Source organism: Pinus tabuliformis, chromosome 2_1 (genome assembly GCF_031772625.1).
Source record: "Pinus tabuliformis cultivar Carrire ecotype Pingquan chromosome 2_1, CPIR1, whole genome shotgun sequence".
NCBI classification, from domain to species: domain Eukaryota; kingdom Viridiplantae; phylum Streptophyta; class Pinopsida; order Pinales; family Pinaceae; genus Pinus; species Pinus tabuliformis.
This window is the reverse complement of record NC_142299.1, coordinates 372,133,701-372,277,879: the sequence shown is the minus strand read 5'-3', so window position 1 is coordinate 372,277,879 and position 144,179 is coordinate 372,133,701. Positions and strand designations below refer to the sequence as shown.

Below are 144,179 nucleotides of genomic sequence, written 5' to 3'. Positions count from 1 at the left end.
AGTAAAAGGTTTACATAACATAACATGACATGACAACATCTCTTCCATACTGGGTTGGAGTGCGCCTCTCGGCACAATAAGATTCTAGATATATGTTGTGAGCGATTTTACTGATGCCCTACATTTTCAATGGCCTCACCACCCATCAACAGGGACTCAAGTAAAGCATGATAGATCATAAAAGAGTGATGAGGTATTTATAAAGAAAGAATCAACTAGTGACCGTTAATATGAATGTTTTTTGTTTAAGGCTCGGCTTTATATTACTGATGCAAAAAGGTACAGAGAGTTTGTCTTTGTGTTACTAGTTACCTTGTTTTGAAGCCGGTTGAATAACACAAACTAAGCTTCTTCAAATTGCAAATATTTCCTCTAACTAGCTTATCCAACAAAATTAAAGATTGACTAGTGCCAAAGCTATTGTGCCATAGGTTACAAAAAGGTTAGATCTGTTTTGGAGAGCCAATTAGACGAAGGCAAAATTGATAGACATTCTCCATGAATAAAATAATGCATTATAGAAAACTATGGTATAACCTAGGACTAACCATGTACCTACGTCCTTTAAGGAATCTCATGTTGTGAACTTGTGAGCAGTTGCTAGCCATCAATCAGTGATTGTCAAGGGAGGAACCACTATTCACCAGCCAACCCAAGGCTTCGTGCAAACCACCATGCTAAATAATACCATGCATTGCTGATTAGGACCACTAAGAAGTTGCGAAGATCCATGAGCCATCTTACTTAGAAGTGCCACAAGGCATAGGCTTTATCCACCAAGGAGAGATGCCCTAGATCCCTAGGAGGCGAAGCCACATAGAGCACAAAGCCTGCATATAATTTGATTTGGAACCACCCTTTTCCTTTGGCTGCCAGCGTAACCCCATATAGAAGTTAATTGAATTATATTGGAGCCACTCTTCCCGGACTGTGATCCAAAGTGGCCTGTGAGCGAGGAATTGCACATAGAAAAGGTTAATTCCTGTTGATCGTGATCTATTGGTGTTGTGAGGGTATCCATCCTTGTAGGATGGAGAGAAACCGAGGAAAGAGGCCATCCCAACAACCACTAGACCACAAAGCACTTCAAAATTTCCCAAACTCGTGTTTGTCACCCAAAATTGCTTCGTTGATTGAGCAAAAAGGATGTAGTTAGGCCATGCCTTTAATGGAGCCCACAAAGTTATAACCTATGAATAGTGATAAAACAAATAATTTGTTGGGAAGGTTGTATTAGAATGGTGAAGCTAGGGGGCATTGGAGATGCCAAAACTAGCTTGTGAGAAAGGGATGCCGAGGATGGCCAAGTGCGAAACCAACAGCTATGTAGACATTTCAGTTTCGGGAATTGCAGATTGCAATGAGAGAATAAGCATTAGACGCATAATTCCCCTTCATTAACATAACACAAACCATATTTTTTTGTGTCGAATGACTTTCGTGAGAGGTTGCAGATAACGGAAATAGGCTTGAGGTGGAATGTCGGCTCACCATGGCGCCACCCTCGTCCAATTGAACAAGAAACCCCTGTGAACAATGATGAGGAGCCATAATGTTTCCGCGACACAAACAAACTAAGGAGTATGACGACCAAAGATCCATTGGTGTGGGCCTCTTTTCAAGGTGAATGCAAGCATGTTGATGAATTGAATGTGTGGTCAGATGGCTAGTAACCTAATTTGGCCTTGATCTCCTGCCGACATTCGTCGGCGTTAGGCACATGTCATGGGGTAACCATTGATATAAATGTTAATATGACCGCTAAAACATATTTTTAGGAAATTAAATATGTTTATTAAAAAGATTTGACCATAATTTAAAATATTTGATCACAATAAAATAAATTAAATTAAAATTATATATATATATATATATATATATATATAAGGTTTTAATCACAATTTAAAACGGAATAAATTGTATTTATTAAAATATGTATTTATTTTTTAATAAGGTTTTTTACCACAAAATAAAATAAACAAAAGAAATTAACACTGGATTGATTAGGTCCCAGGATGACAGTTCAATTGGTGATCGAAGTAATGTGAAATCTATGAAAACTGAGAAATCCAAGGTTCAAATCCCCTTGTTAGTAACTCGATTGGTGGAGAGGAGGACAAACCATAGGCCGCCAAAGGTTTTCTAGTAGTTATGTGTTAGGTGGGTTGCTAGATATGTTTGAGATAAAAAATAAATAAAAAATAAAAAATAAATAAAAAATAAAAAATAAAATAATAAAAATAATAATAATAATAATAATAATAAAAATAATAATAATAATAATAATAATAATAAATAAATAAATAAATAAAATAAAATAAAATAAAAAATAAAATAAAATTACTGGAATGATTAAAAAATATTTTCTAGAATTTATTTATTAATTAGAAATTTGTGTTAGAAGGTTTTAACTATAATTTTCAAAAATTAAGAAAATGAGAAAGAAATTGAGAATGTGAAAAAACTAATATGACTAGGGACTCATTCACTTAATAATGTAAATTTGACTTATGATTAATATTCCATTAATTATGGGGGAGGCAAGAGCGAGAGGGGTCATTTATCACACTGACCATGAAATAGAGATGGAATTCGACTTTTTTTTTTTCCGGGGAAAATAGAGTTCGTAATTTCTATTAAAAAGTTGTTAATAGATATTACATGTTGTAGATGCCGAGGCATATGCTGTAGAGTGGCCAGAGCCACGTTACAAAGTAGTAAACTAGATATAAGTATCCAGAGAGAGTCCAGGTGAATACATGAGCTGTATGTCACCAGTAGTTACAGAATCCCCAAAATTCTCAAAAATAAAGCCCAAGGCCATACAGGAATATGTACATCCATATGTCCATACAAATATATACTCGGTTGAAATAGATTCCTGCTATACAAAAAGAAGCTCCCAAGTAGCAGTTCAAAAAACTAGTGAGGGGGAGGACCCCCCATCAGCAGGCCGTCGATGTAGGGACGATGATAGAACCTGTGTATCCCAGCTGGTGAGTGTTCTTCGATCAGCCAGTCTCCTAGAGGCCGATCCGCCGCCTCTTTCGAAAGCTGGTCAGCAAGCGCATTTCTTTCCCTGTAGATATGTGAAACAGTGATCTGGTCAAAATGTGTTTTTAGAAAAACAATTTCTTCCAAGATATGTTTCAAAGAATATGCATGACAGATAGATCTATTGTTTGTCCAATCAATCACAATCTTTGAGTCCCCAAAAATTTGAATTTGTCTGCAATGTTTAGTATGGGCAAAATAAAGGAGGTGTCTCAAAGTGATGAGTTCCGCAAAATTATTTGAGCCCGACCCCAGACCCAGTCTTAGGTGAAAAAAATGAGTATCAGATAGGAAAAAAGCGATCCCCCCACCACATCCTTGTGGCGGAGCTGCCCCGTCAAAATATGCCCAAGGCATATCCTTATTAATGTTTTCAGGCTGAATAATTCTAGGTCGGGGAGGTTTGCTCTCAAAAGGAATTTCATTGTAGGCAGCACAAATGGATGCCGAGAGTAACTGATTGTTGACTCTACAGTTCTCAAAAATATAAGCGTTTCTGCTCTGCCAAATGAAACTCGAAATCACTGCTGGGAGATTTAAGGCTTTTTCTGTGGCAACCGCTTCCCACCAATATGTCCAGGCAGTCGGAATGTCCTCGCCCTGCCAAATCGTTCTGATATTCAGAACCTGTGTGACCTGTTGCCAGATTCCTTTTGTTGTCTCACAGTGGAGGAACAGGTGGTTCGAAGATTCTTCATTACTTTGGCAAAGTACGCACCAAGATGGTCCTGTTATGGCCCGCTTCTTGAGGGCATCCCCTGTAGGTAATTTATTTGCGATTATGTTCCACAGGAGAAGTCTGTTTCTGGGCTGCACTTGGAGCTTCCACACTATTTTCCACCAGCCTAGTAGGTTTGCAGGTTTTCTGTCTTCCATAAGCCTGATATAACCCAGTTTGGGTGAGTATGTCCCGGATTTAGCAGGGGCCCATATAAGCTGATCTTCATCCTCCCGAAGTTTGATATGAGTTTCAATAAGAGCTCGTATATATCCATTCCACTGTTCTGTCCATGCCTCCGGGAACTGACCGAGCCCGACATTAATCCAAGCTTGAGTAAAAATAGTGGAGTGCTCCCGATCTCTGATCTGTGCTAAATATTTGATGCCCCTTTGATTGAGGTGATGGATCAGATCTCTGGGCAATATGTGAGCATTCCTCGAACCAGGCCAAGGGTCAAGTCCAATACGAACCTGAGCCCCATTACCCACCCTCCAGAGTAGATTATCTCTAATAAGGGGCATCGCCTTGAGAGTGGCACGCCAGATCGCTGAAATACCTTGTTGATTCCAAGAAGGTCTGCGAAGCCATTCCGTGAAGCAGGATGGCCATATGTATTTGTGATGAATAATCTTAGCCCATAGACTGTCCATCTTGGTGAGGGCCCAGCCCTGCTTGGCCGTGAGAGCAAGTGCAAATTCCTGTAGGGACTTTATACCCCAACCACCCCATTGCTTTGGCAATGCAATGGTGGACCATCTGGTCCAAGCAAAAATCCTTCCTTTTTTGTTTCCATTCCAAAGGAAACAGGAACATATTTGTTGAATCCTGTTCAAAATGCCTTTAGGGATCCAAGTCAGAGACATCCAATAAACAGGGGTGGCCTCCAGGACTGTCTTGATCAGTAGAAGTCTGCCCGCTTTAGACAATAGTCGATGCTGCCAACCTGTTATCCTTCTTTCTATTTTGTTAATAAGCCAATACCAGTGAGTAATTTTATACCCATCCGGCCTCAATCTAAATCCCAGATATTTGATACCATCCATCAACTGGCATTCTAAGAATGGGAAAAACTGTCCAGCTAGTAGAGCTTCCTGCTGTGAGCAATGCATCATGGACCTGGTGGACTTCTGCTCGTTTATTTCCATGCCCGTGGCTTTACAAAAGAGGAGTAGGATGTCATTAAGGGCGACGGTGTCCCTGATACTGCCATTCAGGAAGATTAATATATCATCCACAAACAATAGGTGGGTTAGGACAAACTGCTCCGTTATTTTGAGACCACTTATGTCTCCCGTCCTTCTAGCTTCCGCTATAAGCCTGCTCAATCCTTCCATAACAATGAGAAAAAGTAATGGGGATAGAGGGCATCCTTGCCTGATCCCCCTGGAGATATGAAAGCGTTCCGAAGCCGCACCATTGATAAGAATAGCAAATGAGACCGAAGTAACACAGCCCATGATCCAATTAATGAGAATATGAGGGAAACCTAGATGAGTAAGTATCATCTTCAAATATAACCAATTAACTTTGTCAAATGCCTTGGCAAGGTCAATTTTTAAGGAGATGCCTTTCAGGTTCTTTAGCTTGATAGAGTGTAAAGCTTCTTGGGCAGTGCCAATAGCCTCTTGAATATGTCGGTTCCTGAGGAAGGCAAATTGCTCAGCCGAGATATGCGTGGATAGGATTGGCTTTATACGGTTGGCAATGATTTTGGCTATGATTTTATAGAGGCAGTTGCAGAGGGATATAGGCCGAAAGTCATTGAAGGATGTGGGCTCGTCAGATTTGGGGATCAAGGCTATAAAGGTCTGGTTCATGGGTGGGTGAATGTGACCCGTGATCCTGCTTTCCTCCACCACCGCCAATAGGTCCTCCTTCATCATCTCATAGAAAGCCAGGTAGAATTCCACAGGCCATCCGTCTAGTCCTGGGCTCTTGTCCTTTTTGAACCACTTAAGCGTGCTTTCAAGCTCTTGTTCGCTGACTGGTTGGCAGAGATCCTCAATGTCCTCCTGTACCACGAACCTTGGAAACTTGCCAGCAAGTCTGATAATCTCTGGAAGGTTTACAGAATTTGGGGCCGTATAGAGTCCCTTGAAATGAGAGATCCCCAGTCTAGCCAGCTGTTGATGAGTGGTTGCCCAACCATCAGGCTCCATAGGAAGCTGCCATATAGTGTTAGCGGCCTTTCTGCCATTGGCAATATTATGAAAAAAATTTGTATTGTTGTCCCCTGCTTTAAGCCAGATGGCTCGGCTCTTCAGGCGCCAGAGTTCTTGCCTTTCCTTTAAGATCTTCGATTTTTCCTCAATCAGATGGCAGAGTTCAGCTTTTGATTCATCTGATTGATAACCTGTACCCCTTTTGTCTGTTAATTGGCCTATTCTATCTTCCTTATCCTTCAGGTTTTGTTCCTCTCTGCTTCGCTTCAGACGAGCCCAGGTTTCTGACATTTTGTTGAGCTTTTTAAGCCTGTCACAGAAGTCCGAAGCTTTCCTCCCATCTCTCAACTGGGGCTGTGAGGCCCAGAAATCCGAGACCATCTTGATGTATTCTGGGTCTTGAAGATGGCCAGCAAAGAATTTGTAGGGGGAGCGCGGCTTTGGTGAGTTGCCACTAATCTGAAGTAAGATGGGGTGATGATCAGACAGACCCCCGTTGCTGACCCACTGTCTATATAATGGGAATTTTTGTATCAGCGCCACATGCATCACGTACCTGTCCAGCCTCCTTCCTAGTGCAGCCTCTCCTGTACGCTGATTGTGCCAAGTAGGAAGTTTTTTATTCATGGGAATGTCCACAAGATGCTGGGCATCGAGGAGCATGGACATTTGTTCCGCGATAGGATCCCCTTGTGAAGATATCCCCCATGTCTCCCTAGATCCCAACGAGAAATTAAAATCACCCCCTATGATAGTGCTCTGTGAAATATGTCCTTCTGAAAGAAAGTTTTGCCAAAAGTCGAGCCTGTTCTGATTGGGTCCATAGATGTTGAGAATTCTGATGGGTAAGCCCAATTCACCCATAGTGATGTCCATACCAAGGAATCCTCTTCCTCCCCATACCGAAAGAGGTCTGTGTATTCTAGGATTGATACCAATGAGTAGACCACCAGATCTACCACAGGCATCCAACCCATGAAGGAACCATCCAGGGAGAAAAGAGTGTAGACATCGAACTGCTAGTTCAGAGGAGCATAGGGTTTCCTGAAGAAAAATGATATCACATCTGGATTCAAGTACCAGTCTCTTGAGAGCCAATCGTTTTTTAGGGCTGGCTAAACCCCTGCAGTTGAATGAGAGACAAATCATGGGGTCACCCAGTTCTGGGGCTCATTCGCTCTAAGTGCCCTTTCAATAGTGATCTGTCGACCCGAAGCCACATCTGCCACCGCAGATAATTTTGCAGAAGAAATTTGGGATGGCCGGCCTCGCTTTTGTTTACGATGCCGACCTGGGGAGGATCCCAGTCCTAATATTTTAGGCCGAGTTCTGGATCTCAAAAGATAATGGTGCCCACCAGATACCATCGGGGAGGGAGGGGAATCCGGGACACCAGTCTCCGGGATATAGGAAGGGGGGGTAGTTGAGAAAGTAGGGAGGGGGGGATCGATGGGGCAATGGATGGTGGGTAAGGAGACACTCTCAGAAAGGGAAGTTCTGAATGCAGGGTGCATAATGGATTGCAATTCATTCGAAATAGAAGGTTGACAAATAGGAATGGAGTTATCACCTGAATGTGAAGATGCCGTCTCCATCGGCTTTGCTGCGGCTTCAGCTGTCTTGGATCTGGTACGCGGCGGCTCAGTTGAAGGCACAGCAAATTTCCTGGATGTTCTCTTTTTCCCCCCTTCGCTCGGCCCCTTTGATGGCGTCTCCTGCTGCCTCGGGTCACCCTCCGTAGTATTGACATCTGCCATTGGAGTGACAGGAGGTTGTTTTCTGGGACCATGCACGTTCTCCTTGACCCCCCTGTAACCAATGGACAGTCCTTATAGAGATGACCGGCCTTGTGGCATCTGCGGCAACGGAAGGGTACACCTTCATAGTCCAGTATCTGCTTCCTGGTGACATGGTTATGATAGATTTCGATAATCTCCTCCAGTCCCGGTCTAGTATCCATGTGAACCAAAATGCGAGCCATGGAGCGTTTACCTGACTTCTCGTATGAGCGATCATGTTCCAGGTAGGTGCCTAGGGCGTCACCAATTTTCTTGAAAGCGTATGGACTCCAGAATTGCCATGGCAAGCCTGGTAAGCGCACCCAGATAGGGCCAGCCCCAAGTTGTTCGCGCTCAGGATCAAATAAGGGATCCCAGCGTTTAAGGAATACCGGCATAAGCTCAATGTGCCAATATTTGCCCAGAATCCATTCAGCGAATTGATGGTGGCAGAAGTGCAGGAAGAACCATCCTCTGGTAAGAACCATCACCTCGGGTAATTCTTTAAGCAACGGTCCCCATATCTCCTCCACCCACGCCTTAAGCCTCTCCGCCGTATAATTTCGTCCGCGAACACGACCAACAAGAACCTTTCTCGCGGCATCCATAATGTCCGGCAGCGGAGCTTCAGGCCCGAAGTTTACCTTGAAACCAGAATTATTAGCTTTAAGGCATCTTCCTTTAGTAACCTTCTCTGAGCGTTTACCCGAGAGGGTCTCTCTGAGTAGCTTGCGACACGGGTCCGAGGAGCTTTGCTGAGCAGAATGTACCGACTGAACAGGGAATGGCGAAGTAAAGCATCCAGAACGAATAGGGGAGCGAGGGGCCGAGGAGTCGGTACCCTGCAGGTTCGGGCCGGAAGTAAGGGGGGGCATACGCTGACTCAGCGGCATAAATGAGACCGAGAGGGAGTGAGAGCTAGATGGAGGGGGAGGGGACGGGGGCGGAGGGAGGGGAGGTCGAAAAGGTTGATGGAGAGGAGCGTCTAGAGATTAGAGATGGAATTCGACTTATTATTAATATTCCATTAATTATGGGGGAGGCAAGAGTGGGAGGGGTCATTTATCAAATTGATGATGGAATACAGAAGACGAATTATCCCTATGGCAAGGGCTAGAGGTTGCCATTTGAAGAGAGGTTCATCACTTATCAGTTTTGGTGATTCCATGATAGTCATCCAAAAAATTCATAAAATTAAAGATCAACCAGATATGGATTTGTCTCTGATGTATCTTAGAATATGTTTACAACTTCAGAAGTTTGAAAGTATTGAATTATGTCATTTTAAAAGATGGAATAATTGAAGTGCTAATGAATTAGAAAATGAGGGATTATTATTCAGGACTAAGGAGAACCATATATATTATATATCCTATTATTAGGAAATTAAATCTATCTTGGGATACTATATCCCAATTAATTTCCATAAGGAGTATGATTAGACTGTATAAAGCATTTGTCACGCCTCTTAATGTAGACTCAAACCCCATTAACCTGAAGAGACTTGTCGAGCAGCCCTCAAACAAGTCGGATTGTGTTGGTGGATCAACCAGCTGGGAGATCAACACAAGTGAGACCATGCCTCTAGACAGATGGTGTACCTCCTCATGCACATTTATACTCTGCACTACAAAGGAGAAAGCTTTCGCATTGCAAACCTTGGGATTGTTAAATTTGCATGAGTCTGGCAACAGTGCTAAGGAAGATGTATTGATGAAAATTCTTGTCAGGTGTTATCAGAGATAGGTCTGTGGAATTGAATGCGAGAAAAAGGATGTTGGAGAGTGAAGAGATCGAGAAAATGGCTATAAATGGGGATCGTAGGTCGTGGATTTTTTGTTGGATTATATCAAAGTTGGAGTATTTTGCAGCATGGGGCAATCAGATAGAAAGGTTCATGAAGAGTATATGAAGGAACAACTAGCTTCAAGTATGGCATACCTCTCGATTCTTATCTCCATTCAAGGAGAAAAAGTGACCATAGAGTCTAGATCTCATTTCGCTTTAGTAACTCGTCAATTGGAGGCATTGCAAGCGGATGTGGATCATTTGTAGATGATAGTGGATAATTTTTCTTTGAAGGTGGATAATTTGGCTCTAAAGGTAGACAACATCGAGTTGACAGTGGAAACAACAACCCTAGGCATCCTCAAGAAAGTATTTGGGATCTCTAATAATTCCCCTCCTGGAGCGCAAACAAAACAACAACCTGAGGGGTTTTGGGTTCAGTCTATGGAAACGACCCCCTTCAACAAGTGGAACTAGTGTAGGCAGGACACATTAGAAGCCCCAATGTTGTGAAGGATGGTAGTGATTAGTCAACAAATGTTTGGATATGTTTTGTAAGTTTATCAAATATCATGGAGTCCTTTGGAGGCTCTATAAAAAAATTTCAATAAGAACTATAGTTAGGAAAAGGCAAGGTAGAAATAGGTTGTTTTTATGCAATTTTGGAATTTTGATGAAGAAGATCTAGCTCTGAATGTAAGGTTTTGGTACATATTCCAGTTGACTTAATATAAAATACTTGTTTCTTTCACACACACACACATATATTCAATTAATTATTTAGTTTAAATTTTAAAGAAGAAAAAATTAGGATTGGGTAAATTGATGATAAAGATAACAACGATAAAAATAAAAAATTAATTACTAATCATGATAATAATGAGGAAATAGAAAAGAGAGAGGAAAAAAGGAAAGGAAAGGAAGGTGGAAAAACATAAATAAAAGAAAAGAAGGGATAGGGGGTGCATACAAAAACATAAAAATAAAAGAAGGGGGGGTGGTAGAAGCCAAAAAGGGGGGAAAGAATAGGGAAGGGAAAGGTTAGGTTAGTTACTAAGGTGGTGGATAAGAGGTTTCCACGAGTCACTGAGCTTGTACCCATCTTTCCTATTGAAATTTTGGGTGCTTTTTGATCTCTGAAGCTTCATGAATGAGACGGTAGACTAGAAAGGGGCGGTGCCAAGGATTTTAGTTTGGTCAAAGTTGATAAGGTGCTTGGTCTTGAAGGAATGTTCAGCCAAAGCTAACTTTAAAACACAGTTGTGGGCAATATCAACGATGTGATCCTTTAACTAGGCTTTAAAGGACTTACTAATTTGGCCAATGTAGGACTTGCCACATGAACAAGGAATTTGGTCTTTATTTTATTTTATTTTATTTTTAAATTGTGGTCATATCTTTTTATATTATGTTCAAATCTTTTTTAATAAACATATTTTATTTCCTAACAATATGTTTTAACGGTCATATTAACATGCATATTAATGGTCACTTATTGATTCTTTCTTTATAAATACCCCAACACTCTTTTCTGATCTATCATGCTTTACTTGAGTCCTTGATGATGGGCAGTGAGGCCACTCGAAATGTAGGACATCAGTAAACTTGCACAAAACATATATCGAGAAACTTATATCAAAATTATATATCTATATAGATATCTATATATATATATATATATATATATATATATATATATAGAGAGAGAGAGAGAGAGAGAGAGAGAGAGACATAGATATATCTATATATATATAGATTATAAAATTTAATAAATAAATAATATATTATAAATGAAATTATAATAACAAATATAAAATTTTAAAGAACCATCGTAGCCAAGCGATGATGTCACCCATGTTAGAGTCGGTCCTTACAGCCCTCCGTCAGAGATCTTTTCACTTTTGCATATCATTTTTAGGTGTCTCGCTTGTTCCACTTCGTTGCATTTCGCTAGGGGCATGCCATTGACTGACGAGGGGGTCTGGTTGTCTTGTGTTTCCTCATGCTTGTACCTGCAGGGTTAGTCCAAATTCCTAAAAAATTACCAAAGTTCATCGTCATAAATAATTGGTTTCGGTAAAGAAGAGTCTTTAGTCCTAGAGTCTAGGGTTTTCAGTCCTTTGCATATATGTAATAGAAGCCTGCAGGTCATGAGGTTGGTTTCAAAGATTTTCATTTTATATTCTTTCTCAAAAAAGCATTTAAAGACATTTTTAGTCCAAAACTCTGTTTTGGAACTAAAAATTGTCAAACTTCATTTTTGTAATAATTGTATTTGTTTCATCACAAGAAGATCCAGATGCAAGCCTCTGATCTTTTCCAAAGCCAAATGCCAGATCCCTGCAAAAATCAACAAAAATGATCAGTCCAAACCTCAGAAAAGCATGAGAAAATCAAAAAGCAGTGTTGTATGGAAAGACCAAAAGTGAAAAGTGCCAAACCTTACAAAGTGGGTTTTGAAATCAATTTAAATCAAATGAGATATTTTGTTTACTTATAAAAAGGGAAAACAAGTTCATTTGCATACAAATTCCCAAAGCAACATCGTGTCTAAGCGTTTGAAGGCCAAAACCGTGTTTACAAACCCGTGGACAGTGTTACAGGTGTGCGCTGCGCATAGGAAGTGCGCGTTGCGCGTTGGGTGGTGCGCTGCGCATTGGGCAGTTTGAGCCAGTGCAAAATTACACAGGCGCTGCGCATAGGAGCGTGCGCTGCGCACTGGGGTTGCGCGCTGCGCGTTGAATCTCAGCCACAGGAAACATTTGTCTATGCGCCCAGAACTCAACCAAACTCACTCCTAGCTTGCAAATAGGTATGTTATTGCTGCCTAGTAATGTTAGGGTGTTGGATATATGTTTCAAAGATGGGATTTAATGTATTGGGTTTTGGGAAAATGAAACCCTAGGTTCATAACAAAGGCATCCCTTAAATTGCTTTAAAAATATGTGGGTGGTTTAGTAAGATGTCCCTCATCCTCTATTGATGACAAACCAACTCCTTACTCATTTGTGCACCCTAGTCTAACATTCCAAAGAGCACACTTTGTATTTTGCTCATTTGTCAAAAGGGGACTGTTTTTGTCAATTTATTGAAAACAGAGCATTGTTAATTATGGCATGGTTTGTTTGATGCTGTGGCAAAATTACTAAAGTTTTGAGTATACATTGAAAATTGACTCTTCACACCTATATCACTCTATATATCATAGACATCTTGACACCAAAGCCATGTCAGACACGGAGTCAGAGTATGAGCAGCAGTATGACAGTGATTCTACAACAGAAGGTAATGTGCCACGAAGGTCTCGCAGAGGTGGCAAAGGTGGTAAGCCTCTCAGGGAAGAGCCTATTTCTTTGGTTCAATTGCAGGCTTGCCCGCTTGCAATGGATTGTTTTCGTCGTCAGTCATGCTATCACTATTGTGAGCTAATCTCACAAATTCAGTGTCATCGTGAATTAGCTCGTTTGTTCATTCTACATTTACATGATGGCCATGTAAACCTCGCTGGAGTTGATTTCATTTTGTCACCAGAGACTATTGCAGAGGCCACTGGGATACCAAATGTTGGAGAGCAATGGAATAAACGTCAGCAGTTAGAGAAATCTTACTATCAGCCATACATCAAACCTGGGTATATGAGGCACTTGAGCAGTGTTTTTCCTTTCCAATACCTCAATGATCAGTTTGCACCTTTGATGAAACTCATCATTCGGTATTTCAGTTGTGAGGGCAGATTCTCCCGTCTTTATGCATACCATGTCCGTTTGTTGATGCATTTTACAAGGGTACGTCTGATGAACATTCCATACTTCATGTTTCACAACATAGAGAGGATGGTTGTATTAGTACAAAGGAAGACCCCAGCACAGCAGCACAGGAGTATTTATCATTATGCGCTGATCAAGATCGCAGTGGTTCATCAGTTGGCACAGCAGGGTATTACTTGGGAGGATTTCATTTCTCTCACAGTGCCACAGCCACCTCCCGAGATTGTTCATGATGAGGGAGGGCCTTCACATCAATTTGACATTCCTGAGACCGAGCATGTCAGCACTCCAGCATGTGTGACATATCAGCGAGGCCACAGGGCCTTATTTGCAGCTACACGGCGAGTATTATCTCCACATAGTGTGGAAGGGGTCTCGCCTTCTTCTTCAGTACAGGTACAGGTTCAGGACAGAGGCAAGGAGCCAATTTACGAAGAGGGCCATTCAGGTGGTCATGATATTGATGTTGCATTGAGTGATGTGGATAGGAGCTCTCCTAGCTCGAAACAAAAGACCGAGATTGATAGATTGAATGAGAAGTTGTTGAAGGCAGAATGTCGGATCAAATACTTGGAGCAGCGCAATAAACAGTTAGAGGACGAGCACACACTTATAGAGCTGCAACGAATCCGTGAAGACCGTAGGTTGGCCCGTAAAAGACCGGGTGATTTGACACCTGTTGCGCGGAAATTTGTGCTTGAGAAGGTCAACCGACATTTGGAGGGGTTGTTGGCGAAGGCCAATAGAGACAAAGACTTGCTTCGTCACATGAAGAATCATTATTGGGCTCGCATGCATGTTTGCAAGGCAAAAATGAAGATTTTGCAAAGGAGGTTGAGCAAAGCACTAAAACGGCGAAAGAGGCTAGATCCACTTCGAGTTTTGGCCGAGGCTTCGCTGGCTGAGCATAATGCATGATGGAGGGTCTTCACTATGAAATTGAGCGAATTCGGAGAAAAAAAATTTCATTTTAAAATTTTTGGTCCTAAAAACAGTTTTTTCGGCTCAACGCGCAGCGCGCATGCGCGCTCGCTTTTGATTGGGACACTTGCTGGAGAAAAACCTTATATTTTTGGGTTTTTCATGGTGAATTATACATGCTCAGTTATTGCCGAAGCATTTCATCAAGTTCTGGACGGTCAAAAGGCACAAAAACATCATGAAAACCACTTTGCTGCCACCTTTTGCAACAGCAGGAAGTACCTCTAGGAGAATGCAGTTTTGAGGGGGCAAATGAGCTCCAAATTGGGAAATTTCACTTAGGTTGGAAAGTAGACATCTAGGGATTTCCAACAAGCTATCATGAGCTCAATTTGGGTGCCGGGAAGTGCCTTAGAATCAGCTTGAAAAGTGCGCTGTGCATAGAGATCGGGGCGCTGCGCATTGAGGATTTTGGCCAATTTTTCACCTTCCAGCTCAGAATTTCGGCCAGTTATGACCAGTTTCACCTCTTGATGTAATTTTTGGTTTTCCTTGATGTAATTTGATGTATATGATGTAATTTTGGCACTATATTACCTATTCTAGATGATTCATTCACAAAATAGCAAAAATTTAATGAATGAATCAGTTTCCTAGCATATAGGGGTTAGTTGTTTGACTACCTAGTTTTCAGTTCCTTGTTTAGAATTGGTTGAAACAGCTCCTAGAAGGAGGAGATCGACCCCTAGAGGTTAGGGAATGAGGTTAGCTTGATCTATATATGTAAATTTTCATTCAGTAGCAAGGGTTGGACTCTTGGGGAAGAGGCTTTGAGACTTTATTGTACATTTTACTTCAGCATTTTGGCAAAGGAAAGACCAGGGTTTTGCAGCACTGTTTGGAATTCATGTGGCTTTATGTCTTGATGGTGTGCTTCTTTCAGTACTTGTAAGTTTGTTATGTGTATCATTTTCCTTCTCTCATCTTCTGCAATTGAACAAATGAAGTGTTAAGGTAGAATTCATAATTTGTAATGCTCTGCCTTTAAGTTTGTTTGATATTCTATGTTTTCATCTGTTTAAGGAGAATCCTTGAGGTTTTCTTGCTCTCCTTAGCTCCTCACCAGTCTGATCTATTCACCTCATTGCTTTTAAGGCATCAAAACAATTGCCTACCTTGCTCCAATCAGACCTCTGCAGAAACTGTGTCTCATCCCCACACCCAAAATTGCCTTTCCCTTTGATTCAACAAAAATCTCAAAAAATCACTTTTAATCCTCTGCACTTAATACCTAGCCTAAGATTAGTTACAATTTCAGTCATCTCGAGCCTCATTGATTATATTTTTCCGAGATTGACCCGGAGAGAGCCCTCTCCTGTCCTCGTAGGGCTAGCTACGAGGCTGAGCGTGGTTTGATGTTGCCTTGAGTTTTGCTTTCCTTAGCCTGGGGCAAATTTGAGCGTTAACAACCCTGAAGATTCATCCCCGAGGATTTCATTTGGAGTGCCAATGAATCCCACCAAGGGTGAACTTCTGAGCTAATGTGGGTTCACATATATCACAAGGTGTTTTGGAGAATTTAGTATCTACGGATAAATACTAATTCCCTAGATAAGTAGCTGTATCTAGAACAATAGTTTAAAGTGTTTTAGACTTCTCCTATAAGCAATATATGAGATGAGAAGATAGAAGGCCTACTTGTAGTTCCGCTTTCCTCTTGTCTCCCTTGTATCGATTCCGTCACTCCTTCCCGTAATTAATCCATTTGAGAAGTACCCTATAAACACAACAGAAGACAAAAACTGATCAAAGCATACGATCTATTGGATATAAGTGAAAGGAATCAGATACAATTCACACACATAAGAATTATGTAACAATAAAACATATGGGAAAAAGGTTCAAACACTTTATTAGATAGAAGAAGGAATTACAACCATTGGTGTCTAATTCAAAGCCATTCCTCCAGCTTGGATCCCATCCACATCACATCAAAAGCATGACAAACTTGTAGCATCACAATATTTGCTTCAAAGCAAAATCTCATAGCAGCATTATCTCCTTACAATTCAACATAATCCAGCCCCTGATCACTTAGATGAGTGGTCAATTTATAGGAAGATGAAGGAGGTTTTGTCATTAACAGTGGCATTTAATGGCCTTCCATACTTAGAATTAGTTCCATGGAGGGAGGGAGGAGAGGATAGGATGCACCTTAACTCAGTCCTCATCAATTTTCGAGCTCATAGGAGTTGATAAGTGAGGGAAACTTCTAGATGACTCCAAAAGATAAGAATATTCCCCAAACCTATGTGAATTTCACTCATTCTCACCTAGCACAGGTGAAAGGAAGCCTAAGTGCTCTACAGAGCACCCTGGCAGTGGACTTAACTGCTCTGCAGTGCACCTTCATAAGGGCTTACCTGCGCTGGTCCCTCTAGAGGTTATTTATGGATGTCTTCAAGTCATGAAATTGTCTGGGAAGGAGGCATTCAAAGGGGTGACTTGTTTAGGGCATGAAACAACTGAAATTAGGGTTTGATGAGCCCTAAAACACTGATCTGGATGTTGGGATTTGATGTGCCCAAATGGATCTGTAACAGCTGCCCCCTAAAGCATGAAGTCGGAAAAATTCCAATGTCGAATGAAATGCTTTACGATGTGATGAGGAGGTATCAAAGTGGAAGGTGACCTGCATCAATTACAATACATGTATCATGATATTTGACTTTACATGAATTGTTGAGGGAAGGAATACCCATGCTCGGCTTATAAACTTTCATTACATGTATATAAATAGGCGTCTAAAGATATAGGCCCATGATTGGAATGACCATAAATGTAAAGCCATTGTACATATGATTTAGTGCTCTTGAAATCGCAGCCCGGATGGATGAAACTAGATCTGGGGTCTTCAATATCGTTCAACCATTCACTCAAGTACGAGTCTAACCATGTGAATATGTAATCTAAAGTCGAACATGGGAAGATACCATCTGATTACCAGCCAATGATGTAAGTTGTCAAGAGATGCGAGAGAGATCACCAATAATGATAATGATCCTCAAGGTACTATAGTACATTATGTATGGTGTGAATAAATGATTTGATGTCAAACACTATACAAAGTCTTTCAGTTGAAGGCCATTGATGTATTCCTATCGTCGGAAGTGAGAAACCTACCATTGATGAATGCAAGCTTCAAGGTACTAAATGGGTGTTTCTAAGTCGGCTTCTTGGATAATGAGCTGAGGTCGACAAGAAGCGACTTGTAGCAGGAGAGCCTTGATGTATCCCTCATCAATGACACTAAATGAGTGTAGTGATTTTAGAGATGGAATTTGACTGACGACACAAGATTCGGGAATGGAGGTCATGAAAATGAAGGTTTATGGTATTGTAAAGGATGACTTCTCTTGAACATATCGACGACACTAAATGAATTGGTAGCATTGACCCAAAACCAAAGTAATGGATGGTGTGATAGACCATAGGTATGATAACCATCAAGCACATAACCCAACTCAAATAGTCTGAATGAACTGGCAGCATTGAACCAAAACCAAAAGTGATGGATGGTGTGATAGACCATGAGTATGATAATCGTCAAGTAGATAACCCAACCTAAATAGTCACGGAGATAACATATGCTTGTTGTATAATTTCACCCTTCGGGCGAATCCATCATTATTTGATGTTTTAACGAGTCTAGCGAAGGTGAAACTCAGTCTTGTCTAGATGGACAAGTTTGTCGTTATTTGATTTTTTAACGAGTTTAACGACAAAGATAACTCGGTCCTTTTCATGTTTAGAGAGTTTGAAAAGGTACAAAAAGAAAACTCCACAAGTTCTTTTTCATAAATTAATCTCTCAAGCCCGAAAAATAATAAAATAATACAAGAGAGATATCATTTCCAATTCGTTAACGAGCTGGAAAGGACAAGCGCTCGGCAATCTTTTCATATTTAGAGAGTTTGAAAAGAGCTTAAAGAGGACTCCACTTTGAGGAACGAGTGGTGTCTAGGGTAGAAACCGGTTCCAGTGATGTTGGAACTTCTCAAAACACGTTGATTTATGTGAAGAGGTTGGCTAATAAGACCACTCATTGCAACTGTTCCTCAAAAAAGGGTAAAACAACCAAGTGAAAGCATATGATCGGCCAAAGGGATGGTGACGATGGGATGAAAACAACCAAGGCTACTCTGACGAAAGAGACTGATAGAATGGAAATCACGAGGGTTAAAAATGGAAATGGGTTCAATTTTACATAAGCTTGAACCATAGGGAACCATGCTTGGATTCATTTTCATGTTTACACAAGCTTGAAACGACAAATTATGCTTGGATTTAGTTTCATTTTTACACAAGCTCGAAACGAAAAACTATGCTTGGATTCAGTTTCATTTTTACACAAGCTCGAAACAAAAAACTATGCTTGGATTCAGTTTCATTTTTACACAAGCTCGAAACGAAAAACTATGCTTGAGATTGGTTTACATGCCCCTAACATGATGAAAGGGAGAATCTCTTGTAACCAGATGGAAGTTGCTACAGTGAAGCAGGACGGTTATCCAACACCTTTTTGGCTTCGTCCAGATAGGGACAAAGGTGAATGGGGTGATTCCCTTCACATAACCTACAGGGAAACTTAACTTTACCACTAGGTGCATGCCCCCCAAGCTTCATTACATTCACCTAAGTAGACTACTCATGGCTATCAGGTGGATGGAATGAAGGTTTTGTTATGAGATCAAGTGAAAGACTCGATTGGGATTTTACGAGATCTAATCAAAGACTCGACTTGGAACTTTGCTCCAGGGGACCTTGTTTCTTTTTTTAATGAGCTTGACACAAGACAAGGAACTCTACTTAGATTCCTTGTTTCATTTTTTAACGAGCTTGACACAAGACAACGAACTGTCCTCATGGGCCAGTTTCATTTTTTAATGAGGTTGACACAGTAAAAGAACTATCCTCATGGGAATTGTTTCATTTTTTACCAAGGTTGACACAATAAAAGAACCATCTTCATATTCCTTATTTCATTTTTTAACGAGGTTAACACAAGACCAGGAACTATCCTCATACTCCTTGTTTCATTTTTTAACGAGGTTGACACAAGACAAGGAACTATGCTCATGGGAGTTGTTTCATTTTTTAATGAGGTTGACAAAGTAAAAGAACTATCCTCATTTTCCTTATTTCATTTTTTAACGAGGTTAACACAAGACCAGGAACTATCCTCATACTCCTTGTTTCATTTTTTAACGAGGTTGACACAAGACAAGGAACTATCCTCATGGGAGTTGTTTCATTTTTTAATGAGGTTGACACAGTAAGAGAACTATCCTCATATCCTGGGTTTCATTTTTTAACGAGGTTGACACAATACAAGGAACTGTCCTCGTAGGAGTGGTTTCATTTTTTAATGAGGTTGACATAGTAAAAGAACTATCCTCATATCCTTGATCACGACCCATACGAGGTCATGAAGGAGAGATCTGGTTCCAATGCCCCTAGTACATGATGTACGACATCACTGAATTGATCGTCAGTTGATGTAGGTATGGAACGGGTTGCCACATAATTAACCCGTGGTGGGGATGATACCATTGGTACAAAAGGACCATTTAGGGAAGATGGTTGACTGGAAGCCATATTTGGACCAGGAAATGAAAGCTAGTCAACGGTGATAATTCTGCCTTCATGTGGGAAACACATCACTCGAAAGAGTGTGGCAACAATTGCTCCCATTCCATAAACATAGTCGCGCCCAAGAAATAAATTATAATCTAAAGGGCTTGGGACTACCATCACATTCAGACAAACGATTTTCCTCCAAAGTAATAGGCAACTGAGGGAGGATCCCTAATGGTTGACAGGTTCCTCTGTTAAAAGCCAACAGATTTTGGGTAACAGGCACAAGAGGCGGTGAACTGAGCGCTTGCCAAGTAGTTGAGGAAAGGATACTCATTGATGCACCTTCATCTATAATAGTGCTAGATACAATCATATTACAAACTTGTACTATGATCTGGAAAGGAACATAAGAAGGAAGACAAATCCTGCCAGTTGATTCCAATCAAAGGAAGTGATCAGATTACTTGGAGGGGTACCGTAGAAATGGGAGAATTAACCCCTTGTGTTACGAGAACGGGAGGATTTTCCTCCTGTTTTGATTGAACAGGTGGGTTGCCCACAAGCTCATCTGAATCTCAAGAAACAAAAAGAATTTGAGTGGTATCATATTCACTATCTTCGGGAAAGGTACGATTAGATGAAGGTGAAATTGGGTCAACTGTTACCTCGACCTGTTGATTTGGGTTGGGTATAGACTCATAGGATTCACTTTCAGAGAGAGTGGGTTTGACCGACGGTTGATTTTGGTCAGTCAATTCATCAACTAGTGAAGGATTAAGGGATAGTTTCCTGTAACCAGATGGAAGTCGCTGTGGTGAAGTAGGACGGTTATCCAACACTTTTTTGGCTTCATCTAGATAGGGACAAAGGTGAATGGGGTGATTCCCTTCACATAACCTATAGGGAAACTTAAGTCTACCCTTCTTTCCATGAACTTTACTACCACTAGTTGATGGTGTGTCCCCAGCATGATCTCCAGAAGTTGATGACACGGGTTGATGTGAACGAGAAGACCATTCTTTTAAGATTTGAGGAATATCAGGACAATTTCAGAGAAGATGGTCTCCCGCACAAAGTTTGCATGGATATCGAACTTTGTGAGGCTTGACAGATGGTTTCTCATCAGATGTTGCATTCAAAGCAATGGTTGCTCGATTTCCCCTCTGCTAAATTTGCTTCTTCTTCTTCTTCTTCTTCCCTTTCTTCTTCTTCTTAGCCACCTGCTTACTAGTACCAATACCTTCACCGGGTGAAGAGGAAGGGGAGGAAGAAACAACCGAGAAAGAAGGAAAAGGGCCAACTTTAGGATCAACTGGAGGTTGATTTTGTCCATTTGGAGGACTACTCGATTGCGGAGAAATCACGACATTTTGAACTAAGGAGGTTGAAAACAACCATACTGGCAAGCCAATGGTAAACACCAGAAGGGACAATGTAGCCATATAAGGAGCACCAATATTTCCGAAAGGAGGAAAAGGATTGGGATTCCCACCAAAAGGAATTCCTTGATTAGTGGAATCCGAATTTGTCACCATATGTTTCAACCTAAGATCAACTAAGGAGCGAGCGTGGAGGATGTTATCCGCAGTCAATTAATTTTATTTTAATAAAAGTAACATAACAAAACAAAAAAGGGATAATCTAGGCAAAAGGTTTACCAAGAAACTGTAAACTGCAAAAGACCTCCTAGCGAACCAAGAAGTACGGGCAAGCAATCTCCCCGAATGCTGTGTTCGGTGTATCACAGTGTACAACGCGACCAACTCGGTTACCTAAGGATGGATAGCAACCTAGTGTTGTCCTTCCATGTATACCCAAAAGTACGTGGAGGCCCAATCCATATAAGCGTTGTCTAATGCAAAACCGCACAGTGAGAGCATTCCCATATACTTGACGTACTGTAACATCGCCCTATATACCCGAAGGTACGTGGACGAGCTACGATATACTCACGTATGTGGAATGAGGTATCACACTCGAGATGTAATGTAGACAAGTTACCGACAACTGCTTCGTTTTATGACGCCATAACACGTCTCTAGCCTAGAACTTTAAATGTTTTTCATTAGGTGATAATGCTCCTTTAGGTAAATTCAGATAAATTTTAACTTGATCTTCTTTAGAATTTGCCTTTCAAGGTTCACCACGTGATGTATGTTTGCAATTCCTAAAATGAAACTAATATGATAAGCATTCTTTCCATTCAATTTAAAAATGAAAATCCTTAGCTAGTAGGGATAGAGCAATCAGATCTTTGACAAAGAGCAAAGAGCACAACTAATGCAATTTCCCTAGCTATTCCTTTCAAGCATTCACAAACTACAATATGAACGATGCAAGTTTTTCTTTTCGAATCCCTTAATGTTATGATGAACAAAAAGGAAATATGCACATACAATCAATCAATATTTAATAAGAACGAAGACTTTGACGACAGTTCTGTTTCGAAGGAAAAGAAGACTTTACGACACTTTCTTTCGAACAAAGATTAATCAACTATATTCTAACTTTGACTATAGACTGATAATGACAAAGAAAACATTTAAGAAACATTAATCAATCAAGTCAAAGTAGGGCTAGACAAGGAGATAAAAAACTTGTTCTCTGAGACATGACATTCATTGATCAATCAGCAAGCAATCAAACAAAAGAAATTTGGCAAAAAATCAATCCAAAGGTGGGAATTTGACCTAAGGTGGATCAACGTAGGTCAAAGAGGGCCTAACTGCGCTACAGAGCACTGTCTCTCACTCAAGGGTGCTCTGCAGAGCACTGTCCCTTGACCAAGCCTGTGCTGATTTCTGAGAGGCCACTCAAGAGTCATCTAACCTCAAATTTTGACCAAAATTCAATGCAAAAGAGCTGAAATACAGTCAATGAACACAAGTATGGTCTACAAGAATGTCTTAGGAGGTGAATAAGCTACTAGGAAAGGTGATAGTTTTCCCCAGTGGAGTCGCCAATTTTTTTTGGAGAATTTAGGATCTACGAATAAATACTAATTCCCTAGATAAGTAGTTGTATCTAGAACAATAGTTTAAAGTGTTTTATACTTTTCCTATAAGTAGTAGATAATATGAGAAGATAGAAGGCCTACCTGTAGTTCTGCTTTCCTCTCGTCTCCCTTGTAACAATTCCGTCGCTCCTTCCCATACTTAATCCACTTGAGAAGTACCCTGTAAACACAACAAAAGACAAAAACCGATCAAAGAATACAATCTATTGAATATAAGTGAAAGGAATCAGATACAATTCACACACATAAGCATTATGAAACAATACAAACATATGGGAAAAAGGTTCAAACACTTTATTAGATAGAAGAAGGAATTACAATTATTGGTGTCTGATTCAAAGCCATTCCTCCAGCTTGGATCCCATCCACATCACATCAAAAGCATAACAAACTTGTAGCATCACAATACTTTCTTCAAAGCCAAATCTCATAGCAACGTTATCTCCTTACAATTCAACATAATCCATCCCCTAATCACTTAGATGAGTGGTCAATTTATAGGAAGATGAAGGAGGTTTTGTCATTAATGGTGGCATTGAATGGCCTTCCATACTTAGAATTAGTTCCATGGAAGGAGGGATGAGAGGATAGGATGCACCTTAACTCATTCCTCATCCATTTTCGAGCTCATAGGAGTTGATAAGTGAGGGAAACTTCTAGATGACTCCAAAAGATAAGAATATTCCCCAAACCCTATATGAATTTCACTCATTCTTGCCTAGCGCATGTGAAAGGAAGCCTAAGTGCTTTACAAAGCACCCTGGCAATGGACTTAACTGCTCTGCAGTGCACCTTCATAAGGGCTTACCTGCGCTGGTCCCTCTAGAGGTTATTTCTGGATGTCTTCAAGTCATGAAATTGTGTAGGAAGGAGGCATTCAAAGGGGTGACTTGTTTAGGGCATGAAACAACTGAAATTAGGGTTTGATGAGCCCTAAAACATTGATCTGTATGTTGGGATTTGATGTGCCCAAATGGATCTGTAACACAAGGGGAGCTCAAAGCATTAACTAAAACAACCAGATAAAGGTTTTAATGGTTGTTTAAATCATAGTGATGAGAGGGTCCCATGTGGGCCCCCTCATCCACTACCTTCTCCACTTCAAATACATACCATGAACCTCCTTCATAAATTAAACCATATGAATGTTTGACCCCCTCCTTTAAAGTTATTTTTTACAATATATATTTATTTATTTTGTTTTATTTTTAATATTTTTTATTTATTAAAACAAAACTGCCTAGAATTTTTATAATTGAACATATTTTAACTAGTTTCGATCACTCAACTTTACAAGGTGGCATATCAAGTTATACTCTACCAAATCAGGTAAATGAGAGCTAGTTGGAAAACTAACTCAGTGGAGACGAATATGACAATGGTTATTTGACCAAATTTAGTCATTTATTGCCCCAAAAAATCAGAAGAAGTTAAGGATGTGAATTTGCAACCAAAAGATTTTTTTTTTGAGTTTGTGTTGAAGAAATTTCAATGGCATGGAGTTTCTTGTTATTGCCAATTCATTTCAAATCATTCATTTTCTAGTGAAATTTCAACAAAAGGTAATGGAAATCTTGGATTTTGTTTTTTACTAATTTATTAAATTTAATTTAATTCATTAATTTGTTTGATAGATTTGAGAATTTGAGTTTTCTCTCCATTTTAATTGGTTTTTAATTTTAATTCCGTTATTTTTGCAGAGTTTTCTCCAAGGGATCAAGATCTGGAGCTTCAAGAGCAATAGGATTGGTGCAGCAAAAGAACAAAGAGAGATTTTTCCTAGCAGAAAATCAGAGATTAAAACTACTTTGTAAGAGGCTACTTTTTGGGTCTGATTTTGTAAAATATAAATATGGGCCAAAAGGAGGAGTCAAGGGTTCCTTTTTTTTGGCAAGTAAGGCACTCTTTGCACTTCTGTAAGGAGGATTTTTTTATGTAGATTTAGTAAGAATATTCAGAACTGAGCTTTGGGGGGTTTCTTTCTAAGATTAGATCTTTGTTGTAGAGGTAGATCTTGCACTGTTATGGCTACATTCTCCATGGGCAGAGCTGAATGTATTGGGAGAACTATTGGACAAATTCATTGTAAAGACAATGTACGAAATACACAAGTTTAATATTAAATTTCAAATATTATTATTTGGGAACAAAACCTTATTCTTTTGTGGTAGATTTGTGTGAGTAATTCCATGTTTTAGCACTATTGTTAAATATGCAATTTTTTGTTTATTTGATGAACGATCAGGTTAAATAATTACATAGATCAGCCATTAATCTTTTGATTTGTTCATGCATTTAAATGATTTTTTGAGTAACTATTTACTCATAAATTTGTTATCATAAATTTATTTAATTGTCATTTAAAGTGCATGAACTAATTCGATATTTTAATGGATCTTCTTTTATCATTTTAATCTCTAAATAAAGCATGGTATGCATTATAATATCAATTGTTAGAACTGCTTAAGCAACTTGATATTAACCACTAAAACATGTCAAATTCTCATTATCTTTAAATCCTTGCACTTGGTATTTAGAAATTATTTTCTTTGTGCTGAGTTAGAGTATTTTTCTCTATCTTTTGCATTAGCAAGTAGGCCTGCATTTAGTATTATATTTATTTCTCATTTTCAAAAGTTTCCTTACGCAAGAGAAAACATCCATGTGGCTTGGTTGAGCCCTCATTTTAGCTAACTTGAAAGAATGCCTTTTCAAGTGGCTAAAAAAGGGAAACTCTTCCCCTTTGTCGGTTAGCACAAGTAATCGATATCATAAGCTAGCAGACAAAAGTTAGAGTAGATCCATGCATTTAGATTAGATTAGTTTTAGGTTGAGGCACTAGGCCTATAACTAGGAAAAATCACCATCCCAAACGAATAAGGGTCTAATTGGGGCCCTGACTGGTTGATTTCCTAAATGTTGATTATGGTCAATGTTGGCCATCAATAGGTTGCTAGACAACAGCCAATCAACAGGCATGGATCCCTCAAATTTGTGTTTATGACTCTCATTTGGGCACCGTATCATCCCCTTAATTGTTGCACAATTGTTGATGCGTAGACCTACTAATATGTTGTGTGTATGGTTTTCAATTGGAAACATATATGGGGGGAGAAAAGGGGAGTTAACTCCCCCAAAATCTCCAACAAATCCTCCCAAACAATCAACATATATGTAGGCCATGAGAAAGGAAATTTCGACCTACTAGGTGGGCCATTCGACCAATTAAAATCAATTGTCAAACTCAACCTAGTGGGAAATCCACTTTGCCTCCCTTGTGGGCCACTAAATCAACTATTATGCTACTGCCAAATCACCATTTCACTCAATTTATTTTTCCAAGTCACTTTATTTGACCATTTGACTTGTAACTAAGACTTTAGTATATTCCCCACTTATTAATTTTTGCAATTTCCTTATCCTTTTCTCCACTTTTATTAGTAAAAATGGGTTTTCATGGGGAAAAACCATTTTTTGACCCTCAAAGTGGATACTAGGATAACGTTGGTGCTCTAAGCATTATTTTTTAGCACCCACATGCCATCAACATTTCCTAGTATTTTTAATTACATTATTACATAGGATATTAATTAAAAATCTCGTCTTGCACGAATTTTTAAATATTTAAAAAAAAATCGTTGAAAGACTTAGTCAAATCCTGTAAGACTTTGGATATGACCTAGCATGGTAATATACATTGACCCTAGACATTAGGACACACTCAAGGCCTAGTTATTAAGCCGCACTCCAACTTTGGAGGTATATGAGTGGGAAAACTCGACTAGTTATTTGTCACTAAAGAGTGAGAAAAATTAGTCAAGTGAAAAAAAACTCTACAGTGGACTCACTTAGTAACCAGGTCTCAAGTTTCCTAAGTCTATTACATAAGTTCATCATGCTAGTGTTCATTTATTACAATTCCCCCATGGGGGTATGAAATTTGAGAGAAGAAAGTAAAAGAGGAGAGAGAAGAATGGGAAAAAATTGCCCAATTAGACTTCTGATCATTTAAGAATTTTTCAAGTGCCTTGTGTATAATGCCATGGGGTCTTCTCATCCTACTAGGTGGAACTACCTACCCACCTACCCAAACTTGGTTGTACTATTGCCTATAGCTTCCTCATTTAATTTCTAGTTGTTGGGTTTTTCTCCTTTTGCTACAAATTGTTGCACTTTCCTCCTTTGGAATAAATTGTTGAGAGTGAAGTCCTTTATCACTAACAAATCTTTCTTTTATTGCTCTCTTGTTCAAAATACTTTTTATGTCTTTCTCCTCCTCCTAGCCTTGCTTCTATAATCTTGAGTTGTTGACTAAATCCATAACCTTAATCTCTAAAGTGATTAACAATCAAGATTAAATCTCACTTCACTTTAAATCAACAATTGAGATTAATATAATTCACTGATGCAAAAACATGTGCATTTTATTAGATTAAACTCATTATTTTTATAAAAAGCACTTCATTTTAATTAATCATTTATTTAAAGTTATTTTTCTAATGTTGAAGGATTTGGATGACTTCCACACATCTAGACTTGTGTGAAGTTTCTTGTTTGATGCTACAAACACAAACATTCCCTCTTAGAAAGCAAAGGAATTCTTAAACAACCACCTAGAACTGAATTTCCCTCTAACGTTGACATAATATCTCATGCGTCATCCTCGACCATGGCATCCCTCCAAACTTGCTGGTGTATTGTCTCTTTAATGATGTTACTCATTAGTTCCATATATTTTAAATTTTTCTTTGTAGGTGAGTGATCCAAATTGGATCATTATATTGTTTGCAATCCATCTCAACGCATTTGCAGTGGAAAAAGTGGAGGAATCAGCTCACGGGACCGTTTTTACCGGTGGGACCCAATTTGGCGAAATGGGGTCTGAAACCTTTCGGGAGAATTTTGAGGAATTAACAACATATTTTGGGGTTAAAAATTTTCCGCTTAAGTGTAGAACCTTATCATACTATTCTACACACAGAGCTATTTCCAACGATGCAAGAATCGCGTCAATCAGAGTCCATATGCAAAAGTTATGCCACTTAAAAGTTGACCTTCCTGTTTTCACACCTATAGTTCGAGAGGATGTTGCGTCAGCCCCCATTATTCATGGAAAAGGGGCTAGCCACATGTTTGTGATGTAAAAGACTAGAAGATTATATTTTGTAACTCTAGTTAAGAGTTGATGTAGTCAAACTGAACCACTAGTAGGCTATTGCGCTGTGTTATAACTGGGCCACTAGGAGGAAGAGGAATTTCATTCTCTTGAGAGCATTTTGTTCCATATTTGAGCAAAGATAGACAGGAGAGATAGGAGATAGAGCACACATAGAGTATATGGCATTGTAGCAACCCAAGGGTCACAGACATTAGTTCTTCGTATCTGCGGTCATATTTCCAGACAGAGAAAGAGAGCGAAGTGACTTCACCTTCTAGTTGGGTTTTCTCCCGAAAGGGTTTCCCAGAGAGCATATCTTGTGTATTAAGTGTGTATGAGATTATTTTTTCATTCTCTACTTTTCAACTTGATTTAATTTTACATGCATGCACTAATTACGGTTAATTTTACAAATCTATAAATTAAATAAAACTGTAATAGTGTAGAATCTCAAATTTTTAATATAATATTATCAGATATGTTGTGCCAACTGTCTAGTGGAATATCCACGGTAGTTTAGGGATCATTTGGTATCATAGCCAGGTTTCTTTGGATATTTTGTGGAGATTGTATGGATCTAGATCGGCTCGGCCGAAAATTGCAAACCCTAATCGTGGGCAACGAATTTGTAAATGAACCTCGTGATCCTGAAGAGGTGAGGTTTTCGCGGCTCGAAGAACAAGTCGCCAATATAAACCACAATGTCAACATCCTCATGGCGGCCCTAAGCAATAAGCTGGGGATATTTGGAGAAGAAGGGGGTTCGAATGCAAAGGACAAATCAGAAGGGGGATCAGGAGATCAAGAAGACACAGATAACTAGCCGAAGAAAGAACCTGGAAAAGATCAACCCAGTTTGAGTGTCATGAACCAATCCCTGTTTAAAGTGGAAGAAAAAGTCGATATCAAGCCATACCATCATGATATTGACGCTTTGAATCTGAACCACTGGAAGTTTATTTTAGTGTCCTTCAGATCAAGGAAGGGCAGAAGATCTCATTCAAGCGGCTGAAATTAGTTGGCCATGCACTAACTTGGGCGGAGAGCCACACAGAAACCCTGAGGTTGGAGGGAGAACCTCCAGTGACTAAGTGGGAGGATTTCAAAACCCTCATTAAGTCACAGTTTTATCCCAATGGGTACATGGAAGACCAGTGGATCTGATGGCATTACTTCAGGCAAAAGTCAGGCCAAAGCGTGCAGGAGTACAACACAGAATTCAGAAAGATGGCTATAATGTTGGGTATCTCTCCAAAGAACCTAGATGTACTCCTAAAGTATCTGGGGGGGTCTACATCGCCATCTGCATGAGAGGGTGATGATGTTCAAGCCCAAAACAGTGGACAAGGATTGTGTACAGGCACAATACCTGGAGAACATAGGCCTGAAAAGAGTGCAATCAAGTGGATCGAAGCAAAAGGAGCAACAAGATGCTTCTAAGGATGGGAAGAAGAAGCAAAAAGGGGGAAAAGATAAAAAGACGACAGCCACAGTACACCAGTGCAAAGATCCTAGCAACCACTGCAACATTGATGGCCATATAGAGGAGAAGTGTTGGAAGTTGCATTCTAAGCTAAACCCAAAGAACAAGAAGAAAGATAATAAGAAGAAGAATCTCATGGCCATTGATCCGAGCAACCAAGTTGAAATCATCTCAAACGTGGATGATAAGATCGTCTATACATCATTGCATAAGGAAGTGAATATGAGTAGCCTTCAACAACAGGAAGAGAAAGAAATGACCAAACTCTTCCATGTAAAGATACAGGTCAAGAAGATGAATATTGATGCTCTGTTTGACTCAGGATCGCAAGCAAATATCATTACAGCAGATCTAGTCAAGAAGTTGGGGCTGTAAGTTCTTAATCATCCAAACCCATATCCACTAGGATGGGTACATAAGGATGCAGATTTGAAGGTAACAAAACAATGTAAAATTAGATTTGCGATCAGTGTTGATTTTATTGATGAAGTAGATTTGGATGTGGTTCCCCTTGATGTAGGTGGGGTCATGTTTGGGATTCAATACATGTACATGTGTGATGCAATATTCATGAGGAGAGCTAACCAGTACCGGCTCATCAAGGATGGAAAATCATTCATCATCAATGTGCACAAAGGCAAGTCGAAAATTTCACTGGTAAGTGCCAACCAAGCCAAGAAATTGATCAATTCCAGCAAGAAGTATGTTTTATTGTTTGTAAGAGAAAATCAATTTGTAGAGGAGTCAATAAGAGGCAAGACATCCCTAGAGGGGTGTATTAAGAAACAAAAACAACAATTGGAGGAGTTGTTACAGGCATATAAGGACGTGTTCTGAGAGCCTAAAGGGCTACCCCCTAAGAGAGAAGTGGAGCACGAGATCCAGCTATTTCCAGACTCCCCATTGCCAAATATTGGGATGTACAAGCAGTCTGTTATAGAAGCAAGTGAGGTGAAGAAATAGTTGTAGCAGTTGCTGGAACAAGGTGTCATTTGACTGAGTACATCACCATGTGGGTCATCCATCATCATTGTGCCAAAGAAGGATGGGACTTGGCGGATGTGTATAGATTACAAGGTGTTGAAAAAAATCACGCTCAAGAACATATACCCCTTGCCCAAGATAGACGATCTTCTAGATCAGTTGTAGCAAGGAAAGTATTTCACCAAGTTGGAGTTGAAGTTTAGATATCACCAGGTTCGAGTCAAAGAAGAAGATACATAGAAGACCACCTTCAAAACCAGACAAAGTTTTTATGAGTGGTTAGTTATGCCATTTGGCCTATGTAATACACCAGCTACATTTACGAGATTAATGAATGATGTATTGTGTCCTTTTATAGATTCATTTGTTATTGTCTATTTGGATGATATAATGGTATATAGTACTACCTGGGAGGAGCATATTTCACATTTGATGAAGGTGCTGGAAACATTGAAGAAGCACTCGATGTTAGCAAATCTCAACAAGTGCGAGTTTGTGTAGTAGTCCTTAGTGTATTTGGGATATGTGATTGGTGGAGGAGAATTGAAGATAGATCCTTCCAAGATGGAGGCCATCATGAAATGGTCGGTGCCTACTAATGTTACTGAGTTTAGGAGTTTTATGGGAGCAACACAGTAACTGAGGAAATTCATAGCCTCGTTTTCAGCGGTAGCAGCACCACTCCACGCCATAACATCAAGTGGCAAGGGTTTCCAGTGGGGAAAAGGGAAATAGAAGGCTTTCGATGAGTTAAATAAGAAGATCAATGAAGTACCAGTTCTGGCATTACCAAACTTTCAATGACCCTTTGAAGTGGAGACATATGTGAGTGGGTATGTTATGGGAGTTGTCTTGATGCAAGGAGGAAGGCTCGTTTGCTACCATTCTGAAGTATTTCATGGGGTAGTTTTTAACTACCCTACCTACGATAAGGAGCTCTATGCCATGGTGCAAGTTGTGAAGAAGTGGAAGCACTATATGATGGGAAAGGAGACAATAATCCACATGGATCACCAGCCGTTACAGTACCTGCAAGCCCAGAATAAGCTACAATAGACCAAGAATTACAAGTGGATGGGGTTTTTACAACAATTTCATTTAGTGATCAAGTATAAGAAGGGAAACACAAACAAGTTGGTTGATATGATTTCAAGGCCACCCACATCAAATATTACAGCTTTGGGGACTCTTATGCACATGGAGCCATTCACCCATGATGCATACAAAGAGGCATATTTAGAAGATGGGGACTTTAAGGAGGTGTATCAATAGTTTAAGAGTCAGAGTCATGTGCATGATGGCGAAAACACCGTTGACTACCATCTCCAGGATGGGTTACTCTACAGGCTAGATAAGTTATGTGTTCTTAAAGGTGAGCGTTTGCAGCTGATTAGAGAGGCTCGCACCTTAAAGGTTGCAGGGCAATTTGGTGTAAGGAAGATAGTGGCTAACTTGCAGAGGTATGTGTATTGGCCCAAGAAGCAAGAACAAGTATCTAGGTTCATAAGAGGATGCATGATTTATTGTACCAACAAGCCTAACAATAGGAAACAACGTTTGTATCATCCCTTACTTGTACCTACTCATCCTTTTGGAAAGCATTTCCATGGACTTTGTGGGAGGTTTACCAACAACCAGGAAGGGAGATTACTAACTATTCGTGGTAGTTGACAGGTTCAACAAGATGTGTGTTCTGATGCCATGTAAAAAGACCATAAACAGACCAGAAGCAACAAACTTGTTCTTTGGACAAGTCTGGGTACACTTTGGGATGCCAAGGAGTAACATTTCAAATAGGGATACAAGATTTCTCAGTGCATTCTGGACTACATTTTGGGAGAATATGGACACGAAGCTAAAGATATCTACAACTTCCATCCACAAATAAATGGCTAGACAAAAGTAGTCAACAGGACTTTGGTGCAGCTTCTGAGAGGTTACAACTAGAAGCATCAGAAAACCTGAGATGAAAATCTGGTATATATACAACATTATTATAATAGAGCGGTCCACACTTCTACAGGAAAGTCCCCATTTGAAACTTGTTTTGGATATTTTCCACCTTCACCTTTGGATATTGCATATGGGCAGCAAGGAGAAGTGAAGGAAGACATTATAGGAGATGCTTTGAGGGATGAAAAAATTATGGAGAAGATCAGGCAAATCCATCTACAAGTATAGGAAACACTGCAAAAGTCACAGGTGAAGTATAAGGCCAACCATGATCAACACAGAACAGAGAAATCATTCAATGTGGGAGACAGAGTATGGCTACAGTTGAACAAGGAGAGGTTGCAGGCGCCTGGTAAGAAAATCAGGGCTCTAAGGTATGGTCCCTTTGATATAATGGAGAAGGTGGGTGATAATGCCTATCGACTAAGTTTACCATCATATATGTGCATTTACTCAGTTGTAAATGTAGATAATTTGAAACTCTATGAGACTTCCATGCTAGATCAGGAAGAGGAACATGTCCTACCTTCTGTGGAGGATTTAGCACCAGACGCTCAGGCAGAGTTAACAAAAGATACAATTTTGTAGAAGATGTCCATAACTACAAGACAAGGGCAACAAAACCTTTGGCAGATTGGGTTGAAGAGACAACTTCCAGGCAAAACTAAATGGTACACCAGAGAGAAGGTGGAGGAAAAATTTCCTCACCTCATTCAGTAAAAGCTTTTGGGGACCAAAAGCCTCCCAAAATGGAGAGGTGTGATCTGAATTAGATCATTATATTTTTTTCATCCATCTCGATGCATTTGGAGTGGAAAAGGTGGAGGAATCAGCTCATCAGACCGTTTTTACCAGTGGGACCCAATTTGGTGAAACGAGGTCTGAAACCTTCCGAAAGCATTTTTGAGGCATCAAACGACACTTTTTGGGGGGTAAAAATTTTCTTCACAAGTGCAACATCTTTTCATGATATTCTACACACATATATCTTTCCAATGGTGCAAGAATCGCGTCAATCAGAATCTGTATGCAAAAGTTATGTCACTCAGAAGTTGACCTCCCTGTTTTCACACCTATAGTTCGGGAGGATGTCACGTCAGACCCCATTATTCATGGAAAAGGGGCTAACCACATGTTTTTGATGTAAAAGACTCTAGAAGAGTTTATTTTGTAACTCTAGTTAAGAGTTGATGTAGTCAAACTTAACCACTAGTAGGCTATCGGGTTGTGTTATAACTAGGCCACTAGGAGGAAGAGGCATTCCATTCTTTCAAGAGCATTTTGTTCCATAGTTGAGAAAAGATAGCCAGGAGAGATAGGAGGTAGAGCACACAGAGAGGATTTGTGCACTGTAGTAGCCCACGAGCCACAAACATTACTTCTTTGTATCTGCAGCCATATTTCCAGACAAAGAAAGAGAGCGAAGTGACCTCACCTTCCAGCTAGGTTTTCTCCTGAAAGGGTTTCCCAGAGAGCATATCTTGTGTATTATGTGTGTGTGAGCTTATTTTTTCATTCTCTACTTTTCTTCTTGATTTACTTTTACATGCATGCACTAATTACAATTAATTTTACAGATCTAGAAATTAAATAAAATTGTAATAGTGTAGAATCTCATATTTTTAATATAATATTATCAGATATGTTGTGATGAACTGTCCAATGGAATATCCACGACAGTTTACAAATCAGTCAACTCTCTTTGCATTTGCTCCTAGGAGCCTTAAAATGCTCTTGAGCATCCTCCAATGTTTATGTAAGCCACTTGGGTCTCCTGTCAAAACTCAAAGGATTTATTGACTCCTCCTTCCCACCTTAAGGTTGACTCTCGTTGCTCCAAACTCATCTAGTTGGATCTATATTAATGCTACTATTTGTTTTTGTTTCCCTTTCCCCTTCTTCTTCAAACACTAAGATGCATGATGTCCATTCTTGTGGCATATGAAGCACTTGATATTGCTTAAGTCTTTCTTCCTCCCCGACTATGAGGTTGACTCCTCACCTTTACCCTTCTCGTTGGAACCCTTCCTTTTCCCTTTCTTGTCTGACTAACAAGGGCAAGGTTCTCCTCCCCTCCTCCTTATCTGTTGGCTTTGGAATCCTCCCAAGCCTCTTCTTGAATGTAGTCATCCTAAAGGTTCTCAAAATTGGGAAGTTTCTCCCAAGCATAAATACCCTTGAAAAATGGTTCCCAAGGCTTTGAGAATCCATTTAAGGCCACTTTAACTAGGTTTGCATCATCCACCTTCTCCCTAACCATTACAAATTGACTATGTACATATGTGATCTTCATGAGGTAGATGATAACATTGTCAGAACTTGTCATATGTACTGACCTGTGATTTTTCTTTAACGTTATCTTCTTATTCATGTTATCACTCAGGAATAAAACCAATAGAGTATTGAACATTTCTTTGGTCAATTTCCTCCACCAAGTGAGGGATCAAATGATCCTTCATGACATCCATAATAACCCATTAAGCCTTGGTATCCTTCTTTTCATGAGCTGCTAACTGCATTAGTTCTATCAGTGAAGAAATTACCTTATTCAGAATTTCCTAAATGTCATTTTCCTTCAATAGAAAGGTAACTCTTTCCTTCTAGGGAAGGAAGTTTGAAGCCCATCCAACCTATATTCAAACCTAAGACTTGTTATTGCCATTTCTAGATCAAAATAAAAATTGTCTTGTGCTTATTCCTTCAAGCATCAACAAGAATTTTATTGTTTTTGGTTTATCAATTTGATGATACCTCCTTTCATATCTAATATATCTATTGCAAAATTTATTGTTGCTAAACTAATTGACTAGTACAACCTCCCTCACTCCCTTTAAAGTGTACGATCTCCACCAATCTTACCATTGACTAATTTATTCTACAACCTTGAAACTTTCTTCACTCTTAGAGTGTAAGCTTTGATATCGTGTTAAATTTCCTATACCCCAACAAATAGGCAAATTATTTCTTGGTAATTTCCTTTTTGTGAATTAATTAATCAAATTGAAGCTTACTAAATAAAATGCATTGTTGGGATTTTAACTGGTAAATAAAATAAATTCAATGGAAGAAAATTAGACACCAATTTCACAGATGCACACAAAATATTTTTTCCCTTCAAATATATTTCTCATTAAAAATAATATCTCAGTTGGGCTTTCCCAGTCTAGGAAATAAATTTCCCACTAGGGAAATTACAAGTTACAAAAAACCTTGTAGTTTTTCTAGTTTGAAAAGAACCTCTATTGTGCATTCCATATGGTATATATGGCCCCCAAAATCATTGCCTACTGCATTTTGAACCCACATGTATGGTTGTACAGTATGCAACCTTGTTGTATGTCCTGCATGTGTGTTATACGGGCCCACACTTCCGATGTATGACTTATGGATTTGTTTTTGTATGGACTTATGGTCCTAATGCATAAAATATACAACCTATATGACCTACCACCTACCCACACTTGGTTGTACAACTACTTGAAATTTTCTCCTTTGATTTCTAACAACTAGGCTTTTTTCATTTTTTTTGCAAATTGTTACACTCTCCTACTTTGGACTCAATTCATGATAGTGAAGGCCATTTACCATTGTCTTTGTAACGAACAAGGTTCATATACAATACATGATTTTCAAAATATCTATAATATGTAAATATCCATTGTAGGACAAGCAATATTTATATAAGAAATGTTGAAATGTATAAGAGATATGATATGATATATGGTTACAAATGAGGTTTTGCTTATATACCTAGGTGGGTGCCCCTTCATGAATGGTCATGTCCTTTTAGACATTCCTCTTCAGTAACTAATTATTATTATTTTTATTTTTATATATTATATTCATAGCATTGCCTTCCTCTTTAGAAAATCTTTGTCCTCAAAGCTTATTGCTAAGAAGGTGTGTCATTTGTTTCATTTTCTTATAATCTATTCATACCTCTCGAAGTTCTTCGAGTTTTCATCTTCAATGAAACAAGATGATAGGATCCTTTGAGTGATAAACAAAAATTTTGAACAGAGAAGGGATCAGACCATCCTAAATCCATCTTCTCTGGAATTTTTCAATTACTTGATAGCTTGGATGAATTGTTATTGTAAGACTCGATTGCGTAGACATCGGTATTCTTCGAAACATAGGTATGTTGTTTCTATTTTGAGTGATATAGATACACAGATTGATTGATACGTCTACCCTTGTGATTCAGATGTTGATAAGGACTTTTTGTGATTTGATTTTCCCTTATCATGCGCGTGGAAATTTCTTGATTTACTTTAGGTACTAATTTTGTTGAGTTGGTTACATAACCTTCACTTGGAATTTTCATTGTTTGAACTACAACATCTCAATATGTTTTTACTTCAACTGATTTGTCATTTTCTTAAGTTGTGATATTGATTAGATCAATATTCGATCTTTTTTCTTCAACTTGGACTGTTATGTCTAAAGACTTTGATGCTTCTTTCATGCTAAGTTCTTCAAATTTGTTCTTCAATGATTTTTCATCATTTTTAAGTTTCTTAATTTGAGTGAGTAGACTTTGATTATTGATTTCTGAGACGTAAGAGCTCTTTAGTTTTTGAATTAACTTTATTTTGATATACAAACTTCTCACCTATTAAACCTCTATTTTTTTCTAATAATCTTTGATTAAGGTCTTTAAAGCACAAATTTTCTTCTTCCTTCTCTGATAAATTCTCATTAAATTTCTTCTTGAGACATTCTTTTTAAGTAATCTGTGACTATGGGCTCTTAGAAGCAATATTTCTTTGTTAGTTTATGTTGATTCTTTATAAAACTGAACTTTGAGACCTTTGTATTTATTTTCTGATGCTTCATTCTTTTGTTGAATTTTTGCGAGTTCTTCCTTTAACCTTTTAATTTGTGTCTGTGTGCCACCTTGATATTCTCCCAAAGTAAACAATTTCCAACATGTTGAACAAATTGTTGTGCTATTTTTAAAAGTCGACGAATACTCAATTTTTGTTTTACAAAACAAACATCTAGTCCAAAACTTAGAATTATGTATGCAATCTATATTTCCTTTATTCATTTTTTAATTATAATCCATTTTTTCCTTCTTCGGAGATTGACTCCCTTTTGTGCTTATCGCTAGTTTTTTCAAACGATACTTTGACAAAGGAGTTTAAATATTCTTTGTATGAGAGAACCACTTCTTCAAATTATAATAGAGTCCCCTTTATAACTTTTATTGGAACTTTTAAATTGAATTTGGGCTTAGTTTTTTAATCTTCCCTCTCTTCCTATTTTTCTTCTTTTAACTTTATACTTAAAGTAATTCAATAATAATTTTAACTTTATTTTTTTTGTTGGTTTACTTTAATAAAAATAATGTTTTTTTATTATATAAACACCCTTATTAGAACCTTCACACTCTTTTTATAATACTATCTCCTTTTTTCCCCATATTTTCTTAAGTTACTTCTTAATATAAAACCTCATATTAAATAATTTTCATTATCTTTTTCATTCGACTTAAATATGATCCAATTGCTACGATATATTTGCCTTGTAGTTAACTAAAAATTGTACAAATCCAATAATTAATGTACTGATCATGGATGCATCGGTACAAATAGGTACATTGATGGATATTTTAATTTGATGGTATGGATTGGGTCGTAATTCAATTGTGTTGTTGCATGGATTGCACGACATATATGGCAACCAACTATAATTCATATGATGGTATGGCATCATAGTCATCTAACAGTTGCGTTTGTGTTATGACGGTGTACGAAGACGTTATGTCTAATTGGCTGCATTTTTTCTTTTTCTTTTTTAAACAATAAAATTTATACTTTTCAAGGAATATATATATATATATCATTTACTTATTTATTTATTATTTTAATGGCCAAAGACTTGACGACAAAATGGAGATCCTTTAATAGCTTTCTGTGGCTAAAAGCCTCAATTATAATGACAATGAACTTAACAAAGAATTGATGGCCAAAGGCTAGGTTTGGAGAACATGGCTTTAATACCAATGTAACGAAAAAGGTTTGTATATGCAACGAAATTTTCAAATTATCTAGAATATGTAAGTATCCATTATAAGATAGACAATTTTTATATAAAAAATGTTGAAATGTATAAGGGATATGATATGAGATATGGTTAAAAATGAGGGTCTGCGTGTATACTTAGGAAGGTTCCCCTTCATGAACGGTCATGTATTTTTAGACATGCCTCTTCAGTAACTAAATATTATTATGATTATTATTATTTATATTGTTTATATTATTTTTATATATTATATTCATAACAATCCCTTGAATGTTAGAGCAAAATTCCCTTATCACTCTCTTGTTTAAATAATTTATGTGTCTTTCTCCTCCATCTAGCCTTACTTTTATAATCTTGAGTTGTTGTAGGATCCATAACCCTCATCTCCAAAGTGATTATTGGTTGAGATTAAATCTCACCTCATCTTAGATCAATGGTTAAGATTCATGTAATTCACTAATGTAACAATCAAGATTAAATATCATCTCACTTGAGATCAATAATTACTATTCATCTAATTCACTAATGTAAAGACCTTCATATTTCATTAGATTAATCTCATTTTTTTTTATTGAAATCACTCCACTTTAATTAATCCTATAATTAAATTGAATTTGTTGAGATTGAACAAGTTCCACACATCTAGACACTTAGACCTGTATGGATATTCATGTCCAAAGCTACAACATCAATGCTACCTTCACTCCTCCTTCCACATAATAAAAAAATAATCATGCTAGGAGTTTAGGATATGATCACATGGTTTCCTTATCATTATACCCTCTACATGGAGCTATTTTTATAGCATCTAGGTGATTCCTCTTAAGTTTTGACTAGTCCAACGTCATGCTAGGAGTTTAGGATATGATCACATGGTTTCTTTATCATTATATCCTCTACATGGAGCTATTTTTATAGCGTCTAGGTGATCCCTCTTAAGTTTTTACTAGCCCAACGTTTATAACCCATAGGAAGGATTTTGTTTTATTATTATTATTTTTCTCAAGGAGACATGTGTCCTAAGCATCTTATTCACGTCAACTTTTGTGTATGCATAACAAATTCAATTTTTTATTTAACACATGTCATTTAGCAATTACAAGTGTCACTTTTATTTTCTATGAGTCATTTCCAAAGTCCACTTTAGAATAACTCATATATCACTATCTATATAATATATAAAAAGTAATATTTTATTAAAATGGTATTTCCTTTACCTTGTCATTTATATATATATATATATATATATTTACTCATTTTTATTTTTATTTTCCTTTTAATGATTGCAAGGTAAGCTTTTAAATTATTAACATCTAGATCAAGTAGGTGGAAACTAAGTCATTATCATTGAGCTTAGACATCAATATAAAGGTAGTTATAAGAGTCATGCACACCCACTTAGGAGAACCCTTAACTCAAAACCATTCAACGTTGCCATGGATTTTCCATATAATGTTTATTTGAATAGTCATGTGGCCCCCACCATCTGACCATTTAATGTGGGATGTAATGTAACTAAGTAGCCTACATGAGAAATCCACATGTCTCTACTCTCACCTCTTATTACACACAATTCTAATAGCACCTTGATTATGTTTGGGATACTTTCCCTCCTCTTCCTACTATCATATCCCTAATTAGAGCTATCTTACCAAGGTGATCCCATCTTAAGCTTTGATTAGCCTTGCATTTATATCCCATGAGAAGTATTTCCTTTTAATACTATATATTTTTCTCTAGGAGACACATGTCCCAAGCATCCCATTCATGTCAATCTATTTGCATGTTTAACAAATGCCAATATTACTTGAGAAATTCCATTTATCAATTGTACATGTCGTTTTTTTAACAATTTCATTTCCATATCTCACCTTAAAATGACTTACAATATTGTTTTATTTATATTTTATAACAAATGATATTTTATTGAAACAATATCACATTGACCTTACCATTTTTATTTATCAATGAACTCATTATTTTCCTCCCTTAATGGTCCCAAGTTGAACTTCTAGGTCAATTATATCTATATCGATAAGGCAAACATTGAATCATTATCAATGATCTTAGACATGAGCAAAACTCATTATAAGAGTTAAACATATCTACCTAGGAGAATTCTTGATTCAGAACCCATCAATGTTGGCAAATAATTTCCACATAATGTTTATTTGTATTGTTGAGCGGCCCCTATCACCTGACCATGTCAGTGTGGGACTTGTTATAACTAAGTAACTTGCATGTCAACTCCACAAGCATTAATGTTAGCTGAATCAATATAGAAAATGAGATGACCAGTTCAACCCTTAAAACAACCCATCGCACAACACAAACATGTGTAATTAACACCACATAGAGACATAATGTCCCTTATGCACTGTAGAAACCACATAATTACTAGTTGCACCATAAGAACTACACATACACACTACATTGCATGTGTCATTAACATAGTCGTCGCCATGCCACATATATGTCATGCATGCATAAGGAGAGTCGATGACTATTACACAACATCGAACAACTAATTCATACTCTTATCACATGCTAACCACTTGTTCCCAATCCTATCCCACAATCTACCCCCACTCCACTTTCAATACAATTCTAACATAATCATGATTGTGCTCATGATACAATCACATGGTTTTCCCATCATTATGTCCTCTCCCTAGAGTTATTTTTCTAGCATCTAGGTGATTCCTTCTTTAGGTCTAAGTAGCCTTGAATTTATAGCATATGGGAATAATTTTCTTTTAAAATTACTTTTTTTCTCAAAGAGACCTATGCCGTGAGCATCCCATTCACATCAACTTTTTGCATGCCTAGCAAGTGTCATTTTATTTAACAAGTGTCAATTTTATTTTATTTTGAGTCATTTTCAAAATTCCATTTTATAATGACTCATAATATCACTTTCTATGTAAATTATTAAAAATAATGCTTTATTAAAATAATGTTTCCTTGACTTTGTTATTTTTAATTTATGGATTTACTCATTATGTTTTTCCTTTTAACAATCCCAATGTGAGCTCTTAGGTTAATAACATCTAGATCAAGTAGGTGAACATTGAATCTCTATCAATGATCTTAGACATCGACATAAAGGTCATTATAAGAGTCACACCCACCCACTTGGGAGCACTCTTAACTCACAATCACTCAAAATTGCCATGGATTTTCCATAAAATGTTTATTTGTGTAATTATGTGGCCCCACCATTTGACCATTCAACACAGGACATAACATAAATAAGTAACATGCAAGAAAATCCACAAGTCTCTACCTCACTCCTCATTCCATATAGTTCCAATGGAACTGTGATCATGTTTGAGATATGATCCCTTGAATTTAATATTATTATATCCCCACCTAGAGCTATTTTGGTAGGTTTATCCCTTATTAAGTTTTGATTGGCCCTAAATTTATAACATGTGTTACTATATTCTCTTAGAGACAAGTCTTGGGTATCCCTTTCACATAAACCTATTTACATGCTTAACAAATGTCATTTATCAATTACACATGTTGATTTTCTTTTTCACACATGCCATTTCCAAATCCTGCTTTAAAATGACTCACAATATTGCTTTCTTTATATTTTATAAAAAGTGACCTTTTGTTGAAATAACATTTCATTGGCGTTGGAATTTTTGTTTATCAATTTACTCATCATATTTCCCCTCTCAATTATCCCATGTTGAGATCCTAGGTCAATTATATCTATATTGAAGAGGAAAATATTCAATCATTATTGATGTTCTTAGATGTGAGCCAAAAAGTCATCACATAAGCTACATATATCTAACTAGGAGCATTCTTTGTAGATTCTAGCCTTGAACAGTTAAATGATGCAAATAAATTCTTAATAAAAATTGAAAAGATGCAATGACGCACACACACACAAATATTAACACAAAGATTTTACCTTGGAAACCAAAATTGGGAAACCATAATATCTTTTAGTATATTATATCTTTATATTGTAACAATATAATATGTATATCTCACGACACCCATAAACCACCAATCCATTTACCTTGGATTAGAATATAGTTGTAGTTCACTAAGTAGAATTACAAAACCATGGGTTGAACCATCATGCACTGCAAAACCACTAAAAGCAGAAACCATATGTAAAAAACACTAATAATAGATGCAAAATAATTGCCTAAAAATAAATTCCAGGGGCATTTCCCTTGAACACCCCCATAGGGGGGCTTCAACCCACGTGTGACTGCCCCCTCCCCCCATTGCACTTGATGCAACATACAATGCATGGGGAGTCATGCAAAGAATATAACACATACAGAATATTATCCCACTTGTTGTTTTATTTGCATACATGGGGTCACATGAGTACATGATCAACAATCTAGGGCAATAATACCCATTTTTTCTCTACACTAAGAGAATTTCTCAGTGCTCACAAAAAATGTTAATGACATGAAACATTTTTCAAAGTATCCACCTATACCATTAACACCTTCTTGTCTTCAATCATATCTCTCATAAAATGATACTAAACATCATTATTCCTTGTCTTAGAATGATAAGTTAGGTTCTTCACTAGGAAGATTGCACTTAGATTGTCACAATATACCCTTATAACTTGTTGTACTAATCCAATACCTAAACACAATTTTCGTAACCATATTTCTTCCTTTCTTGCATGAATGTATACCATGTATTTAGCTTATGTAGTTGAGAGTGCCACTATAATTGTCTCTTGTTCATATAACTGATTGCTCCTTCAAATAGGTTAAGCACAATATACACACTTGCATATCTTTTGTGATCCAGATCTCGAGCCCAATCTGGATCAATAAAACCATGTATTTCCAACACTCTATCCAATCCTAGTCTTCATTGGTAACATAATCCATAGCTAGCGGTTCCACACAAATATCTAGAAACTCTCTTTGTTGTTGTCTAATACTTGTTCCTTCGTTTTGAAATATACCTGCTCAATACTCCCACTACATGTGCAAATTCTAGTATAGTACATACAATTGAATATCTCAAACTTCTAATTGCATTGGCATATGGAACACAAGACATGTCCTCTTCCTCTTCCCATGTCTTGGGACACCGATCTACAAATAATTTTACACCTACAATAATAGGGACCTTTGTTAATTTACATTCCTACATATTAAACCTCTACAATATTGTCTTAACATAATTCATCTAATTTAACCAAAATTTCCTATTTTCCTTATCTCTTTTAATTTCCATGTCTAAAATGAAATTTGTAGCACCCATATCCTTCATTTCATATTTGGAGGACAACTAAGTTTTCACTTCCTACATTATTTCCTTATCATTTCCAATTAACAAAATATCATCCACATATAAGACCAAATAAATAAGATGATCACCAATTAATTTGAAATACACATAGTAATTCGCTTTGCTTCTTATGAAGCCAAACCAAAATATATAAGTATCAAATTTTTTATACCACATTCTTGGTGATTGTTTTAACCCATGCATGGAATTTTTTAACCCGCATACCAACTCTTTCTTTGCTTTCACTACAAATCCTTTTGGCTATTTCATATAGATTTCTTCTCCCAAATCCCTATGTAGTAATGTTTTCTTCATGTCCATATGTTCTTCGAAATCAAAAGAAACAATAACAATTAAAAGAAATATAATAGAAGTTGACTTGGCAAAGAGAGAAAAATTATCACCAAAGTCAATTCCCTCTACTTGGGAGTAACATTTTACTATCATTCGAGCTTTGTGTTTCTCCACTTTTCCTTTTGCTTCATCTTATTCTTAGACGCCAATTTTTTGCAAATGGGATTTATTCTAGCCAACAATTCCACTAGATCCCAAGTCTCATTTTTGTCTAAAGTTTCCATTTCTTCAACCATGGCCTTTGTCCAAACTTTTCCATCCTTTGAATTCACTACTTTCCTAACGATTCTAAGATCATCATTGGTAATAAATAAAGAAAAATTAAATAGGAAATTAGGTGGAGTATGCCTTTCTAGTTGCCTTCTTTTCCGAACTGATCTCGTCAATACCAGAGTATAAGTTCTTCCTCTTTTGATTCTTGTTCTTCTGTAGAGTTCGATTCATCATCCTTCAATTCAAACTCTATCTTCTATAGTTCTTTCTCCATTGGTTGGACTTCCTATTTGACAACATATTTGATTTCTCTAAATACCATATCTAAACTATACACAACCTTCTTAGTTTTCAACTCCCAAATCTTATAACCTTTCAAACCATCTTTATAAAGATACATTTTTCAACTTTCTTATCCATCTTACTCCTATTATTCTTTGGAACTTGTACATAAGCATCATAACCAAATTCCTCGAGATGTTTAAAATGGGGTTTCTTACCAATCCATATCTCATGTGGAGTCTTTCCAACCAACATTGATGAGGGTGATTTATTTATCAGGTAACACGCAATGTCCACTACCTCTGCCTATCATATCCCAACACCATTGAGCATGCTCCTTGATTTTTCCATCAACAACATGTTCATCCTTTCTGTAACTCCATTTTTTTGAGGTGTGATGGAGTGGTTTTTTGCCTTGCTATACTACACTTCTTACATAATTATGCAAATTCATCATTGTAGAATTTTGCACCATTACCTATCCTCAACAACTTAATTTTCTTCTCTGTTTAATTTTCCAATTAAATTTTCAAAAAATCATATTTCTTCTTGGGGAAATAAATCCATGTATTCCTCAACAATTCTTTATAAATGAAACACATTACACAAAATACCCAATGATGGAATTGACATAAGTCCAAACACATCACCATGCACAAGTTGTAATATTCCCTCTTCCCTTGTAGTGCCAAAGGAAAATCTTACCTGATTTTGCTTTCCATATAAGCAAAGTTCACATAAATCAAAATCCATAAAGAAATTAGACATACCCTCTACCATACAATTACCATGTAGTCCTCAAAGGCCCTTTTATCCTATTTGTCCCAATCTTGGATGCCACATCATAGTCTTTCTTCACAGATTGCAAGATTTTTTCCTTTTCTTGATCCATTCTTAAGAACAACTGAATTGCTGAACCCATCAATAATAGTTCTTCATAAAAAAATTTACAGAGTTCCAATCTGAACTCCCTTAGCAATACCATTTCTCCTCGAACCATCTTGCAAGTATCCTTTTTAAACATTGTTTTTACATGTGCATCACTCAACTCGCTTACAAAAATCAAATTTCTAGCTAATCATAGGATGTGAAGAACACCATGGAGTGTTCTAATCCTTCCATTCATGAGCTTCAAATTTACTTTCCCTCCTCCTATGATTATGGCTATTGAGTCATTTCCCTGGAAAACATAATTGCCATCATGTCTTTCATATTAGCAAAATCACTCACTGTGGAAAGTAATATGAAAGGATGTGCCTAAGTCAACCAACCATGCCTCATGATCTACATGTGTACTTGAAGAAGCCAAGTACACATGCCTCTTTCATCTCGAGAGGTTTTTGCTTCTGTAGAAGGAGAATCATCAGATCTCTTCTCTTTTCTTAACAATTTTGGTTCTATAGTCTTTCTTATAATTCCCTTCTTTTCCACATCTCCAACATACCATTACGAATTTTCTTAGAGATTTAGATCTCCCACTTGAGGACTTATTTTTATTTCTATTTTGGGAGTGTCCTCTTATAAACAAGGCATCTATGTTCTGACTTTCTATGTTTTATCATCTCATCTCTTCTGGTAACAAGGATGAAACTATTTCATCGAAACTTAAAATAGTCGTACTACTATCTATGATAACAACCAAACTATCCCACATGTTTGATAAAGAACACAAAAAATTGCTACACATATCTTCATCTAAAATCATAATATTAACAAATAATAACTGACTTACCATAATATTGAAGGCATTCAGATGCTCTGCCACCAAGTCTCCATCCTTCATCCTTGGGTTATATAACTTCTTTAGCATGAATTATTTATTCACCAGGGACTTAGATTGTTACATATCCCCTAACTTGTTCCTCAATCCATTTGTTGTAGCTTCTCTTGAAACATTTAGTAATATTGAATCTGGGAGACACAATTGGGTTGTGCTCTTTGCCTTCCGATCCAATTTGGTCTAGTATTTTGTTGACATCCCCATCAATGCAGTACCCAAATCCAAAACGATCCACTGATCTTTGTCCACCACTAGATCTTCCATTTTGATCTTCCACAACTCAAAACTTTACCCATTGAATTTCTTAATCTCTATATTTGAATTGCTTGCCATATCCTTTCACCACAAGAATTAATACCACGGACCTCCCGTTGCGACAAGGTTATCCGCAGGTCCAAGCTAAAACCCTTAGACATAATGACATCCCCTTGAAGCCAAACTGCTCTTATGTTAAATGTAGATTTTAATCCTATATAATTAATTACTACAAACATGTTCTTAATAAAAAACATAAGATATGTAATGACACAGACACACACACACACAAATATTTTACCTTAGGAACCCAAACAGGGAAAACTAGAAACTTTTTCCAGTATATTCTATCTTTACAGTGTTACAATACACTATTTATATCCCACAATATCCATAAACCATCAATCTATTTACCTTGGATTAGAATACAACCATAGCTCCTTAACCAATATTGCAAAACCATGGGTTGAACCACCATGCACCAAAAAATTGCTAAAAGTGAAAATCAGGTGTTGAAAATTGCCAAAAACAGATGCAAAAAGCCACCCATTTTTTTTTTGGCATTGCCCCTAAACATGAGCACAAGGGGGCTTTCACCCCCTATGACCCCTTGTTATGCCTAATGCAGCGTACAATGGGGATAGTCATGCAAATAATATAACACATACTCAACATTCTCGACTTAGAACTCCTCCATATTGACATGAAATTTCTACATAACATTTAGTTGTATAATTGGGTGGCAATGTCAAAGTGGGAATTGATGTAACTAAGTAACGTACATGTTAACTATGCAAGCATTAATATTGTTTGAATTAATATAGCAAATAAGATGAGTAATTCAAACCCCCAAAATACCCAACACATAACACAAACATCCATAATAACCACAACATAAACACACTTTGTATCCCTTACACCACACATACCATATAGTCAATGTTGCACCATACATGCTACAAATAAAATTAATCATATATATATATATATATATATATATATATATATATATATATATATATATAACACTAAATAAATGCATAATACATATGTGATTAACATAATTTGTCACCATACCACATATGTATTATGTTATACATATATAAAGAGTAGTCAATACTTATCACACATGTTACACAACTTGAGTGAGCCTAATGGTTAAGAGCATATGTTTTCTCCTAAGAGATCTCAGGTTCAAAACTAAAGGGGGTAGAATATGTATGCCTTCGTAGACTTGGTAGTAAAATCGTTGCGTGGAAATGAATCCCTTATCCCACAAACAAGAGGGTCTCATACACCAATTTGGTGTCTAATTAACATAGTTAAAAAAAAACACATGTTCTTTTCCGATACAAACAACAAACAACACAAACCAAAATGACCCTATAACCAAATCTACCCTATAATAAATACAAAATTAAAATACTTTATAAATTACAACAAAATTAGATTAATTTTATAAAATATTTATTATTAACAATATCAATTATTATTAAACACGATTTTAAACTCCGTAAACATCTCACCACTAAACACCATACGGATAAAAACAACACAACTTCATGCTAAATCACTCTCACCTTTTTAAAACACAAGTGTAACTAAAATGCTATCTTCGATATGACAATTGGTATATATTTAATATAAATTAAACATCAGCATGATTGAATGATTTTAATGTTTGTTTTTGAATTCAACATATGTTTGAATTGAACCAACTACTTTCTCCTATGAATGAGGACAATCCTATATCACATGAAAAAGAAAAAGATAATTGTAGTAACTTGGACTTCAACCATTAGTTTGACTTACATGGTTTCGTTGGATTGATGTAGTAACATATGAAATTTATTATAGTTTTATAATTAAGAGTAAATATTTAGTTTTAAGTATTAAGTTGAAAGGTTTATTTTATAGTCGAGTATGATAAGTAAGTATGTTTGTACGTTATTAAAATTGAAATTTTGCAATGTTCACTAAAAAAATATACAAAACATTTAAATAATATTAACTCATACAAAAAAATTGCATATGAAGAAATTGGATCCCTTTCTACTCATATTAAATTCGTATTTAAGATAAATCTATACTATTAACAATACATTGACATGATTAGATTAATTTAAACTAACTACAAAGTAAGCTTAACCTTGAACATGCATGCTTATATACATAGATAGTACATTTTTAGATTTAGCAAAGTAAACCTAGTTATGTATGTTTAATAAACATGCAAGGGTTGGGTTACATGGTTAAAAGTTAGTTAGATTTTTTAATATTTTATCCAAACAAAATTAAGTTATTTTTTAATATTTTATCAAAACAAAATTAAGTTAGTTTAATTTGGATTTATTTTATTCTTTGACATTGTAGGTTAGGTTTGATAGTTTTAAATTTTGGATTATGGTATATAGCTATAATTGAGTATTATCCAGCAAATAATTTAAATTTAAATTATAATTGAATATTATTTTATAAATAATTTAAATTTAAACTCTAACTTGTATAGAAATTTTGTATTTTGTAAAGAGAGGATGAGTTCGATGCTAACCATAATAGTCAATAACTTCGAGAGACTTCACCAAAATTTGTCCTTTAAACTAAAATATATTTATCAATAATATGTCTTTATTACATAGCTTATGATTTTTATATACAACTTTATATTGTAATAAGGTTAGGTCAAGACTCTATCTCCTCTAATATTTAAGTATCAAGACAACACAAATATATAAAATATTTATTAAATATGATATACCTTTTTATACTCCAAAAATATCATGTTTTTGATTAAAAAGTCAAGCCAAATTAAAATTTCTAATTTTATTGTTTAAATATATATATATTTTTAATAATATTTGTTTTTTTTTTTCAAATTAAATTGTGTGTAAATTTTTGAAAAGTCAGAAAATGATCGTTACTCTTATGTTGGGGTAATTTTTACAATAATATGTTAACAAATTTAATAAAAAATATAATAAATAATATTACTATTTTATTTAAATTTAATTTATTTATTCAATTTGTTTTAAAACATTTATTATATTATCAGGAAATTATAGATTGCAAAATGTTTTTTGTTTTTTGTTTTTGTTTTTTTTATGACTTTTTTGACTTCATTCCGTTCGAATTTGTTAGATAGGAAAGTCGGAGTATGAAAAAATGTTCCTATTGAACCATTTTTTTTGACATGCTGAATAGTCTTACATGCCAAAAAGGGGATAAGAATACCTGTATGCACCCTATCAAGGAGGTGGATGAGGAGGGTGCAAAGGAGGCACAACAAATAGACCAGATCTCTCATGCATGTGGAAATCTATGTGCTCAACTCTGGCCTCCAACTCATGCAGGTGATCATTCGTCTAACGTTAGCTTCGACGAATATTAGTCAACTACTCCAAAATCTCATTATCACTGAACTAGATGTCGTTCATGTATGCCACGAGTTCATTCCTATCCTCATATCGATGCTCCCTAAGGATATTCAGTTTGGCTTGGATTCCTCTCAGTTGCTCCGCGATGGATTCTAAAGTGATTGGCATAACCATGTGGCTTGAGGAGTGGCCTTGTTCCTAAGCTACCTCCCTCGCGTGCTCCACACTGGCAAAATCGGTTGTTGACGAACTATGGCTACCTGCGTGATGGTTTGCTCGCCTCTGCTAACCACCGCCTCTAGGAGGTTGACCTCGCTAGTGAGGCATAACATAAGCCGCACTAATCCCAAACTTGAAATGCAAATATGACCACAAACTCCACGAAGACACCACCCCCATGACCACGAACATGATAAGCATGGACCAAAACACAAGGTGAGGGTAAAAACACTACTACACTACAGATCCCACACAACACAGGGGTGCCCGCAAACTTGGTCGACCCCAGGCAATTCATCCAATCAAAAGAGCAGAATTTAGAAGGAGACTTACGTACCCACCCTGCCCATACAGTTACATGCTGCACAAAACAGCCAAACAAGGATTGCAGGAGATAACCTTCACCTTAAGACAAAACCACCCAAGGTCAGGTCCAACAGAGGGTTGGACTGAAGGCAAACTATACCCTCGAGCAACAGGAAGAGACAAAGCCCTCGAGGCACAGAGGAATCTCCACTTGAAAGCCGTTGGGCACACCCCCTCACAAACTAAAAAGACCACATAAAGACTCTATTATATGCACGATCAACAGGGTTGGGTTCCAACCATCTACCCAAAACCTCGAGCCCATAAAAGCGTTCAAATGCAACTAGAATAGCACCACCTTCAGAAAGAAAGCCTCATAAAAAAACCTCAACCAGATAACAGTAGGTACCTGAAAGCCACAGAACACTAGGCCGAATGAGGGTCTGCTCCGCTGACTAGAGCCAGAGTTTCCACTGTCAAGTCCAATACTGAGAGAGAGGTCTGTCAAACAATTCAAATGCGCTATAGAGTCCCAGATGAACACCTGAGAGTTAATCAAGATACAAATTGCTGCATTAAGACTTGTCGTTGCTCCACACTGGTTGTTAAATGTTCAAAGTAAGCTCGCATGGCCACCCTTATTCACCTTACCACCACTCATCTCCCAAACCTCATAAGCCTTCCCAAAGTGCCTAAAAGACATTATAAAGTTAGTCGCGGTGTCTAAAAGCGCCTAAAAGACATTATAAAATTAGTCTCTAAAATGATTACAAGATAGCCATCCTGTCCCATAATACCGTTCATTACTTAGAACATGTCTACCAAAAAGAGAAAACCCCGAAACCGATTAACCGTGAATTTGTACACCTGTAAAAAAATATTTAAATTTAATTTTTAAATAGTATATTAACCAATTTAATTCGTCATAAATACTATCCTTAAAAATAATAATAAATATTATAACAAATTATTAAAAAATAATTTATCCCATTGCCTAATTCATTTACCAATGCGTGGGATATGCCCGTGCCCCCTTTTTCACATATCAAAAAATAATAATAAAAAGGTTATATTAGCATTAAGCTTGAGAAGACGATTTAATCAAATTAATTTAAAGAATTATATTTTAAAATCAGTTTTATTTTTTTGGAATATTATAAATTTTATTTTTATTTTTTATGGTTAAATCTTTTTGTATTATATAAGTGGTAATCAAATTTAATAAAAAGATTGAAAATCATTACGATTAGAATAAAATCAATTATATTATTTATAAAATAAATTTAAATGAAAATAATAATCATTTTTCTAACCATTTAAATAAATACAATTGATAAATTATTTAGTGTTATTATCTGTATTAGATTATTATAATATACATTAATATATTATTATTATTTAGTAAATTTCTTTCATGAATAAATATTCATATAAATGAAATCATAACGTATAATTATAAATAATATATAAATAATATTATTTAAAATAAAAAGTAAATTATATTCATCTTAATTTTAAATAAAAGTCGTGTTATTTGAAAATTCATGATTCTATTATTATAATTTTAAAAATGATATTAATAATGATAATATGAAATATTGATTTTTTTCATAAATATTATTTAGGTTAAGATTGTTTTTGTGTTTTTTAATAGGTTTTAAAATTGTGCTTGATTATGATTTGTTTTTTTTTGATATAAATAAACATGTTAAGAATTAGAGATTTCAGTACATCAAAAGTTTATTCTAGTAAAAATACTAATAGGTTATTTTAGGTGATGTGGTTTTCTTTGAATAATAATGATGTATAAGATCATATTTGCCAATATCACCAAATGACAATTGTCTTCATTGATGGTTTACAACTAAGTTATAATAAGTTTTGTCATCTTTAAGAAAAAAAAGAAAAAGCTACTAAGTAATTAACAATATCCTTTCAAATTTTGACGCTAATCCAGTGATTTTAGTGTCATACCTTCCAGTATTCTTGCTCTTGCAAATAAATATCATTGGCCCAATGGAATGTTGCACCCTTTTTGCTGTGGGGTGTACAAATACAGGTTATTGTGCTTGTGGTATGTTGCACCCTTCTTATTGTGGGGGTGTACAAATACAGGTTATTGTGCTTGTGGTGATGCCATGTTAGTGGGTCAATGCCTCAAGAATGGTATAATTTGTGTTTGTGAACTTCTGATTCTTGGATCAAGCCATATAACAATTTAGACCATATATCTTTACAAGAAAATAAGCATATATTCATCTAAACACCCATTAATAATTATTTTCAACCATTATTATCAAAATATATATTCCAATATTAAAATTTTGTTCTCACATTAATACTCTCTCTTTATTTATATTATAAAACATTCACTTCTATAAACCTTAAATACCCTAGATATTATAAAAGAAATTCCATATGGGCATTATGCTTAATTTTTGTTATAATCAAATCTTAAATAAAAAATGACAAGCTGGCCAATTAATATAATCAACTTTATATGCTTATTAAATTTTTTATGATATTTTAAACCTAACTTCTTTACTTCTTTTAAATAATAGTAAAAGAAGAGTCACTAGTTTACTATTTATACAAATACTTATCATTACTATCACCCTTTCTACACATTCATGTGTTGAATTGATCCTTCAAATATATTAAACAAATACTTATCATTACTATCACCATTTCTAAACATGATATTATACAAATACTTATCAATAATAGAAAAAGAGTCACTAGCTTCACTAATTATACACATATTTATCATTGTCAGCCCATTACATGATTCATGTGTTGAATTGATCTCTCAAATTTATAAATGGGTAAGGAGATTTGAACTATTAATATTTTATAAATGGATAAGGAGATTTGAACTATTAATATTTTATCCATAATATGGAGTTGTGTTTTCACTAATTATACAAATATTTATCATGGTCAGCACATTACTAAACATGATTTATGTGTTGAATTGGTATCTCAAATTTATAAATGGATAAGGAGATTTAAATCATTAATATTTTATTTATAATATGAAGTTGTGTTTAGTATGATTTTTTGGAGTTTCGAATGTGAGAATTTGGTTGAAAAATTTGAGGTGAAATTTGATTTGTGTTATTTAAACTAGTTTTTTTTTACTATATATATGGATTCAACACCTTGAAAGGGCACTTTTATTGTGTAAGGATTACCCATCAAACTTGTGATTTCAAAGAATTCCTTCCAAATTTTAGAAAACATAGAGGAAAAAATCCAACAGAAAAATTTCCAAAAAATCATTAAAAACAACTCATTTACAATAATACTAATTAAATTGACCAAAAAACAATAAATTTAATAACAACATAAAAATTTCCAAAAAATCATTAAAAACAACTCATTTACAATAATGGTAATTATATTGACCAAAAAACAATAAATTTAAAAATATTATTTATATAACTTTAAAATTAAATTATTATTATTAATATTTTTATTTATATATATATATATATATATGTTTAATATTTCATTACCCACCATCCTGGTCATTTAACACGAACACGGAAAAGAAATTAGGATTCTAATCGATCGAATTGTGATCACCAAAAAGACATCGACAAGTGGTAGATAAATAGCGGTAATACAAATAATTAAAAAAAAAATATTAAAAAAACAGTAAGATATTTTGTTTTAAATTTTAAATAAAATAAAATGCATACGTGGGAGCGCTCGTTTTAAATTTTAAATAAAATAAAATGCATACGTGGGAGCGCTCGGAGGGAGGAGAAGAGGACTACGTGTGGCTACCAATTAAAGTGCAAAATATTTCAAATGAACGCGATCGAATCTCGCCCACTCCACTCAAGTCCATATGGGCTCGGCAGAGGACGGAGCAGGGATATATTCAATGAATATATCCCCTCTCGGGAAGCTTGGATCCTTCGAAGTTATGCGCGTCGGGTTCCTGTTCCTTGCAGAGGCGTATTGATTTCCGTCATCAGACGAAGGACATATGCCTCTGGACTAATATGCCGATCTACTGTTTGGAATTAGGTATGAGAAATTAACAGAATATTCCACGAAGCGTCCCGGGGCCCCGTAGAAGATTCGATCCCCGGACGCTGCACGACTTCGGGAATTCAAAGTCTTTTTCGTCAGTCAAATTGGGGAAGTAGATCTCACGCGTGGACTTGAAGGAGGGAATATATGTTCCCAGTCTGTCTGTTTGTCAATTGCTCTGAAGAAAGAAAACAGACAAGCAATTCTGTGAGTTAATTCAGCTGATGAGAAGAAATTCAGAAAATATTTGCCTTCCAGTGAAATAAAGATACAGGGTCCGATTTTCATGGTTGTGAATTAGTGATATAGGGTTTGATCGGCCCTACGATTTAAATTTCCGAGCGAATATGAGTTTTCTTGGTTGTGTGCGGTGACTGGAGTATGTAGGGTTTGATCGGCCCTACGATTTCAATTTCCGGACAAGTTTATTATTTTTTTTTTTCTGGTAGTTCGTATTGAACTAAAGATACGAGGTTTGATCGGCCCCATATTTCATTTTCTTGGCAAATTTTGAGCATATCTCGTGAATTAAAGACATGGGCCCTAGGATTTGAATTTGCCAGCCAATTAAGTCTTTTCTGGGCTGTCTGTAGTTAATTAAAGGTGCATGGATTGATCGGTCCGGGAGATTAATTTCTGAGGATATTTGAGCATTTCTGGCTGTCTGGTGAAGTAAATAGATAGGGTTTGATCAACCAGAGGATTTCAATTTCCGAGCAAATCTTAAGCATTTCTAGTTGCAAGTCGTCGCAATTTCCGCTATTCAGAAATTCAAGAAATCGACTTTTGTCTGTTAATCGTGGTAGATTTTTTTTTTCGGGAAAATATTTGTTGTAGCAAAGATTGGAGTGGTTTTAAAGACATAGGGTTTGATCGGTCTTCTTGAGTTCAATTTCTGAGCAAATTAAAGTATTTTTTGGCTGCAACTTATTCTAATTTAAGCATTTCTTTTCTTGTTGCTAGTAATTGCAAGCATCGAAGCTCGAAAATTCATGTCGGGCGCTGGCCAGGCCGTTGACCTTGCTCCCTTCTCCAAAATGGAATCTATGCCAAAGACACAGCCGGATAATCGTCGGGCCGAATGTTGCAATCCTGTGAGAAATACAGGCGAGGTGTCCTTAGAGCATGTTATGTTAGCTTTGAGGGAGACGAAAGAGGAGAGGGAATTGAGGATCCGGAGTCTGTTTAATTTCTTTGATGCAATGAACAGTGGGCACCTTGACAATTCGCAAATTGAGCGGGGTCTACAGGCATTGCGGATACCGGCCGAATACAAGTATGCCAAGGATCTGCTTCAAGTTTGCGATTCTAATCAGGATGGTCGTGTCGAGTACCAGGAGTTTCGGCGGTATATGGATGACAAGGAACTCGAGCTTTACCGCATTTTTCAGGCGATAGATGTGGAACACAATGGCTGCATTTTACCTGAAGAGCTATGGGAAGCACTCGTTAGAGCAGGTAAGCCCGTGTCGATTGTTTTGAGCTAAATTCCATGGATTTATTGAAAAGTTGATTTGGACAAATAAGTAAAGGTTCCATCAGGGAAGGGTCCCTTTCAAAAGTCCGTTCAATTCTGAAGCTGATGCTTCTTTGTTTTCCAAAATTCATGTAAATCATCATATAGGCGATAGAAAATGTTTTGAAGAAAGAATTGAATTGTGTGGCAGTTGTTTCTCTGATTGCTATTCAAAGAGCTCATTATTGTTGATTATGTTTTGTCACAAGGAGATAATTTTTGTTGCTTCTGGTGTAGGTATGTAATTCAGAAAGTATAAGGATCCTTGCTAGCAATAGTTGCTCCCAAAATGCAGTTAATTGCCGTGTCGATGCAAGGCCAACTGTTTTGTTCTTTGATATTTATGATAGGATCCAATTCCAGTGACCAATGTACCTACTGAAAGACCAAAACCTTTCATCACCTGGATGATTTAAACTGTCATTTCCTGCTTTCAAATTGAAGGATATCCTTTTTGAGCTTGTATAGTGCAAAACAATTGCTGCTTTGAAAGAGTGAAAAATTGGATGCTGTAGTTGTCATTTATTGCGGAGTCCACGAAGAAAACCAAAGGTGCTTGTGCAGGCTCCTTCAGGTTGCTAGTTCGTTGGAATATATGCATGTCTTATGAGGATTGCTCACACTATAAGTTGTTATGCAAGTCACATAAGGTGTATTCTCTGACTCTCTATTTGGAAAGTGACGGGAGCCTTTGTGAGACGTGAAATGGGTTAAGAATTCATAGTTTAGAAATTGCAAAGTCTGCAGTAACCAGCAAACAGAAAGGCATGCTTAGCAGCTAAAATAAATTCGCAAAAGTAAGGAGTCAGGGCCACTAGTACATAGTTCATACGGGTTAATCAGAAGGGCCATGGGGGGCGAATTGGTGATTTTAGAGCATGAGGATAGCCAGGAGACAAATGAATATATGCAAGAAAACATTTAATTATAAAACAATAAGCAAGTGAACAAGTTTGGACATGATTATCTATGATGAGTTACGAGAAGCCGAGGTCATGCAATATGCGCATTAAGTTGTTCGTTCCACTTCTCTTAAATTCCAGCCTTCAAAATTTTAAAGTTAATGTCGAAATATCTGCCGAATTGTCCATATAAATGCGGCTGAGAATTTTAACCAAACGCTGAACAAATCACTTGAGCAATGTCTACTATGCCACGGCTATGGTTATGGTGCAACTTCATTGCTTCAACTTAAAATTACAAGATTGACCATTACTGGGGTTTGAGGTTCTGATGCAACCAATACAAGTATTACTATTCAATAAGTGAAAAGGTCATAAGTTACAACTGATTGAAATATCTATGAAGACAAACCTCAGGTCAAGCAAGGATGCACTTTAACTCCAGCACAGGCAGAAGAGAGTTATTTCCCTGGATCTGTGATTTGCCTAATGTCTCTCTTGAGAAACTTATTTTTGCTCGAGCAATCAAGTAAAATATGGTGATGGGATGTTACCAGTGTTATTAGAACCGGAATGGTCACTGAACCAGTGGACCCCTAAAACTGGAAACCTGCTGGAACTGGACATGAACTGGGAAAAAAAACCATATGACCAAAAAGTACATAAAATATTCATATTTTGATTAAAATATATATGTTTATGTACATACATGTGAATCCAAACTATTAGACACAAATATGCAAAGTTTTCTCATGAACATAGCAAGGGTGCATATAACCAAAATAGCACTGAGTGCAATCCATATCTGAACTGAAATACATAGACAAAAAGTTCATAGCAAGGGTGCATATAACCAAAATAGCACTGAGTGCAATCCATATCTAAACTGAAATACATAGACAAAAAAACTCTAAATGGCATTTAGATTGCCAAACCATTATGCTACAACAAGTAACTACATATCATCACTATCATTACCTATATTATGATCCTCAACATCAGGGTCATCCTCTGCCCCCTCCTGTAGGCTCTAGCCTTTGTCTCTACCTCGAATCTTGATCCCCAAGGGACATCCGTCAACACACTGCAATTTAGATGAAACTCCCTAATCCAAGCACTAAAATGGGTAGGAAAAGCTTAACATGCATAATTAATGATTTTGCTAGATTGAAGGGTACATTTTTACTATGATCATGATTCATGATAGAAGAGTTCAACAGCCAGTATGTACATATAGGGCCTGGTGCTTTTGATTAAAGCTGGTTATATACTCTTCTAAATGATAGAATTCAAAGGAAATGTTGCAATCCTGCCAATCCTAAAATTCTGATAACTGCCAAGTCCACTCAATTCCAAATGGGATCTAAAATTCTACTTTTTACATATGAAGTCCAGTGAGATTGGGACCATTCTCAAACATCCTGAAATACCTATTGGTATTGTTAAAAATTTAAGTAAAAGTTGAAAAGGAAATATAAAGGAGAAAAATAATAGAACAAGAAAGATAAAGGAGAATGTCAATTTTTACTTTAAGATTTTAATATTACCATTAATTAGTAGGGTTTTGTTCTTTTTTATTTTTAAAATTTTGAGAATAATGTTTATACATCAGCATATGGACTAGTTTGGAACTGGCTGGTTTTGGCAAAACCAGTTCAGTTCTGATAACATTGGATGTTTACCTGTCAAGCCTTTCTAACTTTGTATCAAAAAGAGCCTACAGCTAAAATAGTTATTGGTGCTTGCTAGGTGCTGATGATGTATGCCTGATTAATACGGAAGTTACAACATATTCGATGTAATATATGTCGACAGAAACCCTGTAAAATGAGTGCCTGGTTCATTGTATGCTTTTGGCAAGTCATGGACATTATTATTGTTTTTTTTTACTAGATCCTGCCCAACTGCTATGTATTCACCTCTATCTTGTTATTAAAGGTTTATGTATTGCTGATTTATAGTTTTAGAATCATCATTGAAATGTTTAATGTATTCCAGAAATTCTATGTTTCACAAAGGCCCAGGGAGGGGGATGGCTGTACAGAGTCAAGACCTCCCAAATTTCAAGCTACCGCAGGGAACACTGAATAGGATATAGGGACCCCCACCCTCATCATAGTATAGAAAAGGACTAGAAAATATCAAACATTGGTAATTTTGTTATAAATGAATCATGTTTATTTGTTAATCACAAATAAACACAATGTAAAATCCGGTCGCTCAATTTGAAATTCAATTAGGTGCAACCATACATTCATATATCCACATCTGGTTTCTGCCATGGTATAAAAGTTTTATATGACACAATATTAATCTCTATATAATCCTAGATACGTCAGTGATGATTCATGATACAAAATCAAAGCAAAAAATAAGAGGAGCAAACTACTATAGGCTTAAACAGCCACAAGCCAGATTATTAAAGATACAAAATGAAGACAAAAAGTACTAGGAGCAAGACTATACAAGCTTAAACAGTCATAAGTCAATTCTTTGTGAAATTCTCCCCTCCCCTGCCCACACAAGTCTCTTCTCTTAGTTGAGTAAAATACTCAAACCCCTATTTCATCACATTAGGCTTCTATGAGATAAAGGTGCTTTTAGTTTTTGAAACCATTTGTAACCTAATTATTCTGGCCTTTTGTTGCAGGGTCATTCTTCTATATATTTTAACTCCCGTGCACAAAATGCACAAAAGGTTTTGTTTCGACTGGCTACAACTTCAAGTAAAACCTTCATTGCAACTGCTGTGATATAGCCATTTTTGTGACCCACAATAGTTTAGGGTTATCTTTGTCATATATTAAAGGGGCGATCTTTTGTAGGTTGAATGGGTGCTTGTTAATTCTACTTTTTTTTAATGGACATTTGGTTCCAAACCCTCTTTGAACTATACTCTTCTTGTTTCTCCCATTTGGCTCACTTTCGTTTCACTACCAAAAATTGGATGAACCATTCTTTCTTTGTTTTTGTTGAGTTCTCAAAAGCCCTCAAATTTGGGTGAAACTTGGGGCCCCACTTTTGTCACTTGTCAGTATATGCTTTTTTCTTTGGAGTTACACATTGACCTTGGTTCTTTATTGCCTTTGCACTGATTCTTTCTTCCAATTGGGCAAGTTAGACTAGTCTTCATGTGCTATTTGCTAGGTGTTGATTTATTTTTTCTTGAATTTGATTTCTTAGACAATTTTGGTTCTTTTGTTTTATGCCCTAGGCCATTTTTGTCCTTGATCTCTAGATCGGGCTTGATCCTCATATCAGGTCTCTTTTGCAGTTATTCCACTTGATTAGCCCAATGATTTATGAATTGGCCTGATATTTGGATCAAATCCATCTTTCACTAACTTGGTGTGGACAAGTCCCGACTTTAGAATCGGTCTCGATCTCTTGATGTACCCATGCTTACTCCTTTTAACCTCTCTCCCTTATGGATTTTTGATCAAGTCAAGATCTTTTTGAAATTGATTTCTTAATCGACATCAGCGTTGAGATTGGGTTTTCTTTTCACTTTCGCACTATTACTTTGCCCTGATGTAGAAATCGACCTTGATATCAAAATCGAGCCATCATGTCATTATAAAGACCATACCTGTTAGAAAATCAGAAAGGCAGAAATATTTTCTTATGTTGATAATTATTTATGATATCTTTGTGTTCTTATTAATTTTCCTATGTTCTTTTTTTATCTTTGTTTCATCAAGCAATCATCAAAACAAAACACGAAGATCAATGACAATAGATGTAGGCATTCAATGGGGAAAATCCAATCAAACTCTTCCACTAGCAAATTCAAGTTGAGATAGACCAAGACCCTAGACCAAAAGACCTTCCTCCTCCACCAAGTCAACTCTTCCTTCCAATAGATGATCTCTCCCAAAGTCACCAAGTGTCAGCTTCTCAAATGCAGCTTCAACCCAAAATTTCGACCCCCAGCTTCAGAATTTTGGCCCAGCTTCAGGATTGCAGTTTCAGCCCTTCCAGCAACTCAGCAGCTTCACACGTGTGAGAGAAAGAGAGAAAATTTCGACGACCCTTCCAGCAACTCAACAACTTCACACGTGTGAGAGAAAGAGAGAAAATTTCGACTTCTTGTGCTTGACAAAGTCTTCCTTCTTTTTCACTAGCCCTTTCCTCCTTGTTCCTTGAATTTCACACTTTTTCTTGTCCCAAAAATTGCAGATTGAACTTGTTGAGTGAGTGCTCCAAATGAGGTCGAGTTGTTGCCTTTATATAGGAGATTTTGCCCCTCAATTAGGCCGACTTGTCCAATTTGAGGCCGACTTGGTGGAGGAGGCCTAGAAGACCTAATTTACATCAAAATAAATTTGTTTCTTGATTGACAATGCCCAAGAAGGGTCTATTACATTATGACATGGACAAGGACACTTGACATAAGGACACTAGAAACCTTTAAACCATTGACCCAAGCATGAAACACATGCTTTAATAAGTCAATTTCTTTAATAATAAAATTCATTTTTCTTTCTTTTGACAAAGACATTACATCATGACTCAAATACAATTATGAAGACCGACACAATACAAGCAAATCTTGATATGAGGAGGAAATCAAACATAAAAGAGGAAACAAAGAACAAAATACTTATCTTTTGGTAAAATGGTGGAGGCTCCACCACTTATGACAGTTGTAACATTCAATCTTGGATAGGTCAACTCTCTTCTCTGGTCCTTTGAACTTCTTGAAGGTTTCCTTCTTCTTGTGATGAGAAAAATAGGCATTAGAGGTGTTGTTTTCTTCATCCTTCTTATTGTTGTTTACTAATGATATTTTAGCTTCTTCTTGACTGCATGCATTCCACATTTGTTCGAATGTTGGAGTATCCTTCCTACTGCTAATTCATGATGAAAAAACACTCCAAGATTTTGGTAGACTTAGAAAGTTAGCCATTGTCATCTTAGTAGTTCTTCCCAATGTTGTACCCCCACAGATTAGAAGTCAAAACCGTGAAATGTGCAAATCCATGAGTGAATCGTGGATGACAATGCGCACCTGAATTTTGGAATCTCTCTTTGCTTGGAAAATCGAGGTTCTTGGACCTGTGGGAATTGTGACAGTTCCGCAGGACGAACCGCAGTTCTGGCACAATTCCGCCACGCTCCCCACGCGATTCCGAAAAGCACTGACATGGTTCTACAAGGCACTTATTTTTTGGAATTTTAGAAATTTGTAACATTTTCCTTTATCTTTCATTTTTATTCCTTTCCTTAAATTTTTAACATTATCATGAAATGACTTACGATGTTGGAGAGTGGTTCCAGCATCATCAAACTTCATATGGAGAAAACAAAATTTCATATCCCATTCGAAATTCAACAAACTTAACATTTTTCAGGATTTTAGGATCGATGGGATTGTGGCATTTCATTAGATTATATCATGTATGAGGGTATGTGATTGGCATTTAATCAAGAGCACCAAGCCCTATATGTACCCCAATGTTGGTGGTGTTGATTGTTGAACTCCTTTGTCATGGCCTTAGCAAAAATGTATCCTTCACTCAAGTCAAAATCATTGATCAGGCATGTTAAGCTTTTTCTACCATATTTTAAGGCTTGGATTAGGTAGTTTGATCAAAATTGGGCAATGTTGACTAATATCCCTAGAGAATTGAGGTAGAAGCAAAGGCTAGACAAAAGGAGAAGAATCTAGTTTCTAGATGGTTGATGCTCGAATTACTGTTCATTAATGTACTATGGATGTCGTTTCTATCTTGATTTGTGTACAATATGCATGCTTTGATATATTCTGCAACTAATTTGGCATTTTCGATGTTTTTTGAATATAAATGCAATGATATATATATATATATATATATATATATATATAGAGAGAGAGAGAGAGAGAGAGAGAGAGAGAGAGAGAGTCTTCTAGAGCACTTCTCTTTCGAAGATTTTTGGGAAATGACGGTTCCGATGCTTTGCTTCCAAAAAACATACTCGCTTCATTCTCGCTTTATGCAACATTGGTTCTTCCTCTCTCTTTTGTTTGGCTCTTCTCTAACTCAAGTGGGATATCCTCAAATAAGATTGTTAAGGCTATGGAGTGGGGGTTTTAGGTGATATGAGAAGAGTAAGCCTTAACAAAATGTATGGTTTTTGTAGTATATATGGAAGGGGGTGGAAATACGGAAAGGGATATGGAAGAAAAAGAGATTGGAGGAAGAGGGAAACAGGTTAATGAAATGATGAGGGACCAATGCCTATCAATCTAGGGGTTGATGGAGTCATGGAGCATTGCAAAATGAATGAGCTTGTTTGCCACCATCAAATACTTAAAGTTAGGCTATGAGGTAAAAGGACTAGTTTGACACTTTGCACCAGCGTAGATAAATGATCTAGTTTGATACCTCCATCAACTAATTGTGTCAGGGTTGCAGGGGTGTGCCCCCCCCCCCCCTCACGCTCCGAGCGGGAGCGGCTCCAGAGCACCTCGAGAGCACGTGCCTCGGGAGCGTTTTCGGGAGTGCGCTCCCTAATAAAAAACCCTTCTTGCCTTTTCGGGAGCATTTAGTCTTTTTTGCAATTTTTTTTTTTTTTTAGTAATATTGCAAATGCAATCTTTTTTCAAAGAAACAAATAAGTTTTGAGTGGGGCAGCCTAATGATCAAGTATATGGCCCTAGTATTGATATGTGATTCATGGTAATGTTAAATTCTTAAAGTAAAAGTGACATTCTACTTAATCTTCATTTACATCCTATTACTTAAATTTTTAACATTACCATGAAATGACTCAGGATGTTTGAGAGTGGTTCCGACCTCATTGGATTTCATATGGAGAAAGTAGAATTTTAGATTTCATTCAAAATTCAACAGACTTATCAATTTTTCAGGATTTCAAGATTGGGGGGATTGTAGTGTTTCCATTGGATTTTGTCATGTATTAGGGTATGGAACTCGTATTTAATCAAGAGCACCAATCCCTCTATGTACCTTGATGTTAGTGACATTGGTTGTCGAACTCCTCTATCATGACCCTCCTAAAAATGTACGCATCACTCAAACAAAATCTTGACTTGACATGCTATGCTTTTTCTATCTTATGTTAATGCTTAGAGGGTGATGTTAATGACAAAGATCCCTATATAGATCCAGAAGTAATGACAAAGATACCTATGGATATTAATGCTTAGAGGGTGATATTAATGACAAAAATCCTGATTTTCCAACAAGACTAAAAAATTAGACATTTCTCGTGGTGGCAAGAGGCCCAAGCATTAGCAATAGATAATAGATTTACATGTCTTTTCTAGTTTCTAGTAGTTTTTATAACTATTGACTCTTTCATATTTATTATGATATTTTTTGTAAACAATATATGACAATTTAAGTTTGAAGTTGGCAATTATAACTCATTAGTAATGAATTATGAATATGATGCTTCATGAAAGTTTAAAGTTGTTTCATTTCATTTCATTTTATAACATGTCATTTCATGTTAGATATTATTTGTTGTAATGGTTACACTTAGCTCACAAGTACAACTTTGGTGATCAATGATGATAAATGTTATATATTGAAATTTGAAATCTTGAAACTTTAAGATTGATGAATCATGAGACTCAATATATTGTATGTTACTGTGTTACTAACTTGTGGACGTGGTTGATGAAGATTATAACTTCTAGATGATTGTTGTTATATGGTTCAATCTATGTTTTGTTTGTTTGTTTGTTTAATATATAATTCATCATTCTACATGCTTTTGTTGACATATATGCGTCAAAATATAAAAAATATATATTATATAAAAAACGCTCCCGGAATCGCTCCCAAACCGGGAGCTTCTGAAAATGTCGCTCCCGCTCCTGGTCCCGCTCCCAAGTAACCTTGAATTGTGTATCTAAGGTAAAGTGAACTTATTTGGTACATTGAACCTTATGTTGCTTGTTGGAAATTATGAGATGGAAACTAGTGTTGGAAGGCTTAATTTGCCACACATCAACTAGGTGCTGTTTATTAGCTCAATTATTTCTTGATCATCAACTAGATATGATAGAAGAAAGATAGTAAGAGCATAAATAAAACAATGAATAAGACAAAAGGGTAATATTCTCATTACTAGGGCTCAATGTTAGAGTAAAAGTAAGAAATTCCTTTGTTGGATGAACAACAAATGAAACATAGTAAGATATGCCCAAATATAGTAAGATGACTAAGTAAATGCATGTAATGTGCCATGTGTGGCCCTTCAAGTATGCCACACACCTCCCAATAAAAGTATCCGTAAGCACCTCAAATAAAATAATACATGTGCCAAGTCAAATAGGTGAGGGTGCTCTCCAATAAAGGTCAAAAGATGGCACGTGTCACTAAAATATCCATGCAACAAAGGTGAGAGTGCACCTAGGAGAGGTGTTCCCTAGAAAAGTGTGCCATGGAACTACCTCAACTACCCAACAAATAATTTAATATCTCCATGTGATATGTGCCATAAGCAAAAGTGCCAAGGACGTTAGAATTCATCAATAGCTATGCCAAAACCATGTGCTGTTTCTTAATACCACCAAACCATGTGCACAAGAGAAAGTTCACCCTAGCAGAATGTGCCAACCTTTCCAACATTAAAATCATCTTGTTAGCATGGAAATTGTGCCTATTACTATTCAAACTAGCAAGGGAACTAAGGGGGATCCCTAAAGGGAAAATGCTAGGCCAAGGGCAACAAATGGAGGCTTAGGCAAATAGGTGAGGGTTCTCTCCAATGAAGGTCAAAAGATGGCACGTGTCGCTGAAATATCCATGCAACAAAGATGAGAATGCACCTAGGAGAGGTGTTCCCTAGAAAAGTGTGCCATGGAACTACCTCAACTACCCAACAAATAATTTAATATCTCCATGTGATATGTGCCATAGGAAAAAGTGCCAAGGAGGTTAGAATTCATCAATAGCTATGCCAAAACCATGTGTTGTTTCTTAATACCACCAAACCATGTGCACAAGAGAAAGTTCACCCTAGCAGAATGTGCCAACCTTTCCAACATTAAAATCATCTTGTTAGCATGGAAATTGTGCCTGTTACTATTCAAACTAGCAAGGGACCTAAGGGGGATCCCTAAAGGGCAAATGCTAGGCCAAGGGCAACAAATGGAGGTTTAGCCCATTGTCACCTTTGCTAAGGCTCCCTTCTATTTACGGACTTTCACCGATGGGAGGAGACGCGATATATATGGAGTCACCAATGAATGATAAGTCAATGGATATGAGTGACCCAAACCCTTTCTCGAAAAAGCTTGAAGGATAGATCTTGCTTGCTTTCTAAGCAAGGTACTATGTATTTCTAGGGAAAGGAAGAGAGGATTTTGAGGGTTAGGTTTATGGGAGTATGCTTGTTAAGGAGTTCCCCAATCCCTAAAATCCTTGTTAGAATTGGTATCCTGGATGGTTCTTGAAGGATGGTCTTTTGAAGGAGTGGGACCACACGGGGCCAAGTGGACATGGTCTAGGATATGAAATGCGAGCTTCGAACCCTGCATTTTCACCTCAAAGCGAACCTATTCTTCTGTGAACGAGCCTCAGTCTCGTGCGAGCCAAAAACCAAGATAGAAGAGTGTCTCATGATTGTGTCCAAATGAGGTAGAGGTCACTAGTATTTATAGCCTTCCAAGAGGGTCCACTTTGCTTTAGGGTCGACCTTATCCGATTTGAGTGATCTTTAGGTCGATTTTGTTCCTCTTGAAAAGAGGAATTCAATGCAAACATTATCTAAATCAAGTGAGATGTCCAAAGTGAAATTTGACCGTAGTTGCATATTTTTAACAATATGAAGAATGTTGAGGCAAGCTCAACATATGATACCTGACAAATTAATAATTGAAAGGTAGCAGTGCTAGAAGATAACCTGAAGATCAAGCTCGTACAAAGGAGATCACTTTCATAAGGAAGCTATGATTAGCTTGAAGTTTGGTAAGGCTCAATATAATGCCTTCATTGTTGATGACAAGATGAAAGTGATGGCTTGGAACCTGTCACAAGATTGAAGGAAGAAGATGGCTCCATGATACCCAAAAAGGAAGAAAGCTTAATATAATGAGATGAGAAGGAAAGAGGGAGCCATGCAACTATCTCCATAAAGAACAGGTGGTCAATACTCCTATGGAACAAGCTAGAGAGCTTGTGGTTATGACTTCCCAATTGAAAGGAATTCAGGAATCTCCTCTAGTTTTGAGAGGGAGTAAAGGAGTCTCCTTGAATAGGAGCAAGGATCTATTCTCTAATAAAAAAGAGAATAGGGATATCCTCTCTAGTTGAGAGGGAGTGATGATGGACATCACATGTGCATTCTCTTCTTCATGTGTCATGCACTTGACCAGGACTAACAACCGTAAGTCTAAGTGAAGGCCATGGAGAGAGAATGGTGGAGGATTGGATAAGCATTTATGGTTTCCTTGAGGATAAACAATCCAAGAAAGGAAAGGTACCGAAACTCTTTGAGGATAATACATGTATCTAAGATAAGAGTGGTCAAAGAGGACTTATATTCTCTGAGGATTGGGAATCTAAGATAAGAATAGTCCTAAAAGGACATACCTAGTGAACATCCGGATGGGGTATGTGCCTTGTAGAGGTAGAGCGATCGTAAAGTCTCCCAACATAATGCTCTTGAATGAAAGACAATGTTGGTCAGAATGTTGATGCTTACAAGTTGGCTTATCAATCTGACTCTTCTTATGAGAACTCTTCAGTGTGAAAATCATGTTGTACTGGTTGTACAATTATGAATACCTCCCTAGTTAAGAGGGAGTGTTGGAAATGTAACTGGTTTTGGTCTTCATAATTGTTGTTGTGCTCATTTCAATATGTATATCTTATGTAACAAGCAAAAGAAGAAAGAAAAGTTATTATTTTAAAGCACGAGTTTCATGCTTCTTATTGATGGCCTTCTAGCTAAAGGCATGTTCTTCATGCTTCTAGGATTTGTTAGGTCATAGGATTTATGGCGCGAGTAAATGGGTATTTAAAATAATTATTTTATTTGAATAAAGCGTTGTCGCTGATGGAACTAAATCTCAAGTAGTTTTCAACGACCTGAATCTTATCGCTCCAATCAACGGCGATAACACAATTGCGGGACCCTTCGCACTCTTGACAGTTAATGAAGGGGGGGGGGGGGGTTCGCAAACCCTTCGCACTCTTGACAGTTAATGAAGGGGGGGGGGGTTCGCAAAATGGTTTCCGCCTTACCATCAATGTATATGTGTCGCTCTCCCAGCAATTGCAGGATCCATTTACCACTTACGGCCTACTACCCCCACCCGCAAACCACCTCCGCTCTCTCGCCAACACTCTCGCAACACTCCCGCCAAAATAACCACTACTAAATCTCCTGATAATTTATTAACCGTTAAATTATTAAAAACGTTCCTGCCAACGTTCCAATTATTAAATGCGGAGGCGCCAATAACGGTCATTAAGACTAAACAGTTAAAAAACCTGATAAATTTAAATCTCTATTATTAGTCTCTTGCTTATTCGTCTGCTATTCTCAATCAGAATGCTCTGTCGTACCAAAGCGACCAATTACAACAATCACTAGTGTTACTAGCCACCGACTACCACACGGGACCAAGTGGACTTGGTCTAGGATATGAGGAAGGTATGAAGCAACCAATGATATTCTTACCCTAGACAAGGTGGGGAAAAGGATCAAGAGAAGAATTTCACTTGAAGATGTTGTCTTGACCCTATGAGGTACTAGCCTTGGGGATGGCAGGGCAAGTTTTGATCCCGAAGCTAGGGCTTGACTTTTCTTCCAACTCCACTGTCAGAATGGCTTCAAAATTAGAGGAGGGCAAGAGGAAAGGCCAGCGCAAGAGACCCTAGGAGATCGATTTTTTTTGATGGCTAGCTTGCTGGGAAATTGATGCCCTAGTCACCCCAATGTGGCTAGTCTTGGAAGAATGTGAGAAAATGTGGATTTTAGTGACCACCCTTGGTAGATCAGTGCCTTAATCTTTGGGAGAATGGAGTCTATGTTGAGTAAGAGTAGGATTTCTTGGTTCCTAGTCAAGGAGGCCTCAAGATCACTTCGTTTACCTTCTAGGTCAAGATGAAGCAACCCTGCAACTTTTATACTTCGATGTGCAATAGAAATGGCTTGTTAAGGTGAAATTTTACCCCTAGGAGATTTCACTCCTATTACATGGCCCATATGTTGAAGGAAATGCTATAATAGAGACAAATTCTACAATATTAAGCTGTAAATGCATGCAACAATTATGCCCTAGAACAATGAAAATCCTAGTCCAACATATATGGCAAAAGTAAACTAGAATAACATCAAAAGCACGTACTCTAGAACAACAAAAATCCTAGTCCAACATATATGGCAAAAGTAAATTAGAATAACATCAAAAGCACGTGCTTACATGTAATAGAGTATATCCAGCTATTCACAATTGACAATAAAGAAGCTCCAAGGGATGATAGACCAATATCCATACATCAAAACTCATCCATAAATCTCCAATTCATCCTTAGAAAAAGTGCTAAAATCTCAAGAGAGATAAGAGATCCAAAACCAAAGTAATGATGAGAAATGAACTCATCTCACTTGAATTTATACACAACTTAAGAGTTCGAATTAGCCTCCTTGGCCTACATAAGCCCCAAAAATAAAATAATGTTCTAATAATACAACTTTTGGTGACAAGCCCACCAAAGTAGCTCATAAATGAAAAAGAAAGCCTCTCAATAGGTCAAATAATAATCTATGCATGTCGTAGGGTCCACTAAGAGGCCTAATGAGGTCCATCGGTGCCACAATGAAGAATAGGACCCTCAAAAGCAGTGGACAAGGGTTTGGCCCCTCGTAATAACCTGTGGTGGTCCAAATGACATGTGGGAGCACACAAGTGTCCTCATGGGTCTCCAAACAAATCGAAGATGCCTGTAGATCACTTGCAAGGGCTAGGATGATGGTGTAGGTGATGCCACATCATCGTACAAGTCCTGGATCATCTACCAAGTGTATGGTGTAGATCTGGGGACTGGGCATGATGGATCAAGTGTATCCTCCTTGTCCAATAAGTGAACCACGAGCAATCTCTGAATCGCTGTGGGGATCCATGGAGTGAAATTTGCTACTGTGGAGGCCCATGGCTCTCAACGCTCAACCTACATGTGCCAATGTAACCCTCTAGAGGATTAGGATATCGTATAGGGAGACTAAACCCCAAATGGAAACCATCTGCAATCCTGCATAAGATCCAATGCATACCCAACCTTCCAGTCTACGTTACCGGATCCGGCAGCATAGGTGTAAAGATCTCCGTATCCTCGGATCTGATCCGGATCCGGATACGGATACGCAAGAATACGGCTCAAATACGACAGGTGGCGGATGTGCTTTTTTGGAAACGGCTCCTCCTCGCCAGAAACGTATTTCTATTATAAAGCTGGAACCCGCATAACTATTGCCCAAATTCTGAACCCCGAAAAAGTTAAAAATTAAAATGGGTGTATGCGTTGGAGTTTAGGGTTTTCGCTTTTTATGCTAGTTAAAGTTAGGTGGTCCCTATTTGGTCGGCAGTGCACCCAACAGGCGGAACAGAACAGAACAAGCTTTCAGTGTTTGGCGTTTAGCGTTCAGCATATTCCTTCCGGGCCCAGCGTTTGTCATTTAGCTTTCAGCCTTTCACTTTCAGCGCTTCTTCAGGGCCCAACGTTTGTCGTTCAGGGCTGTTCAGGTTCAGGTTCAAGTTTCAACGTGTGTGTCGGCTAGACCAATAAACCGCGCAAGGTATTTTAATTTTTTTATATTACCGCCATTTCAATGTGCTGAAGCCTGAAATCTTTCCCACGGCCGCATTTTTTTATATAACTACAACCGCACTATTTATAAACGATAACCACAGCAGCGTTTTATAATTTATAATGTAGAAACGATAAGTTATAACCACAGCCGCATTTATAATTTATAACGACAGCCGCATTATTTAGAAACGATAACCGGTTAATTTTTTTGAAAACCTGTTTTGAACTAGCAACCTGTTTTGAAAACCGGTTATTATCAGCACTTACGGTTTATCAACGTTTACGGTTTACCCATTCTGTGCCATTATGTTTATTCCGCCTTTTTTATGTATTGATAATTTGAAATATATATATATATATATATAAATGGACCTTTCAAATGAACATTGAAAAGAAATTCAAATCATATATATTTTAGTTTTTATGTATTGATATTTCAATTTGATATATACATAATATAATATATTATAATAATAATATATATACGTAGCTTTCACATGAATATTAAAATTTCATATATATTTTAGTTTTTGTATGTATATATATATATATGTTATTTAATTCAAATTGTGTATTGATATATATATATATGTTATTTAATTCAAATTGTGTATGGATAATTATTAAATTTTAATACGTTATATTTTGAATTTTATATGCAGTAGTGAGTAACATAATCTATATATCATTATGGAGCCATCACAACGCGAGCAAAGTGAAGGGGAAATCATCAAGACAGACCCAAAATCTCCTCTATGGCAGTATGTGGAGATTATTGGAAAAAATCCTGGAGGTGGTTCATTTAAGTGGAAGTGCAATGAATGTCAAGATATAAAAAATGGCTCATATACTAGAGTGAAGGCCCATCTCACTGGGCAAACTAACACAGGGGTGCAAGTATGCACCAGGCCAAAAGATGCAAATGGCAAACTTGGCAAAGGTTTGAGTCCTGGAAAAATGCAATTCTATGCATCTTTGCAAGACGTTGTTGATAGGAAGCATGCTAAGGGAAAATACCCTGTGCAAAGCTCTACAACTAGGCCTCCATTGCCATTTAGGCCTACTGCCACAACTAATAAAAGGCCTACTCTAGGCCCTCTTGAAGCAGCATTCAATAATCAAGGTAGAGAGATAGCTGATGAACATGTAGCTTGTTGCATCTATGCAAATGGGCTAGCATTCAATTTGGTGCGTTCCCCTTATTGGCAACAAATGATTAAAGCAGTTAATGAAGCGTCGAAAGGGTACAAAAGCCCTGGATATGAAAAGGTCCGCACTACTTTGTTGGCATCAGAGAAACAATCTGTGGATAGACAGCTACAGGCAATCCGGGATACATGGGCAGAAACAGGGGTGTCCATCATTTCTGATGGATGGAGAGATCAAAGAAACCGTCCATTAATTAATGTTGTTGCAGTATGCCCCCAAGGGGCAATGTTTTTGAAGGCTGTTGATTGCAGTGGAATAGAGAAAGATGCATCTTTCATATCCACAATTCTTATTGATGCAATAGAAAGTGTGGGGCCACATAATGTTGTCCAAGTCATTACGGACAATGCACAGGTTTGATTGTGGAGGGTCAATATGATCACATCTTTTGGACTCCATGTGCAGTACATTCATTGAACCTTATGCTTGCCAAGATTGGTGAGATTGAATGGATTAATGAAATATATGTAGCAGCAAAGGAAATCCAAATGTTCATAACCAATCATTCAATGTCTCAGGCCATTTATAGAGGTTTTGCAAAGTTGGAGCTACTAAAGGTACTTTCTTTTAATCAATCTTATTTGTATTGGAAATTCTTTTAATTGCAAATTTATATATGATTTCTCATTTCAATTTGAGATTTGACTTTTGTACTTTTTGAAACTTGTAGGTTGCTGAAACTCGTTTTGCCTCCCACACTCTTGTCATAAAGAGGTTTGTGGAGGTGAGACAAGCATTACAAGCAATGGTCATTGACCCTCTTTGGGAATCATGGAGGACTTCCACTTCTGATAGAGGGCAAAAAATCAAGTCCATCATTCTTGATGATGCATGGTGGGACAAGGTCCAATACCTTCTATGGTTCACTGAACCAATCTTGACCTTGATCAGGGCATTTGATACAGATACACCTTGCTTGGGGGAAGTTTATGAAAACATTGATAGTATGTTGGAGAGGATAAGGGAAATTATCAGGGCAAGTGAAAATGACCCTTATGAAACATTCTATTATTTAGTGAAGGACATAGTTACAGAAAGGTGGAACAAAATGACCACACCATTACACCTTCTGGCATATGCATTGCACCCTAAATACTATCATTCCAAAATTTTGTCTTTACCAGGTAGAACAACGCCAAACAAGGATTCTGAAGTGGTACAAGGATACAAAACAACTTTGAGGAAAATTTATAGAGATATGGGAGTTGCAATGGAAGTCCGCCAAGAATTTGGAGGGTTTGTACAGTTTACAGGTAGCTTTTTAGATCCAGTAGCTATGGACGATCGAGGACATCTTGATCCTATTACTTGGTGGGGCTTCCATGGTGGGGATAACATTCATCTCTCTACTTTAGCCACCAAGTTATTATCACAGGTTGCTAGTTCCTCATTAGCTGAGAGGAATTGGAGTACATATGGCTTCATCCATTCAGTGAAGCGAAACAGGTTGGGGGCGACAAAGGCTGATGATCTTGTTTATGTTCATTCCAACCTCCGTCTTCTATCACATGTTGAACCAGAGTATAAAAAAGGTCCGAGCAGGATGTGGGATGTGGAGCCTGAGATCTCTAACTTGAACCCGACACACAATGCCATGACTCACCTCAACTTGAGGATATTGTTCCACCACCAGTCCAGCCTACTGATGCAACTTCCTACATTCCAGGACCCCCATCATCTATTCATGATGTAGAGTTGCAATATGCAAAAGATAGAGATCCATTTGAAGATATGTAAATGTATTTACTATTATCATTTATGATATCATGATCCTTTTTGTTACTTTGTATGACAGATGATGCATCATTTCAGTGTTTCAGTGTTCATATTGATAATATATCTAATGGTTTCGGTTCTAAAAGTGTTTGATGGTTCAATGGAGTATTTGATTTTTGAACTCTAAAGTGTTTTCTAAAATTTAAAAAATATTATTATATTTTATTTTTTTGTACGTGATGTATCCTTGCCGTATCCGGATCTTGGATTTTCAAAAAACTAGCGGATCCGGATCCGTATCCGTATCCGAATCTTGGTAACTTAGCTTCTAGTACAACAAGTCATTAGAGAAATCGAGTAAATGAGCTTACTTAATCATGGACCACAGGTGGGGACTTCATAATGGTTTTCCCTTCCATAATGGGCTTCAGGATGTGCCAATGTCACCTAAACTCCAAATGGGGTTAACCAAGTACCCTATTAGGTGGTTTTTACTTCTAAAAGGGATCATATTCAAGGTACATCCTTCAAAAGGTGGTGGCACGTGACAAATATGGTGAATGAAGTAGGGTATGAGAAAGGACAACCCTGGGTCACATGCTGGGGTGCAAGGGTAGCTAATAAGAGGGAAGCCTACTCTTGGGTTTATAATATATAGGAGGGAGAAATCATGGTACATGAGGTGCCCCGACCTTGATTTTTCCACCCTTCTTTTATGCCTTTTGGCTTTTTATGATTTTTCTTTGATTGACTGCTCGGTGCTCAAGGGTTAGAGCATGATGCGTAAGATATAGCAGTGAAATCCCCCTTTTAAGGTGGGGCGGTTCATCACCCACCAGGGGTTGGGACAATCATGACTTCTTTATATGATGAAGAAGGCTCATAGAACCTGTAGGAACTAGGGTGATGGCCATGATGATGGGGTAAAGCTCATGTATTTGCTTTTGCCCACGTGCTAAATGTTTTTGTCCCGACCATCTTTTGCATTTTGTGGTACTTTTCTTGTTGAATGTGGCTATATATCTTTTAACTTTCTTTTCAGCTGCATCAACCTCCGGGTTTCATTCCAGGCCATGACCCATGCTGTGGGCAAGGGGAAGGGGCAAGCTAACCCATTGTGGACCCAATGGAGGAATGTGGACCCAAGTGGGAAATATGATGGATGGGGTAATAATGAATGGAAAGAGGGTAATATAAGTAGATAAGGGAGCGGGACCACACAACCAAAATCAGGCTTTCCCGTGAAATACCATCCCTGGAACTAGATGGTCAATAAAAGAGATCCCACAGTACTAGAATCCAAAGTTAATTCCTAAAAGGGGTCTAGGGGAAGAAAGCACAGACCTAGCCCATTCTTTCCGCCGAATCCCACCATTAATCCATGCCTAGAAGTCCATGATAAGCAAACTACAATACTCAATTTCCAAATAACAAGGCATACCTTTAGATTCGGGAGGCACATCTTCAAACATACGATCATGGCAGATGGGCGAGGGACCACATGGTTGGCTCAGGCGGCAGAGAAGATGACACGATGAGCTAGCTAGTGGTTATAAGGGGCTATCGACTGAGGACCATCTTGGAGAATTTTTCTTTTTTCCTAGGGATAGTACCGACAAAATGGTGGGTAACATTTGGCTCCAATTGGGAAGTGATCTCTCGAATAAGTGGGCGAAGCTACTCGAATGGGAGGTCAGGAGAACTTCAACAATCTCTTGGTTACCGTAGACCTGTCACCTGGACATATAATAGATGGAAAAACACGGGGAACATGTTTTCGCGGTGTCTCATGATCACAAATGCTATATGTTAGGCCATAAAATCAACAAAAATTAAAATATGCAAACTATTTAACTCACATGGAATGTAAACAACAAATGTGAAAGATAAACATTAGATTGCATATATTATTGATATGATATACATTTATAGTACATTGATGTGACCCTTGGATTCATATTCCAAGTGGTCTCTTGGACTCCGGTGGCTGTTCACATTCCACACTGTTAATTTTAGGTATGTTCTATGGTTAGAGCAATTTATTTCAATTTTCACAGTTAGCTCAATATCTTTTCGAGATTAGCAATCACATTAGCATTAAAGTAAACTCCAGATAGAACATAAACATAAATTGCAGAAGACAAGCCAAGACAAGAGGACACAAGACGTGGCGCTAAGCCAGGGACAAACCCCAATTTGGGGAAACCCTTGATCAATTCTTCTTATATGTTCTTCAATAGTTCAACAGAGAGAGAGAGAGAGATAGTACGTTTACAACAAAAGTCAACACTTTGACTTATCTAGGTAAGAACATAGATCATCTCTAAGAAGATGATACATGAGATCAGTTGAAGACATGCTGCTTCAACTGATTCTCCAAGGTGACTCTTTCACCTATCGTTGTGCTGCATTTTGTCATCATGCTACATCTCACCGCGCTGCACCACGTTGCACCCATCATCACTATGCTGCATCTCATCATGCTTCATAAATCATGATTGTACCCATCACTGTAAATCATGATTGTACCCATCACTGTATTGCATTATGTGCCATTGCTGCACCATGTTGCCATACTAACCTATGTGCTGGCTGCATCTTGCTTGCTTGTTGTCCCTACCATGCCTGTTGTCCTTTGCATGCTCGCTGTTGCATGCTAGTTGTCCTTTGCATGCTAGCTGTAACATTGCATGCTTGGTGTATTTGTTGCTAAGTACCATACAACTGTCCCAATGTTAGTTAGTTGTCCCTTGCACGCTGCTCTCCTTCGGAGACAGATGCTCTAGCTGTTCCGGTAGTTTCGGCAGTTCCGACAATTCTGGCTATTCTCGGCAGTTCTGGCAGTTTTGGCTTCTGCCCTCTGCGTCAGCTTTCCCAGCAGTTCCGACAATTCCTGCTATTCCCGACAGTTCCGACAATTCCGTCTTTTCTTGGCAGTTCCGACAGTTCCGACAGTTTTGGGAATTCCAGGAATTCCGGCTATTCCCGGCAATTTCGACAATTTCAGCTATTCCCAGCAATTCTGGAAATTCCGGCTGTTTTGGCTTTTCTCGGTAGTTCCGGCAGTTCCGGTTATTCCTGGCAGTTCCTGCAGTTCCGGCTTTTCCCGACAGTTCTGGCTTCTGCCTTCTGGTTATCCCTTAGGATCTCTCCTCCTACTAAAACCCAAAGACAAGTAGAGAGGAAGAGATCCCAAGTGTGTTGAAATTACTTGAAGGCCACCTCTATTTATACTAAAACGTTGAGCACAAGTGGGGTTTATTTGGTTGCTGGCCGACCTTGACGAATTGTCCCATAACACAAATAAATTCATATCTCCATGAATACTTATTGAAATTGGATGATCTTTAGATCAATCTTACACCTCTCGATGAGTGGGATCCAAGAAAAATATCAGCTTCCATTAATAAGATGACCCACATGCAGTTTGGCCCTAGTTGCCAATTTTAACACTCCCTCTCAACTAGGGAGAACTCCATCCACTAATCCATATGTCCGACTGTACTATCTCTGCCATCAATGCTCTTCACTGCTCTGCTCTGCTGAACCATGAAGATTAAGAATTGATCGATAATGTCTCATACCATTCTCTACTGACCCGAAGTCAGTTTCATTTGAAGAGAGTGTGTCACATCACTCTTACTGGCCCGAAGTCAGTTTTATTGATCCAAGATCAATATCACAAGAGAGTGTCTCAAACCACTCATACTGATCCCATATCAATGGAGGTCATCCTAGCATAGGGAGTACGGTAGATACATCGATGCGTCCATTGATAGTACTACTATGGTCCCTAACCCTATTTCCCTGCTCATTGATAAGATGAGAGGTACTTTCCATGAGTCCCAGACTGCATGGGTAGGATGCCTCGACAGGAGAACTAATCGTCTTGTCCATAGGAGAACGAATCATCCTGCCCCACAGTCGCCACGGGAGAACTAATCATCCCGGCCCACAGGAGAACTAATCATCCTGTTTCACAGTTGCCACAGGAGAACTAATCATACTGGCCCACAGGAGAACTAATCATCCTGTTTCACAGTTGCCACAGGAGAACTAATCATACTGGCCCACAGGAGAACTAATCATCCTGTTTCACAGTTGCCACAGGAGAACTAATAATGTCGGCCCACAGGAGAACTAATCATCCTATTCCACAGTTGTCATGGGAGAACTAATCATCCCGGCCCACAAGAGAGCTAATCATCCTCTTCCACAGTCCCCACGGGGTATCACAGGGGAAGGTTAAACCTATCATCCTGTACATAGCGCACCACCAGGGGAGGGTGAGTCGCCCTGTGGTTGTATGTTGCTCTAGTAAGTACCCCAAGCCCCCCAGAGCTCCCAGAGCTCAATGCATGCAACATGCAGGACCCTTATAAGAAGGTCTCTCAACGACTCCAAGTCGTTCGGGAAAGTCACAGATTTGACCTTTCTCGAGGCTTTGACAAAATGTCTACGACTTGTACATTAGTCTCAATGCGATGGAGCCTCCTCGCTCATCGACTTACCATATCCCAGATAAGGCAGTATCTGATGTCTATCTGCTGGAGCAATCATCGAATACGGGATTCCTCAATAATTGAATCCCCCCTTTGGTTGTCATAGAGAATCACAGTGGTATTCATCATGTGTACAAACATCTCACTGAAGAGCTTCCACAACTGGGCAGCTTCATAAGAGATCATACTCATAGCTATGTATTCGGTCTCAGCGGTGCTTATAGCGACCGACTTCTGCTTTTTGCTCATCCATGATATCGAAGCAGAACCCAAAGAGGACCAGCACTGAGAAGTGCTCTAGTGATCCTCCACACTGCCTGCCCAGTTAGCATTCGAATAATCATGCAGTTTCATATTTTCGGCATTGTATCTCAATCCATGAGGGATTGTGCCCCGAAGATATCTCAGAAGATTCTTGGCACCAATCCAGTGAGGCTCAACCAAATATGAGCTCACCATGCTAACTGCAAAACATATGTCTGGACAGAAGTTCACCAAGAACATCAACGCGAATGAGTTTATGAAACTCAAAGGCATTTCCCAAATCTGGTCTGACATCACTACCATATAACTTCTGAAAGTTAAGATCCTTGAGGTAGTCACAGGCTTGCAGTTTATCATTCCACGTCCGGAATCCAACTCCCTCTTACTTCTGCAAATGAGAGGGTCTGCACCTGTGAGAAATAGGTCGTCCTCATAAGGTGCTGGTATGAGAGGTCTATCATCCACAACCTTCAAACAATGGTTTGGATCGGCTTCACTCTTAGTGAATCTTAGCTTCATCTGACAGTTATCAATCCTCTCATACTACGCCCGAGGAGTTTTGCTTCAAGCCATAGAGGGCTTTCTTCCACCTGCATACTTGAGATTCCTGATCATCAATCTCAAACCCCTCGGGTTGTTCCAAACCTGTGGACCTGCTACATGAGGGGAATGGTCCCCTTGTAAGATTTTCCTTCGGTACATCTCAGACATGTACTTTCATGCTTTTTTTGAATTCAGGCATCCCTGTCACCAACTGACTCACAGACCTCTGGTGCTTATGTGTCAATGGACATGGTCCCCAGTGGACTTCTTGCAACTTGAACTCAAAAACATATTTGAAAATTCTATTTTCAAACACGTACCTTTCCATCGACGAGTGCCACCTCGTAACCTTTGACTTCCATTGCTGAAATGGACACCAGGTTCTTCTTGCGATCAGGTACATAAAAGAGATTGTATAAATGAATCGAGTTACCCTCATTCAATTGAGGGGTAACATTCCTTACACCCTTTTGCGGGATAGGTGGCATCAGCTCCAAGTATAATCCCATGATTGTTTCCATCTCTACCAAATTAGAGAGTGCACCCTACTATCCGATGAAGTGCCTTGAAGCACTACAATCAATAAGCCAGATTCCCAAAGAATCTGAAGGAGAGGGCCAATACAAGATAACGCTTCTTTATCTTATCAAAGACAACATTTGATTCTTCATACCTGGTGTTCCTTGCTTTCTTTGAAGAGTCGGCCATTTCCTTGATGACTTGCATTACCTGTCATTCCTTTGATCATTGAAGATGTCCCAGGAATGATTGTTATCTTCATCAAGAGATGTGTCTCTGCCATTTAGACACTCATTTGCATAATGGCCAAACTTATTACAACCAAGGCATTTGCCTTTCCTTCCACCCTTAGATCCGGACTTCCCATTGATGTGATCTTTAGGTAAGCCATCAGATACTTCTGCTGCGCCATTCTGATAATATTCTCTGCTTCGACTTCACCCTTGGTGAATTTGAAGAGGGATGAGGAATCCACTGATCCTTTTGTCCTTTCCCAACTGTCTTCGGTGATAGCTCTTTCACTCTTGCTTGGGCATTGCCTTCACCTCAGCTCTGATACCATGTTAATTTTAGGTATGTTCTATGGTTAGAGCAATTTATTTCAATTTTCATAGTTAGCTCAATATCTTTTCCAGATTAGCAATCACATCAGCATTAAAGTAAACTGCAGATAGAACATAAACATAAATCGCAGAAGACAAGCCAAGACAAGAGGACACAAGATGTGGCGCTAGCCAGGGACAAACCCCAATGTGGGGAAACCCTTGATCAATTCTTCTTATATGTTCTTCAATAGTTCAGCAGAGAGAGAGAGAGATAGTACGTTTACAATAGAAGTCAACACTTTGACTTATCTAGATAAGAGCATAGATCATCTCTAAGAAGATGATACATGAGATCAATTGAAGACATGTTGCTTCAACTGATTCTCCAAGGTGACTCCTTCACCTATTGTTGTGCTGCATTTCGTCATCATGCTACACCTCACCATGCTGCACCCATCATCACTATGCTGCATCTCATCATGCTTCATTAATCATGACTTTACCTATCATTGTATTGCATTATGTGCCATTGCTGCACCATGTTGCCATACTGACCTATGTGCTGGCTGCATCTTGCTTGCTTGTTGTCCCTAGCTTGCTTGTTGTCCCTAGCATGCTTGTTGTCCTTTGCATGCTTGCTGTTGCATGCTAGCTGTAACATTGCATGCTTGGTGTATTTGCTGCTAAGTACCATACAACTGTCCCAATGTTAGTTAGTTGTCCCTTGCATGCTGCTCTCTTTCGGAGACAAATGCTCTGGCTGTTTCGGTAGTTTCGGCTGTTCCCGACAATTCCTGCAGTTCCGGCTATTCCCGGCAGTTCCGACAGTTCCTAGCAGTTCCGGCTTCTACCCTCTGCATGAGCTTTCCCGGCTGTTCCGGCAATTCCCAACAGTTCCGGCTATTCTTCGCTGTTCCGACAGTTTCGGCTGTTCTCGGCAGTTCTGGTTATTCCTGACAGTTCCGACAGTTCTGGCAATTCCTGCTATTCCTAGTAGTTCTGGCAGTTCCGACAGTTCCGGGAATTCCTGGAATTCCAGGAATTTTGGCTATTCCCTGTAGTTTCGGCAATTCCAACTATTCCCGGTAGTTCTGGCGATTCAGGCTGTTCCAACTTTTCCTGGTAGTTCCGGCTATTCTCGGCAGTTCTGTCTGGATTAGCGCAGCGTTATCCCTTAGGATCTCTCTTCCTACTAAAACCCAAAGACAAGTAGAGAGGAAGAGATCCCAAGTGTGTTGAAATTACTTGAAGGCCACCTCTATTTATACTAAAACGTTGAGCACAAGTGGGGTTTATTTGGTTGCTGGCTGACCTTGACGAATTGTCCCATAACACAAATAAATTCATATCTCCATGAGTACTTATCGGAATCGGATGATCTTTAGATCAATCCTACATCTCTCGATGAGAGGGATTCAAGAAAAATATCAGCTTCCATTAATAAGATGACCCACATGCAGTTTGGCCCTAGTTGTCAATTTTAACATGTTTTCGCAGCGTCTCATGATCGCAAATGCTATATGTTAGGCCATAAAATCAACATAAATTAAAATATGCAAACTATTCAACTCACATGGAATGTAAACAATGAATGTGAAAGATAAGCATTAGATTGCATATATTATTGACATGATATACCTTTATAGTACATTGATGTGACCCTTGGATTCATATTCCAAGTGGTCTCTTGGACTCTGGTAGCTGTTCACATTCCACACCAACCCATAGAGGATTAGGTGTCCAACATCCCCCCCCCCTCTTAAATCGAAGGGGTATGTATGAGTCCAAGAAGAGAGTTGTGATACAAAATGTACAAAAATTGCATGGCAACACTAGATTGAATGTGCTCTCTGAAATGTTGGTACAAGGGGTGTGGTTTAAGGCTGACCACCAACATTGGAACGCTTAGTGCAATTCCCAGAACTCTTCCAAATTTGGCATGAAGCTGAGGTCTTCTGCTAGAGGAAGTGCTCCTAATGTTTTGAAGAGGGAAACCTTCAACCTTGAAAGGGAGGTCTCACCCCGCATAAAAAGGGAGAACCTCAACCTGAAAAGGGAGGTCTCAACTTGTGATGGTTTAAGGATGACCACCAACTTTGGAATGCTTAATGCAATTCCTGGAACTCTTCCAAAACTGGCAAGAAGCTGAAGTCTTCTGCTAGAGGAAGTGTCCCCAATTCTTTGAAGAGATGTCTCAACCCTGCATAGATGGTTTAAGGCTGATCACCAACCGAAGGCATGCTCAGGGGCATCTTTGTCTCTGGCTACAACTTTGAATCTGGTATGACAGGTTGTGGCTCAGGCTCGCTTGAACTTCTGTGTCTTTGAAGCTTGTATATGACCATCACTTTCCCCCCTGTCAGATACAAGGTGGGAAGAGGAAGAGATCTCAAATGCAAGGCTTTCCAATATTCTAGAACAAATCCTATTGTATGAACGAAATATCTTCCTGGTTGTTGAAGCCCATTGCCAAGAAGCGATCCATCCAAGATGAATCTTTGTTCTTGGAAGAGGCTTGTTTTTGAAGTATCTGTGTGAAGAATGAGTACGCTGACCACAATGCTTGCACGGATGAAGATCAAAACAATGCTCTTTCATATGGCCAACTTTCTCACAACGTTGGCATTTGACAACTTTTGGCTACGAATGTCGAGGAGCAAAGTTTGGAACAGGTGAAGGTGAGTTGTCATGAAGAAATCCGACACTCTGAAATTTGATGGGCTTTGAGTAATTTGGAATATGAAAGGACACATCCTTGTCATATCCAAGACCAGTTTTGTGCTTGTTATGGAGAAGCTCTTCCCAAGGTCTGATGATGGGCTTGGGAAGTGTATGATGAATTTCTGCTTCTTTCTGCAAATCTGGTCCTTCATTAGGCAGTGAATGTGAATCAACCTCAACCTTACTGATTTCATCACTTGCTGGTTGTTGATGGGTGTCTGTCTCAATGTTCTGAACAAAAACAGGTTCAAAATGATGTCTATTTTGATGTAGCTCTTCTTGCTGGAATTGAGATTCGAGCTGCAAAAAATCAATTTTCTCATGTGCATTTTGCAGACAAATTTTAATATCAGAAAGTGTATCAGACCTAATTTTTACCATTCCATCAACAGTGGAATGAATTAGGATATTTAACAACTCTAATGTATCATCAATTCTAGCCATTGTCTTAGCAAAGAAATGAAGGCTCAACAATCTTAGTGGACACTGTAGCAAGGCTAGACAAACCCCAGCTATTGAAGATTTCAAAAATGAAGAATACCAGTTGTGCATCAAACCATCATTGAATATATAATGCAGGCATAAATGTCTCTTGAATCATTTAGTGATGCCACCCATAGAATTTCCTTCTTCAGACCTATGCATGAAATAGTTAGGATCTCTCGAGCAATGCGAGATTCACTGCGTTAGTTGATAACTTCAGTTTATTGCATGGAGGAATAGTGACAATAAAGAAATACAAAGCCACATCAAGCAAGTGTTGGAGGAGGAGCATGCACAACTGTCTAAGGAGGACTATGAACTGGTGTACGAGGTGCTGCACAAGGAGTGGGCCTTCCTCCTGGTATTTAGATGGCAGCGAACAAATATTGCATATACATCTGAGATAACACAATTGGAGGGGTTTTCCAGCATTAGTTTGAGAAATACGTTGTCCAATACCAAATCTTAGGCCCAAATTTCAGACTAGACTTTCAGATGTGATAGAAAATCCAACCAACAGTCAACAAAGGATGCAATGATTTGTTATAAACACAATAAATGAGTCGTAGCTCCTTCCAGTTCACCAACAATGGCCCAAAACTCCAAGCAGTTAGCACAAGATCCAAAATCGAGCCTCTATAAGGTGATATACAACCTCAATGCACATGAATAATTGTGGCCTTCGAATAGACTATAACTCGGCCCAAAAAATATCCAGCACTAGTCTAGACTTGGCAGTGAGGGGATTCGACCCTCTTTCCTCCTTGGAATCACACCAGAATTGTGATAATCGACCAGCTTTAATTGAGGAAAACCCTGTGATGTTTAATCTTCATGGAATCGTTCTACTGTCTTCAAGAATGCTTGACCTCCATGGAAGACTCCATTCTTCAACTCATTTCATGTCTTCCTCCATCTCTAGCCTCATTAAAATTGCGTTGTCGATTAACTAGTCTAGGCAGACAGGTCTTTGGCGAGAATCACTAGTGAAAATGACAATTACCTCACACATGCAAGTTCATGGTCACAAGGCTCCATCAACTTTCAACAAGTTCCACTACGATGGATACATTTAATGGGATTCTGCTCAACACAGACAATACATTCATTCGACCGAACCATTGAAAAATCAAAGATTGAATGCAGGTGTCAATACAAATAATCCAACGCACACACAGAGAAACTGACTAGTTGGCTTAGTGTGCATGTGACCAGTCTTTAATATAGCTTATAACTACTCTCTAAGGTATAGAAATTTCTAACCAAAGCATATAAAATGAACCAATAAGGTCACTGAATTCAAAGATTTGAAAACAAGAAGCCGCCTTTCAATACTATACGTTATCTTCAATTTTGTGTTGAATTTTTGTGTTCATTCTTCCATGGGTTTTGTCAACATTGGGTGAGTGGTCGTTTCATTTTTTTTTAAATGTAACTCCACTAGATGCGTCACCTCAAATTTGTTGAGGTTGTAGCAGTTTGGCTCCTCAAGCTCGTATTCGAGCCTTAACAATTGTGTTCTCAACACATGATATAGCCGACGTGCGAGTGGCACGACTTCATGAGCTCGACCCTCATCACAAGTCACAATAGGAGTAAATGCCCAGCTATCAATAACAGGTTGCTATAACAGTCTAATATCTCGAGCAACTCGCCTCAAAATAGAAGAAAAGAGCACATGAAATGGGTATGTGGAGCTCGTCTCTTGAAATGCCGCAGACATGCACACAGAACTTGACAGTCAAATAAGAATACGTTGTGCTAGCAACACAGCGGTGGATTTTCAGTGCGCAATCAACATGTTATACGTTACGGTAAGTAGATTAGGGACATAGCAGGTCAAAGATAGTAGATTTTGGTCGCATACCTCACTAACAGGGATGGCAGGACTTGATGGAGCATCAGTTGCACAGGGAGCGTTACTAGTGAAACAACCAACACCGAGGAATCTGTGAGGAAAACGGTCAAGTCAGATAGGTAACATACAACAGGAGAATTTAATTTGTAACAATGCAAACGATTTTACCAAGGCAGGTATTGTCAGATTTGGAAAAGTTACAGTGGCAAACAGATTGCTAAAATGGGACCTGCGCATTTTAGGGTCAGGCATATGACAAAGAAACAGTGATAAATCAAAGGACTTACACCAATTTTGACAAGTTCAGAATAACATACGCATTTTGAACAAATTTGGCTCCGATACCATGTTAAACTCACATGGAATGTAAACAACGAATGTGAAAGATAAGCATTAGATTGCATATATTATTGACATGATATACATTTATAGTACATTGATGTGACCCTTGGATTCATATTCCAAGTGGTCTCTTGGATTCTGGTGGCTGTTCACATTTCACACCAACCCATAGAGGATTAGGTGTCCAACACAAACATGCATCTATCTACCATGAGAAATATCATATGATGTTAGTTCTAATGCATAAATCAACATGCAATACATTCTACTCTAACATGCATATAGTAACGCTGATACTAAGTGTAATCATAATGCTAGTGCAACCAACATATCATCACATCAATATACATATGCCTGTCAGTATGATTACTCATGCAACAACTCCCAAGTCGAATGTGGACATAGTCACATGGCGGATGAAGCGGGTGGGAGGTGGGAAAATATGATCTCCATCCGAGGTAAAGGGAAGTCCTAGGAGAAAGAAAACAGGTCAATCTAGAGGTCCCGAGCTTTCCTTCTAGGTACACAATGGTGGAATGAATGATCACTCTCAAGAACTCATCACAATCACTATTTGTAATATCATGCTTTGAAGATGTCACACGGTTGTGATGAGAGGGGAACGAAGGGTGAGAGAAAGGAGTGCAACAAATAGGTTGCTCAATGTGATGGTCACATTGGAGAGGGGAGGTCAAGGAGTGATCAAAACCCTGTGGGTGAGTCAAAGGGGATAAAGTATATTCAATAAAGGGTTCTTCCTTGACACCATATTCAACAAGTGGAAAAGGGGGATGGTCACTCGAGATGATAGCAAAAGGGACAAGGGACTTACTTGAGGAAGAAGACTCAAGATGATGAACAAGAGGGAAAGGCAAAGGGGAGGGTGAAGTGTCATATTCAAAGGGTTTTCCTTTCCCATAATCTAAAGGCTTAAGTGATTTGAATGTATAATCATAAGGTGGGTAGCTAGGAGCCTCATTACTTTCCTCATCATAAGCATCAAAGATTGGGTTTTCATTAAAAGGAGAATCAATCACTTCCAACTTTCCTTCTTTCTGCAAGGGAAAATAATAATTCCCCTTCCCAAGGGTATCGATGGATATGTCATCGCAAATAATACCTAGGGAAAACCAATCTCAACCTCATCTTCTTTGTCAGTATCATAAATGGATTAGATTGAGACCCAACAATCTCCCATTTCTCCTTTTCAATGCGGAAATAATCTCCAATGTCATCCTCCAAGGAGCTCATGGGATTACCTTCCTCAAGGTTCTTAAAAGGAGAGTCATCAGGAGTGAAACCCTTGAGAGAGGTAAGGTCAGTCTTGGCCCCACTTTCCATAGCCTCATTCTCCTCAATACATGTGCTCTCAAAATCGTCCTGGCTATCTTATGGTCCCGATGAGGACTCATCTTCCTGCTCATCGTCGAGATCCTCAAGGTCATCTTCATCTTGGTTGGTTGACAAGCGAGACTTCTCTTCTTCTCTCTTCTCTTGAAGAATAATGGCTAAGGTATTTGTTACATGATTTTGGTAATATGCTTCTAGGAGGAGAGCATTAGTAGGGTTCTCTTTATATTCACATTTCATCTTATGAAGCTTCACCTCTTCATCATATAAACAGGAGAATACTTCATTAGAATTACATTCCCTTACTAACCCCCTGCATGACCTACTATATTCATCCATTCTTTCTTGTGTGATTTGGAGGCTTTTAGGATCCAACTCTTCGTCATCCTCAGAGGAGATATCTTTCACTTCACTACTATTGGCCCTCAATTCCATAACTGATGTTTGCTCATCATCCTCATTTTCTTGGTCATCCTGGTCATCCAAATCCTCATTTGGTAATGAGCCATATTTTTCTTTGATCTTGTGAGACAAGGAATTAAATGCACCAGTATAATAGGCAAGCTCCAAGAAGAGATAATTTGTGGGCCCTTCTTCATACTCCTTCCTTATGCTGTCGAGGTTTGACCTGCTCTTGTTATAAAAATTGAGTATGAAGTCCTCATTCTCATGCTCTATCAGATGATCACAAAGCTCAGACCACGAATCCAATCTTTCCCATAGGTCTTGTTCTTCTTCGGGGCTAATGTCGTGGATACTTTCTTTAGCCATTTTTCATGATCTTGCATATAATGCCAAAATGGAGTCGCCAGGGTGAATTAAAATGCCTTCACAAATGCTTGCTTCACCCTACAAGCATTGACTTTGAAGTTCAATGAGGAACTAGGACTTCGTTCCTCCAATGGAGTCGCCAAATGATATATCAATAATGTCGTATGGGGAACAAAACACACGTTTCGTGTCCCTGACAACGACGCCAAAATGTTACCGCTCAAACTAGCAGGGGACCTAAGGGGGATCCCTAAAGGGCAAATGCTAGGCCAAGGGCAACAAATGGAGACTTAGCCCATTGTCACCTTAGCTAAGGCTCCCTTCTATTTACGGACTTTCACTGATGGGAGGAGACTCGATATGTATGGAGTCACCAATGAATGATAAGTCAATGGATATGAGTGACCCAAACCCTTTCTCGGAAATGCTTGAAGGATAGAGCTTGCTTGCTTTTTAAGCACGGTACTATGTATTTCTAGGGAAAGGAAGAGAGGATTTGGAGGGTTAGGTTTATGGGAGTAGGCTTGTGAAGGAGTTCCCCAATCCCTAAAATTTTTGTTAGAATTGGTATCCCGGATGGTTCTTGAAGGATGGTCTTTTGAAGGAGCGGGACCACACGGGGCCAAGTGGACCCAGTCTAGGATATGAGGAAGGTATGAAGCAACCAATGATATTTTTACCCTAGACAAGGTGGGGAAAATGATCAAGAGAAGAATTTCACTTGAAGATGTTGTCTTGACCATATGAGGTACTAGCCTTGGGGATGGTAGGGCAAGTTTTGATCTTGAAGCTAGGGCTTGACTTTTCTTCCAAGTCTAGCGTCGGAAACCCTAGGAGATCAATTTTTTTTGATGGCTAGCTTGCCGGGAAATTGATGCCCTAGTCACCCCAATGTGGCTAGTCTCGGAAGAATGTGAGAAAATGTGGATTTTAGTGACCACCCTTGGTAGATCAGTGCCTTAATCTTTGGGAGAATGGAGTCTATGTTGAGTAAGAGTAGGATTTCTTGGTTCCCAGTCAAGGAGGCCTCAAGATCACTTCGTTTGCCTTCTAGGTCAAGAAGAAGCAACCCTGCAGCTTTTATACTTCGATGTGCAAGAGAAATGGCTTGTCAAGGTCAAATTTTACCCCTAGGAGATTTCGCTCCTATTACATGGCCCATACATTGAAGGAAATGCTATAATAGAGACAAATTCTACAATATTAAGCAGTAAATGCATGCAACAATTATGCCCTAGAACAACGAAAATCCCAGTCCAACATATATGACAAAAGTAAACAAGAATAACATCAAAAGCACGTACTTACATGTAATAGAGTATATCCAACCATTCACAATTGACAATAAAGAAGCTCCAAGAGAAGAGAGACCAATATCCATACATCAAAACTCATCAATAAATCTCCAATTCATCCTTATAAAAAGTGCGAAAACCTCAAGAGAGATAAGAGATCCAAAACCAAAGTAATGATGAGAAATGAACTCATCTCACTTGTATTTATATACAACTTAGGAGTTCGAATTAGCCTCCTTGGCCTACATAACCCCCAAAAATGAAGTAATGTTCTAATAATACAACTTTTGGTGACAAGCCCACCAAACTAGCTCATAAATGAAAAAGAAAGCCTCTCAAGAGGTCAAATAATAATCTATGCATGTCGTAGGGTCCTCTAAGAGGCCTAATGAGGTCCATGGGTGCCACAATGAAGAATAGGACCCTCAAAAGTTGTGGACAAGGGGTTGGCCCCTTGTAATAACATGTGGTGGTCCAAATGACATGTGGGGGCACACAAGTGTTCTCATGGATCTCCAAACGAATCGAAGATGCTTGTAGATTGCCTGCAAGGGCTAGGATGATGGTGTAGGTAATGCCACATCATCGTACAAGTCCTGGATCATCTGCCAAGTGTATGGTGTAGATCTGGGGTTCACTGGGCATGATTGATTAGGTGCATCTTCCTCGTCTAATAAGTGAACCACGAGCAATCTCTGAATGGCTGTGGGGATCCATGGAGTGCAATCTGCTGCTGTGGAGGCCCATGGCTCTCAACACTCACCCTACATGTGCCAATGTAGCCCTTTGGAGGATTAGGACCCCATATAGAGAGACCAAACCCCAAATGGAAACCATCTGCAATCCTGCATAACATCCAATGCGTCCCCTAGCCTTCCAGTACAACAAGTCATTAGAGAAATAGAGTAAATGAGCTTACCTAATCATGGACCACAAGTGGGGACTTCATAATGGCCTGCCCTTCCATAATGGGCTTCGGGATGTGCCAATGTCTCCTAAACTCCAAATGGGGTTAACCAAGTACCCTATTAGGTGGTTTCTACTTCTAAAGGGGATAATATTCAAGGTACATCCTTCAAAAGGTGGTGGCATGTGACAAATATGGTGAATGAAGTAGGGGATGAGAAGGGGCAACCCTGGGTCACATGCTGGGGTGCAAGGGTAGCTAATAAGAGGGAAGCCCACACTTGGGTTTATAATGTATAGGAGGGAGAAATCGTGGTACATGAGGTGCCTCGACCTTGATTTTTCCACCCTTATTTTATGCCTCTTGGCTTTTTATGATTTTTCTTTTGATTGATTGCTCGGGGCTCAAGGGTTAGAGTATGATGCGTAAGATATAGCAGTGAAATCCCCCTTTTAAGGTGCGGCGGTTCATCTCCCACCAGGGGTTGGGACTAGTGTTGCAGGATCCGCCTCCCCTTAAGGATCCAGAGGCGGCATCGCATCCTGTACGGATTTGCCACCGATCCTTCAGTGGAACCGCGGATCCGAAAATCAAATCCACAGTTCCGCCTTTTTTTGGCAATTTCTAGAAAATCGGATCTGTTGGGGTCCAATCTGCGGTTCCAGTTGCCCAATCCACAGATCCAGAAAGGATTAGGTGCAGATTCGTGGAGGTTTGGGCGTGTATCCACTGTGGATCGCAAGCGGATCTGAGAGAAGGTGGATGGTTCACACGGTTCCGTGGGGCTTTTTTTGTTTTTTTTTGGAAATTTCGAATATGTATGTGAGGAACTACACTTTCTGAATATACCGAAGGTGGCCCTTGATGCTCCCTAGATGCTTCCTAAATGCTCCCTATTGGTAATGTTAAATTCTTAAAGTAAAAGGATGGAAATGAAAGATAAAGGAGAATGTCACTTTTACTTAAATTTTTAACATTACCATGAAATGACTCAGGATGTTTGAGAGTGGTTCCAACCTCATCAGAGTTCATATGGAGAAAATATAATTTCATATCCCATTCAAAATTCAACAGACTTAACAGTTTTTAGGATCAATGGGATTTTGGTGTTTCATTGGATTATATCATGTATGAGGGCATGTGATTGGCATTTAATCAAAACCATCAAGCCCTGTATGTACCCCATTGTCGGTGTTGTTGATTGTTTAACTCCTTTGTCACGGCCTTAGCAAAAATGTACCCTTCACTCATGTCAAAATCATTGATCAGGCATGTTAAGCTTTCTCTACCATATTATAAGGCTTGGATTAGGTTGTTTGATCAAAATTGGGCAATGTTGACTAATATCCCTAGAGAATCGAAGTAGAGGCAAAGGCTAGACAAGAGAAGAGGAATCTAGATTCTAGATGGTTGATGCTGGAATAATTAATCATTGATGTACAATGGATGCCATATCTATCTTGATTTATGTAAAAATATGCATGTTTTCATGTCTTCTACAACTAATTTGGTATTTTGGATGTTTTTTTAAATATGATTGCAAAATAATATATATATATATATATATATATATATATATATACGCTTTCGAGACGCTTCGCTTCCTAGATTTTTGGGAAATGATGCTTCCGCGTCCCCGCTTCGTCCCTACTTCGTGCAACGTTAGTTGGGAAATCATAGGTTCCTATATGATGAAGGCTCATAAAACCTTAGGAACCAGGGTGGTGGCCATGATGATGGGGTAGAGCTCATGTATTGGCATTTGCCCGTGTGTTGAATGTTTTTGTTCTAGTCATCTTTTGCATTTTGTGGTACTTTTCCTGTTGAATGTGGCTATATATGCTTTTAAGTTTCTTTTCAGTTGCATCAACCTCCGAGCTTCATTCCAGGCCATGATCCAAGGCGTGGGCAAGCGGAAGGGGCAAGCTGACCCAATGTGAACCCAATGGAAGAATGTGGACCCAGGCGGGAAAAATGATGGATGGGGTAATAATGAATGGAAAGAGGGTAATACAAGCGGATAAGGGAGTGGGACCACGCAACCAAAATCGGGGTTTCCTGTGAAATACCATCCCTGGAACTAGATGGTCAGTAAAAGAGATCCCGTGGGACTAGAATCCAAGGTTAATTTCTAAAAGGGGTCTAGGGGATAGAATCACAGACCTAGCCCATTCTTTCGGACGAATCCCCCCATTAATCCATGCCCATAAGTGTCCATGATAAGCAAACTACAATACTCAATTTTCAAATGACAAGGCATACCTTTAGGTTCGGGAGGCCCATCTTCAAACATACAATCATGGCAAATGGGCGAGGGACCACATGGATGGCTCAGGTGGTGGAGAAGATGGCACAATGAGCTAGCTGGTGGCTGTAAGGGGCTGCCGATTGAGGACCATCTTGGAGATTTTTTTTTCTCCTAGGGATATTACCCACAAAATGGTGGGTAACAGTGCCCAAGAGGGGGACTCTCCATCAAAAACCTTGAATCTCCTCTAAATCAACTCCTCCAAGTGAATGGATGCCAAGTGAAGTAGGGCGCTCAAGCTAGTAACTTCCAAGGTAATAAAATGGATTAATTTATTCATTAAATGGTTAAATCAATCTCAACATGTCTGCACAAAGGTTAATGCTTAAATTAAACCTTAGTCCAACCTCTCAATAGGCACCAACAGATTAATTCAACATGAACATGTGTGCCGATGATTCATGAAGGGGGGCTGTTCTCTAATAAGTGTTATGCCATGGAAATAAGATGTATCTCCTAGCAAAAACCACCATGATAATGGCATGATGACAAAATAGAAGCTCTACCTAGGTTTGAACTCAGGGCCATCAAAGCACTATAACATGATTAATCCTTCATCAAACCTTATAGAAAGGCTTGATCTTCAAAGATGTATGTTATACCCTCTCATTAAACTCAAACTTAGGAACAAATGCATCAATGAGATTAAACACATTTTACTTAGGTGATGTCTAGCAGATGTTACAAATGTTAAGTTAGATTACTTAGGGAAATCCCACCAAGGCAAGGTGCACCACCATAGTACATCCATCTAACCACATCAACATCTCAAGAGAAGGGGACAAGTGAAAAGTGTCAACTCCATCTAGCATCAAGTATGTCCCTTCAATTTCAGTCTTGAGAACTAGATATTAGAACCTTATAATAGTCATCCATGTAAGACATTGACGCCTCAGAATTCCCAATATCATTTAAATCTTCAGCAGAATTGTATATTTCAGCTGCCATGTCCTTTATGCATTATATTTCTTAAGCACCATTCAAATGAGATCTCTGAATGCTGTATACCACTTTGATTTTCTGAACTCGTTATCTTCTGATGGAGAGGGAATAGATAAGAAGGCAGCAGTGCTGTAATCTCTTCCAGTTCACATGTTATCACTATCCTCAAGATCAGAGCCACTGTTCATCAAGTATTTCCAAAGTCGAAGGGCATTTCCATGCATAAAATATTAAAATGATCATGCCTATCTTGGTTTGCTGGGATACCTCTAAATGCTGAACAGTTAGGCATCTAAGGGCACTGGATTCTTCAGTATGACCTCAATGTAACATGATTTTAATAATTTGAACAACTTACATTAATGATACTTCTGCAAACTGATCTTCAATGCAGTGTTACCTTCAGCAGTATCTGTGAAGAAAACTTAAAAACCTTTTGATACTGCTATAAGTACTTCATTTCTGACTTGATCTGGTACAGCCTGCCTACGCATCCATTCTTTGATGGGTTAAGCCACCATGGGCTTCAAAATAACCCCAATCCCCTTTCATGGTTACCACACGAATTTGTGGGTAACAGGCCCTAGGTAGGCGACAGCATTGCATGACTGTGACTTCTAGTGCACGAATTAAACAAGGGTGTGTATTGAATGAAGTGGGGTCTATAATCATCGAAATTGGTGTTTTTCTAATGATTGACGGTTATGTAAAGTATCCAATTGTTGGTTTGTTTCTTTTTCAAATCCAAACAAAGGTGAAGTGTATGTAAGTCTTTGCCACAACTAAACATGTTTTTGTTGGAAATACTGAGAGGGGGGTTGAATCAATGTTTCATTTCTTCTAACAACTTTTAGCTTTTTAAACTATTAGATGCATATAAATCAAGAGACCCAGATCTTTTTGATTTATATAAGAAATACTTATACAATTTTTATTTGTAAATATTTTGTAAACTTCCTTGTACAAAGTAAGCACCAACTTACAACTTCTTTTAGGCACCAACCTACAGGAGACTTCAATCCCATAGCTGAGCGTCAACTCAGCTAATTCCTAGGCACCAACCTACAGGAGACTCCAATCCCCTAGCTGAGCACCAACTCAGCGAATTCTTGTTTTCCTTTGTTCAATGGCCGGTCAACATGCACAGCAACAAGCTTTATGCTCCTTAACTGCTCCACAACACTGGTCTTCCACTTTGTTGGTCACATGTTGATCTTCCACTATGCTGGTCTTTCACTGTTTATCATCAGAACTTTGTCCATCCGTCCACACTCTCCTCCACGCAGATCTTCATACTTCCATGCAGCCTTACTGACATGATTTCTTCCAATAGCCCCTTCTCTGCCCCTCGTCTGCAAACTCTTTCTGATCTACTCTGCCCTTCTGTCCTGCCTGCTTATTCATCTTTGTCTCAGTAGACACAATCTCCAACACCCTCTCTGCCGCTAATTCACATTGTCTTAAAAATTCACAAATGCAATTGCTCAAGCAAATCCAACACGATGATTCATGCGATTTGGAACACGTTCACACAGAATGAACAGTCCCAGCTTATTTGCATCACAGCCTTTGCATAACCACATATAGAGATATCAAGCTTGATCTGACACTAGTCAACAGTCACCTTAGCTCTGATTTTCCCTGCATTTTGATGTGATATTGGCCTAACTTCATCGTGCAACTTAGCCTGTGGCTTGCTTCAAAAACGATCATAAACAGCCCCCAAAACAGCAGTAAAATATCTCCTACAACTCGGGTAGGGGTACGCTTATCACCACTCTGATTTCAACTTCGACTTCACCTCTCCTTTTCTTGATTCATGAGATATGAACCTTGGATCTGCTGCGTTCTTCTTCCAAGACCATGGCTGAATGAAAGGCTTGTGAGATCAGTTCTAAACTCCTCCATGCATTGCCTATTGATAGTGTTTTGGAAAAATTCAGTTTTCCTCAACCGTGAGGAGTTAGAAGGCATGCCACCTATCACTGGAAAAGTCTCGAAAAATGCTAGCTGATTATGTAACTCTCCATTCCATTTGGACTGCCTTTGACATCAATAACAACTTTTTTCTACAGTTTTTCCCAAACTTGAAAAAGGGGACATTGTAGACAATATTACTTTTGAACCTGGACAAGGAAAAGATTTTGAGATATGTTATGCATATTCTATTGTTGATCAACATCTGTCTGTTGTTGTCAATGGGGACTGTAGCTTTTATATGTAAAGAAACAACAAGAGGATGTTTTTCAGGGCAACACTATATTTTGGGATAGCAACATACATAAGTGCTGGTATATTGTGCCATTTTTCATTCTTCCAGAAGAGGTCGTCAAGCCTCAAATTATGAATTGACTAGTTTTTCCAGAGTTGGAATTTTGTGGCATGCAATGTGCATTATAGATAGTAGCGAGGAAGGGCAAATAAGTTTTTCTAGGTTTATCTTGGAGCTGCTTCTAGAGGATATGCCATGTGATCTTTATGCTAGTGAGGGAAGACGATAGTTGGAGCATGTAGATCATCTTTTGGAAAGGCATGTTGCAGTGCATTGAGGTGACTTGTAGCTTAAAGATGGGCGGCCCCAAGGTGACTTGGAGCTTAACGATGGGCTACCCTATTCACATGTTGGAGATGATATCTATACCAGCCATATCCAACATTGGATAGAGGCTAGAGCAAGTATGTAGTGACACCGACCTTGTTGTATTCTTGGTGTTTTCTTATGTCTTTAGGAGCTCACCTCAGTGTTTTTGTGATATAGTGATAGAGAGGAAGAAATTTCAACCTCCACTCCGGTTATCAGTTTTCCTTATCACTCCATGCATTTAGCTTTAAATCCAAGCATGATAAAAATTCTAAACTCTGGAAATGACAATAATTATCTGAAAACACAAATTTAGAGATTTCACAACTGTTGAAATTGCAGAAATAAAACACAGCAAAATTATGACAGCCACATAAAATAACACAATGATTTTTGGTCAATGTGACCCTGGAAAAACCCCCTACAACTCTTGGGGAAAACTAGTTTGAGAGCTCTTCTTTATTTATGAAAATGCTTTTACAGAGAAACTGAAATACACAATAAAAATTTCAGCAACCACAAATTACAACTTATCTCGATTTTCGTGCTTGAACTCTGCCTCGAAAATCGTGCCAATTAGCGAACAGCCAAAACAGAAATTTTCCAGCAATAAAACAACATTAAATGTTGTACGGCTAGCCTCGAAAAATGTGCCCAGAACTTGCTGTATGGACTGTATGGATTTCAGTAGTACGACTGCCTCGAAATTTGTGCCCAAATCTGCCTTGAAATTCGTGCCCTTGCTGTCCCTCTTCCTCGATATCTATGCTTTTCTCTTGCTGTACGGTTTTGCCTTGGGATGCGTGCCAATAAATGTTGCTGCCCAGATTTGCTGAAATGTCTTCTTGCTGCTCTCCTTCACTTCCTCACTGCTCAGAAATTTTCTCCTTGCTCTCTCTTCTCTCTCTCAAATGCTCATGAAAGAATGAATTGATCTTTTCCTCTTCTCTTCTCCTTTTATTCTCTAAATGACCTTTTGGGTTACCCTAAGATCTAATGGCTGAGATTCATTTAGATCTAAGGATGAGAATAAATGTGCATTTAATTCTCACTTTCTATTTTTTAACTCACCCACTTAAATAATGACCCACTTAGTCTTTTATTTCCATAGTCAATTTTTTTTACTTTCTAATTCTTCATTGACTTTAATAAAGTCACCTTTAAATTAGAATGCAACTTTACCACTTATAAAGTCACTTTTTAAATTAGAATGCAACTTTACCACTTATAAAGTCACTTTTAAATTAGAATGTAACTTTACCACTTATAAAGTCACTTTTAAATTAAATTTACTTCACCGCTTATAAAGTCATTTTAGGATAAAAGTAAAAAATAAATTTGGACACTTTTCCCTAGGCCAAAGATCAAAGCCTTAGGGAACCACTTGTTTTTTGGTACCCAAATTTTAACACTCCCTCTTACCTAGGAAAGTGTTCCTCACTATTCCCATCTTGTCTCTGAAGTAGACATGCTTGCCCTGTGGTAAGGCTTTGTTGAAAATGTTCGCTACCTGCTCATTTGTGGAAATGTACTCAAGCTTGACAGCTCCCTTTTGGACATAGTCTCTAATGAAGTGATACTTGATCTCAATATGCTTTGACCTGTCATGAAAAACTGGATTCTCCATGAGTTTTATGCAACTCTGATTATCATAGTAAATTACTGAAGGTCTCAATGCCTGACCAAATAGACCAAACAACATCTTGCGAAGCCATATGGCCTCACAACTAGCCAAACTAGCAGCCATATACTCTGCCTCAGCTGAGCTCAATGCAACTGACTGTTGTTTCCAGCTGATCCACGACACAACTGCCGAACCCAACCCAAAATAGCACTCGGAAGTACTCTTCCTATCTGAAGCACAACCTGCCCAATCTGAATTCGTGTACCCTGCCAGTCTCACTCCATCACCCTGTCTATAATCCAGACCAAAATCCATAGTCCCCTGCAAGTAACGAAGAATGTGTTTTGCAGCCACCTAGTGCACTCTCCTGGGCTCACACATGAACTGACTCATAGTGTTAATTGCAAAACATATATCTGGTCGAGTGTTGACCAAATACATCAAACAACCAATCAACTGTCTGTATAGAGTAGGATCCACCAACTCGGAATCAGAAGCGTGAAGCTTCTTCCAGTTAGTGATTATAGGTTTAGACATGGGTTTGTAGTCCCCCATGTGAAATCTGCTAAGAATATCTACAATGTACTTCCCTTGTCCCAGGAAGAAATGCCCCTCTTCCTGCCACACCTCCAATCCCAGAAAATAATGCATCAAGCCAATATCCTTCATCTCAAACTCTGAAGCAAGATCTCTCTTGTAGCCCTCAATGAGTCTCTCTGCAATAGTGATGATCAAGTCATCAACATACAACACCAAAATAAGAGGCTCTTCACCCACCACAATGAAGTATAGGTTTGGATCAACCTCACTCTTTGTGAAACCCAACTGCTGCAAATATGTATCAATCCTAGAGTACCAAGCTCTAGGAGCTTGCTTCAGGCCATAGAGTGCCTTTTTCAATCTGCATACATGGGACTCCTTCCCATGCACCTCAACGCCCTGCGGTTGCTCAATATAAACCTCCTCCTGAATGAAGCCATTGAGAAATGCGGTCTTCACATCCATCTGGTGGATCTTCTAACCCATCTCTGCTGCAATCAATATAATGGAGCGAATAGATGTATACCGAGCTACGGGAGCGAAGGTCTCCTCATAGTCAACTCCCTTTACCTGTGAGAACCCTCTCGCCATAAATCGAGCCTTGAACTTCTCGATGTTGCCATCTGTAGCATGCTTTATCTCGTAGAGCCATTTGGAAGTAACAACTGATTTACCTTCAGGCTTCGGCACTACCTCCCAAACATCGTTCTTCATAATAGAAGAATACTCCTCCACCATGGCCTCTCTCCAGACCTGCTGGCTGGCTGCCTCCTCATAACTAGAAGGCTCTCAGGTGGTTTACTCTCCCTAACCTGTCTCTTTGGCCCAACAACTAATGTGGCCTCGTGCAAGGTATCTTGAAACCACTTGGTCTTACTCTTCCCTGAGCATACTTCTCCCACTGGAGTGAAAGAATCCTCATCATCATCAAAAGCCTGAACTCCTGAAGGCCTGCCAACTGACCTCATGCCTGAACCTGTGCCTGTAGATGCTGAGGTACTGTGCGAATTGTCCATTAGTGGATTGCCCTGTGAACTGCTCTACGGACTGTCCTGCATGTTGCCTGAAGAACCACCCACCTGACTCTGAGAGCCACTGCTCATTGATGGACCTGACACTGTAATCGATGTACCTCCTGATCCCTGACCACTGGATCCCTGTGACTGACTCAGCTGCTCCTAAGGGTCTGGTGACTTTGGATACTCTAACTCCTATGACCTCCTGAAAGCTCTCTCCTCCTCGAACTTCACATCCCACCTGACAACCACTTTCCTCTGCGCAGGAATATAAATCCGATAAGCTTTCGAGGTCTCGCTATAACCCACAAATATGCCCTTGTCTGCAGTGGGCTCTAGCTTGGTCCTGTTCTCCTTGGGGACATAGGAATATGTAAGGCACCCAAAGATACGAAAGTGCCCAACATCAGGCTTCTTCCCAGAAAAAGCCTCCTCCGGAGTCACATTCCCCAAGGCACGATGTGGACTCCTGTTCTGCAAGTACACAACAATGTTGCAGGTCTCTGCCCACAAAAATAAAGGTAACCCCTGATCATGAAGCATGGCTTTGGCAGCCCCTGTAATGGATCTGTTCTTCCTCTCTGCAACCCCATTCTGTTGGGGGTTGTAAGGAACTGTGAACTCCCTTCTAATGCCTGCCTCAGCACAAAAATCAACAAACTCACCAAGGGTATACTCCCCTCCATTGTCCGACCTGAGGACCTTGATCTTCCTACCTGTCTGGGTCTCCACAAGAGCTTTGAACTCTTGAAACCGCTTGAAGACCTCACTCTTGGTCTTCAAGAAATAAATCCAGGTCTTCCTGGAGTGGTCATCAATGAATAAAACATAGTACTCATAGCCACTCAATGATACATGAGACATCCGACCACTCACATCGGTATGTATCAAGTCAAGGATCCTGGTCGCTCTGTTGTCACTGCTAGGAAAAGGGGATTTGGCAAACTTCCCCATAGCACATCCTTTGCATACATCAAGGTGATCAGAACTGAAATTTGGCACACCAGTGGTGATCTCCCATAATGTACTCAAGGCCCCATGATACATGTGCCCCATCCTGCGGTGCCAAATCTCACACAACTCTGAACTGTTAGATCTGATGTTGGTCCTGTCTTGGGTGCTGCTACGCAATGCCATCAGGGCTGGAATGAGAACTTGTACACCTTAGCATGGCGCACACCAATCTCTCTAGCTGAAGAAGCTGGAGTTCCCCTAGGATATATAATCACTTGCCCTCTCCTAAACAACACATCATACCCTCTATCCTCAAGTGCTGAGATGGATATCAGGTTCTTCTTCATTCCAGGCACATATAGAACATCTGACACTTTCAAGGGAGGTTTGGGTCCCCTATCAAATGTCAATGTCCCCACACCGACTGCTCTAACAATGCTGTCATCACCAAGTACTACCTCCATATCAGTATCACCCTCTGAAAGCTCTGAGAAGTACTCTCTGACTCCTGTCATGTGGCGGGAAGCGCCACTGTCAACATACCAAATGCTAGAAGATGCTCTGCTAGTAGCGGGGAATGCACACTCCCTCTGAACCTGTATGGCAGGTGATCCTGCACTAGTGGCCTCACAAGCTATGAACCCAAACTCCCGATCAAATCTCTCTGAGAAGCTCTCTATCTCTGTAGAAGCTGCCATGGGTTTGTCTTTCCCTTTCTTGTTCTTCTTCTCCGGACACACAACAACATAGTGTCCCAACTTTTGACAATTCCAACATTTGACTTTGGAATAGTCCTTCTCCTTGTTCTGCTGCTTGCCTTTACCTTTGCCTTTGCCTCCACTGTTGGAAGCTTGCTTCTTTGCTCTGCCCTTCTTGCCTCTTGCTAACAATGCCACATTGTCATCCTCCTCCACCTGTTTGGCTGCCCCAAGATGGTTCTTTCTGATCTCATTCTGAATGCAATCATCCCACAACCTCTCCCAATCGGGAAGGTTTTCTTTTGCAACAATGCCATCCGCAAAATTCTCCCATGTCTTGGGAAGACCATTCAAAGCAATTCTCACCAACTCAGTGGGTGCAATGATCTCACCTACTACTGCCAACTCATTTCTCACTGAAGTGATCTTTATGAGGTATGTTGTAGCACTGTCAGTCTTAGCCATTTTAATGGCCTTCAATTTCTCCTTTAGGACCATTTTTCTGTTTTCATTTGAGCTCTGGTCAAGGCTGGTCAAGGCTGTCCACATCTCATGTGCATAAGTCTTTCCTCTCACATGAGGAATGACATGGTCTTTGATTCCTTCCAGAATCAATCTTTTTGCCATAGCATTCCTTTTGTTAAACTCTGCCAACTGTACAGGGTTAGCAGGTACTACTACTGGGTTTTGTGTGGTATTTACCATAATGCCTTAGACTTTTACTTCCTCAAAGATGCTCTAGATTCTCTCCTTCCATGCACTGTCGTTGTTCTGCCCATCCAACCTGCCTTCAACTCTCAAACCCAAAGACATGTTTCACTATCCTACCAAACTGAAATTTTCAAATCTGTGGTAAAGGTTTCTGTTTTTTTGTGTAAAAATCAGCTTGCTGTAATTTTCACTTTGCTGTCCCAAACTGCACTTTTTAGCCAACCAAGCTTTCTGATACCATGAAGAAATTTCAACCCCCACTCTGGTTATCAGTTTTCCTTATCACTCCATGCATTTAGTTTAAATCCAAGCATGATAAAAATTCTAAAATCTGGAAATGACAATAATGTTCTGAAAACACAAATTTAGAGATTTCACAACTGCTGAAATTGCAGAAATAAAACACAGCAAAATTATGACAGTCATACACAGAAAATAACACAACGATTTTTGGTCAATGTGACCCTGGGAAAACCCCCTACAACTCTGGGGGAAAACCAGTTTCAGAGCTCTTCTTTATTTCTGAAAATGCTTTTACAGAGAAACCAAAATACACAGTAAAAATTTTAGCAACCACAAATTACAACTTATTTCAATTTTCGTGCTTGAAATCTGCTTCGAAAATCATGCCAATCAGCAAACAGCCAAAACAAAAATTTTCCAGCAATAAAACAACATTAAATGCTGTACGAACAACCTCGAAAAATGTGCCCAGAACTTGTTGTATGGACCGTATGGATTTCAGCAGTATGATTGCCTCGAAATTCGTGCCCTTGCTGCTATCCCTCTTCCTTGATTTCTGTGCTATCCCTCTTCCTCGATATCTGTGCCTTTCTCCTATTGTACGGTTTTGCCTTGGGATGTGTGCCAATAAATCGCTGCCCAGATTTGCTGAAATGTCTTCTTGCTGTTTTCCTTCACTTCCTCATTGCTCAGAAATTTTCTCCTTGCTCTCTCTTCTCTTTCTCTTAAATGCTCATGAAAGAATGGATTGATCTTTTCCTCTTCTCTTCTCCTTTTATTCTCTAAATGACCTTTTGGGTTACCCTAAGATCTAATGGCTGAAATTCATTTAGATCTAAGGATGAGAATATATGTGCATTTAATTCTCACTTTCTATTTTTTAACTCACCCACTTAAATAACGACCCACTTAGCCTTTTATTTCCATAGTCACTTTTTTTATACTTTCTAATTCTTCATTGACTTTAATAAAGTCACCTTCAAATTAGAATGTAACTTTACCACTTATAGAGTCATTTTTTAAATTAGAATGTAACTTTACCACTTATAAAGTCACTTTTAAATTAGAATGTAACTTTATCACTTATAAAGTCACTTTTAAATTAAATTGACTTTACCAGTTATAAAGTCACTTTAGGAGAAAAGTAAAAAATAAATTTGGACACTTTTCCCTAGGCCAAAGATTAAAGCCTTAGGGAACCAATTGTCTTCTGGTACCGAAATTTTAACAAGAGATGTTAGTGAATTCTTATGGGATGCTTGACAAAACCTTGTTTTGGCTTATTGCCAAACATAAGAGGAGATCTGATGCTTTTGATGAGTTGCCATAGTGGTTACATTGGTTGTTTGATTTCACTTAGCATTTGCATCTTTCTATTGTAATGTAAGGCATGAAGAATGAGCTCGATGTTTATGAGTAATAGATTTTATTTATGTTCCCTTTGGCATTTTGGGTTCATGGCTTTATTTGTCGTGACCCTTGAGAATGAGTAGTTTGATTGAGATTCTCAAGTTTTGTAATGATTTGAAATTGAAGACATATTGTATCATGTGGTGGGGATGTGAAGTTCTTGATCCATCTCATCATGGAGAACCAATGCTTTGATTCACCTTGCATGTACAATAGAGATTTTGGAGTGTTCTTGCATTCTATAAGCGAATGTAGTTCCTATATGGAGTTAGATTGCTAACCTTTGGAAATATAGGATTCATTTCACATTTTCATGGTCCCTTTTTCCTCTCACCAAGCATAACATAGGACCCCTCAAAGGTTAGTAATAGTTACAAGTTGATTGGAGTTTTTTTAGTTTCATATTGCATCAAGGGATTCCGTTCTAACAAATTTAGCACCATGGAGGAAGGAAACTGTAGAACAGGAAGATACTACCATGTTAGAGGTCCAAAACATGATTTATGGTAATTAAGGGGTTAGATCTGGGCAAAATAGGGATGCCATATATTATTAGAGGTTCAAGGAATGACATATGTCAAGACAAAGTCCAAGGAGCAAAACACCTTGCCTTGGAGGAAGAATTGGGGTATGATAGGGGGCAAGAAAGGAGGCAGAAAAGGAACTCCCTAGCTTGGATGAGGCCATGTGATAGTGGAAGGACTTGTTTGATCAGTGGAGGTCACTTTGTGGGAAGCATTCCATTTCAAGGAAATATTTTGGTGGTTTGATCACGAGTCTACTCCCTTGTGGGAGGGCTGCGTTTTGCAAGAAGCCATTTAAAGCATATTGAAGTGTTTGTATGGCACATTGCACATTATTTAAGGCATATTACACATATTTGGAGGCATGTTCTATCCTTGAGACATTTGGGCAAGGACACTTGGTTCGAGGCATGGTCTATAGTGTTCACAAATGGAGGAGAGTCCTTTGCATGAGGGAGCACCATGTGACATGGTTGACATAGTCTAAGACCCTAGATAAATATTTGATTCATACTCAATATTTTGAAAGATGGCAAGTGGCAAGTGGACCTATGCAAAGCTAATGGAGGTTCCATGTCAATATTTTGAGATATAAGCTAAAAGAAGACTAAATGTAACATCGTTTGCACTCTAGAAGAGGAGCACTAGGTTTTGAAGATCTCTCTAAGGGGAGTGTTAGAGTTCAGGAGGTCCCAAATAATATAAAGAGAGCCCTAAGTTGGAGGACTCTGTTTATGATCAAAATATTATATTCACCTCTTTAGACCTAAGTTATTGGAAGCATTTAGAAAAACGGGGAATACCCCATCCCCATTATAGAAACTGAAATGGAAGGGACCAACATCCCTTGCTAGTGGTATGACATAGAGTGCAATATTGCCTTGTCGTTAAGCTTTTCATCATATCGCTCTATGCATGAGCTTACTTATCTATACTTGAATGCCTAAATAATCCACTTAAAACATTGTTGATTAAGTGAACTTTGATCATCCAAGTTGGTCTCAGTAGGTAGACAAACTTGTGAATTTAGGCCTTTTTATTCATTTGTTCGTTAGTTGATTGAAACTAATATTGCCTAGTCGATTGTCTAATCAATGATTGGACCAACCCAAATACACCTCAATTGAGTTACAGAGGGACCTCCAAAGTTGGATTTAATCACAGTTTCCAACACTTCTTCTAGAGGTGCTATCAATGTATTCTTTTGTTAGATGCTAACAATTGGGTTAAGCCTTTGAGTAATTTTAGGATTTAAAAGTTGTCCTTTAGAAGTAGTTGACACGTCCTTGATTAAATGCTTGAAAAGGGTTGACTTATCTATAGCACTCGAGATAGATGAATATTTTCTATGACATTATTTGAGTTTGCTAATTTCTTTTACTATAAATGACTTGAAAGCTTCTAAACCTATTGGTGCATGGTAATTTGGATTATTTTTTTTAACAAGATCGGATAGTTGTTATATTATCAAAAAAGTTTTTGGAGCAAGCTCCTTTTACATTCCGCTGTTCTGATATGATAGACTGAGCGGTTAAATAGGCACACAGACCTTTCTTCTGTGCTTGGTATCAAAACTTCAGAAGTTTTTTTAGCTATTCTAGAGTACTGTTTTACATATTGACCCACTAAGAAAACAAATTTACATAGCATATTTCACAGAAATTTATGGTTTGTAAACTGGGAGAGTATATTCTGTGGCCTTTTCCATATGTTTTGCATTTTGCTGTTCCTTAAGTTTGCTGTTCCTTGTGCTGTTATTCGTTCTGCTTGTTGTCCCTTGCTGCTGTTCCATCGACCTGCTGTTCCTTTGGTCTGTTTTTCTTTCGTCTGCTGTTCCTTATGCTGCTGTTCCTTTTTCTGGTTGCTGTTCCTTCTTCTGTTGTTCATTTTGCTTGCCGTTCCTTCGGCCTACTGTTCCTTCGTTCTGCTGTTCCTTCGACCTACTGTTCCTTCGTTTTGCTGTTCCTTCGGCCTGCTGATCCTTCGGCTGCCGTTCTTTCTGCTGCTGTTCCTTTTGATTGCTGTTCCTTCTGGCGCTGTTCCTTCTGGTTGCTGTTCCTTCTATTGCTGTTCCGTCGTCTTCTTGTTGTTCCTTTGGCCTGCTGTTCCTTCGGCCTGCTGCATGGTAATTTGGATTATTAATACTTGAACTCACTTGTTTATACTTAAGTGCCTGACCATTCCCCCCAAAACATGGTTGATTAAGTGAACTTTGATCAACCAAGTCGCTCCCAAATGGGTAGACAAGCCCACAAACTTAGGCCCTTTATGCACTGGCTGATTAGTTGATTGAATTTAACAACATTGAGTGGATTGTCTAGTCAATGAGTGGACCAATCCAAATACACCTTAGTTGAGTCACAGACTAACCTACAAATTTGGATTTAGTCACAAATTTCAATACTTCTTCTAGAGGTGCAATTGGTGTATTCTTTTATTAGATACTAATAATTATATTTAGCCTTTGAGCAATTTTAGGATTTAAAAGTCAACATTTAGAAGTAGCTAGCATGTTCTTGATTAAATGCTTGACAAATGTTGGCTTATCTATGACACTCGGGATAGAAGAATATTGTATATGACAATATTTGAGTTTGTTAATTTCAATTGTTATAAATGACTTGAATGCTTCTAAATCTAATGGATGCGTGTTAAACTAAGTTATTTATATCTCAGGGTGTTTTTGCATGTGCGTGTGTGTCCTTGTCATATTGTATCCAACTTTTTTGTAAATTTGCCATATTTGTAACCATTCCTGTATTCTTTTCAGTACAGCTGAACTTTAACCCGTAGATGGATGAAGCTCTAATTTGGGATGAAGGTATAGATAGATGAATGATTAATTTGCTATAGACATAGTTGGGAGTGTGGGAGTTCTTATGCAAGCTTAGTTGAAGATATTTTGGGCCATTTCAGTGTGAGGTTCTTCATCTTTCTATTGTTTTCTTGAGTTGATTTGATGAATGGAGATTACTAGTACAAATATGCTAGTATACACTTTGAAGAAGGGCGAGTTTTCTTCAATAAGAAGACGCTAGATTTGAGGTGAAACCCTCCCTTCATCTTGCTATAATCATTATGCTTATTGAAAGAGATTTGTTGTTGTAATGTGTTGGTTAAGGCTGCTCACTCCATTGTGAAGGTCTCCTTAGCCAGGGTTGAAGGTTAAGTGGCATGTTTAGGCTGTCTTGGTCTTTTGATGAAGTCACACTTGAAGAATGATGTATTGTTGGTTTTTTGTTCTATAAATATGGTTTCTTACTCTTGTCTACTAATTCGTGGTTTCAAATATGGTTGCATGTTATTGCTTGGTTAGTTTTGTGCTTGTTGTGAGGAGCATCTTTGGGAGGGCCTTACTTTAATTTTCTGCATATTGAACTAGATCGATGTGCTTAGTCAGAGCATGTTTATAATAGCCTAACAATGTCTCTGTCCATACTGTTTGAACCCTCTTGATTGTTGATTCTGACTCCAATACCCGATTTCATAGGCACTAGTCCCAACAATCCACCATCTTGTAAATTCCAAAGAATATCGTAAACCTTATTTTTTCTAGGGTTTTCCCCCTTGTGCTAGAGGAAAACTGCCCCCTTGTGGTCATAGTGAGAATCTTCCTAAGTGCCTATAGCGTCGCACTTAGTTCAGGGACTTGAATATCTTTGGGAGTATGTTTAGGAGTTAACACATATGATTGATATTAAAACACTCTATTTAACCTTCATATTGATTTTTCTTTTCCATGGAAAACCTTGCGGGAAAACACAAACGATGCTTTCCCACATTCATGGATGATAGCCCTAGTGAACTCGTTGCTGTGGACTAGTGCGCCTCACATAGGGGGGATTCAAACTTGGCGTCTGTTGGCACTGAACTAACCAAATGCCTAGCAACATTGGCAACAACTGGTTGAGCTAAGCCCTTGGACTTCATATTGATTTTCTTGCCCAAAACGTATGTAGTTTTTTGTGGTTTTGAACATTACTACTCGAAGTGTTGTGAGAGTTTTGTGACTTCAGTATGTTTGACAAGTCCCTCTCAGAGTGGGTACTTGCCCAAGACTTGCCGCTAGGAGAAAAATTGCCTCGAACACTCAAAACTCGTCAAACTTGCCTCACCTTGCCTCAATCTCATAAAACTTGCCAAATTCAATTGTCAAATTTTATGTCATCATATTTCATACCAGTGGAAGGGTATACTATGATGGAACGTATATCCTCTTCAAAAGTAATAAGGAAGGAATGAATCAGAATAAGCTACCGCATCTAAAAATTTGGCATCCTTTATCAGCAAGGAACCTTTGGCCAACAACTGCATATGTGTGTGATTGGCATCTTCAGCTGCTTCCAAAAAAGCTCATGTGTGGCAGTATAAAGACCACCTGTTTGCTGGGAAACTAACAGTGGTTGGGAGGATTCTCCAGGCCCTTCACATCCATTATGTCCCCTGCTGATTGCCGAGTCGTATTTGTCGAATTTTGCTGAACCTTGAGCTGAGTTTTTGCTGAGTTCCAGTCACACTTTGCTTGTAGGGTTGTATAATAAACAATGGTCAATTAAATAGAGTTTGCCTATACGTCATATTATTACCACATCAAATGTTTTCTAGACAGTGAGAAACATGAATAGTTTGATAAATTTCTTCACACATGAGGCTGTTAATTGACTTGCATTTGTGTGATATGATGTCAAATATTTCACAGATATATCTCGATGAGATCTTATACAGATCAAATATGCACGTAAGATGGGGTAAATTTATTTTGTCTTCTGTGCTCAGAGATTCCTTCATTTTTGCAACAACTTACAGTATTAGACTTGTGGGACAGTGTTGGTAGAGAATATTATAAGATATTATGATGCTTATATGTGGTTGAAGTTTTCTTCTTGTAGACATAGTAGAATTTCGAGAGAAGTCTTAGATTTGCTTGAGTGAAACTGTATTTTCTTTAAATCCATATATCTATATCTATTCATATCAATACTATAGGACAATCAGCTTCAGCAATAGCTTTTTACTCTAAGCCAAAATTACAGTATTCAGTGTAATTATGGGAGTCAATGAAAATTTCAGTCACTATAGTCTATAACCAATTAACTTAATTATGTTAGTCAGTGTAATTAAAGAAAAATGTGGGAGTTAACAAAATGGGTCTGTTGGCTCATCAGTCAGACTAATTATGTTAATAATAATTAGTTAATTTTTGTCAGTCGGTCTAATTAACAAAAAAGTTGGATTTCTTGTTATAAAGGGGCTTTTAGGCACTAAAAGGGCAGGCTTTTTGGGAAGAGTGCAATTGGAGGTAAGCTGGAAGAGCTTATTTGGGCCGAGATCATTGTCCATGTTGCCTTGGATTTGGCTTGAGTTGCCATCCACATGCTCTCAGGATTGTTTCAGATTGTATGTGCTTGAGGATTTTTTGAGCAATTGAGTGTTGGTACTACCTGCCACCGTTGTTTTTCCTTGCTTGTTAGTGTTTGGATCTGCTATCATGTGCAATTCCAGATTTTTTTTCAAAAGAAAAAACACAAAATATCGGAGTTTAAGGTTTGGAACAGAACAGTGGTATCAGAGCCACTTTTCTTGATCTTGTATGGGGAATCATTCACTATAGCAAACTTTTCTAGAGAAGCTATGAGAGGGGTAGTGCACCTATTATCCCTCACTGATGAATATCCTGGATTATGGGAATCTAATAATGAAGAATCTTCTGAAGACACAAGTCTTTGAGAATATGTTTAGCATGAGGAAGAAGATTGCTCTCAGAACTCGATTTAAAGATTTTGATAGAGGGGTAATCTATAGGTGATGAGGAAAATGCAGTTAATGTCCATGAATTGAAAACCTCACTTGACAAATTGGGAGCTCCAGAATACCTCACTTGTCAGTAGTGGTATATTGTGCCGTTCATGATACAAAGTCACTACTGGATTTGAAGGAATGAGTTATTCATGAGAAAAAAACCTTAGTTATATGCCACAAATGCTTTAATGATGATTGGTTGGATTGTCTAAGGCATGTTCCTATTTGAGAAATGAATCCAGGCTGGTATTTGATATTTGTTATTTCTGATAATAGAATTATTGAGCAGCAAGTTCTCGATCAAACCCGCTTCTACAGGCATTCTGCAATAGAAAGATAGTTCAGATTTTTAACTCATGTTGCTTGGGAAAATTTGCAGATGTCTTCCAAGAACTACCCCATGGACTGCCACCAGTTCGAGGAAAGTTCTACCAGCAGATGAGGTAACACAAGAAGACGAGATGTCCTACAACACCCATCACTACCATTGCTTTTGGGGCAAAGCAATTCAAGTTGGGGGGACTGTTACAATACTTGAGGATGATCAGCTTCAGCATTAGTTATTGGTATTCATTACTCAAAAGACAAAAATATCAGTCTAATGATGGGAATCAATGAAAAAGGCAGTCAGGAAATCTAACAAGGCTAATTAGCTTAATTATGTCAATCAGTATAGAGAAAAGTGGGAGTTTACAAAAATGGCTAGTCAGTCAGTGTCAGTAGTCTAATTTTAAAAACTGGGAGTTTTCATTATGAGTAGCCTTTTAGGCATTATAATGGCAGGCTTTATGGGAAAAATGCTATTGCAAGTAGTCTGGAATTGACTATTTGGGCCAAGACCAGCGTTCATACTGCCTTGGATTTACCCTGAGTTGGTGTCCACACCTCATTGGGATAGTTTCTGATTGTATTGCTGAGGAGTTTTCACCAATTCAGTTCTGTTACTAAAAAAAGTGTGACTTTTCGTTATAAAGAGGCTTTTTGTCATTATAAAGGCAGGCTTTTCGGGAGCTGTTGCAATTAATCTGGAAGACACTATTTATGCCAAGAACAGTGTTCATTGGTTCATACTGCCTTGGATTTGCCCTTAGTTGGCATCCACAACATCTCAGGATAGTTTCAGATTGTATTTACTAAGAGGTCACAGGTTCAAAACCAGAGGGGTAGAGTATGTATGCCTTCGTAGACTTAGCAGTCAAATCGCTGCGTGGAGGTGGCTCCCTTGTCCCACAAACAAGGGGGTCTCATACACAAATTTGGTGTCTGGCTTGGCTGTGACCTTAAAAATGGATAATAATAATAATAATACTGAGGATTTTTGAGCAATAGAACATTGTTACTAGCCACCAGTGTTGTTTTTCGGTTTCCTTGTGCTGTTAGTACTATAATCTACTGTTAAGGCCAATACTGCTTCTGGATGTTTAATTTTTCTATAAAAGAAGAAAATGCCAAAAGTATCAGATTCCATATTTTGGAACACTACAGTTTTTCGGAAGTGTCATTATCATCAAAAATGCCAAAACATGTACACTACTAAAATGGTTATCAATGGTTCAGTCTTTGCTATGTATTATGTTTCTCCTTCCTTTTTCAATATTTCTTCCCCGTTGGTTGGGTGACCTCTGAACTTTTGGTGGTGCAGTTCAAGACATTTATGATTTAGGGATGGAGAGACTCCTTCAACTAAGCAACTAGATAATTTCATTTAACAAAGTCAAAATAATTACACTTTTGTTTTTTACTGCAGATATTACTACATTGGTTTTGGGTTAGATGATAGATAGTGTTGAGGATAGGTCTATGTTAGGATATGTCAATTTGGCCAATGTTATTCTAAAACTATTGATTTTTAGACTATAAGCGGGTTTGAAACTTATTATTTCAAAACATTGGTCAATTTAATCTATCGGAATACATGTGTCTCAAGCAAATCCTTCAACAGGAAGATACATTTGTCTTGCTTGTAGGACATTAGTGTAATTTTGTTTTGCTAATGTGATGAGTTCCTAACTGGGCTTCTTAAGTTGATCTCTTCCATCTTTCTAACTCTTTGTTCTTTTAACATTGATAACCTGCACATGTAAGCAGGTAAACAACAAGACCTCTAATTTGTGTCTTGATTAATAAACTTTCTTTTAGCCAGATAATTCATTTCAAAAAACAGTCTTACTCTTTGGGCAGATGTGTGAGAAATTCAGGATAAGCTGGTTGAACCTTCCCTCCTTTATAGGTTGCCAATGAAGACAGGTGAGAAAATCTGACCTAGGTTGGATAACTGCAAGGGGCAATGTTCTTCGCATGGTTGTGATGGTAAATCATTTTGCCAACTGTGTGAGAAATTCAGGATAAGCTGATTTTTATGAGTTACCAAACTTGCCAATGAAGGCAGGTGGGGAAATATGACCTAGGTTGGATCACCGTAAAAGCACGATGTTGTTAGCATTGTTGTGATGGTAAATCATTGTGCCATCACAACAACATAGATTCTATGCATTTAGCCTATTTACTGTTACACTGCTTGGCTCAGTGCATTGCAAAACTTGCAATTGCTGTCCAACAGAATGTACTTATTCCTTGAGGGATCATGTTTCACCTGTGCTTCTTTTGATGTAGTTGGGTATGATAAAATGTTTTAATAAAGTAGATATCATTGACCTGAAGATTTCAAAAGAATCAGTCCGTGTTTAGAGTCTAGACAGTTGGTGCTTCTTACAATCTTTTATGATGTATGCTGGCTTGTTTATGGTTTCCATTTTTACTTATATATAGATCAATCCCAATAGTTCACCTGTTTCTTATGTTTTTAACCTTTTCAGATTCCCCTTTACAGGCATTGAAATGAGTGATGAAGAACTTGCGCGTTTCGTGGAGCACATAGATAAGGATAATAATGGAATCATAACATTTGAAGAGTGGCGGGATTTTCTCCTTTTATATCCACATGAGGCAACCATAGAAAACATATACAGGTATTGGGAAAGGGTTTGCCCCATAGATATTGGGGAGCAAGCAGTTATTCCTGAAGGTATTGACAAGCACACACATGCATCCAATTATCTTATTGCTGGAGGGGTTGCTGGTGCTTTGTCTCGAACCGCCACAGCTCCTCTTGACCGTTTGAAGGTGATATTGCAGGTGCAGACATCAGGAGCTCATGTTATTCCAGCTATTAGTAATATTTTTAGAGAAGGTGGTCTTAAAGGATTTTTCAGAGGGAATGGAATTAATGTTCTGAAAGTAGCTCCTGAATCTGCAATCAAGTTTTTTGCTTATGAAATGATGAAAGATTTTGTTGTTCACATGACTGGAGAAGAAAAGGAAGATATTGGAACTCTTGGCCGCCTTTTTTCTGGTGGGACAGCTGGTGCAATAGCCCAGGCTATTGTTTACCCAATGGATTTAGTAAAAACGCGTTTGCAAGTATATGGATGTGAGGGTGGAAAAGTTCCAAAGCTGCCAAAGTTGGCAAAGGACATATGGGTTCATGAAGGTCCTCGAGCGCTTTACAGAGGGCTTCTTCCATCTTTACTTGGGATGATACCATATGCAGGCATTGATCTTGCTGCTTATGAGACTTTTAAAGACATGTCAAGGCAATATATACTCAAAGGCGAAGGTGAGTCCTTGTGTTTCTGCTGCTGCGTTGATAAAACTGCTAAGTACTAGATAGTAGAAATGCATCACATCACATGTGTTTTGTGAAAAGGCGTTTGTGAAATTTTGGAGAGTTTTGATTTGCTTTTCCTATACATTTAAGAATTTTTTTACAGTTATGTCTTGTATCATGAAACTCTCGTATTCGACAAGGTCAGGAATAAAAAAACCAAAAATGAATAAAAGTTCTAAAGAAAGAAATTTCTACCAGTGATAAAAGTAATAAAATGGGAATTGGAATGACAACCTGTACAGTGCATGAAAGGAGTTGGTGCTATACAGCTATTGGGATTAAGTGAACTGTCCTCCCTTATTGACTACTGTAAACTCACACAAATGTGACCATAATGCTATCTGCAGAAGCATCTATAGCAATGGGATCTTCTGTAAACACAGTATTTTCCAGATTTGCATTGTAAGACTTGTTTATAAAGATGCCAAAAACATTGGATTTCAAGGGTTGTATAATCGATCAGTTTCTGTACTGATTTTCTAAACTTTTTACTCTTTTTCTAAACAAATTTACAATGCTTCATGGCAATGAAAGGCCTCAGTCTGAAAATAATATACATGTTCGAAGAGTTATGAGGAAAGCAACAGAATGTATAAAAGCTTAGATCTTGGACAAAATATTATGAGTGAAGAGATTCATAAGTCAGTTTGATGCACATTTGTCATCTTATCTTCCATTCAACTGAATAAAGTTAATATACAGCCTTGTCACCTGCACATCTAGATAAATACAGGGACACATTATAATTAGCAAGTGCATTATATGGGGGCCACATTGACACTATTTAACACCAAGCTGATTACATCAGGCTTGAATTCTGCGATGATTCCTTTATATAACCTTTACTGGGGCCCAATTCTGCTGCATTCATGCTTCATGAGAAACATGTCATGCATACTGCACTTCCCTTTGGTGAGGCCAAATGAAGATATGTTTAATATCTTTGTGCATTTGGAGCTAAGACTGCAATGCAACCCACTAATTGATATGCTCTACAATCAGATAAGCATGTTGATGTTTATGAATCTACAGTTTGTTAGTTTGTGTAGCTCGGATAGGTGTCCTAGTCTCAGATTGTGTCTATGAGGCCAAGGAACACATTTCCTCCAATTCCCAGAATTGGTTTTGCAAGAAAAAGATTAATTGGGGTAAATCAATTTTCCTTTAGAGACATCTAGAAAAGTCACTTGATGGAGTCACCATGATCTTAGCCATCGATTGTGATTAGATCATGGCTGTTGAATCATCAATGAGAGATTATAAGAAGAGACCGAGGGTAATTTGGAGAACACATTGAGATACAAAGTTGTGGTGAGAGGAAGGGCGCAAAGGAAACGCGAGGACATTGGTAGCAAGGGTTTCATCAGAGATTTCCAGAGAGATTCTTCACAGTGATTTCCAGGGAGAGTTGGAGATCGATTTTACTGCAGTGAGAGGCTGATTTTCCAGTAGTGCAAGTTGCTCTAGCAGGGGGTGCGAATTACCGAGACAGGCAGTGCGGATTGCTCAAAGTGGGAGAAATTCCAGACCAAGAGAATTTATAGGAGATATCAATTTGCACAGGAGGATCGATTTGCCAATTGAGGTCGAGATTTTCCAGTGGAGGCCGAAATAATTTTCCCCGCCAATGCGAGTAGGTTAGGAAGACTAGCAAAAGTGATCAGAAAAATTTGCCAGAAGTTTGCCATCTTACGACAACTAGTTGTAATATTTTTGTTGAAGAATTAATAAATAAATCCATCATTTGTTGAACTGGTTTTCCCTTCTGTAGAAAATGTAACTAGGTTCGGTCTTCATAATTATCATTGTAGTTATATCATTATGTATTTCATGTAAAATTAAAAAAGAAGAAAAATAAATTTTATTATTATTAGTTTTCTAGTCAAGGCACGTTCTGTTGATTTGTGGTAGCATTGGATTTGCTCTAGCCTTGATATTTGGAGGAGAGGCTAAGGCACATGAGATCTCCAAGACGCAGAAATCGCTTTGAGAAATTCCATCCAGATGAGGAGTTATTAAAATAATTAATATTTTTAATGGGTTCCTAAGTCTAAACTTAGGAAAATAAAAATATTAATGGGTATTAATAAAGATAAGGATGAAAAGCTTTTAAGAGACGAGGATCAAGTCTGTTTTAATCTTAGCCGTTGATTAGGGACTTAATCTCGGCCGTTATTCATCAACAGGAAAAGTATAAGAGAAGACTTGAGGGTCATTTGGAGACACACACCGACAGATACTCAGTATCTCAAGGAAATTCGATTCTCAAGGAAGAGGAGATCAATTTCTGATCTGGATTTAAACAGGAACGCAACAAATTACAGATATAACCATACATACAAATATGCAGTTGAAACAATACTTCATTTCATTACTGTAAAACACTGAAATATGCTTACAAACAGAAATGGAAATAAATTAGCTTAGGGCGATGGTAGCTTATCTCTAAGAAGAGATGCGGCGGCTACATGCCTTTGAACTGTCTTACAATGAGGCTCGAAAGCCTATTTATTGTTGAGAAACAATGGAAAACCTTAAACATCCAAAAACCTAACCCTAGGAGATGAAGCGCCAAACTATGGGCCCCGTTTTGGGTAAATTGGTACATCAACTTCTCGGGGTCGTAACTTTGGCATATGATCTCCATTTGACGCGCACAATACCTTGTTAGAAAGATCTATCCGAGAACTACAACTTTGGGAAGAGCAACATTGGGAACATCGGTCCACGGACCCATGTTGCTCCCAGTTTTCCCAAAAAACGTCGTTTAGGGCCTCAAAACGGCTCCGGAAGTTCAGGACCCTGCTAAAATTAAGGAAACTGAAAATTGAAAGAAACAATGGTGGGGGTCCAAGTGGAATTGGCGGGTGGCCACCAATATCCACTTGGATCAATTTCAGAGGGAGTTTCTGGGTGGAGGAAGAGGAGGGCTTCAACAACAAGTAGAGATTGAGGAGGAGGTGATGCAGGGGTAGAGGAAGACAACGCAAAAAGAGAGACACAACCTAGAGGAGAAGCAGGGCCTACGCGGAGGGACACAGAACCACTCAGAGCCACGTTTGGTCAATCAGAGTGACACAAAGGTGACGCAGAAGTGGGAGCAGGGTCTCCAAAGTGTCAGATAGTCTCAGAGGGAAAGTCTCAGGTGTTTTCTTTAGGTTTCTCTGTAAAAATCATTCCTTGTAAAAATAATTGTTGCTGAAGATTAATAAAGCCCTCATCTTTAGCACCGATTTTCTTGCATTAGGTTTTTCCGGGGACAATTGCCCAAAAATAATTGTGTCGATGTGATTGATTATTGTGCATGTATTTTTCTCTGGGTAATTGTGTGATGCAGTAGAATTTATTTTAATATTTGCTGAAGGAATTTCGTAAATAACTTATTGAGAATAATAAGTAGGTGAAATAAATCAGTTGCTGCAGTGATAGAATTTCAGTTTAGAAATTTTCACATGGTATTAGAGCAAAGATTCAACAACAGGAAAGGAAAATCGATTATGGGTCAAGAGCATGATGCAGAGGCATCCACTCAGAGGGACTCGCGCAGTTTTTCAGAAGGATGCAAAAGGGACAAATATTCGATGTTAGCCTCCAGATGGGAAGAAGAAGCCGCTTGCCTTGCAAGCTCTGCCTCCTTGAAGGTTTGGTATATAGATAGTGGAGCTTCCTGGCATGACAGAAATCCGAGAATGTTTTTCAGATTATCAGGAAGAAAGAATGAATTTTCAGATCACCATGGGGAATAAGGCAAAGTGTACTCCAGTAGGAAGAGGTACCATAGTTTTTCAAACCGAAGCAGGAGAGAAACTTTGGGCAACCAATGCGCTGCATGTGCTGGGATTGGGGATGAACTTACTTTCCGTATCTCAACTTTAAAACAAGGGCTATGACGTTTTCTTCATTAAGGAGAAAATATATGTCAAACACCGAAGTTGGAAAAAGAAGGCTCAAATTGGAATTAGAAGTAACAGGTTGTATAGGTTACAACTAGAATCACCAATGGCATTGATAGGCAGTAATGGAGACAAAGACTTGAATGAGCTATGGCACAGGAGGATGGGACACTTACACCATGGGGCTCTGAGAATTCTCAGGAAACTAGTATCAGGAGTTCCAGAACTAAGTATTGAATAGGATGATGTATGTAGAGGGTGCGCTCTGGGCAAGTATGCCAAAGCTGCGTTTTCCAGAAGTAATAATAGGGTGAAGAGTGTGCTAGGATCAGTGTTTTTAAAACAGGTCGGTCTGAACCAGTAATCGATCAAACTGATCAGTCAGCAAGGCCACCGGGTCAAACCGGCTTAAAAACTCGGTCAGCCTCCCCATTTCGCCGATTTTTGGCCCTAATCGGTCCTAACCAGCCGGTTTAGGACGGAACCGGTCGGTTAGCTGCCACGGCCGCGGAGGACCCACGCAGCGATTTCTCCAAGGTGGTTAGGGTGTTTTGGAGGGAAAGTAAGGGTCCTTTCCCTCCAAAAACACCCTCTCCAAGCCTTTAAGAGGCCCTTCTCCCTCTCATTTGTCTCACACATCTCATTTGGAGTATTTGTGAGTTTGCTTGGGAGCTTGGAGAGTGTTGAGTTTTTGCTGGAGTAGTCATCTTAGAGGCTTGGAGTTGGAGTTGGAGCTATTTTGGAGATAGTTTGTAGCTATCAGTGGAGTTGGCATCTTCAAGAGGAGGCTAAGGAAGCTAGTTTGCATTTCCAGGTAAGGATTTTCACTTGAAAATTCCTCATTTGACTGTTGTCCATGTATTAAATTTTTTTATGTGTTATAAATTTATAAACTTCTAACTTCTATCATTTATGCTATCAAATCTCTAGTTCTATGCTATCAAATTTTGTAGCCTACATGTGCATTTGTTTTCCTAAATTTAGCTTTGGTTTTCCATGTTTCTTAGCTGCAATTTTTTTTTTTAAATGGCAGATTTCTTTGCAAATTGTAATTATTTCAAGCAAACATGGCTCCAAAAGTGCATGGGCTCATTGTGATGTAATTGATGGAAAAATGATATGCAAATTATGCCATAAATCTATTGGAGGTGGGGGTATTCTTAGATTGAAACAACACTTGGCTGGGGTAAGAGGCCAAGTAAAGCCATGTGATGCACCAAATGCAGTGTTAGGTCCTATTAGGGCAGAATACCTTTCCAAGCTTGAAAAGTTTTATGAGGATAAGGCTAGGGAGAAGGCCATCCAAGATGACATTGCAAGGAAGAGGGAATTATTAGAAGCCATGAAAGAGAGTGGGTATGATGATTATGAGATTGAAGACTCCTCTTCTATCCCTTCCACCAATGACCCCTTTCACTATGTTCATCCTTCTTTTGGCCAACCATCAAAAGGAACAAAGAGAACAAACATCCAAAGTTATTTCTCATCTTCTGCCAACATTGCCTCTTCTAATCCCACTTCCTCCTAGCCAAGTCGTCAACCCACTTTGGATCAACATTGGAAAAAACAATGCAAAGAAACTTCTCATCAATACATTGCTAGATGGTGGTATGATTCAGATATCCCATTTAATGCTGCTCGCTCACCTTATTACCAAGCTATGTGGGACTCTGTTATAGCTGCAGGAAAGGGCTTCAAAGGCCCTAGTATGCATGACTTGAGGGGAGCTCTTTTGCAAAAAGAGATATCTTCCATTGATGAGTATTTGGTTGAGTATAAAGATTCATGGCTCAAAACAGGTTGTTCCATCATGTTAGATGGATGGACCGATGGAAAGAACCACACTATCATTAATTTCCTTATTTCTTGCCCTCAAGGAACCATGTTTTTGAGATCAGTTGATGCATCTGATAAGGTGAAGGATGCAACCCTTCTATTTGAGATTTTGGATGACATTATTCAGGAAGTTGGGGAGCAGAATGTTGTGCAGGTCATCACCGATAATGCCTCAAACTATGTTCTTGCTGGAAAGATGCTTGAGTCCAAATATAGGACCATATTTTGGACTCCATGTGCTGCACATTGCATAGACCTCATGCTTGAGGACATAGGCAAAGTGGAGTGGGTAAAAAACACTGTAGAGCATGCCAAGTGCATTACAAAATACATTTACAACCACTCATGGGTATTGAACCTAATGAGGAAAAACACTGGGGGAAAAGAGCTTGTTAGGCCTGCAATTACGAGATTTGCAACTCACTTCCTCACGTTGCAATGTCTCAATGGTCAACATAAAAACTTGCAGAAAATGTTTTCTTCTGATGAATGGACTGAATCTCGGTGGGCTCGTAGACAAGATGGAAAAGACACCAAAAATAAAGTGTTTGACAATTATTTTTGGAAAAGGTCTGTAGAGCTTGTGAAAATTACCGAGCCCCTTGTTAAGGTGCTAAGGATGGTGGATGGGGAAAAATTGGCCATGGGCTACATTTATGAGGCTATGGATCAGGCAAAGGAGCAGATACGAGCAGCTTACAAGGACAGGTTAGCTAAATATGGTTGTATATGGGAGATCATTGATAATAGATGGAACAATCAACTCCATCGTCCTATACATGTAGCTGGGTATTTTTTGAACCCAAAGTATCATTATAAAGATCGGCTAGGAGATTTGTAGGATGGGGAGGTCAGAGTTGGATTGATTGATTGCTTGGAGCGCATGGTCCCTACCCATGCAGACCAGTTGGAACTTGGAAGTACATAGACAACTTACTGTTTTCAATATGGCAGGTGGTATCTTTGGCAAAAACTTGGCAAAGATGGCAAGAGATGTGGATCAACCAGGTAAGCAATTCCAATTTCCAATTTGTTTTTCTTTTCAAGTTAAAATTGTTTACGTTCTTTACAATTCAAATTATAAACTAAGTTACTAATTAATTTCTTTTTCTTTGCAGCACATTGGTGGGAGTCATTTGGCGGCCAGTGTCCTCAATTGCAAAGGTTTGCAATTAGAGTCTTCAGTCAAACTTGTAGTGCTTCAGGTTGTGAGCGCAATTGGTCTGTTTTTGAGCGCATACACATGAAGAAGAGAAACCGTTTGGAACAAAAACGGTTAAATGATCTTGTTTTCATGCAATACAACCTTCGACTAAGGAGGAACCAAATAATGAAGAAAATGCCTGATCTAGGTCCCATTGTGTTGAATGATATTGATCCAACATCAGAATCGGTGGAGGAGACTGAAGATCCTGTGTTTGATGTTGATTTTGATATTGACATGGCATTAGTGGGGGATGAAGCAGATTTTGTGGCGGCATCAGAACCAGGATCAATATAGGCATCAAGGAAAGGCAAAGAACCAATGGAAGGCACTAGTCGTGCAGGTCGACAAACTCGTGCTTCCATTAGGTCCACTTCTATTGTTATTGGTGGCATTGCTACTGAGGTTGCAGATCAGGCTGAGGCATCCTCAGACTCTGAACCAGATGATGTCTATGTAGCTCCTGATGATGATCCTGTGTCTAGTAGTGGTGATGAACTTGATGATTGATCATGTGTACACTGTAGACTTGTAGTAGGCCAATGGCCTCGTAGCTTGCAACATTGTTTTTGGATTTTATAGGCCATTTAGAGCTTCACTGCTCATGTATTTTACTATTTTGTCGATGATATGTATTGCACTCGGTGCCATTTTGATATATTCACCTTTACATGGTATATAAATGAGCAAACTTTGCATATTTTGTCTCTATTGGCTTGGAATCATGGTTTTAAATCTTAAAAATAGTTTTGTTTCATTAAAAATTAATTATTTAATGTATTTTTTTAAAACCGGTTCGTTTAGACCTAAATGGTCCCGGTTCGACCGGTTCCGGTCAGTAACCCAGTTCATTAGGTGGACCGGTCCGGTCACTGGTTCCGGTTTTTAAAACATTGGCTAGGATTGATACACTCAGACATTTGCAGACCGATGTCCACAAAAGCTCTTAGTGGTGCTGAGTACGTCGTCACCTTCATCGATGACCATTCCAGGAAGACTTGGATCTACTTTCTGAAAACCAAGGATGAGGTTTTTGGTCGATTCAAAGAGTTCAAGGCTCTAGTGGAGAATCTGACAGGAAAGAAGATAAAAGTGTTGCGCTCGGATAATGGTGGAGAGTATGTTGACAAGGACTTCATCGATTTTTGCGCTAAGGCATCAGAAGAGAGTGGACAACTCCCTACAATCTGGAGCAGAATGGAGTAACAGAAAGGAAAAGCAGGACTATTGTGGAAGTAGCTAGGGCAATGCTGTATGATTAGGATATGCCTAAATTCCTGTGGGCAGAAGCATGCAGCACGACAGTTTATGTCCAGAACAGGACTCCTCACAGGGCATTGGGCAAAATCACTCCGGAGAATGTCTTCATTGGGAAGACACCTGAAGTTAGTCATTTCAGGATATTTGGGAGTTTAGGATATTGCCGTATACACGAAGAGAAGAGAAAGAAATTAGATCAAACTGTTGAGAAATGATATCTTGTGGGATATAGTGAGAATGCTAAGGCATATAGAGTCTATCTTCTAGGGAGTAGGAAGGTAGTAGTTCGACGGGATGTAAAGTTCATGGAGGATAGAGCTTTCAGAAAATCCCGAGAAATGCCTTCCGAGGAGCAGTCAAAAGACGAGTCGTTGGTCAGACCACTTCAACTAGCGGAAACTGGTACCAAAAATCCTCCTGAAGACAAGGCTTCAAAACAGGAGGAATCTCAGGAAGAAGAGGAGTTGATAGATGTACCTACTACTAGTGGAAGAACGAGCCGGGAACTTTGACAGATTCTACGGGATGATGAAGACTTCATTGGTGCACCTAGGAATAGTAAAAGGGAGCGAAGACAACAAGACAGATACCAGGCCTTAGTAGCTCAAGTTGGGGAACCTTCTAGTTTTCAGGAGGTCGTTCGGCGTCAAGTATGGGTAGATTCTATGGTGGAGGAATACAACTCTATAATGGTCAATGATGTCTAGGAAGTGGTACCTAGGACTCAAGCAGATCAGTGGTAGGTTTGAGATGGATCTACAAGGTCAAATATGCTGCAGACAACAGTGTGGAGAAATACAAAGCCAAGTTCTTGGCTAAGGGGTATGTTTAGAAGGAAGGGATAGTCTACGAAGAAACCTTCACCCCAGTAGCCAGGTATACTTCTATTAGAACCGTGATATCTCTTCCCTGAGATGGGGTGGGAGATTCATCAGATGGATGTCAAGACGACATTCTTGAACGGGGTAATAGAAGAGGAAGTATACATCGAACAACCAGAAGGTTTTGAGACACATGAGAAGAAATCTCATGTATGTAGATTAAAGAAAGCCTTGTATGGGCTGAAACAGGCACCTAGGGCATGGTACAATCGAATTGATGGCTACTTGCAAAAGATGGGGTTCATCAAGAGTGACGTAGACCCTAATCTCTACTATCTAGTTGTAGAGAATGAGCCTCTAATCCTAGTGTTATATGTGGATGATCTCTTCCTGACAAGATCATCTAGGCTCATCAAAGACTGCAAGAAGAACCTAGCCACAGAATTCGACATGAAGGATTTGGGACAGATGCATTATTTTCTGGGGTTGGAAGTTTGGCAGCAGAAGGGTGAGATCTTCTTGGGACAAGGGAGATATGCTACAAAAATCTTGAAGAGATTCAGGATGCAGGACTGTAGACCTATGGCTACTCCAATGATCACCAACTGGAAGAAGATTGATGCATCAGAAGATAAAGATGTTGATCCCACCTTGTACAGGCAACTCATAGGGTCCCTGATGTATCTGGTCAATACCACGCAAGATATTTGTTACGTTGTCAACACCCTCAGTCATTTCATGGTAAAGCCTAAGAGGGCGCACTGGGCAGCAACCAAACATGTTCTCAGGTATATACAAGGAACAATCGATCATGGACTATTGTACACTAGAGGCAATGATATCAGGCTGAGTGGGCTCACTGATGCAGATTGGGCTGGAAGTTTGGTAGATCGGAAAAGTACAATTGGGTATTGTTTCAACATTGGATTAGGAATGACCTCCTGGTGCAGTAGGAAACAAAAATCCGTGGCTCTGAGCTTAGCTGAAGCAGAATATATGGCAGCTAGCACAGCTTTGTGCGAAGCCATATGTCTTAGGAAATTGCTTGTGAATCTATTCAGGAGAAGGACGGAAGCGACTAGGATCATGTGTAATAATCAGCGTTGCATCAAGCTCTCTGAGAATCCAGTATTTCATGATCGGTCGAAGCACATTGATATCAGGTGTCACTTTGTCAGAGACTGTGTCCAACGATGGGCAGTACAGTTGAGGTACACTCCTACAGGAGAACATGTGGCAGACATCCTCACCAAGGCTCTAGGAAGAACAAAGTTTGTTCATTTCAGGGAGAAGATGGGGATGGTAAAGAATCCATTTCAATAGTGGATAAGTATCAGAAGTTGCAGTGCAAAAGTTAGCAGTGGCAGTGCTATGGGCAACATGATGCAACAAATTGAGATGGAGCTGTAGTACAAATGTAGTAGGGGCAGTGGCAATGTCATGGGCAACAATACAGAAAGCAACATTGCAGATGATGTAAGGCAGTAGACCAAGCATCAGCACGGGTACCGGTGCGGAGGATCAGTGTGATGTTTCAGTGATGGAGCATTACTAGAGCACATTCCTCGCTAAGAGGGAGTGTTTATTTGTGGTAGCATCAGATTTGCTCTAGCCTTGAAATTTGGAGGAGAGGCTAAGGCACATGAGATCTCCAAGACCCAGAAATCGTTTCGAGAAATTCCATCCGGATGAAGAGTTATTAAAATAATTAATATTATTAATGGGTTCCTAAGTCTAAACTTAGGAAAATAAAAATATTAATGGGTATTAATAAAGATAATGATGAGAAGCTTCTAAGAGACTAGGATCAAGTCTGTTTTAATCTTAATTGTTGATTAGGGACTTAATCTCGGTCGTTGATTCATCAATAGGAAAAGTATAAGAGAAGATTTGAGGGTCATTTGGAGACACACCGACAGATACTCAGTATCTCAAGGAAATTCGATTCTCAAGGAAGAGGAGATCGATTTCAGAGGAAGAGGAGGGCTTCAACAGCAAGCAAAGATCGACGAGGAGGTGACACAGGAGTGGAAGACAACGCAGGAAGAGAGACACAGTCCAAAGGAGAGACACAGGGCCTACGCAGGCTGACGTAGAGGGACGCAGAGCCACTCAGAGCCACGCTGGGTCAATCAGAGTGACGCAGAGGTGACGTAGAAGTGGGAGCAGGGTCTCCAAAGTGTCAGATAGTCTCAGAGGGAAAGTCTCAGGTGTTTTCTTTCAGTTTCTCTGTAAAATCATTCCTTGTAAAAGCAATTGCTGTTGAAGATTAATAAAGCCCTCATTTGCTGCACTGGTTTTCCCGCATTGGGTTTTTCCGGGGACAATTGTCCAAAAATAACTGTGTCGATGTGATTGATTCTTGTGCATGTATTTTTCTCTGGGTAATTGTGTGATAACTGCAGTAGAATTTATTTTAATATTTGTTGAAGGAATTTCGTAAATAACTTATTGAGAATAATAAGTAGGTGAAATAAATCAGTTACTGCAGTGATAGAATTTCAGTTTAGAAATTTCACATGTTCTTCATGCTTCTAGGGTTTATTGAGTCAAACGAAATTTTGTCATGAGTCAATAAAATGTACACGAGTCAAAGTCCCATTTGGACTTTTTGGAAGAAAAAGAAAATTATTATTTGAGTCAAAAGAATCAATTTGTCCTTTACAAGACCAAGTCGGCCATCTTGGACAAGTCGCCCTAGAAAGGCACCTATTCGACCTCCTGGATGTGTATATATACTATATAGAGAGCAATTCAAACTCATTGGAGCACTCATTCATCACATTGAATTCTGTGCCAAGAAAGAGAAAGAAGACTAGCGAAAATCAAGAAAAGAAGAGCGAAAGTCAAAGGAGAGAGAGCGAAGGTCAAAAGATAGAAGTTCTTGTGTTTTTTGCCCTGATTCTATTGCATGTGCAAAATTTCAGGACTGTTGTAGGCTATGTTGCACGGGTTCGCGAACCTGAGGGTGGGGTTCTCGAACCCGGGGGTAGGGTTCTCAAACCCGTCCCGGGTTCTCGTCCCCAAGTACCAGTTTCGAGTACGGGCGCTTCTGCGAAGAACCCATAAGAACCAGATTCTTCAATGAAGAAACATGTTCTCCATTAAAAAAATTTGGGTTCTTTTGTCTTGACGGGTACGGAGAACCCTGATGATGGGTACTTGGGACCCCAAAATCGGGTTCTTTTGGGTTCACTTTAGTTGTTATTTTTAAATTTTTAATTAATTTAATGGGTTTCTCCTAATATTCCAGGTAGCTTGTTTTTCATCTTGCAAGAGGAATTGGGGTACTAATGCCATTATCCATTCAGTAAAGAGAAATAGGCTAGGCTCAAAGAAGGCAGAGAACTTAGCGTACATTCATAACACACTTCGTCTCATATCTCGAAAAGACCGTGGGTACAAGGAGGGTCCTTTCAAGAGATGGGACCAATACACAAATGATGCTATCTGTGTGGACGAGGAGATACAACTAGATGACCTTATTGGGCTACCTCCAGTTGCTATGGATAAGCAGGATCCTGAAGATGAGTGTGATTCCTACCTAGAGAGCATGCTAACTAAAGATTTGAGTGATGCTGATGACATGGCTTGAGGAAGCCATTGTTCACTATTAACTATTTTTATTTTAGTATTTTTTGGAGATGCTTGAAGGCAAATTTTGGATGTAGTATGACAATGGACATATATCACGATTCTTATTAATATGTAAACTCCAATTTGCACTTGATATCAAACTAGAAATTTTGAAATTTCATTGTGAATGTTGAATGTTCAATGATGTGCATGTTTAAATATTTAAAGTTTAAATCATAAATATTTTAGTTTTCTTGTTTAAAGTTGAAAAATATACAAATTCATATGTATTATAATGTATAAAATATAATATTTATATATTATATATATAAATTATAATATACTCCCGACGAATCCACACACCTTGTTTCAAAGAATGACATACCCGTCCCCATCCTCGAACCCATGTTTCCTGGCAACATAGGTTGTAGGCTAAGTTGCATTATAATGGATATGGGAATGAATATGGAAAATGGGTTTGAAACATATACAACGAATTTTCAATAAATTTGGATATGATACGACAAAGAAATGTCATATATATATATATATATATATGACAAAATAAAACTTTCATATTACCATTCATCTTTTAGAATCTAGATTCTATATTTAAAAATACATAATCATCATCATGAATTCCACACAAACAAATCATCATCACCAATTCAACTTAAACATTGTCATCATCATTAGAGATTATTATAACATTCAACATATCATCAAGTTTCTGTTTCCAATTTCAATCATCAACACCATCACCAAAATTAGTAATGCTAAATGCACAATACATAGTACAAATTACAAAATTGAACTATGACTGGCAGTCTACTATCATATGACATATTATGGTATTCAATGTCCATTGTTCAAAAGTTTAAAACATCATCATAAATTACATTTACATATCATCAAATATGTTTTCATCCATGTAATTAAGATTCACATCATCATTTGGATCCTCTCCATGAGTGGGAGCATTATTGCCATGTCCACTTGAAGATGTAATTTTTGGTGCCTCCTCATCAAACAAAATCATATGAGACATGGAATTCAACGTCATATCCAAGTCAGGAAACCCTGGAAACAGATCCAAAACCCATAAAAATTCCCGAAACGTTTCAAAAAAATCATCCTGCACTTCCAAAAAAATGGAAACACTTCAGAAATAGGATCCTGTGTTTCCAAAAAACTGAAATGTTTATGTGACATTTCCATGCCGTTTCCGTGCTGTATCGTACCCATTTTCATTTCTGAAATGCCGAACGATGTTTTTGGGGTTTGGGAGGGACGCTTCCGGTAACTTAGGTTGTAGGGCCAAAAAGTTCAGAAATATTGCAGGGCCGAAAAACTTAGAGTTTGACCAGATTTGATGAGTATTGACCAACATTGACTTTGTTGGATTTGACTTACTTGAGGAAGGCTTGAAGGAGGGTTGACTTGGTTCTTGTTGGAAGTCTTGGTCTTGATTTTCGGGTCTTCGATATCTCACTTTGATTTGATTATATAAGAAGCGAAGTTGTTTGGGTTTTCCCCCTTGTGGGGTTTTGCCTTGGCTTGGAGCCTACAACTTTGTGTTCTTTGTCTCTTGTGATCTTCATGTTTTATATGTTTTGGTAATTGTTTGATGAAGAGAACATAATAAAAGAAATAAGAAGCCAACAAATATTCATAAGCAATTATCAAGTAAAAGATTCAACCCTAATTTGCTAGCATATTGGTTTCCCAACACGTTCAAGGTTTTTCCAGGAACATTTGTGGTTAGAAACCAAGTGGAGAGTGGATTAAGCTGGATTTCTCTTCTTTATAAGTACTTGTGAATGTTATTTGCTTTCTTATTACTTATTGTGTTCTCTTCAACAAGAAATTATAAAAATGTTCAAAACAAAAGGATCACAAAGAGACAACGAACACCAGAAATTAGGCTCCAAGCCAAGGCAAAACCCCACAAAGGGAAAAATGCAACAACAATCCTTCTCATATAGAATCAAATCAAAATGAGATATCCAAGACCAAGACTTAAAACTACCACCAAAATGTCAAGTCCAACCCTCCTCCAAGTCACCTCCAAATTTGGTCAACTCTAGTCAAAGTCAACGATGGTCAAACTGTCCAAATCTATCATCTTCATGAAATTTCAGTCCTGTCCTGAAATTTTGGGCCTGTAGTAGTCATAGAAAATTCGGCCTACTCCACAGTCCACATGTGCGAGTTGTCACTAGGTCAAAGATTTAGTCAAACTTGGAATATTCTTCTTGCTTTTGGCTTCATCCTTCTCTCTCTTTTGACTTGCTTTGATTCCTCTTCTTCGCTGGTTTCAGATGTATTCTTGATGGTCAAATGATGAGCTCCAATAGGGTTGAACTTGCCTCTAATATATAGTTGTCTAGGAGGTTGAATAGGTGGCTCTTGGAGGCCCAAGCCAACTTGTTCCCAAGGAGGGCCGTCTTGACAACTTTGGTGGACTTTGACTCAATATAAAATTCAAAAATTCTTTTTCTTACAAATGTCTAAATGGGACATGACTCAAGTACATTTTCTTTGATTCAAAATAATTTCTTTTGACTCTTTAAACATGAAGAACATGCTATGAGCAACATAAAATAATAATGATGAATATAATAAATATATCAACGATAAAAAATACAAATTATTACATTATGAAAACCGATACTAGTTACATTTTTTAACACTCCCTCTTAACTAAGGACATATTCATCATAGTTATTAGAACCAGACCGATCATTGCACTGGTAGACCCCCGGATTGGGAACCGGTTAGAACCGTACGCAAACCGATAAAAAAACCAAACCAAAAAACTAGTCAACCAAAAAGACATAAAATATTCAAATTTTAAAGAAAAACATATATATTCATGTGCATTCATATGAATCCAAACCATGTATACACAAATAAACAAAAGTTCTCATTTATATTAGCATGTAAGGGTGCACATAACCAAAAATCACTGAGTGCTATCCATCTCTAAACCAAAAATACATCAGCAAACAAGCTCTACATGGCCTCTAGCATCCAAAAAAAATTATGCTACAACAAATACCTACATATCATCAAAATCATTGCCTATACTGGGATCTTTGTCATCAATATCACCCTCTAAGCATTAAAATAAGATAGAAAAATCATAGCATGTCAAGTCAAGATTGTTTGGCTTTGGTATATCAACCTTTGTCTTGTCAAGTGTTTCTATCTTGGCTTATTTCCAACTTTTTGTCACACTTATCATTGTGTTGAAAATTGACTCTAATCCTTTATGGATCATAATAAGAGTGAGTTGACCAACTGTTGAGAGGATGGTTCTTTTGGTTTCCCTTGTCCATGATCAACTCTCCATATTTTTTCCAACCCGCTTCCACCAATTTTGTGCTAATATAAAATACCTAAAGGTGACTAATCTTTTTTGACCAAGTCATTTGTAAAATATTTACAATGAGATAGGTGAACTACAACAATGTTATTGACTTCGACATCAGGGTAAAATTGGCAAGGGGTTGAGAAAGCAAACAAATGTAAAAATTGGGAAAATATTGGTAAAAATCGGAAAACATTGACAAAATTAGAAAAATACAAAATTAAAAGAATAAAACAAGTACAAAAAATCACTTAAATCGCCATCTGTTTGCGGCTTGGTGATTTTTTCCATGGACTCACGTTTTTTTCATGTGGTTTACGCCAAAATCACAATTTTTTCACCAGAAAATTTCATTTTTGCAGTTTTTTCACGATAAAATCATGAGGTTTGCAACATTGAACTACAATCCGTAAAGCCACCCACTATCACTTTAGTGGCCTTACCTCGCACTTTTAAGCTTAAAAAACACTTCCTAACCTAAGAGAGGTATCCCTAGGGTTAGCTAGATTCACTTCATGTAATTGGAGTGGGAGAAACAAGGCTTGTGAAGAATGGAAAATGTGGTGTGCTTGGGGTGATAAGTAAGAGAATATCAATGCTTACTTTGCTTGGACTATGGAGTCACAATTGACCTTTCTTGATGTTTAATCCTATTATTAGGCTTGGGATTCTAGGCACCAAGAAACACTTGAATGCTTTAAAATATTTGTGGTTAAAATAGTGTTTTATGAGTTCTTCAAGTAACAATAAGTAGCCCCTAGTCTATCCTTAAGTTGAGCTAGAAATCAAATAAATTTTTGCTAGACTCAATACCCTAGATCTAGGAATAAATGACCAAGGACAACGAGGAAATGCCTTTACCTTATAAGCTCTTCCAACTATAACAATTCGCTCTTGTGGTTCCTTGTTAACTTTGTCATCTACTATATCATGGTACATACAAGTACTCTTACTAACCTTTTACAATGGAGAATTTTCAAGAAATAAATCAAGATAGATTACAATACAAGCATAGGTGAGACATTTTCTTTTAAGTTCAGTATTCATCCAATCCATCTTACAAATAAAGAGAACAAACCCTTTTATTGGTTTGAACTCAATGTCCCTTGTACAATAAACAATGAATTGTTTCCTTAGATCCATTGGTCCTCTTAGGAATAACGATAAAACAATCCTTTCTAACCTCTTTAACAAACTTTTCTCTAAAAATAGAGGAGTTTGTTAAGATCCACAATCTCCTCTAAAAAGTTGCTATAAAATAATTTAAAAACAATTCTCAGTTCTTAATGTAACCCACATGTGATAACTAACTCCATGAGGGGAGTTAAAGAGCAATAAATTAACTGTAGTCTAATTGTTGACGGTTTTTGCTTTTTTCTTTTGGCATTTTTTTTTTCTGATCAGTTTTGCTCGACATATTGTGGGTATTTCTTGGAATCATAAGTTTTTTCTGTATAATCAGCAGAATGTAAGTGCTCTTGTGATTTTTCAGGGTGTTGAATACATTTATACATTCAAAAACACATTTTAAACAATTAAAATTAATGATTTTGTCCAATATTGCATCTCCTGATTCCAGCTCCAAAGGCAAAAAAGACTTATAGTTAGACTGCTCGATAAAATAGTAAGTTACTTTCAACTACACTCCAAAAAGAACAAAGAGATAACAATTTAATCCATCTCGTTACTTTCTTTGTTAGGTGCCCGTAATTATCTCATGAAAAGTCGCTCCATTAACAAATTACCATAATCTCCCTGAGAGGCATGTACGGATGGATTCAGGTACATATTATATGGTTTAAATAATTCTCCTATACTTGTCGTGTACCTCGTACAAAGCATGTCCATGGCAGCTCCATTTATTTGATTTGGCTCCATTATTCCAAGTCAATCCTTCATGGTTTGACGGCTACATGTATCAGTGTATCAACTTCATGATGTCACCTCCCCTTCCAATGATCCACTTTATTAACTTCTCTCTTTGCTTTGGAGTTAGAAGAACAGCAAGGATACGGCCCCACAACGTCTCACATTAGCTGACTTATGATTAAATCCAAGGCGAAGAACCCTTCTTTGAGCTGAATGAAGTTCTTCGATTTTATATCCAAGGTGGCTAAGTGTCGCGTGGCCTCAACAATGTGGAGAGCAACTTGGCTTCATGATATATCTTTTATGTGCAGCGTGTTTTTTAATGTTTGTATGCCAAAACCTCCTTAATGATATCTCTTTTAGCAGTTAAGCAAATTTCCTCGTAATAACTACACAACAGGCAGATTCTTGACATTTTTATCAAAAGGTATTCTTGACACTTGTTGATGATATTAGTTCTTAAATCAGAGCTATAATTCCTCAATCTGGCTGTAACATATATCAGAATATACTTTTTCTTGTTTAACCGAGTTCAGAGATTTTTCATGAACTTTGAGCTACTCAATATATACAATTTACATTTGTTCCAGATTGCTTGTGTAGGCCCCTTTGTTAATCTCAATGTTAATCACGATGTATCTTATGGTTTATGTGTATATGAAAAATGAGCTTTCAGTAACATTTATTTGAGTGGATACTTTTCCACAGACCCAGGTCCTGTTGTGCAACTAGGATGTGGAACAGTTTCAGGGGCACTTGGAGCAACATGTGTTTATCCTTTGCAACTTATCAGGACACGGTAAGTTCCAAAAGATGTAATCAAGGCTTTCCATGGTTGTACTGTCTTCTTTTAGATGCTTATTTATATTGGTGCACTTTTCAGAATCTGTTTGACTTAATGACTGAACTTTTTAGATGTGCAGATTACAAGCTCAACCTATGAATTCACCTTCCAGATACAAGGGCATGTCTGATGTTTTTTGGAGAACCCTCCAGAAAGAAGGGTTTTCAGGTTTCTACAAGGGCCTTTTTCCAAATTTGCTGAAAGTGGCTCCAGCAGCTAGTATTACTTATTTAGTCTATGAGAAAATGAAAAAGGTGCTCCAGCTAGATTGAAGAACATGTCGAAGAGGGAACTCTTATTTTGTTTTGCTTAATAGGATAATGATGATAACATTTAGTTTTGACAAGAGTGGCAGGCTAAACAGCCCACCAGAATTATTTGTAGGTTATAGTTTTATCCAGATATACCAGCTGAATGGAGCTGTACAGCAAAAGATAAAATTTCTTTCATTCATTCTCTGAGCTTTATCAAATTTGGTGTTCTTCAGTGGTTTGGGGTTGCATCTTCTGAGCTCCTTGCCATGGTAACAGGTAATTATTAGTATCATTATTTTCCTTCCTGTCTCATTGCAATGAGAAGATGTCAAGATATCGGTTTTATTATTATATGTTCACGACCTTCAAGGTCTTCAAGGTTGTTCTAGATGTGATTTACATAGCAAGTCAAGTCAACATGTGCAGTGTCACCTGGGCAGTGCTTATTATTTTTAAGTTTGCTCTGAATGATTTATTTTGAATTTATAAGTATTGTCTTGTATTTGAATATCTCTGTACTGTGTCTGCTACAGGATGATATGCAGGTTTGAGAAATCTAACACGTGCAAGAGATAGGACTCGCCTGTATATTATTTCCAAGAAATTTTGTAATAATGGTAACATGCTGCCTTATTATTTTAAATATTATTGGAAGTTATGAGGACTCTTTGGCCTTGCCCATCAGCTTTGGTACATTGCTAAAGGTTTGACGTTTCTGCAAATAAATGTATAGGTTAGCAGGTTTGTTGTATGATTTAAAACCTTGTTAGGTTCTTTTGGAAAAGCTAAGAGGATTCTCCTTCTAGAACTGATATTATTAAGGCTGATCAATTTGGGGATTCTTTGTTAAAGGGATGACATTTAGTCTGTTAGTCTGATTCAATGGATGAAAAGGATGGCCTCGTTGGATAGGCATACATTTTGAAGTATTTTTTGAACTTCACTGATAACTAGTCCATTCAGTTTCTATAATGTTTCTGGTAGGCAAAATAGCCAGTCAGTGAGCAATGCTCATAACTGATTTTGCAAGTTATTTATTTGCTTATTGGTAAGCTGGGCACAACTTTGTAAGAGTAAGCTTGAAAGGAAATTTTGTGATTCAAATTCTCTCTCTCTCTCTCACGCGCACACACAAGGCAGGTTTAGTATCGAGATAATACTTGTGATTTTCAGCTCTATATTGTCATCGCAATGCTTAACTATTTCACAAAACTAAGTTTAATTTATTTGGATGGTGAATTAACTTGCTTTAATGCATATGTTTACACAGACCAAGTTTGTGTTGTTTTGGAGGTGCTTAGGGGTGTTAGCCCCCAAACCTAAATTTGAAATGTTAACCAAGTGCAACCATAGGGGAACTTGGAAATGTTGCCCATTGTCACTCGTTAGGGGAATTTTGAGGTAAAAAGTGGGTTTCAAAACAAAAAATGTACTAACAAAATATACATTAGACTAACCAATAACATTCAAGATGATGATGTGATTCCCAGGGGTAAATATTTTTGGAGGGGAAAGAAGAAAACTATTTTTTTTAGTTATATTTTTGACTTATCTCCTTATAGGTTTAATTAAATGTCCAGTGTAGGCACCTGTTGGATGTGGAATTATCAAATGAGAACTCACTCTACATACTTTTGAGTAGAGCTGAACCAAAAAAATGAAAAGACATGTTTTTATTTTTAAATTTTTTTGGTGTGGGTCTACTCAAAAGTATGCAAAGTGGGTTTTCATTGGATGCAAAGATTAATTCTGCATCCAACGGGTGCTTACACTTAACATTTTGAGTAAACCTTCAAAGAGATAAGTTGAAAATACAATTAAAAAATAGTTTTCTTTTTCTTCCTTCATAATTCTTATTTTATTATTTTACTATTTTCTTTAGGAGACCCATTTTAAACTTCAAAACTCCCCTATGAGAGCTCTTCCTCTCACTTTAGGACACTTCCTTTCTAGTAGGGATGGTGGATTCTACCAAGACCAGTTCCTATCAATTGGATCATGGACCATGGACTCAAGATGAAAGGACAAGAGGGTTTGAGCATGATAGAAAAAACATAATTAAAACATGACTAATGTTCCATAATTAATCCAAGACAGATTTTTCAGATTATCCAAGAATAAGTGAGAACCTTTAGACAAGATGCACCATCACAACCATGAAATTTCAATGAACAATAATATGCAACCCAATGTTACTTGGGAGCGGGAGAGACATTTTCAAAAGCTCCCGGTTTGGGAGCGAATCCCAGAGCGTTTTTTATACAATATATATATCTATATATATATATATTTTATATTTTTATATTTTGATACATATATGTCAACAAAAACATGTAGAATTATGAATTAGATATTAAAAACATAAAAAAACATAGATTGAACCATATAACAACAATCATCTAGAAGTTATAATCTTCATCAACCACGTCCACAAGTTAGTAACATAGTAACATACAACATATTGAGTCTCATGATTCATCAATCTTAAAGTTTCAAGCTTTCAAAATTCAATATATAACATTTATCATCATTGATCACCAAAGTTGTACTTGTAAGCTAAGTGTAACCATCACAACAAATAATATCTAACATGAAATGAAATGTTATAAAATGAAATGAAACAACTTTCAACTTTCATGAAGCATCATATTCATAATTCATTGCTAATGAGTTATAATTGCCAACTTCAAACTTAAATTGTCATATATTGTTTAAAAAAATATCATAATAAATATGAAAGAGTCAATAGTTATAAAAACTAGAAAAGACAAGTAAATCTGTTATCTATTGCTTATGCTTGGGCCTCTTGCCACCACGAGAAATGTCTAGTTTTTTAGTCTTGTTGGAAAATCAGGATCTTTGTCATTAATATCGCCCTCTAAGCATTAATATCCAGAGGTATCTTTGTCATTACCTCTGTATCTGTGTAGGGATCTTTGTCATTAATATCAACCTCTAAGCATTAACATAAGATAGAAAAAGCATAGTATGTCAAGTCAAGATTTTGTTTGAGTGATGCGTACATTTTTAGGAGAGTCATGATAGAGGAGTTCGACAACCAATGTCACTAACATCAAGGTACATAGAGGGATTGGTGCTCTTGATAAATACGAGTTCCATACCCTAATACATGACAAAATTCAATGGAAAAATTGCAATTTTGAAATCCTGAAAAACTGATAAGTCTGCTGGATTTTGAATGAAATCTAAAATTCTACTTTCTCCATATGAAATCCAATGAGGCCGGAACTACTCTCAAACATCTTAAGTCATTTCATGGTAATGTTAAAAATTTAAGTAAAAGGATGAAAATGAAGATTAAGGAGAATGTCACTTTTACTTTAAGAATTTAACATTACCATGAATCGCATATCAATACTAGGGCCATAGGCTTGATCATTAAGTTGCCCCACTCAAAACTTATTTGTTTCTTTGAAAAAAATTGCATTTGGAACATTATTGCAATTTTTTTTGCAAAAAAGGCTAAACGCTCCCGAAAAGGCAGGGAGCGTTTTTTTTTTAGGGAGCACGCTCCCGAGTCGCTCCTGCCCGGAGCGCGGATTGGGAGCGGGATCGAGGGCGGGGGGTGCTTCCCCGCAACATTGATGCAACCATTAAATAAAGAAGGAACAACCATGATATGAAACCCTAGATGGAGTAGACAAAGGAGGTAAAATTTCTTATTGAATGAACAACTTACAAGACATCATATCTTCATATTTGTTTCCACCACAGGTACAAGAAGATTGAATAGGTCACATTTGACCTTCCTCCTTAGCTAAGACAACCTACAAAAATGGAGTGAAACAACACTCTTCAGAAAATTACAGTAGCAAAATTCCGCAATAATTCAAGATTATATCAAGGATTGGAGATTGTTTAATAACCTCAATCAGAGTCTCTTCTTGTGTGACAAACTTGCCCTTATACAAAGACTATGTCAGCAACAAGCTCACGACAATTCTTGCAAAAACACTAATCATCCATGAAAAGAATAAAGAGATGGAAAATCTTCACATTGAACCCATCCTTCTTCCTATCCTACCAAAGATTTTCAACTAAAAGCTTGGAGGGGACTGCAGCACTTCCAAACATGATTTAAGCTAACAAATCTTCTTTTTATTTATATCTTTCAAATAAAAACTGTAATTCCTGAAATATTTTTTTTAGAATGCCCTAGAGTCTTCCTTGAGTGGAGTGCTTCCTCTTGCCTTTGAAGTGAATAAAATAGGTTTAGAAGGCCACTTGTCGTCTCCATAAGCAAAGCATTTTCCATTTGAAGGTTTGGTTATGTCAATGATGCCACATGACATCTACTCATGTAAAGAGCTCACTTCCAAATATGTAAGAAAGACCTTGAACAATGTGTTGTTACCCTTGATTACCTCAAAAGTTGAAATATGCTGCCAAATATGTGCCAATGGATTAAATAATTTGTTATCACCCCCAAAAAATTCTCCTCAAAGGGGAAACACAACTCCAAATATGTGGGATATGCCTTGAATAATGTGTAATGTCCCCAAGGGACATCCTTTGGCCATACAAATTTTTGGGTGCCACATGATACCATTCCAAGCAAGAGGTTAATTCTCCTTTGGCCTCTCTCCCTACCACATGTCATGCTTTGGATCTCTTAGAGGGTAAGGCATTTTCTTCTCGGGCCATGTTTAACCCTTACCTTGCCTAAACCCCACCTTGGACAACTCCTAAGGTAGGGCATTCATACACTAGGGCTTGCTTCTTGCTAACATCCTCTATCAATGTTGTCTTAGGTCGTAGCTTCAACCTAGAAAAAGGATTTCCATCAGTGACGCAAATAAAGGGTAGTGTTTACATCCTCCATCCAATGTGGTCTTGGGCCCTGGCTGCAAGCCAGGAACAAGGCTCTCGATCAATGATGCAACAAAAGGGAAGGTAATCTATGTAACCATGCCTCAAATGTGTTAAGTAGTGTTTTGAAACTTAGCTTACTCGGACTCGGATTTAGTCGAGTTGGTTGAGTCGATCCTTGAGAGTATCGATTTGGTTGTCAAATTAGCAAGGGGGGCCTATTTGATATGAAATTGGTTGGTTTGGTACCAAACTAGTCCAACTTAACCAAGTTGGTACTAGGTCAGGTTCCCTATAAGTTGTAGTGGCATATTGGGGGAAATGAAGCAATTGGCGCAACCTTAGAATGGTAGAGGAGACTTGCTCAACAAAGTTTGATCTTGATATTGATGACTAGAAATGGATTGATTTGGATTCGGCTCCACTAGTAGAGTAGGCATTGTGCTAGGAATTATAGTTACTAGCTGTGCTTCTACTAGTACTACTGTTGTAGTTGCAGATGTCCCTGAGGAGTTCGATGATTATGAGGACCTTGAGCCAAATAATGCTCTTGTAGCTCATGCCAAGGATTCCATTTTTAGTAGTGGTGATTGAGTTTGATGATTGATGTTGATCAATGCTATGTAGTAGGCTAGGGGCTTGTAGCATGCTGTCTTTTGTACTCTAGAGGCGATTTATAACCTCGTTGGTTATGTACTGCATTTCATATATGTATTTCACTTGGTGCTGTTTTGATATATTCACCCTCACATGGTTTATATATTAGTAGACTTTGCATATTTTGTTTCTAATATTTTGGAATCTTTGAAATTATTTTTTCTCGTTAAAATTTTAATATTTTATCTATTATTTAGTTATCTAGTTATAAAATTCAAACTAGGGGTATTCTGAGCTGAATAAGAGTTGAGTTTGAGCAACCCTCGACCAAATTTTGAGGCCGAGTCTGAATTTTAAAACTATGGTGTCAAGTGTGCCCAAATGGAATTTCATAGTGAGATGTGTCTCTAGAAAAGCCTCCATCAAGCCCACCATACTGCTACACCCTTGTTCTTCATTGGATGATGAAAAGTTCTTGGGCAAGATAGAACAAGGTGTATGGTCTACAAGTCTCTCCCCTTGACCTATAACTGCCACTGAAGGGATCTTTTGTGGTGCTTGGTGAGATAAGAAAGCTAATGAAAATGTGAAAAGTCCTTGCATTTTTTGGGGATAACAATTGGCCCCATATGGGGACTGTGGGGTGTAAGAGAACTCTAGAATCTTTGTTCAATTTGTACGTGCAAGGTGAAAAAGGGGTGGCTATATGTGATGAGATGGATCAACAACTTCACATCCCCACCACATAATAGAGAATGTCTTTAGTGCCAATTTATTACAAAAGCCTTGAGAATATTCATCTTACTACCCATTCTCAAGGGGCACTAAAAATAAAGCATAAGCCCAAAATGCCATAGAGAGCTTAAATGAGATCTATTGCTTGTAAATATCGAGATTATTCTTCCTACCCTACTCTTCAACAAGGAGATGCAAACATGAAGTGAAATCAAAGTGCCAATGAACCACTGTATCATCTCATTAACACCATGATATCTCTTCTTGTGTTTGGCAACAAACCAAAATAAGTCCACATCAAACATCCTACAAGAATAGACTGGAACCTTTGTCACTATATGGTTGAAAATGGAGGTGAGCTCTTGAAAATGGATGAAAACCCCAAAATCACACGAGGGTTGATAGGGCTGATACATTCGTGGCATCCGACACATGAATAGGGCAGCACATTGTCAAGTCATAAATCACCTCAATGCACTACAACATGTGCCGCTCCAAAGGTCGATATACACATTCCAACAGTGTTCCTCAAAATTTTTGGTTCTGAAAGGAAATTGAAAGTTGCAAAGCTGTGAGTGAAAGGTTGCATCTGATGGCTGTGTGTAGTCACAATGGCAGTAGAATCTGTGGTTTTAGCCATAGCATGTTGTTGGTTCCAGGAGCAACCCACATTATCTTCTTATTTGTACTCCTTGAAGTCCCTAGCCATGAACACATTGTCTTCATGAAACTAATTAAGTTTCTTCCACAGTCCATCAGACTGATTGGTTTATCCTGCCCATGTTGATAAATTCAATCCTGGGCCTGTTGTTCAACTGCTGGATTCCACCAAAGGTTCATCAACAAAAAATTAAGAGCCACACCTCCTGCCTTAAAGTCATGAGGAAAACGTTACTATTTAGATAATTAGTAAAATTTTCAATTGTTTGATCTTTCCCCTGACTTCATACTTCTAATCGGTTGAGTGCATTTTATCCCTCTCTTCCGTAGATAAAAATTTATTAGATCGAACACTGATGTAAACTGGCTAAAGCCTATTAGTATCCTTCTGTAGCATAAGCAGAGTCCCTTCCCTAAAAGCATCTATATTTGTGCTGGTTTGAAATCGGTTAAGGTTTATTTTACTGAAAATACTTGAGTCCTTGTATCTCTTGATTTTATTTGTTTCTCCTAGGTATTTGCATTCCTTCTCCTAGCGAGAAGTTTTAAATAAGGTTAGCTTGAAGATTGTCCAACAGTTGAGGTGTATTTTTGCATTCAATTTCTGTAGAATGTATGTCTACATGATGCATTAACTGGATCATCGGATCGATCATTACAAGACTACAAATATTTTCTGTTGAAGATGAATCAAATGCACTGTTCTGATCATCTGCAAGTGACATGGAAGTTGTAGAATAAACTGCTATATATGGATTATCAATAGCCTGGAGTAATCGTGTGAGGAGATCAAAGATGTGAGCATAATTGTTGAGTGGTGTTCATGCAGTTACATGAGTTGCACTATGATTAGCTGTGACATAACCGCATTTTCAGCTGCTTTCCCACTTTTAGAATTTACAGAAATTTCACTCTCAAGAGTCTTCTTCTAAGCCTGATTCTACCTTGCTATCATGTTTTGAAGGACTTTTCCCGTGCTCATCCCATGGCGAAGAAGAAGGCATAGGTTGCTTAGCCCCATTCTTAAATAAACCTTTCTGTTGGGGCATCATAGAATGGGGAGGAAGAACTGCTGGTTGTTTAACTGAATGACATGATCTCTCAAAAGGATGCTCTTCAACCTCAGATTTTTGCATGTAAAGAACTACAGGTGGAGTTTGAGGATGTTCTTGAACTTTCCATGAACCCTGTCTGCCCCATTCCCATATGACCTGAGTCTGCCCCATTCCCATCTGACCCCAGGATACCTATCCCGTTGCATTCTCAAGGAATTCAGTTTTCAGAATCTTCTCTTCATCCACTTGGAAGCCACTGATTTCATTTTTTACTATCTGTTGAGCTCCTAATGTAACCAATTCATCCATTTTCTTTGCATTGCCATTTGTTAATCTGTCCTTGCTTTCAGGAGTTCTAGAACCTTTATCCTCTGTGTTCAATGATATCATTGTTGCAGTTTCATGGCCAACCTCCTCATTTGATACATCTTCCTCCCAGGAGTCAATTGTGTTTCTACCTGTTTCTCATAATTTTTTTCTTCAGCATCTACCAGAAGTTCTGCTCATTTATCAGATTTCTCAATGTCCTGTTCCTTTAAGAAAGCAGCAATAAGAAGATTTTTACAGAAAGCCAACTCAAAAAGATTAGAAGCAACTTCATTTGCACCTTGGTTAAGTTGTGTTAGCTCTCAAACTCTACCCTAGCAGGAAAAGTCCTAACCTCTACAGGAGAGCCTAGAGGAACATCAGGCAAGAAGTGCTACCTTAGGGAAAATGAAGCGAACAAAGTTCCTTCTACAGATTAATTACTCCAAAAGACTTGAAATATGAAGTTATCCATTGAGGATATAAATATTATATATTAAATGTGTGAATAAGAATGATTTACAATGAGAACGAGAGGCTTGCTTATATATCAAGCAAGTGTCTCTTCATGGAGAGTCATGTCTCATTTAGACATGCCTCTTCAACCTAACTACTAATTATTATTAACTAATCATTATTACAATTATCCTCGTTACTTATATTTATATTATTTATATATTTTATTCGTAACATTGCCTTCCTCAAAAAGCTTTGTCCTCAAAGCTTTTCGATGAAAAAGGCTTGATCTCTTTTTTGGCTTCAAATGACTTTCTCTCTCGGAACAATCATCTTCATCGATACAAGCTGATATGATCTTCTAAGTGAAGAACAAAATTGTCCCACTGAGAAGAGATCAGACCACCCTAGATTAATCTTCTGTGTAGTATTCTGATCACTGGAATTTTGTAACGACTTGTCAGCGTAAGACGGAATTGATGTTACGTCATTATTCTTTGGAACATCAGTTTGTTGTTTCGGTTCTGAATGGTCCCGATACGTAGCGTGGTTGATTTGTCTAAACTCATGATTCGGATGCCTATAGGGAACTTTTTTGGTTTGATTTTCCCTTATTGGGCATGCGGCAATTTTTATACTTTCTTTTGGCGAAGATGTTGTTGAGTTGGTTATGAAACATTCACTGAGGATGTTCATTGTCTGAACTGCAACATCTAAGTGGGTCGTTTCTTCAATTGACTTGTCTTCTTGAGTTGTCATATTCACTGGATCAGTATTCGTTCCCTTATTTTCAACTTGAACTGTTGTGACTGGATATTTCGATACTTTTTCTTGAGTGAATTGTTCCAACTTGTCTTTTAATGCTTTCTTATCCTCCTTAAGTTTCTTAATTTGAGTGAGTAGACTTTGATTATGGTTTCTCAGACGTAAAAGTTCCTTGATTTATGATTTATCAACTTTATTTTCAGTGTTTTGAAATTTAAGCTTTTCATCTTTTAGTTCTCTGATTTGTTCTAATAAATTTTTATTAAGGTTCTTTAAACGCAAAGTTTCCTCTTCTTGTTCTGATAAGTGCTTCTTGAGTTATTTTTTGTGACCTTAGTTTTCTTCACTTGCGCCAGTAATTTTTCGACGTGGTCCTTAAGATGAGAAATTTCTTCGTCCTTTTCTATTACTTCTTTGTAATGCATATCAACAAGATCTTTATGTTCGTGTTCTAACGCTTTCTTGTTTTGCTGGATTTTGGCTATTTGCCATTCTCTTGATCTTTTAACTGCACTTTCTTGGTACATTGGATTACATCATTCTATGGGAGTGATGATGGACGCTCAACTTGGAATATGGATTCCATTTTCTTTCTCTCCTCAACATGTTGTCGCTTAAGTATTGTGATTACTTGTTTTACATCTCTTTGGAATTGTTTTTGTTCATTACTTAGAGATTCCATACTTTTTTTCACTTCTTTTATCTCCTTTATATATATCTATATATATTTCAAATATTCTCTTTTTTAAATATTTTTTTTAAATACTTATGTTATTCCTTTTTCTTATATATATATATATATATATATATTTTTTTTTTTTTTTTTAATAATTTTTTTTTTTTTTTTTCTATTTTTTTATTTTTATTTTTATTTTTCCATTATTTCTCTATAATTTTCAGATTTTTTTTTGTTTGTTCACCCTTTTAATTAAACCTAGAATATATATATCTATATATATATATTGAAGGCACATCTCTTTTCTTTTCCTAAATCCTTAATTAACTTAACTTTTGCTACGTTGGCCTTTAAAATAATTTTCAGATTTTTTTTTGTTTGTTCACCCTTTTAATTAAACCTAGAATATATATATATATATATTGAGGCACATCTCTTTTCTTTTCCTAAATCCTTAATTAACTTAACTTTTGCTACGTTGGCCTTTAAAAAACGAATAACCGTACATAAAACAACATTTCGATTATTATAAGGATGCCCGCTTATATATTTTCTAATCTTATATATTTTTGTAAATATATATATGTTAACAAATCCACTCCACAAACCGAAACGTCACGATGTCAGTTGACCGTTTGACGTCAACTAACCCGGATTGATAAAACGGAGCTTCTGGTCGCTTGGAAGAAGTAGCGTAGGTTTGTTGGACGACAGTTGCTGGTTGTATTTGGAAATAGATCATTAGCAGCGACAAACCCTGCAGAGAAAAACTACAGTGGTTGTTGGTGGCGTTGAACTGTGGTTGAATGAGATTGATATCAGTTCGAGGGGGGTTGTTGTGGCCGACACGAATCAATAGTGTTCGAAGGCTGAAGCCACAAATGGGTTGCGCAGTTTGAATGCCAGTGGTTTGCGGCTGTCAAGCTTGGTCGATGTGTCGTGGAGTTTCTTGTGTCTGCCCGAAAACACGTTATTCGGTAGCGTGGGCAGCCATAGGTTTTGGTTTTTTGTTTTTATATATATTGTTTTAAAAAAAAATCTTGTTTTTTTTAAATATATATATATATATATTTTATGAATATAGATATAGTCTCTTCTATTTTTTTGTTTTTTGTTTTTGTTTTTCTTGATTTTTTTTCTTCTAATATTCTCTGATGAACGACGGGGAAACTCCCAAATTGCAGCGAAACGCTTGAATTATGACAGCAACAAAGTTGATGACGATTGATGGCCAAGGGCCGGTGACCAGAGAACAAGCTTTGTGCAGCAGTGAAGTGGCAAAAGGATCGACTGCGTCTGATACCAATGAAGCCAATGAAGCGAACAAAGTTCCTTCTACAGATTAATTACTCCAAAAGACTTGGAATATGAAGTTATCCGTTGAAGATATAAATATTATATGTTAAATGTGTGAATAAGAATGATTTATAATGAGAACGAGAGGCTTGCTTATATATCAAGCAAGTGTCTTTTCATGGAAAGTCATGTCTCATTTAGACATACCTCTTTAACCTAACTACTAATTATTATTGACTAATTATTACAATTATCCTCGTTACTTATATTTATATTATTTATATATTTTATTTGTAATAGAAAACTTTAAACAACGGAAACTAAGTACACTGCCTTGGGGAAAATCCCTAACAATCAATCTAGTCTAGTCTATTGTAGCAGCATGAGCGTTATTTGGCCTAGATTGATTATGAAAGTATGCTGACCAGATCATCAATTTCATTTATGCATTAAAAATTGTGAAAGCATAAGCAATTGTGCATGGAGCCAAATCTTCAGATTCCAATCCCACATTTGCGTGGATTAATAACTAGCCTCAATTTGATTTGCCAAAATACTGTAGCAAACAAGTGTTCATGCATTTGACAACCAAATTTGGGACCCAAATCACATTTCATAGTGTTTTCCACGAGTATGTTTCAGACTTCAAGATAGAGTTGAGATCTAATATGCAAGTGATTATGGTAAATCAGATAGAAGTTATGGCCAATACTACAATTGCCTTGTGTCAGCAAATGATCCATAATCGATCCATGCCAATTCTTCTTATTGTGAAACAAAATATGCAGTTACAATTAGAAAAATATTTAGATATTTATGTGACATAAAGCACATCAGATTTAAGGCAAATGTAGCATTCATTCGATGGATGCTGACACAGTCTGCAGTGCAACATCAGCTGTGAAGATGAAACACAGCTGTGAAGATGAAACACAGTGTTGTTTAATTTATTTAATGTCATGTATGAAATCCAAATCTATGCCCTGTATATAAATGAATAAAATGTGGTGGCCATAAGATTTATTATGCATTGAAATACTCTGCTGGCATATCCTTTGCTCAAT

General features: G+C 38.1%; 1 protein-coding gene across 2 annotated transcripts; it reads left to right on the top strand.

Annotated features, from left to right (window-relative positions):
* The first annotated feature begins 54,358 nt into the window (after window positions 1-54,358).
* On the top strand, window positions 54,359-132,299 carry LOC149200418 (calcium-dependent mitochondrial ATP-magnesium/phosphate carrier protein 2-like). 2 transcript variants are annotated; one of them, XM_089402728.1, is made up of 6 exons: window positions 54,359-54,781; window positions 55,538-56,032; window positions 111,973-112,758; window positions 131,350-131,440; window positions 131,565-132,015; window positions 132,273-132,299. In XM_089402728.1, exons 2-5 carry the CDS (start codon window positions 55,567-55,569, stop codon window positions 131,755-131,757), a joined length of 1,536 nt encoding a protein of 511 aa, XP_089258854.1. In that variant the 5' UTR covers window positions 54,359-54,781; window positions 55,538-55,566; the 3' UTR covers window positions 131,758-132,015; window positions 132,273-132,299. The 2 variants fall into 2 exon arrangements, with proteins under 2 accessions (XP_089258854.1, XP_089258855.1); XM_089402729.1 differs by lacking the exon at window positions 132,273-132,299 and having other exon boundaries at window positions 131,557-131,710.
* The last annotated feature ends 11,880 nt before the right edge of the window (window positions 132,300-144,179 follow it).

Excerpts from the sequence above, each read along its gene's own strand:
- LOC149200418 (XM_089402728.1), top strand. The coding sequence starts at position 55,567 with ATGTCGGGCGCTGGCCAGGCCGTTGACCTTGCTCCCTTCTCCAAAATG. Across the intron at positions 56,033-111,972 it reads GGAAGCACTCGTTAGAGCAG|GCATTGAAATGAGTGATGAA; the intron begins GTAAGCCCGTGT and ends TCCCCTTTACAG. Across the intron at positions 131,441-131,564 it reads TTGCAACTTATCAGGACACG|ATTACAAGCTCAACCTATGA; the intron begins GTAAGTTCCAAA and ends TTAGATGTGCAG.